This window comes from Akebia trifoliata, chromosome 8, assembly GCF_017979445.1.
Source record: "Akebia trifoliata isolate Shusen 1 chromosome 8, ASM1797944v1, whole genome shotgun sequence".
Lineage (NCBI taxonomy): Eukaryota > Viridiplantae > Streptophyta > Magnoliopsida > Ranunculales > Lardizabalaceae > Akebia > Akebia trifoliata.
In genome coordinates this window covers 46,235,626-46,350,420 of record NC_141382.1, presented here as the reverse complement: position 1 = coordinate 46,350,420, position 114,795 = coordinate 46,235,626, and the positions used below count along the sequence as shown (strand labels likewise).

At 34.7% G+C, this 114,795-nt stretch overlaps 7 protein-coding genes and 1 pseudogene across 11 annotated transcripts; 5 read left to right on the top strand and 3 right to left on the bottom strand.

The window, feature by feature from the left end:
• Positions 1-682: 682 nt before the first annotated feature.
• Positions 683-6,848, top strand: LOC147397216 (uncharacterized). 3 transcript variants are annotated; one of them, XM_086452744.1, is made up of 4 exons: positions 683-835; positions 1,189-1,736; positions 4,589-4,815; positions 6,422-6,848. In XM_086452744.1, exons 2-4 carry the CDS (start codon positions 1,513-1,515, stop codon positions 6,427-6,429), a joined length of 459 nt encoding a protein of 152 aa, XP_086308870.1. In that variant the 5' UTR covers positions 683-835; positions 1,189-1,512; the 3' UTR covers positions 6,430-6,848. The 3 variants fall into 3 exon arrangements, with proteins under 3 accessions (XP_086308870.1, XP_086308869.1, XP_086308868.1); XM_086452743.1 differs by having other exon boundaries at positions 683-1,025; XM_086452742.1 differs by having other exon boundaries at positions 683-1,094.
• A 1,788-nt stretch (positions 6,849-8,636) lies between these two features.
• On the top strand, positions 8,637-29,595 carry LOC147397215 (coatomer subunit beta'-2-like). Of its 2 annotated transcripts, XR_015181191.1 has the most exons (26): positions 8,637-8,839; positions 9,124-9,144; positions 9,253-9,314; positions 9,444-9,498; positions 11,348-11,384; positions 11,468-11,793; positions 11,893-12,024; positions 12,119-12,267; positions 12,972-13,040; positions 13,372-13,522; positions 13,638-13,703; positions 19,921-20,109; positions 20,963-21,103; positions 21,186-21,260; positions 21,339-21,515; positions 21,648-21,739; positions 21,831-21,947; positions 22,575-22,689; positions 24,449-24,520; positions 25,099-25,295; positions 25,408-25,501; positions 25,762-25,868; positions 26,573-26,720; positions 27,032-27,206; positions 28,420-28,487; positions 29,299-29,595. XR_015181191.1 is itself a non-coding variant. In XM_086452741.1 (25 exons), exons 1-24 carry the CDS (start codon positions 8,837-8,839, stop codon positions 27,161-27,163), a joined length of 2,727 nt encoding a protein of 908 aa, XP_086308867.1. In that variant the 5' UTR covers positions 8,637-8,836; the 3' UTR covers positions 27,164-27,206; positions 29,299-29,595. The 2 variants fall into 2 exon arrangements, 1 of the variants encoding a protein (XP_086308867.1); XM_086452741.1 differs by lacking the exon at positions 28,420-28,487.
• Positions 29,596-45,420: 15,825 nt separating this feature from the next.
• LOC147397214 (uncharacterized) lies at positions 45,421-53,525 on the top strand (annotated as a pseudogene). Its single transcript, XR_015181189.1, has 3 exons — positions 45,421-46,088; positions 48,240-48,495; positions 53,002-53,525. The product of XR_015181189.1 is annotated as an uncharacterized LOC147397214 (transcript).
• A 4,521-nt stretch (positions 53,526-58,046) lies between these two features.
• On the top strand, positions 58,047-62,507 carry LOC147397213 (palmitoyl-acyl carrier protein thioesterase, chloroplastic-like). The gene is made up of 7 exons (XM_086452740.1): positions 58,047-58,201; positions 58,705-59,240; positions 59,316-59,449; positions 60,852-60,965; positions 61,129-61,300; positions 61,409-61,477; positions 62,100-62,507. Exons 2-7 carry the CDS (start codon positions 58,758-58,760, stop codon positions 62,331-62,333), a joined length of 1,206 nt encoding a protein of 401 aa, XP_086308866.1. The 5' UTR covers positions 58,047-58,201; positions 58,705-58,757; the 3' UTR covers positions 62,334-62,507.
• A 2,221-nt stretch (positions 62,508-64,728) lies between these two features.
• Positions 64,729-70,598, bottom strand: LOC147397212 (E3 ubiquitin-protein ligase At1g63170-like). The gene is made up of 5 exons (XM_086452739.1): positions 70,449-70,598; positions 68,829-69,870; positions 66,921-67,049; positions 66,550-66,820; positions 64,729-65,323 (listed from the first exon to the last, which is right to left on the bottom strand). The coding sequence occupies exons 2-5, from the start codon at positions 69,497-69,499 to the stop codon at positions 65,150-65,152; spliced, it is 1,245 nt and encodes a 414-aa protein (XP_086308865.1). The 5' UTR covers positions 69,500-69,870; positions 70,449-70,598; the 3' UTR covers positions 64,729-65,149.
• A 7,663-nt stretch (positions 70,599-78,261) lies between these two features.
• Positions 78,262-85,564, top strand: LOC147397211 (uncharacterized). Its single transcript, XM_086452738.1, has 6 exons — positions 78,262-78,416; positions 81,455-81,613; positions 82,156-82,323; positions 82,459-82,613; positions 83,125-83,297; positions 85,299-85,564. Exons 1-6 carry the CDS (start codon positions 78,329-78,331, stop codon positions 85,351-85,353), a joined length of 798 nt encoding a protein of 265 aa, XP_086308864.1. The 5' UTR covers positions 78,262-78,328; the 3' UTR covers positions 85,354-85,564.
• An 870-nt stretch (positions 85,565-86,434) lies between these two features.
• Positions 86,435-91,042, bottom strand: LOC147397210 (26S proteasome regulatory subunit 8 homolog A). Its single transcript, XM_086452736.1, has 9 exons — positions 90,755-91,042; positions 90,508-90,605; positions 88,745-88,969; positions 88,515-88,577; positions 88,058-88,221; positions 87,687-87,843; positions 87,479-87,577; positions 86,893-87,003; positions 86,435-86,748 (listed from the first exon to the last, which is right to left on the bottom strand). The coding sequence occupies exons 1-9, from the start codon at positions 90,942-90,944 to the stop codon at positions 86,608-86,610; spliced, it is 1,248 nt and encodes a 415-aa protein (XP_086308862.1). The 5' UTR covers positions 90,945-91,042; the 3' UTR covers positions 86,435-86,607.
• Positions 91,043-95,258: 4,216 nt separating this feature from the next.
• Positions 95,259-106,388, bottom strand: LOC147397209 (casein kinase 1-like protein HD16). The gene is made up of 17 exons (XM_086452735.1): positions 106,139-106,388; positions 104,114-104,595; positions 102,923-103,048; positions 102,737-102,810; positions 102,543-102,612; positions 102,375-102,430; positions 102,214-102,285; positions 101,997-102,091; positions 101,393-101,459; positions 101,184-101,313; positions 100,535-100,753; positions 100,323-100,453; positions 99,830-100,004; positions 99,639-99,729; positions 96,866-97,023; positions 96,590-96,778; positions 95,259-95,608 (listed from the first exon to the last, which is right to left on the bottom strand). Exons 2-17 carry the CDS (start codon positions 104,510-104,512, stop codon positions 95,549-95,551), a joined length of 2,112 nt encoding a protein of 703 aa, XP_086308861.1. The 5' UTR covers positions 104,513-104,595; positions 106,139-106,388; the 3' UTR covers positions 95,259-95,548.
• Between the last annotated feature and the right edge of the window lie 8,407 nt (positions 106,389-114,795).

The window sequence follows — 114,795 nt, the reverse complement described above, 5'->3', positions numbered from 1 at the left end:
TCGATTTCGATTCAGTTAAATGGATACCCATTGACATCCCTAGACAGAAGGGGGTAATTGAACTCGTTAGAAAACTAAAGCGGAGGTAAGTGTGATTGTCGAAACAATAGGGGATCAACATGAAATAACACCAAACCATAAGGGGTGAAAGAGTAATTTATCCTAAAAATAAAAATAAAAAGGCATAAGAATTTATATCCCTAGTTTTGCATCTCATACACTTTTAAAACCAAGATGAAACAAAAGTTCATAGTACCACAAATCAAAAAATGCCATTTTTCAAAGGGTAATCATAAAAGCACTTCAATTAATAAGGACAATCCACACTATAGTCAAATTATTTTGTCTTATATGAATTAAAAGTTTCGAAATGAACTAATTTATGGTGAGGATATCATCTTTACAAAAAAATCAGCCCATTCCAAAACTTCTAACCCCATTAAAATAAATTTTGACGAACATCATCCTCATAAAAAATCAGCTCATTTCAAAATTTCCAACTCATATAAGACAAAATAATTCGATTATAACGTAGGTTGCTCTTATTAATTGGTGGGGGGTTCAAATTCTTATGATCCAATGGCTATATATCGCTGATTGGACAGTTTTCACTCAATAGACATTTGTTGCTCATGTGGACCCAAATAGCTAGACACGTGGCAATTTCAAAGTGGTGGTTGATCAAAATTGGTTCTCACATGGTGTAGCGAATCTTCTGAACCAGAACCAGAGGCATCGGTTTGAAACAAGTCGGACGAGAGACAGGAAACGAAGCCACCAGTTTCATTAAGGGCAATTTGTTCTTGGAGGATAGTTTCACCTACAAACATTTGCGGTTAGTTTCTACCAGTCTTCTTCTATGTCTACTATCAAATAGGGGAAAAAACCCTAATTGAATACTTGGATCTGAAGCTTGGAGGGATTGAATCAAGAAATTAATGGACTTAATTTCCGGAATCTGGTCCAATTTATAGAGATCGATTTGAAGAATTAAGAGTTTTGTTTCATCTAAATTCGCAATTGAGGTTCGATTCAATGATGTGGAGACTCTATCGGTAATCTATGTTAACGGGGCTATCCTGATTCCAGATTTGGTTGTAAATATGAGAAGCTTTTTTTTTTTTAATAATTCTTCCGAGTTGTCGAAATTTTAGACTGATTGCGGATTTTATGAATTTTTTGATCCAGATATAAGCTTGTGAAGATTGGGTTTTTTTGAAGTTGGACTTTAGACGATTAATCGAAAGAAGAAGAAGAAAAGCTCACAAAGAATATTTCTGAGAATTAGGGGAATTCGGTGGTTCCTTAGTTTGGAGAAGATTCAAAAGTAACAATGGGAGGGATTAGGATTTGAAGAATTGGAATTAGTCAAAAGCTCAAAGAAATTTCACCGAGAAAAAAATTGGAAAATTTTGGGGTCATTCCAGTTTTTAAGAGGAAACAATTTGAAGCTTGACATTGAAGAACTGAAATAAGGAGTGGTGATTGAGGTTCACAGAGAGGCATAAAGTCATGTTCTATGGGGTGATGGTATGGGATCCTTTGCTCATTGTCTCACAGATTGTTTGCCTCCAGTGTTTGTACTATCTTACAGTTGGATTATTATTATCGGTTCTTGTTGGCACTCGGGTATCTCGGATGAGCCTTATATATTTCTTTGATTACTCAACTCTCACTGCTTCTACTGTCACTGGTTGGTGCGTGATTGCTTCATTCCTAATCAGCGCAATAGCAGGGTAAGAATTACGTTCCATTTTTTTTGTTATTTTCTGGGTTTAGTTGACAATTGGTCATATTACTTCATTGATGTTTAATCTACTCCATTTTATTCTACGAATCTTACACAAGTTTTTAGCTCGAAGTATTTGAACTATGCATAGAATTTGATTTTCTTGTGCTTATTTTCCATTTTTAACTACTAATTTTGTGCAAGATAAATTCACAGAGGTAGACCACAAGCATGCATGCGTTATGTGGATGATTATGTACATGTCTACGTGCATTCACGGTTACATACGCTTGCACAAATGAAACAATCACACCATGCCATTGTTGTATTAAACATTGAAGGATCATTATTCCAATATTTTGTGTTGTATTATTATAGCTAATTGTCAAATTAGCATTTTAGACCTGTTGCCTCCCTCCACCCTCTTTTTGAGCATTAAAGGGAACTATTTCATGGAGATGCAAATTCATCATGTGCATATTGTATGTCTGAATGAAATAAGATTAAAAAAACAGACCCATTTGTATTGACTTTGAGCTGACCACTTCATGGTCAATGGATTGGATATGATCAGGTTTTGGCTTAGATCAAGGTTCAAAGACTTGAAGTTTGACATTGATTCAGTTAGTATTTTGGTCATAGTATTTTTGAGATTCGGCTGTGTTCCTTCCTTTCCCAATCAATTTCTTTAGTGTCTTTTGAAATTATTCGCAACTAAAAGAAAGTCGATTAAGATGGTTTTTTCATGTTCAATGAAAACCAATAACAATGTCCATTAGAAGGAATATGCAAGGTGAATATTCTAAAAGAGTGGAAAGGAAGACTAAAAAGGTTGTGTATCGAGGTAGTGCGAGTGGATCAGATCATTAGAATACAATTGAATTAAGAAAAAGCATGACCTTAGATAGAATTGAATGGTGGAGCGTTATTTGTTCAGTCAACCCCAAAATTTTTGAGATAAGGCTTTGATGATGATGGTACCATTCTTGCTAATTGGGTTTAACTAAACCTACAAAATTTCCTAAAAGGATCAAAATTTATACTTTGAACAAAAGAAGACGGACCTCTCATTAAATAACTGAATTATGTTGTTAAAAAAACCCAGGGAAGCTCTGAAGATCTAGGGTGCATGTGGCATTTGTAACTAAGTTGCACTATTATTAATAAAACTCTGACACGAGTTTCAGCCTTTAGTTTGAAGGGGATTTCTCTGCACAATTATTAATAGAAATCTGCAGGACTTTTAATTGCCTATGATATGAAACATCATCTACAAATTCACTATTCACTACCTGGCGTGTTATCTGAATACTCTGGTTTTGATCCATTCCATAGAGCTTTGATTCATTTTTAGACCCAATCCGTTAATTAATTGGCTCTAGACATAACGATAAGCCCCTTGAAATTGACCCATTGACTCCCCTACTTTTTAGTAAAAGATTTTTAGCTTACTTAAAATAAGGTTTTTTTTATTAATTACACCGCTCATTAATGGGGCATGTTATGCACGCCTTCCTGATTTAAAAAAGCAATATGAGTTGGCTCCATTTACCTTTGTGTTGGACCATGCTTGACCTAAATTCAAAATTGTATCCCTTCTGTGTGTGTGTGGGTGCACGCATGCATCCAACTTTGTTATTTCATGCGCTATATGGTTTTGCAAAGGATCCAAAAGGAGATTCCTACGGGGGATTTCATGATTTGGGAAAAATTTAGTCTATATAAATGTGATTATTTTGCCAGACTTTTCTAAAACTTAACAAGTATTTGTAAGCTTTTTGGTATTTTTTTTCTTTCAACATTTAGAAACCTGTGTTTTCTCTAAGATAATGGTACAAAACAATTACTTGAGTTGACTTTGGATGATTGCAATATACACTTGTGCATAAACATTAAATGACAGTGATGGGGGCAGTGGTGAGGTGGGGCCGAGATTGGTCGCTGTGGTTCCTGTGAGAGATGAATTTAAATAAAAAATATAAATCTTAATCAAAGTCAATGGTGTAGGGAATAGGAATGCAACTCTAATTTTTTTTATATTTAAATCCAGATAGGCAAGTCAAATACGTCGCATTAATGAGGAAAGTAAGCCAAAAACCTAAATAGTAAGTATTGTATTGGAAATTAACTTGTTTGCATGCATCTGGTGGCATGGGATGCTTTCTCAGCTTCCCTGATCAGAAACGTATAATGTGGTGTCATCAGATACTTGTTGAGATTCCTGATTATAAACAAACAGTTTGTGTTGCATGGAGTTAAAATGCTGAAGTACCCAGACGTTTCGGTTTCTAACACTCCATGGATTTGTGTGCAATACTTCAGATTTATTTTCTTTCTTATAAGATATTGATTAGCATTTATTACAGATTATGAGATTTGCTGTTTATAAATGAAATTTATTTGCAGTAATATGACATTAAATATGTGTACTTTATTGTCCTTAGATAAATGATAGATATCATAAGCTGCATATCACATCACATGACATAATTGTAAAAAAAAAATTCATATAAAGGCAATTATTGTACTCTAATAATTTTTAATAAAATACCGATCCCACGGATGCTAATTTTCAAAGTTCGCTGAGTTCGACACCCATAATACTGATACTTAGGAGAAATATTCTCATAAAGTATTAATGCTAAGGTGGATTTTTCTTCTTAAAATCATGTGGTGTCCTTGGCCAGTGTTTGCCCTGATGTAAGGGACTTGGAATCAATAACTGCTTGGTAATTTTTTCCTTTATGCTGTAAGGATGTGTGTTTCTCTCACTAGGTAATTCATTTATCTATTGTTCCAAAATCTAGTCTGCACAATAGCTCTTGCATGCTAACATTCACAATTTGCTTATTTGGGCAGGGCTGGTTTTGTGTTTCGTTTGATTGAGAGAGCTAAAAAGTGTTTAGATTTTTCAGTCACCATCTACATCATCCATCTCTTTATATGCATTATTTATGGTGGGTGGCCATCTTCAATTACTTGGTGGGTTGTAAATGGTACTGGTCTTGCAGTAATGGTTTTCCTTGGTGAATGGTTGTGCATAACACGTGAGCAGCTAGAAATTCCTGTTACTCGGTCCCGTTCAAGTAAGCAGATATTTTCATCTTTCCTCTTACTATGTATTTTTAGCTGAATACCTGAAATAAATATTCTTAAAGAATCTTCGTGTTAATTATTCTGATAACTGATTGATATCTTATCATCAAACAATGGTTGCATGACTAGTAGTTATTAGTTAGTTCTTAGAGAATGAATATTTTTTTTTACAATTAAAATTACAAGCTACCTAGTTGCATTCTTCTTCTTTCTCCTTTAGTAGGCCAATCTCTGCTGTTGAGAGGTTTTATTTAGTGTAACACAGGTTCATTGGAGCATTGATGGTCCCATGTCACCCCCCACCCAAAAAAAAGGAAAAAGAAAAAAAAAAAAAGAGGATTGAAAGAACTTGATCTTTAGCTTTGTTGGTTTTGAGTGTGCCTCCTTGGAATCACATCTCCGATCTCCTTGTAGCATGGCAGTTCTAACTAGGAGTACAATTGCCAAATAATACTGTTCTCTTCCACCTTTCCTTTGTCTTATGTGTGTTTTGATGTTTGAAGATAGAGTCATAATACTCAAATCTTCCTACATCAACTGGAAGATGTTCAAGACACGGCTTTTTGGTTTGGTGGAGGTTTATGGATTAAGCTTATTGTATGCTGGATTTGCACACAAATGTTTGGGATGGTCTTTAAACTTGGGCTGTTAGCCTTTGGGTGCGAGTCGTGTGACCTTAGTATATGGGGTGAACTTTGGGCTAAGGAATAACTTACTCCCACCTTTCAAAGACTTAGGCTTGATAGTCATCACTTTAAAGCACAAAAGCAAAGTTGTATTCTTCGTTGTAAAGACAATAACAAATCAACGATTGGATTTTGATGATGGTAATTAATGACTATCAAAATGGGGGATTCCTTGATTTTTTTATGCCTCAAATAGCACTTTTGCAGCCTTAATCCAAGGCGCTGAAGATATAGAAGACTTGAGGTCGATTAGTGTCGTGGGGTTGAGGCACAAGATAATCTCAAAACTCTTAGCTTCAAGACTAAAATAGGTGATCCCATCAGTGATATGTCTAGAACAAAGTGCTTCCCTAAGGGTTGCCAAATTATAAATGGAGTCTTGATCACCAATAAGAATAGTGACTCTGGAGTGTGAGTGTGAGGGAGAGGTAGGGTTGTTCTGAAAAATTGCATGGAAAAGGCTTATGACCACGGTTATTGGATTTTTTTTAAGGTATATGTTGGGCAGAATGAGTTTTTGGTATAAATGAATTTCTTGAATTATTTGTGTTTTTTGAAGGAAAGGAGCAGTTCAGGCAAGAGACCATTATTAGCATAAGGACTTGTATCTTTATCTTTTTCAGGGAATTTAAGGGACTCCTTTTTTAAAGGTTTTTGGTTTAGGTGGAAAATATTCTCTCATTTATACTCTTTTGTTCCCCTCTAGTTCTCACTCCAGTAAATTATTCCTGCATTTTTCAACTCAATTCTCAAATCTATTCATCTGTTCTGCAACCATGAGGAAATCTGATTTAGGCAGATCTAACAATGTTCCATTTGTATTTAGTAAAATTTATGCTTCGAAATTTTCCTCAACATTTATTTTAATTAGCTGAAGTACCAAAGCTAATAATTTGATATCTCCTCACAGATGTCTGACTGACCAGATATACTCAATGGGCAAGGGTCTATGTTAAAAATTGTCCTTTCGGACTGATGAACACAACGCTTCTTCAATAATCTGTAAGAGTTTGCAGTTAAAGCTTGCAAGGTACCCAGTTCGATGTGTTTGACGAGATCGGGCTTCCTTGAAGCCTTCTTTGATGGGAAGACGGGAAAAAAGACTACAATCACCATAACAGAAATGGAGAAACTAGTAAGATGGGAAAACAGGGTTTCTGTCTCAATAGGTATTTTAGGCAGATTGATGAATTGTTTTGTATGATTCCACCTCTATACTAGTATACTAATTTGGCATCCATACCAAGTGTTTTAGTGTTTCACATTGAGGCTCTGTGATTTCAATCCTGTAGAGCTTTAATGGATGAGATGAGATTAATAGTTTTCATTTCTATGAATGGTCGTTGTTTTAATATATGCTGCGTGGCGAATTTTACGCTATCTGAAACTCCATTCAACTTATCAATCCATATTGTCCCGATTTGGTAATCGGGATAGTATTTTTTATTTATTTATAGAAAGTGTTAACCAGTCAAGGTTGATTTAGACATACCTCTCCATGTTTCTGGTGAATATTTGGGATGCACCTGTGTTTTCAAACTGATGACTTACTACTTGACTTTGGTCTTCATAGAGGGACTAATTGAAAATGACTTAAATATTTTTGTCTTCAACCTTCTACCTCAAGAACAAGAGAGGATTTCTGGGAAAGTAGAAGATGAGGCTAAAGATGATGGATTTAAAGTGAGGGTATTAATATCATTGGTCTCAAAGTTGTGCAATCCAAAGATGTCAACTACTTGGCTGATGTGGCAAGGGTGCACAAACATTGATCTGTTTCCTTGTGTATCCCGAAGATACTGCCACATCGGTCGAGTGGTTGATAGAGTGAAAAAATTGGTTGATAGAGTGAAAAAATTGAGTACGAAAATCACAACTTTTTATTTTATTAATCAGTAAAGAAATTTTTATTAAGAACAAAAGGGGAGGTCGAGATGAAGAACTTAAAAACAAACAACATTACAGGGTCGGGGTACTCTATGCTCTATCCTACTTCAACAAGGAATCCTCAAAGAAGATACCTTTGAACTCTACAAAATTCTTACAAAAAATAAGAAAAGCCCAAAGACTCAAATGAAGATATCCGTTATTAGATTGCTCATTTCCTTAAAAAACTCTTGTATTCAATGCTCTCCAAATCCCCTTGTGATAGTGAATGGGGTTAGACTCCAAATCATTCTCTTAAGAGTACCAAAAACATGCTCCCAAGCTGACTTCATTCCAAAACTGATCCCATGCTCCCTTTGCCAAAAACTTATCACATTTGAGATATTTTGTTCATATTTTGAAAATATAGACCTAATAAAAGAAGACTTGGCTCCACAAATAGAGTTCTTGAAAGTTCATAGATGTTTTAATGTTTTTTTTTTTCTTTCAAAGTTCATAGAATTTTAACCTCTACAACCTTGAATCATCAGATAATTTTTTTTTTTTAAGTCCTGAAATTCCCAAAGATGTAGGTGAAATCCTTATTAAGTTAGTGAGGCAAGTCAAATTCTTCTATTTGTTTGTATTGTTTCTGAACTTTGAATGACATGTTTTATTCTTTAAAAGGATTAAATTATTTGTTTGAGAAGATACGAATAAATTTCTAGAAAATAGAAAGGGTTGAGACTTAATAATTAAGTTACTTGTTGGCGAAGACATTGAATATTGAAATATCTCTCTATAATTAATAATTATTATTAATTGATTATACTACTAAATAATAAATATAAATATCATCTTAAATAATTAAAAAAAAAAAAAACCTTATTTACCCGTTTACCCTGATGGGTCCTTAAAATGACTATCCATAATTGATCCAAAAATTAATTGCATCTCTTATAGTGGACCTAAAACCGATTAATTGATTTCAGGTAATGGAGTCCGTGTTGACACCCTAGTTTGGACTATGGACGCTAATGACACTTGGCAGGATCTCCTCAGTACTCAGTAGTGGCTGTTTGGTAAAATATCAGGGATTTTGTTAACGTGTGCCCTTAGTGCACACGTTAAAGCGCAATGAATACACTTCGGAAATTAGAATCCGAGAGTATTTTGGTAAAAAATATTTTTTTTAACGATTTTTTTTACAAAATCCAATTACCAAAGTGTATTTATTGCACTTAACGTTTGCCAATTATCAGACACCTTGAATTTTTTAACGTAACTACGAAGCTAACGGCATCACCCCTCTCTCTCTCGTCTCTGTTGAGGGAATTTCAGGGAAGACTCACCAACCATAACTTGGATCTATAGCGCTCTTGAGTCTCAAGTCTCAATCTGTAATTCGCTCGATACCTGTAGCAATTAGGGTTCAATTTTCGCGGTTTCGACAGAAAAAATGGTAGGGACTTTATTGTTCTTTCTCATTTGGATGTTTTTGAAATTTAAGTTACCATAGATCTGGTGAAATTTGTTTCGATTTGATCCACAGCTCAATTGATGCAAATGTGCCTGAATCGTGCTTTTTTTTTTTTTTTCTCTCTCTGTTACTATTTTGAATTTTGAATGCTTGGTTTGGAAACTTGAAATTAATCAGGGTTTGAAATTTCAAAGGGATCTAGGTTTTAGTTGGTAACTAATTTTTTTTTGCTTAAATTGTTTTGTGCATTTTTGGCGATGGCACAGCCTCTCAGACTCGATATCAAGGTAATGTTCCTCAATCAGATTAAATTCTCTCTCTGTTAAATAGATCGTATATTTCTGTTTAAATTTTGATTCTGTTGCGTTCTTTGCTTTTAATAATCTCTGGATCAGAGGAAATTGGCACAAAGATCTGAAAGAGTAAAATCTGTTGATCTACACCCGACAGAACCATGGTAATTATAACATTTTTCTGCAATTTAGTTAAACACATCACAAGTTTCAAGATAGGGGAAAGCACACATTATTATAGAGAGTATGTTTTCTCCTGAAGCATGTATTCTCTGATGAATTTGTTTCTTCAGGATTCTTGCGAGTCTTTATTCTGGAAGTGTTTGCATCTGGAACTACCAGTCACAGGTAAGGAACTGCCGCTGTCTGAAATTTTTGACTTGGAATTTTCTTGAATCGATGATAACCATGTAGTTAGTAGACACCATTTTTATTTTTATAAGTAAACTCAAATTATATTAAAAGTGGTCGAGATGACCAACAGACCAATACCCTAAGATTAATAAAGACCGATGCCTTAAAGTTACATGGGAGCTATTCTACTAACCCATTCCCATTTACACATAAAAATCCTTAAAAAAGATTCCCCCTAACTTCTTTAAAAGTCTTTCACTAAAAAATAGAAAACCCAAGATAGATACGATTATTTTGTGAAGCAGAAGTTCCTTGCCCTCAATGATCTTGTGGTTACTCTATTTCCATATATCCCAACCAACGGTGAATGGAAGGATAGACCAAAGTATTCTCTTTGACATTAGAAAGGTCGAACTTGAAAACAACTAAGAATCAAAGAATGATCTTACTGACTTCAGGTAACATATCAAGATGCCAAGAAATTCCAAGAAGTAAGACCTCAATTCATGCACAAATGAGAAATGGATGGGAATAAGATTCGCCGATTCCCCTTCCTTCTTACACATGCAACAAAAATTTGGAGCATAGAACGCCGTGCGAATAAGTTGATCCTTCATTAGTGATTAGCCCAACGCTGCAGTCCAAATAAAGCAATTTTATGGAACTTTCAGCCCCAAATTGCTGTGGGGGAAAAGTCTATCCATTAACGCGATGCAAAGATTGATAAAAAGAACACACGGAAAAGAGGCCGTCTTAGGCTCCTCCCACACCCATCCATCATTAGATTCGGAGGACATAGATACACAAACAATTTATCAATCTATCCAATTCCTCCATCTTTGAATCATTAAAGTCTCTTATGAAACCATAGTCCTAAGCAACATAACTATTAGAAAATATCGTGAAGCTGGAGATAGGCATGCTAATCCAAATAAGAGCAGAAACTGATCTATAAGAGGGCTAGGTTTGTTGCCAGAGCATAGGTTTTGGATTTATTGAATCTCTCTACATAGAATGGGCTAGCCAATTGAATAACTCCAACTGAAATAAAGAAATTTCAAACGTCGGGGCTACATAATAAAATTTCTTAGATATATATTAGATGGTAAAATTCCATACCTTTAGATGAGTGCTTCCCGCCAAATGTCACATACTGATCTTGATAAATCATTATGCCTAGACATTTGTAGTGATCAATTAATTTTCTTAGAGACGTATTCTGAACTAATTCAATTCACAGTTGTAAAAAATATTGTATACATACTTGCATCACACACTTACATCAGTTTTGAGAGCAAATAAAGCTACCTTGGAAGAAGCATTGGGGCCCCACATAAGGGATGCTCCTCAGTGATTGATAATTATGGAGTTGATTGAACGAAGGATACCTGGATCTCCTTCAATTTCTGAGCCACACAAACTTACAGCCAAGCTTCTATGATTTGACAATTATAGATTTGTTAACACTTTGGGAAAGTTGTATCTTCCTCCCGTTCCAATTTGTAAGTGATGAGAAAAATCCATCGCTCTTTTTTGCTGATTTTTAGATGTTCATTGTGCGGGCCTTGTTCAATGGTCAGCTAAAGTTGCAGTCCCATGTTCATTGTTTCTTTAAACCTGGTAGTGAAGTTTTAACCATCTGAAACAATTTCTTTTGGATATCTTCCATTCATTTATTGTTGGTCCAGACAATCCAGAATGTTATATCCTGCTTGAGTGGTTGTAAAGTTGTCTTGTGAGTCTTTAGATATATTAGTTTTTATTTATTTATTTATTTTTAATATTTCACTTCTCGATATATTTTCTGGATGATACTAATTAAAATCTTCTGACATTATTCCAGACTATGGCTAAATCTTTTGAGGTCACTGAACTACCAGGTATGTTATTCATATTTAGTCACATATTCTCCATTCTTACTGACGTTGCCAATGTGTTCAACAAGTATGTCTTCTATTTGCAGTTCGGTCAGCAAAATTTATTGCACGAAAGCAATGGGTTGTTGCTGGAGCTGATGACATGTTTATCCGTGTATACAACTACAATACAATGGATAAAGTCAAAGTGTTTGAAGCACACATGGACTACATCAGGTGTGTGGCTGTCCATCCAACCCTTCCATATGTGTTGTCATCATCAGATGACATGCTAATAAAGCTCTGGGATTGGGAGAAAGGTTGGATGTGTACTCAGATATTCGAGGGGCACTCACACTATGTGATGCAAGTGACATTTAATCCCAAAGACACGAACACTTTCGCAAGTGCCTCTCTTGATCGCACTATAAAGGTGTGGTTGGAAATGTTCATTGGCAATTATTTGTGGACTGTAGTTTATGTTTCATTAGGTTTAAGTTACCATTAATGACCTGGTAAACTCATGTTTTAGATTTGGAACCTTGGCTCCCCCGACCCAAATTTTACATTGGATGCACATTTGAAAGGGGTAAATTGTGTTGATTACTTCACAGGCGGTGATAGGCCTTATCTAATCACTGGCTCTGATGATCAAACTGCTAAGGTTTGTCACTGATTTGTCCTCTCGAGCAATATGTAGTTTTATCCATGATATATTTTTTTTGACTACTTTCTGTCAATTAATTTTATGGAGACAGGTGTGGGATTACCAAACCAAAAGTTGTGTCCAGACGCTAGAAGGCCACACACACAATGTTTCAGCAGTTTGTTTTCATCCTGAACTTCCCATAATTATTACAGGTTCTGAGGATGGGACTGTACGAATATGGCATTCAACCACCTATAGGTATGGATTTATATTGTGTTTTAATAATTTATTTTGACTTTTTACTGATACAATATTCTGCAGCACTAGTTGAGAAAGTGATGTATTATGGTACGTTAGAAGTTGCTGGTTACATGAGCTTTTCTTGACATATTCCTTTCTACCTTTATATTTTACAATTCATTTTGTATGTTAAATTATACGTAACAAGGACGTGCCACTATTGGGATTTTTGCATTTTGTCGGAGACACCCACATGCCTTGATACATATCCAAACATGTACGATAGTGTCACCCTTTTCATTTTTATTCATGATTTTCTTTAAAAGATGACTTTTACAGAGGATTGGTGCAATTGATCCTCCATACCCTCAACCATGATTTGATATTAGATATCTACTTTTATTAAGTTTTGGTGAATCGAAATGTTTCTTTTACTTTCCTTTATTTCTTTCCATATTTTTATTTAAAAAAAATCTCAACGTTAAAATTATTGCTAAAATTATAAGATGTCTATGACCATATCGGGTTTCTCAAAGGTGCCATGTATTGTTAGGCACCTCGTATCCGAATTGAAGACTAACACACATGTCTGTATCTTTGCTACATAGGTTACTTTGTATTTTCTATTCTTTTATTAAGTTGTTGAAATTTATGTCAAGGACTTCAACATGTCAATTGCATCATAGTTTCAGCTGATTTCTTGAGCATGTTCATTAATGCAGGCTTGAGAACACATTAAACTATGGTCTTGAACGAGTGTGGGCACTTGGGTACATGAAAGGTTCACGTCGGTAAGTGTGTTGGTTCTCTTTTCTCTTTTTTTCCTAATACGTTAGAAGTTATGGGAAGACATTTGGTTTATACCTACTCACCTAGACTTCATGAACAAATGAATATAAATCCATGTACTTACGAGTCTCGAATTTATTCATCTGCGCAAAGCCGGCAAATTAGCAGTCATGTTATACGCTACATCCTTATTCCATTTACTTTATTGAAAATTTGGAATGTCTCAAGAATTACAATAATGGAGCATCTAGTACTCCATTGCTTGTCATATTCTTAAACCATATCTAACAATTCTTTCATTCTCTCCCCTCCTCCTCTGACTCCTTTGCACAGGGTTGTAATTGGATATGATGAAGGAACCATTATGGTAAAAATTGGTCGAGAAGAACCAGTTGCTAGTATGGACAATAGTGGGAAAATCATATGGGCCAAGCATAATGAAATTCAGACTGTGAACATCAAGAGTGTGGGAGCAGATTTTGAGGTTTGGCCACATTATTTTCATCGATTTTTATCCTTTGCATGACATGGAACTGAAAGTGAAAGGTTTCTTCTACTCAAGGTAATTTGGTAGGTTTGGCATTTTCTTTACCTCATAGGTTACAGATGGAGAAAGATTGCCCTTGGCTGTGAAAGAGTTGGGAAGCTGTGATCTTTACCCTCAGGTTAGTTGCTCTGATGTCGGTCAAGTCCACTTTTCTTTAGTTGTCCCCTTACATTACAGTAAAATGACGGTAGATTTCCTCAGTTTACAAGATTAATTCCTTTTCCTTTAGAGGATCAAATCTTTGCTGATGGAAATAACATGGATTAAGTGTATTGATCAATAAAAGGAAAACTATCATTTAACAGTTGATCAATTTGTGTACCTCTTGGGTTTACTATGCATGACCGTCGACTGGTTTGAACAACATGGTGCATGGGTTAGCAGAAATGCTGGCTAAACTTAAAGAGCCAGTGAAAAACACGTTGCATATTTCTTGGAAGCAGTTTTATCAGTACGAAAATATTGTTAAAATTTTTAAAATTGTGAAAATATTATGGGATGTCATGCAAAAACATGGGAAGTAAGTTGTATTTCAAAAAATGATTTATGAACATGAAACACTCATAACTTGTTATAATACAACAAAACCAGTACGAGTAAAATAAGCTAGATTAGTAGTGTTGTGTAGATTCTGATGCAGTATCAAAGGTTTATACTTGTACACGCATATAGAGACACACAAACACACACTACCTATTTGTATTCTTGCTTATGGGCCCACTGGATATCATGTTTGATGATCCAATCATATAGTGATTTTTATCACTATGATGATCATCTCTACCTAAAATAAGTTCATTTTGACATTAATAATTATTGGAAATAATGTAGTTTATTATGATTTTTCTATTTATTTTTATGCTAGGGCATTTATGTCCATTCACACATTAGTTATTATAAATATTTGCCAAGCTCTCATTATGAGACTTGACAATTATCTTTCTACATTTCTTCTTGGTATCTGAGCCTAGAGAAATCTATTGATCCCCTTTGGGTTCCTTTTTCTGGTTTGTGGGACCTTTAAGTCTCCTACATCTTTTTCTCTTCTTCTTCCTCCCTCCATCAACAACCTTAGATTCTTGAGACTTAATAACCTAGCAGGGACTTCGTTAGTAGGTCTCCTGTTTGGGGGACTTTTTTTCTCATCTTCTCTTGATTGCATGTTGTAATAGGGATTCTATCTTTTTTTTCACATGCTGTGATTCTGCGCTGTGATTTTTTTGTGCCCTTCAATAGGGTTCTTTGCTGCTATTCGATTGGGTTTTGTTTGTGACCTACGACGGCCACAATGTGTTGTGTAGGTGACTGCAACAACACCTTAGTAGTTTTCCTTTGGCATCCCTGACAACAACAATCACCTAGGAGGTGTTATTGACCCACGACAACAACAGACAACTGTTTTTTTAACCTACGATAGAAACAACTTCTTGTATTGGCACCCACGACAGTAGCCAGCCTGGTTTGGGGCCATACGACAGCAGCCAACATTGTTTGGGGTCATACGACAACAATAGAAGAGTTCTGGGGGCTACTTGAAGTCCAATAGCAGCAGATTGCTGTGTGAATATTTGCGACATTAATACAGGGTTCCTTGAAGCCCTGCAATAGCAATTTAGCTTGATTTGAGGGCTTACAACAGCATTAGATTGTTGTATTTGTGTTTGCAACATCAGAAAGTTGATGTGAAGCCCTTCAACAACAGCCCAATCAACTTTCTGCCTGCGATAGCTGTTGTGTGGCTTGCCACAACAGCAGGGTGTTGTTGAGTGACTTCTGACAGCAATCAGTGCTGTGTGGATCTCTTCGATAGCCACTAGGGTGGTATTTTATGGCCTGCGACAACAACAAGGTGTTGTTGGGTGACCTACGACAGCAACCAGTGCCGTGTGGAGGCCTTTAATGTGCTACTGGGTGGTTTGCTGTTTTGTGGTCTGCTATTTGGTGATCGACAGTGACAACTAGGGTTGTGTCAGGGACTACGACATCAACTTGACACCTTTTCTGCCCCCCTTGACGGCAACAAGGGAGTTGTTTTGTGATAATTTTGACAAGGTATCTCCCTTCAAGCCAAAGTCTCAAGTCTGGGTTCTCGCACCCTAAGTGTATATTAATTTGGTTATTGGTCTTCTTTTTATCTATTTGTTGTTGAGAGTTATGATATTACATCAGCCTTGGTCTCTGTTCGTAAGACTCTATTTGGCAAGTAGAGGCAAATCTGAAAAGTTTTTGGGTACTGTTACTACTGGTTGTGGTTGAGGGGGCTGTAGTCGTAGTAAAGGGAGTAGTTTTATTTGCAGTCTTTGTAGGAGGACAGTTCATGTGAAGATCTAATGCTTTCCACTCTATCCTCATTTGTTGAGTTGTACAACCACTCCTTTGTTGGAGCCTTCTGCACCCCGTGTTGCCACTGTGGATTCCTCAATTATTCCCACCACGGTCTCCCCTAGCACTATTGATTTACAACATATTCAGATCCAGATTACCACTTCTATTCGTAATCAGATCTGTACTCGCACATCTTCGATTGTGGTGTCAGATATACTTTCTGCATTTCATGTCACCTAGTCTGGTCCAGCTCCTTTAACATGGGTTATTGATTTTGGTGCCTTTGATCACATGACTGGTGAGTCTAGCTATTTCACTTCATCTATTTTTCCTTGTACTTAAAAGGAGGTTCGCCTTACTGATGGGTTCCTTACATTTATTCACAGCAAGGGTACCATCCCTTTGTCATCTGGTATTTTTCTTGATTTTGTACTCCATATTCCTCATCTATCTCTTAATCTGTGTTTCTCTGAAGTTATTTTATCTATAGAGTTTTCCTAATGTCACTCATATTATACTTGCTTTGTTCGTCGAGGATTAGATGGCCGTTGCGCCATTATTCTGGTTTATGTGGATGATATTATCTTGACTGGAGATGATACACAGTGGATTGACAAGGTAAAGGTGCCATTGGATTGTTCCTTTGAGGTTAAGGACTTGTGTCCTCTCAAGTACTTCTTAGGGATATAACTAGGCCGCTCTCATCGTGATATTTTACTATCTCAGCGCAAATACATATTGGATCTTTTTCAAGATACTAGTATGCTTGGTTGTCGTCCCTCATCTCTCTCCTATGGATTAGAATCATCACCTTCATGCAGAATCTGATAATCTATTATTTGATCCTTCTTCTTGCTTTACGCATTTCTCATCTTGACGCCGTTTATCGCATTCTTCGTTACTTGAAGTCACGTCTCGATCTTGGATTTTTCTACTCGTCCACTACTTAGCTTTATTTGTCATACTTCACTGATGCTGACTATGTTGGTTTTCTTACAGATAGGAGATCTACCTTTGGTTTCTGCACTTTCCATGGTGATAACCTGATCTCGTAGAAAAGTAAGAAACATAGTGTGGTTTCTCGTTCTTCTGTTGAAGTTGAGTATCGAGCTATGGCCTTTGGCACATGTGAGTTTATTTGGCTTCGGTATTTATTGATGGAGTTGGGATTTCATGTCTCTAGTTCCTCCACACTATTCTACGACAACAAGTCTATCATTGTGTTTGCTTCTGACTCTGTTCTTCACGAGAGACTAAGCATATAGAGGTTGATGTCCACTTTTTCAAGGAGAAAGTTCAATCTAGTGCTCTTCAAACAATATTTGTGTCTTCTTCAGATCAATTTGCCAACATACTTACGAAGTTTGTTGGTCGCTAACTCTCACCTTGTGAAACTGGGTTTGGTTGATATATTAGTCCCAGCTTGAGGGAGAGTATAAGAAATAATGTAGTTCATTATGAGTTTTCTATTTATTTCTATGTAAGGGCATTCATGTCCATTCACACATTAGTTATTATAAATATTTGCCAAGCTCTCGTTATGAGACTTGACAATTATCTTTCTATAATTCTTCTATAACCATATAGAATTTGATATGATATAACTATTGAATTGGGCTGTTTGGATTTTCCAGGTTAGGAATATCTAAATGTACTATTTTTTTGGGGTTGGTATACTTTTTACACAGTTTGAGTTGGTCCTTGTAATTATTTTGGGTCCCATAAGTGGGAGTACAATTAGGGAGTAAGGATAATCATGTATTCATGTCATTTATTTAATTTGAGTGCATAAAAGCAAAAAGTAACCCTAAAGGGTTAGTGGGATGGTTAAGACCATGCCTCAGGAAGCAGATGTCTTGAGTTCAAACCAGCCCTTAGGGACCAACCTCAGGGATTTATCCCAAAAATTACCCGGTGTGTGTGTGGGGGGGGAGGGAACTGCACGTGCCCAAGGATTAGTCAGGTGCTAAGAGGACTGGATACCTCAGTTTCCACAAAGAAAAGCAGAAAGTGTTGCCTTATGACTTGAGGAAGTCATAGAACCATACACTTATGAGCTAGAAATCTCCCATAGACCCCCTTTAATTTCAGAATTTCATTAAAATAATGTTTTATTTATATATACAATTTTTAGAAACAAATCTAGCTTATAATTATATATATAATTAATCCGGTGGAATTCACACTTTTTCTGGTTGATGTTTTATCACTAATTTATCAAATACATTATTTTTACACAAGGTTGTTAACAGTGCTTGGTTAGGCCTAAGCGGTGGACCCCCTTGGGGACTAAGCGGGGCCTAGGTGGTGATTAAGCGACAAAAAGATTAATGTTTCAATTTTTTGTATGCAGTAAAGGTTATGCAAAAAAAAGAAGAACAAAGATAATATAAATATGTCATTACCAAGATATATACCAAGTTACCAACTACTAAACAAGCTTGTAAATCAACACAACTAATATGTAAGAAAAATGATATTGAAGTAATTCGGTACCCCTCGCAAATCTTTACTATTAATATGAGAGAAGGTTGAATAGGTGTTTGTTGACACCAAAATTTGAAAGATAAAAAATGCCCCCATATTTACATTTATCCTTAATATTACCAAGGTCATCTTTGCCAAAAAATGAATAAGGGTGCCAGCTTGCCGAGTTGGTTAAAGCCTGATAGTGTTTATACCAATACTACAACTGGGTTTTAAACCCGCCTTCACCTACTAATTACCAACCACTAACTTGCTTGCTTATTAAAAAATATATTTTCCAATACTTTCCTTTTAATGTGAAATAACAATTCCCATTAATGTTTTTAACTTTTTTTTGTGAAAATTGAAACAGTTCAATATATTTCACAAAATGTTGAAAGCATAATATTAAATTTCAACATATTTCTACAAGGCTTGACACTAATTTAGCTGAAAATTTCTTTATATATATTTTTGTGTAATCACATTTCATTTTGCGAAATATTTTCATGTAAAGTAAGCTTTGCCTGAAATACTCAAATTTTAGATATAAAAATGTAAGATTTTACTGTAAAATTTGATTGAGATATTTTTTCTTCGAAAAGTTATTGAAAAACTGTTGATAAATTTCAAAAAATTATAAATTACTTGTAGAATTACACATAATCCATTTATTAGTAGGAATATCTGAAATTGCTAGGTATCTACATGTCATCTTTATTTTGATGTATTCTTAAGCATATTAGTACTTCATATAAGCGTGCATGTGTCATCATCATCATCGTCATCATTATTGAAGACTTATCCAGGCGTGTGCACATGTCTATATTCTAATTAGTTCATCATCATCATCAAAGCCATATCCTGAACTGATAAAAAAAAAGCCATATCCTGAAGACTCAGGGCTTACTGAAGAATGCTGGTCCTCCATTCAATTGTTTAGAGCCAATGTACGATCATGATTCACATTAGGTGGTGGCATGTTTTTTTTTTTTCACACCGACTGCCACCTTGACCCACCCGCTTCCTTTTATTCGGGCCTGGAAGGTGCAATGTAGTGCAAAGGAAATGCTACACAGCCATAGTTTCATGATAATGTATGAACATATTTTGATAACGAAGTTTTAAAATCTCGTTTTGATACAATGTCTCGGTCAGGAGAAAAACTGAGATGAAACTTCAAACCGTGCTTAATAATTGTTCATTTAAGCAAGTGTTTACATATTAGTACTTAATGTGATATTAATATTCTCATTCCATATAAAATATAATTGTGTTGGCTATTGATCTTTATTTTCACTCTTCAAATGGTTGATTGTTGTAGTTAGATGACTTGTGAGAAAAGTTTCATGGATTATTGTGCATTTAGTTGCTTGACTAACATGATCAAAATTCCAACCACTTTTTCTTTAGTTTAGCATCTTTAATTGATGTAAATGCTTAGAAAACGGTGCACTTTAGTCGCAGTAAATTGAATGAGCTATTGGTAGTAAACCTTGATTGTTTTTTCATCTAATTTTTTAATTTCTAATTTGTTTTATCAGAGCTTGAGGCATAATCCCAATGGGAGGTTTGTGGTTGTTTGCGGGGATGGAGAGTTCATTATATATACAGCTTTGGCATGGAGGAACAGATCTTTTGGATCGGCCTTGGAATTTGTTTGGTCATCAGATGGAGAATATGCAATCAGAGAAAGTACATCACGAATTAAGATTTTCAGTAAAAATTTTCAGGTTTGAATCTTATTGTAGTTCATAATATCTTATTCAATAAAGGGACTTGTACAAACAACCAACTATATCCATGTATTTCTTTTGTTGGGAAATGATTCATTTACCAATATCAAACCATAAAACATTTGGCTAAATGAATCTATTAAGCTTGCCTGTCATGTTTCACCAAAGTTTCTGAAAAGAGGCCTTAGTCATGACATATAAGGAATATCTATTTCTCTTATTTTAATATTATACCGCTGCCATTTGTACGGAAAATTTCAAATTGATTTGGATGGGTCTTTGAGGATATGACCAATCCAGAGCATTGTCTGGTGGATGATTTTTGTATGGCCACATCAATACTTCACATGACAAAAATCTTTTATCAATGCAATGAAAAGACAGAGTAAGCTACCAATCGCCTGTTTAATTTAATTTTAGATATTATAATAATAACCACATAAAAGTTTGGGGTAAGATATTAATTAATTGCCTGTTTTCCACTATTAGCCATTGACTAATTAAACATTACCTTCGGAAAGTGACAAATTCCAATTGGATGAACCTGTAAATCATGGATCGGATTTTTACAATAGAAGACACTATGAATGATTAATCAAGTTGATATACAGACTTCAAACATCATAAAGGTTGTTATTTCGAAATCATTCACATCGGCATCAATTCTTTGGTATTACTCATCATTTTTAGATAATGATGTGCCAAATGTGCCGGAGTTCTTTTTTATGTGGAAAATCTCAAACTTACAGCCTTATGTTTGCGTTTTTTCTCAAGATTGCATCTGATTAAAGAAATGTAATTCTTATTTTTTTGGAGGGGTGATAGAGTTTAATGGGATGGAATCTTTCAGGAAAAGAAGAGTATACGACTACCATTTTCTGCTGAGCATATTTTTGGGGGAACTTTATTGGCGATGTGCTCAAATGACTTCATCTGCTTTTATGATTGGGCTGAATGCAGGTTGATACGTCGAATTGATGTTAATGTCAAAGTAAGTAGTAATATGCCCAAATAGCTTGCTTGGTTCTATTTGATCATTTTATAGTTGATATTTCATTTTTTTCCCATCTCAGAATCTTTATTGGGCTGATAGCGGTGATTTAGTGGCAATTGCCAGTGATACCTCCTTCTACATGCTGAAGTACAATGTAAGAATTCTCACTTGTGTTATGCATCTTTATATTTGTCCCGTAATAATGAAATTTTTTAAAAACTGAATTTGGCAGAGGGATATTGTAGCATCTTATTTTGATAGCGGTAAGCCAGTAGATGAACAGGGTGTCGAAGATGCTTTTGAGCTTCTCCATGAAACAAATGAGCGGGTTCGAACTGGGATTTGGGTTGGGGACTGTTTTATTTACAATAACTCCTCACGGCGACTTAACTACTGCGTTGGTGGTGAGGTACACTGAATATTTTATTGGGTTTGGGTTTGCAAAGCTTTGTGTGCTATTTCACTAATAAAAAAAATGAAAACTAGATGCTAATTTTCATGGATGGCATGGATTGTCTTGATTCTTGTATGACAATTTCAGGTGTCCACTATGTTTCACTTGGACCGGCCTATGTACTTGTTGGGATATCTTGCCAGTCAAAGTCGGGTTTATCTTATAGACAAGGAGTTCAAGTGAGTGGGCTTTGGAGCTGTTTTGGGGGAATGCTTACTACTTTCATTCTCATTATTGGTCTTTCATGGTTCATAATTCTTTCCCATGCAGTATTGTAGGGTACACCCTACTTCTTAGCTTGATTGAGTATAAGACTCTTGTGATGCGAGGAGACCTGGATCGGGCAAGTGAAGTTTTACCCTCGATTCCCAAGGAGCATCACAATAGGTGCGTTCCATATTTTACCAATTCTAAGTCAATTTTGTATCATCAGATAATGTTGGCAAAATTATTGTTTAGTTCAACTTACTCATGAACTTACGGCACTTGAATCTACTGATATGGAAAAGTGGAAGTTCAACACAATTGGCTTTCCTTTTCTCTAATTCGTATTCTTTCTTTTTTTGGACCAGTATTTATATATTTATTTATTTATTGATAAGAAAATAGTTTTTTTAAGAGAGCATGACCGAGGTGGCCACACTAAACGGAAATACAAACAGTGAAAAGAAGCGAAAAAGGTCCCACATGGCAACTACCCTACAAAGATCTATTACACACCCACTCCCATATCCCCTTAAAGACATCAAAGAGGACCCTTTGGACTCCTCTAATGCTTCACTCCAAACGAAAAGCTGCTCGAAAATGGAAATAACGATCTAGGGGGTAGGACTCTCCCTATCTTGAAACACACGAGCATTCCTCTCCGAGATATATGTCTTGGCGCTTGAAAATATGTTCAAGCTTAATGTGTTTCTTATTCTGCATTTTAGAATTTTCAGCTTTTCTATTACTGCAATTTCCTATGTTTGATGTTTGTCTCAATCTTAATGGAGCAAAGCATTTACATGCCAGTGTGGCTCGTTTCTTGGAATCCCGTGGTATGCTGGAAGATGCATTGGAAATAGCCACAGATCCCAATTACAGATTTGATCTTGCCATACAGCTTGGGAGACTAGAGGTTGCAAAGGTAAGATACTGTCAATCTTACATGGACAAGTGGAAATTAAGCGGTTAGAGCTCTAATTGCTTTGGCAGTCCAACTTCTTTTTATTACTTTTTTGGTTTGAATTTTCTCTTGTAATTATTTGAATTCATGTTTTTTGATGAGCTAAGAATTTTATTAAAGAAGGCAAAAAAAAAAAAAAAAACAGATTACAAGCAAGGGGTGGTCAGGGTGACCAACCCAAAACGGAAAAGAGGAAGCACACCCCAATAGGGTGATTACAAAATGACCAAATTACAGACTCTATCCCATCTTACGATGAAGATCCCCCTAAACACCTTGAACAATTTACCCCAAAAGAACAAAAAAGCAAGAATAGACCAAAATATCTTGAAGGGGCAACTACTTCCCTTAAAAAATGTCTGTTGCGTTCTTTCCAAATGCCCCAACATATTGCGAATGGGGTTAAACGCCACCAAAATCCGCTTTGCCTCGCTAAAGGAAATTCCCCAGTAAAACCATGATTCAAACAATGACCGGAGTGTACGAGGAAGACAACCCACTATAACTATTTGAATCCTATTCATCTAAGCTTTATCCCAAAAATTTAGATTGGGCGGAACTAATCTTTTTCCTCTGTTTAGTAATTTCTAAAGCCAAGACTTTTGTTAATTCGATTGTTTTCGTTTCTTCTCTTACTATCTCGATCCACATTTCTTGGTTTTCCTCTCACTCCTTTGATCTCCACATTCCTTCTAACTTGGGCTGTTATCAGTCTTGGTTGCATGCGACCTAACCAGTTCAATCAAATTTTCCTTTGTAACCCCTAGGACTACTACATTTTCACGAATACATTCATTTATATATTTGGCTTTCTTAGTCTTATTCCACTAATATATCTCAGCATCCTTGTATTAGATGCGCTTAGTCTATGAACATATTATTTCTTGATTTCCCAACATTTAGCTCCATGAAGCTAAAATGGTTTTGCAGTTGTTTTTTTTTCCTTCAATTTTCTTTTCAATTTGATTGGGATGCTTCATTCGTATAGGATTCAGTAGCATACTTCCACTCTAACTATCCAGCTCTAAATCTATAGACAACGTTCTGTTCAAATTTACCATCCTTATTGATAATAGATACAATCTTGCGAAAATAGTCCTGTCAGAATATTTTCTTGACATTAATTTTCATTGTCCCTTTCTTTCTATCCGTGTCATTACTAAAGTTGCACTTCTTATACAATGTCTTGGTTGTACTTATTCTAAAATCCTTGGACTCCAAAGTAGTTTTTGAGAGTTCTAGTATTATATTGACGACTTTTGTCTCATTAGCTACACTACATCATTTGCAAATAACATACACCCAGGGATCTGCTTTTGAATATGAACAGTTACTTCTTCTTTAATTAGACCAAACTGTCATGCTTTCTCTAAATCAATAAAGAAAATATTGGGATATGTTCCTCTTTGCCCTAAACATCTCCATTATTTGTCTAAGTAGAAATATTGCATCAATGGTTGACATTCCCTGTATAAGACCAAATTGGTTCTTTGATGTCATTGGTTTTTTGTCTGAATATTTTTTACCATCACTCTTTTCTGTAATTTCATGGTGTGACATATAAAGTTGGTCCACTGATAATTGGTGCAGCTTTTTATTTCTCCTTTGTTCTTGTATATAGGTGCTATGGTATTTTTGTCAATTCAAATAGCATCTTTCTAGGTGCTATGGGACTGTCATTATTGGGCTTCTGTTAAAGATGAACATTATTGCTTTGCAGGAAATTGCCACAGAAGTGAAGAGTGAATCCAAGTGGAAGCAGTTGGGAGAATTAGCAATGTCCACTGGAAAGGTATTTTAGTTACCGCTTATGGGTTTTGAGCTATCTTCTCTTGGCTGATAAAAAAAGATATCTTGCCTCTTTCCAAAAAAAATTATTGGACAAGTATTTCAATAACATGTATCTGTGTGGTTTTTCGGGAAGAAAAAAGTAGCTGTATAGCATTTTTCCAAGTCAAATACATAAAAATGTTGTTCTTGCCTTCCATGCGACATTAAAATGAGGTTCTACCCATCCCCCAGTCCAGAAAGGCAGCTTCTTACTCGGGATTAAATGAGTTGGGTGTAAGTTAATGTCGATTTGGAAAGAAAAAAAAATACAGTTGGGTCAAAGCATTCCTTGATTGAAGTTAAAATGATTGATGGAAATAAGACTAGAACTTTTTTAATTGGTTTTTTTTTTTCCTGGGTGAGATTTCTGAGTATTGAGCAGTCTGAATTTGCTTGATGAGTTCTTAAATTCCAATTCTCACCCTGCTTCACCTATTACAACTAAATTCATGTTTTCCGTTTATGTTTCAAAAGTGAAATTTCACTTAAAGTTCCAATTAGGCTCAGCACCTTTGACAGAGGCTGCCTTAACTGATGCAGTTAGAAATGGCCGAGGAATGTTTACGGCAAGCAATGGACTTGAGTGGTTTGTTGCTTCTTTACTCAGCTCTCGGAGATGCCGAAGGAATTTCAAAACTTGCATCCCTTGCTAAAGAGCAAGGGAAGAAAAATGTTGCCTTCCTTTGTCTTTTCATGCTAGGTAAATTGGAAGAGTGTCTCCAGCTCTTGGTAGAAAGGTAATTGTCGCCATCCTTTATATCCATTGTACCTTAAGAAAAAACAAGCAAACATATGCAATGAATTTTTTACATTTATGATTGATATTCTTACTGGAATTATCTTTTTCAGCAATCGGATACCTGAGGCTGCTTTGATGGCACGATCATATCTTCCTAGCAAAGTTTCAGAAATAATAGAATATTGGAGAAATGACCTTAATAAGGTAACTTCCTTATGTTATTATTTTGTTTATGTTTTTTCGGGGTGCAAAATTAGGTTGGAGATATGGAAAGAATAAAGATGAACTCTTGTTCTTGTTTAGCTTTTGTTTTTTCTATAATGGTTATGATCTTTTCCTTTTCTTTTGAATTTTCGTTGGGTACTCTAGCTACAATTGAAACTAGGAATGGAAATATTTGCATCTTTTTTATTTATTTTTATTTTTTTATTTTTAATTTTGTGATGACATAATTTTGTATACAGATTAACCAGAAAGCTGCGGAATCTCTGGCAGATCCTGAAGAGTACCCCAATTTGTTCGAGGACTGGCAAGTTTCCCTTGCAATTGAATCAAAAATTGCGGAGCAAAGGTATTGTGTGGTATTCACCTTGTTATTTTAATTTTAATTTTAATTTTTTGGGCCAATAGCTTTACATTTACCTTGCTGCACAAGAAGAAATGCGTGGTTATCACGTTTGACCTATAGATAACACCATAATTCAGCCAAATTCACATCCTGTAGTCATTGGCTGTTCTCATGATACATGCATTCCTCCCTGGAAACTTGAAAATTCGACGAATTTTTAGGCATTGGTCCTTCCTTTAAGAATGAAAAGGTAAAGTTGAGTATCAAATTTCTAAAATTAGTGGGTTTTTTTTGTGTGTGGATTTCTGAAGACATGTCTGTTCTTTGATTACAGATGTTGGTAGTTGAAATACCATGTTGGTAGTTGAAAAACAAAATCCTCGAAAGTAGTTCCCGAGAGAAATAACAGAGTGTTCAAGAACAAGAGTAGTAGCCTTTATGCAATATTCTTGGAGATCTTGGGTTTTCTATATCTTTGGTCTAAACAGAGCACAGAGTTCTTGGGAACTACTTTCGAGGATTTTGTTTTTAGATGGCACAATTTATGTAATTGCTAATGCTGTATTTTTCTTTCGTTGTTGCTTCTCGAGAGGCTTTCTCGGCCTCCTTGTTTTGTGTTTGCTCCCTTTGATCAATATATTATACTTTTCCAAAAAGAAAATGTGTGGAATTATGTTTGAATTTTTTTTTTATTGGTTTTGTTGCAGGGGTAACCATCCTCCTGCTGCAGAATACTTGAGTTTCGCCGAAAAATCAAATGTCAAACTTGTGGAAGTTTTCAAAAGCATGCACATTGATGAAGAGGAAGAGGGAGAGGAAGAGGCACCCCTTGAAAATGGAGATTTGAGTCCTGAGGTATCATCTATTTCTGGGCTATTATTTTTATAGTAACTACAAATTACTCTCTCTCCCGATCGTAGCTGGAACTATTAAACGGATGATACAGAATTTTCAATCATGCATTTCCCTGGCCCATTTTTTGTTTTCGATGGCAGCTTTTAAAACATTCCTTTTTTCCATTCTCTCTTGTGGTTGAATCACCTTTTTTCCTTCTTCTATTCTATGGATTTCTCTTCCAGTCTTTATGTTTCTTTTCCTTTCAAGACCCGTTTCTGTTGGATTTGGAGAAGGGTTTCTTCAATTTATTATTTATTTCTGTTTTCTAGGTGGTCAAAGAGAATGGGGAAAAGGAGGTTACAGAGGTGGATGCTGATTCTATGGATGGCACTGTTCTTGTTAATGGTAACGAGGCTGATGAAGAGTGGGGTACAAATAATGAAGGAACTCCATCAGCCTAAAAGCAATTGGTTGGGCAGCGTGAAAATCCAAAATTTCTCTCTGGTGATTAATTGATATTCTCTAGACCCTCTCATATGGCTACCCTTTAATTACTACTACTAATGTTATTACTAGTATTTATATTACCTTTGCCAACACTCAATTTTTTTACTTTAGATAACCATTGGCAAACACTCCAAATAAAAACATGAATATTTTCCAGAATGGATTTAGGACAATAAAAATGATTTAGCTTTGGGTGTGTGGTTACTTTTACTCCCATTTCTCTTAATTAATCTTAATCTATGTACCCATAATGATCAGTATGCTTGTGATGTGAACTGTGGCAAGATTCAGTTGTGCTATTATTATCTCATATGCTACTACTATTTATACTACTTATTCCAACACTCACCCTTTTACTTGGAATAACCAATGGTGAACACACCAAAAAATAAAATGCGAGTATTATCCAGAATGGATTTAGCACCCAAAAAAAAGATGGAGCTTCGTTATTGGTTAGTTTTACTGCCATGTTCTGTTTACTAACTTTTGTCCCCATAATGATCGGTAATTTGTCATTCCTGGGACCTGAACTGCGTCAAGAGTCAGTTATGTTCATACTCGTCAGGGTGGTCAGTTTTCTGACCCCTTTGTTGAGCAATTTTTATAGATTTTCAGTAGCTTGATTCTTCATAGCTCTGATTTGAGTATTGGAATATCCACTAGCCCCAAGATAAATTGCCTCGTACGCGCTTCATTACCTTTTTAGCGTTAAGAGTTTCTTAAACTCGAATTGTATTGGAGGGCTTAAAACCTCAATGGATGTTATTGTGGGATGCTTGCGAAGAATGGATGTTTGGTTCCTCTCCCTACACATTCAAAGATGATATACTCTGGTGGTAAGTTAACATGCTACTTGCAAATCTAAGCTATTAGATATGAGATAATGGATGGAATATATATTGTCATTGTTCCCATATATCAAGGGACTTGACCTCATTGGTATTATTACAGACTTCTACAGAAGCTGTGGAGTTCCTTCTTGAATTGTTGACCCTTTGATTTGTGAATCTCTGGAATTTGAAATCCTGTGGTGTGTTTAAGTTTGATATTGAATTTTTTGTTGGTTCGTAATATCCATCTGCCCGAGCTTCTTTTGTATTTTGTATTTTTTTTTTTGGCTTTCTGCACATAAGCATTTCAAATATTTATACATTAAAATGCAGTTGGTGGTATTAATGAGTCTCACTGTTTCCTTTTACTGAGATGACAGTGCTTGTGCTGCATTACTAGATCCCATAAAAACAGCCGGTTCCAGCTGTTATACACCCTCTTCTTAAGGTAACAAAAGCACTCTTCCAGAAATTGAACTCATTTGTTCTTTTTAATCTTTATTTTGTGTCAGCATTTTACACATGATGTTTATATTCTCTCCAGAGCCACCTCATCTGTTATTGAAAGTGTGTTTCTATCTGCTTTCATCATCTCCATCCACAATCTTGTGGGTCTTCCTTTCTCTTTTAGAATCTTTGACTTGATTATTTCTTTTTTACTGGGGCTGTAATCGCCCGTCATTGGACATAGCCAAACCATCTCAATTGACATTTTATTTGTTTTATCGTCGACTATTACAGCTATTCTTATAGGTTCTTGTATGCATTCTTTTCTAATTTTAGCTTTACTAGTATTTGGACCCATTCATCTCGGGATTCTCATCTTTGCTAAACCCAGTTTATTCGCATGAAGCTTCTGGACCATCCAACATAAAATTTTCCTTTTAATTTTATTGGTATGCGTCTGTCGCAAGCAATATATCAATTTCGTACTAACAACACCCAACTTAATTGATGTCTGGGGTAGGAGAGTTTCTCAGCAACAGCAGGGCTGATAGACTTAGAAGTTACCCTCCATTAGTGTCTTTTGGGATTCATTACATTGTACTTGCCACATACTCGATTTTCCATGAATAAGGATTTTTCCTTTATGAGGTCTTTTATATCACTTCTGAATGCTGCCTCAGTGTTCTTAGTTTATATGTATCCATTTAAATTTTCTTTACATGTTAAATATCTGATGCAAAGACTAGAAAGACTGGTGGCTTCTATCGATTTTTATGTCTTGTGCTTAGTTGTTTCTTGTCTCATTTTTTCAGGTTGTCCTTGGAAGGCAAGAAGGGGTGTGACCTGGGAGTGGGACGGGCTGTTTTTGGTAGTTTAGTCTTGGTGGCTTTGGGGCGCTTGAAGAATTCCGTCAGTGAGTATATATTAAGAACATATTCTTGGAACTTTTCTTCCGTTCAAATTTTTTGTAGTGACCATTGTGATAAGGGTAAACTAGAAGAGATAGAGACACAGAAAAGAGTTATATTTTGTTAGGCACGATGAGCGGTTCAACCCATCTCTTTTCTTTTCAAATAATTTTTTAAATATATTTTCCTGTCAGCGTTTTATTTTGTTGTTCTTTACGTATATTATCGTTTTTAAGATGTGTGTTGATTCATCAATAATGAAGGCTCAGCAAGGTAAATAATGTCGGAATGGATTAATTATTATTCATTGTGCGGTTGGATTTGTTAAGTACATATTCTCGACCTTTATCATGTAATAAGGGTGAGAAATGGGATATGGTGTAGATTTAACCCAAAGTTTGTACTATAAATACTATCTATTTTACTATTATTTGCAATCCCTGCCATTATATTGAATGACTCATCATATAGTTTGATCTAATGATTATATTATATATCATTTTGCTCAGCAGTCTATTACCAAATCTGATTCAATTTCTATTATGATCTTCTCATAGGGAGATCAATTGTGTCGTGATCATCACTCATCAGTCCTAAGTTTCCTTATATTAGGAAAGCCCATTTTTTTAACATAAAAGGATAAAAAAAATGAAAGTAGTCTTCTTCACCTTATGGCCAACCATACCCTTTCACTCAGTCCATTAATCAAAGCTTTCTTATGAGACTTCAAGCAGTCTTAATAAGCCTGACCAATTTTCTAATCTTTATCCATGATGGAACCTGTACTGGATTTGGATCCACTTTAATGGCCCAAATAAATAAGCCTTTTTTTGGTTTGAGTAATTTCCTCCACTTTTATCATACACATATGAACATGTAATTTATCATGGATTTCTCCATGATAAATTACAATGCAACTATCATCTTATTCGACCACAACAGTTTTTCAACAATCTCCAAGGCAGGCAATCACTTGCAAGTGATTAATTCATCAATGACAATAGATTTTGCAACATCAATTCTTATCTTACAAGACAAAGGGATTATACTTTCATTATTTAGCTTACAAGAAACTTACAGTAATCTTTCATCCAAAGTGTTTTAAGGTAGGAGCTTTGTGTATTGTGTCAAGATAATAATATATTTTTTTAAAATGATAATAGTCTAGTGTAATACATTAATATCACATTTCAAAAAGATAAAATATATGAAAAAAAAAAAAAATTATTTTATTTTATGGAAATATCCTAACTCCAAAGTTAGAGGCTTTTAGAGCTAATATCGAGTTGCAAAATAGGTGATAAACTTAGACAAAATCAATGGATTTGGTTACAATTGAAGAAAACAAAATGATTACAATACTCAATGGAAATTTTGGACTGATAATCGATTAATGCCCATTGGTCGTGAGTTCGATACTCAGTATGAGCATTAATTCCTCAGGGCCACCCGCAAGGGTGCACCTTCACTTACCTGATGCTGCACGTGCCCCGAGGCTAGTCCATGGATTGGGCAAAGCCCAAATACTGGCCCGGTCTGCTGTCTACTGGGATACATGGTTTTATAATTAAAAAAAAATAAAAAATGAAGATATGGTTCTAGACAGAAATAAACGGAGGCATAAAATTCAAGATTTTTGGGGTAAGGCTTTGACTATGACGATTACATTTCATGTCTCTATTTACAGTGGCAAGATTTTTCTTGGCCTAATATCAACTCAACATTACGATTCTAACACGCTGTTATATGGCATCTTCCATACAGTTGATTACTATAAGATTCCAATTTCGGGACCTTTTTTTATTATAAAAAATTGATAAATTAATTTTTTTTTTAAAATCAATCTAAAAACTTAACTATTGGATTCATCCCATTTAATTTGGGATGAATGATAAAAGAATACTAGAGAGAGAGAGAGCTTCCAAGTCACATCTTATCATAATCCTTTCATTTATAACGATAATTATATGATGGCCAATTTATTCCCTCAAATTATTACCCATATAAAAATGAGTCAAAAAGTTGAATTTTGGTAATGATGACATCATCATCAAATGTGAAGTTCAAATTACATTAAAATAGACTGTCAACAAATTTTCCAACTTTGAATTTCAAGTTGATTGTAGAAAAAAAATTTAAAAGAAAATATATATTTGACTGTTGATCAAGGTATTTTAAATTTGGATAAATTAATCATCCATTTTTTAAGTTCGTTAGGACAAAAAAAAAAAAAACTTCTTTTAAATAAATATAACTTCATTGAAACAATGAACATAGAGAGCTGAAATGTAATTGGGCCAACATGTATACCAGTGGTGAAATGAAGGCATGAATCTGATGCACAACCAAGCTTGCAATAGTTCTTGGCATTTGAAGGATAGTGCAAGACATACTCTCTCAAGCATTTGAAGACACACTTTAAAGCTTAAAACTTTAGTGATTTGAGGTTCTACATCTACATTGCTGGGTTTCTCCAATTTCAGACATTTAACATGTAACTTTCGATAGCATGAAGAGAAGTTAGCTGTGGTGTGTCCTACTAACATCCCCAACAACAATACAACCATCACCACAATTGCTCCAACACTCTTTCCCTCCATACCTTACTCACTCTATACACTTTCCCTCTCCATTCTCTACCCTCTTTGGTGTTGATGGTTTGAAACAAGGCCTGGATACGATTTATATAACCTCAGATCCTACTCATACCTTTGTGTACCTTGAATCTTGATTGAAAATATTCTTCAATAAATTATTCAAACAACTAATTTAGAGAATTGCTACTGACACCCCAACTTTTATATGTACACTCCATTTAGCATTCGTCACTTTTATAATCAATGAATTTGGTGGTATATCTGCGAATTCGTAGATATTAAAAGTGATGTACTCACGAGTTTGTAGGTTATAAAAATAAATTTTATCATATTCAACTCATTAGATGAATATTCATCCAAATTGGGGTGTATTAAGCAAAAGTTGGGGTTCCAATAGCAGCTCTCTTTATTTGTCGCTTTGTTTAAAGTTAGGAAATGTTAATAGACTACTTAGGACGAGTAGATTTAGATGGTTGGTGATCATTGGATTTCACATGAGAAGTATCTCTAGGATTATCCAATGTACTGGATTTAGGGACAGTGTTGTTGGGATGTTTCCTAATATGAAGGCTACAATAATTGCTCTTCAAGATATGAATGAGGACATATTAATTGAATTATTCATAAATGAAATCTCCAACTCATGGTTTTTATTATTTTAAAAGTTACAAGGCCCATACACCTTTACTTACCCTTCTATGATTTATAAAAATGGGAATAATCTAATCGGATATTTGTCAAATTTGTCGACCACGATTATACCTTTATGAGTTTTGTTAGGGCATATGTTAAAGTGTAATAAATACACTTTTGAAATTGGAATCTAAGGGTATTTTGGTTTAAAAAATAATATTTTAAAGGATATTTTCGATATAAAATCTATTTTCCAAAGTGTATGTATTGTACTTTAACATAAGGGCACACATTGACAAGCCCTACCTTTATTAGCAATGCATTCGAATCAATTATGGATTTTTCAAATGTTCAAAGTATTTTTTTCTTTAATATAAAAAGTGGGGTCATTTTAATACTCGTGACGTGTTATTTTTGTTAATTTTTTGACAATTAATGTTTTCTTTACCATCTATTAGAGTTTATCCGTCTATTGGCAAGGCATCCTCTTTGGGGTTAAGGGGATGGCAATAAAGTTGGAGGGATATTATTGAAAAGGGTCAGGTTACATTGACTTAAGAAATGACACAAGATCTTGATCGTAGAAATAGAAAATCTAACGGTTGAAATTTTATGTGTATTTCAGCAATAGATATCCCAATGATAATTATCTAAATGACAATTCTTAATTTTTGGATTTTGTATTTATACGGTCAAGATCATATGTCCTTTCTTAGGTCATATTTCTTAAGTTAAGGAAATCAAATCTTATTGAAAAAGGGTAATAAATAAAATTGAAGGGGTATTCTTGGAAATGAAGCGGAGTAAAAAAGACAATAAAGTTGGAGGAGTATTCTTGAAAAAAGAAGAAGATAAAATGAACAAAGTTGAAAATTATCATTAAAATACGTTCGAGATTGAATCTAAATCCTTTTTTTACAGGTAGATAAACATTGGTAAGACAATTGTTATGTTTTATTATATAGATTTGCAGCATGAGAATCATGATTCCACTAAAAGTTTTAATCGAAATCCTAATTTTTATCAGTGTCCCATCCTAGCTTTGATTGTTGTTTTTTTGCCATATACTTAAGTGGGGTAAAAAAACATGAGGTTGAGCATTGATTGTAGGATTGAAATAACAATCATTTGTTGTGTGGCAATCAAATCCAAATATCCTTTTTAAATCCCTAAATACCCATTTAAAATCTCTTTTGAATTTCCCCAAAAGACACGCTAAATTTTCTTTTTAGTTTAAGGTCTCATTCTCAACGACTCCTTGTATACTTATCTCCTCTAGTTACCGATTAGATTAGTTCACTTTCTTTTATAAAAATAAATAAAAATAAAAATGTTTTTGTGTGCTTCAACTTGTTAGAATTCAATATACCGTATAACCCATTGACCTCACGATTTTAGCAATTTAATTGCACAAAGATTTTATAATAATAGATGTCAATATTGAAAGAGCTTCCTAATATCATTAAAATTAAAAAGTACTTTTTTAAGATTAGTAGGAAACTTTGATGGATATGAATCTTACTAAGAGAAGAACTCTAGGTTCTTTATCTCCATCTATAAAAGAGAATAAAAAATCTCATAATAATAGAGAGTGAAAACGCACACAATTTTGTAAGAGTGAGATCCATAAATTACTTGAACCCTAGTTGATCCATCTAGAGATAAGGGAGAAGGTGAGTTTAGAACTAGAGGAATTTGCGATTAGGGTTTGAACACTTTGTCAAACATGTGGAGTGCAAAGACACACCTCCAACAAATTATTGAATCAATGATTTAGTTATGGCACAAGGTAAGTACTCTAACTTAATTCTTGGTAATATAAATAGTATTCTCGAGATATATGAATGATTCTAGATCCTTTTGGGAATTATAGTTACGTTAAAAGATTTGTATGCTTAAAATCTTACACAGCTTATATCCTTAATGAAAGAATTATAATAATAAGAAATACTGAAAAAAAGAAAAAAGAAAAAGAGTGAATCAAAGGCATAATCTTTCATAACTCTTTGATTGAAAGCAATATTTATTCCCTCAAATTATTAAATCGAATTACAATAGGCATGTTTTTCCACATAGATCAACATTTAGAAAATGCTAAATGTTCTTATCGCAGGTACTCAAGCAGGAGTTTACGCAACCTTCCATTTTTGGTTGATCTGCCACATAACAAAACTTTATTAGTACTTCATGATGTATATATAGGTACATAGGGCTGGGTTAAGAGCCAATAAAGTAGCCAAAACTTTGGTTGTCGAACGCTACCCATATATATTGTAAAACTTCATACCATATCAAATGTGAAGTTCAAGTTACATTAGTAAAAAAATAAAAAATTCCAACTTGGTATTTGAAGTTGGTTATGAATAGAAATTAATGTTAGAACAAGTTGTAGAAACCATATTTGTTTTTTTCCTTGACCAAACTTTCTATGGGCCTGGCCCGGGAGAGCGTACGTGTCACATGGATGCAAAGCAAAAACTTTTAAGAACACTAAAAAGTAAAATTAGAGGATATAGTGTTTTTCACCATGGATCAACACATTTTAAATTTGGGAGCTCATTGATTGTCCATTTTCAAAGCCTTTGATAAGATAAACCTTTTAAAAAATAAATAAATAATTTAAACTTAATCTAAACCATGAACCTTATAGAGTTGAAATATCAGTGGGTAGTGGGTCATCGTGGTAGTCGACACAACATGACCCAAATGAGGAGAGAGAGAGAGAGAGAGAGAGAGAGAGAAAAGACTTCAACAAGGCAAAAAAAAATCTTAAAATACAAATAAAAAAGGGTTGAAATGTTATTGTGCCAACGTGTCAATCCACATAACCCAAATGAGAGAGAGAGAGAGAGAGAGTATACCATGGCTGAAATTAGCACATAAATCTGATGCACAACCAAGCTTACAATAGTAGTTGGCATGTGAAGAAGAGTGACCGATACACTTCCTCAAACATTTGAAGGCACACTTAAAACCTCTAGCCATTTGAGGGTCTACATTGTTGCTGGGTGGTGCATTCCAATTGTTGCTGGGTGGTGCATTCCAACAATCAACATAGCACTTCCCATAGCATGTCAAGAAGTCAGCTGTAGTGTGTCCTGCTAACATCCCTAAAACCACTACAACCATCACAACAATTGCCCTAACACTCTTTCCCTCCATCTCTCTCTCTCTCACTCTATATACTCTCTTTGGTGTTGATTTGAAAAAAGGCCTCTATGGACCCAATTTATAGAACCTCAGATCCTACTCATACCTTTGTGTATCATAATTGAGGCTAATCTCTAATAAATTTAAGATTTAATGGACCGATTTGTCTATAATTTGGAAATGTTAATATCCAACTCAGGAGGACAAGGTATCATGTCCGACGTAGATTTAGACTTTTGATGATCATTGAATTTCACATGATGAGAATTCCTAGGATTACCCAATGTTTTGGATTTACGGATAATGTTTTTAGGATATTTCTTAGTAGGACAGATATGTACCATCATTTCTCTCTTTAAATATCGATGAGGATGCCTTAATTGAACTTATTTATGAATGAAATCTCTAGGGCTGTCAATGGATAGGTATCCGATCGGATAGTGTTATATCCAAACTCAAATCCGAAAAAAATAATGATATCCGAATTCAAATTCGTATCCAATCGGATATCACTAACCAAGATTCGAATTCGAATTTGAAAAGTGTATCGAATATCTGATAATATCCGATCCGATAAAAATCCTACAAAAATTAGATTTGATCTCTACCATCATCTTTAATCTGTAAAAAACCCAATCGATTTTCTTATCTTGGTTTGAGGTTGAAGCCGATGGATTTTTAAAGGAAAAAAATTGGATTTTACTAGAATCATAGATGCTCGTCGGCCGAAGAAGATGGTGGTCATGGAGCTCATATAGTGAAAAAAAGAAGGGGTTTGCTTTGAAAGAGAGGGGAAGGAAGTATTACCTGGATGCTCGTCTGTTGGAGAAGACAGTGGTTATGTAGCTTGTACAGTTGAAACCCACATTCACCATTGTTGCCATCTGGTCCTTGCGTTTGAGGTTTAGAGAAGATAAAATTTTAAAAGTTAAATTTCGTTGTGTAACACGAATACACAAGACTATATATATATATATAAATTGAAACGGATATTATCGAATCGGATTTCGCAACATCCGAATTCATATCCGAAACTCATTTGAATCTTAAAATAACATCCGAATTTGAATTCGATATCCAAAAAATTCGAATAATATCTGATTTTTTTATCAAATTCGGATTTTCGAATATTCATTAACAGGCCTAGAAATCTGACTCTTATTTTTATTATGGTATTATGGAGTGAAGAAATATTACTCTTTTTCAATAATACCCCTCCAACGTAGGTATAAAAGGAAAGATAATAAAGTTGGAAGGGTATTATTAATATTGAAGGGATATTCTTGAAAAGGAAGGTATAAAGGGAAGTTAATGAAATTGGAAGAGTATTTTTAGAAAGGAGGATAAGAGGATAGGTAATAAAGTTAATGTTGTCCTTGAGATTCTTAGGGATATTAAATACCAACCCCTATTTATATAGGATATAAAACGGTGTTTCAATATATACTAAAATTTGTTCATCCCTACAACAAACTCATTAACATTGTAGGGTATTGTTATAAAAAGAATAAAAGAATAAAGATAATATAATTAGAGGAGTATTATTGGAAAAAAAAAAAAAAAAAAAGAAGACAAAAGAGGTAAAAAAATAAAGTTAAAGGGATATTATTGAAAAAAAGAATAGAAGGTAAAAGAAAAGAAAATTGAAGAGGTATTCTTAGAAAATGGAATAAAGTTCAAATTATTCCTTGAGATGAGTGTCAAATTGACAATATTTGGAGAAGACAAACATTTTGGGGGGGGGGGGGGGGGTTGGAACATGTAGGCATTAATGCTATGTTTTTAAAATGTTCCCTTTCATTTTTATAATGGTGACATACCCTTTGACCTTGGTCTTCATTATAGACTAATGAAAGATGACTTAAAAAATCTTGATTTTTTTCTTCTCAAACATCTTCAACCTACTGCAGATGATGATGATGATGCTAGTAATGATTTAGTCCATGGTGATGTTGATGATGATGATAATAATGAAGAAGAAGAAGATGGCATTGTGATCCCAATATCATTAGAATTAAAAAGTACTATTTTAAGATTAGTAGGAAACCTTGATGAAGATGAATCTTACTAAGAGAGGAACTCTAGGTCATTTACCTTCATCTATAAAAGAGGATCGGCAACCCCATAATAATAGAGAGTGAAAATGCACATAATAGATACAATTTTGTAAGAGTGAGATCCATCAATCGCTTGAACCCTAGTTGATACATATAGAGATAAAGGAGAAAGTGAGTCTAAAACTAAAGGAATTTGCGATTAGGGTTCGAGCACTTCGTCAAACATGTGGAGTGTAAAGACACACCTCCAACGAATTATTGAATCAACGATTTGGTTATGACACAAGATAAGTATTCTAATTTAATTCTTGGTAATATAAATAGTATTCTCGAGATATATGAATGATTCTAGATCCTTTGGGAATTATAGTTATGTTAAAAGATTTGTATGCTTAAAATCTTGCATTGCTTATTATATCCTTAATGAAAGAATAATAATAATAAGAAATACTGAAAAAGAAAAAAAGAAAAAGAGTGAATCAAAGGCATAATCTTTCATAACTCTTTGATTGAAAGCAATATTTATTCCCTCAAATTATTAAATCGAATTACAATAGGCATTTTTTTCCACATAGATCAACATTTAAAAAATGCTAAATGTTCTTATCGCAGGTACTCGAGCAGGAGTTTATGCAACCTTCCATTTTTGGTTGATCTGCCACATAACAAAACTTTATTAGTACTTCATGATGTATATATAGGTACATAGGGCTGGGTTTAAGAGCCAATAAAGTAGCCAAAACTTTGGCTGTCGAACACTACCCATATATATATATAGGGTCCCTTTCAGCAACAAACATTTTGGCAAAACATTTTTCAAAACATGGGTTAGAGGTTTTGGAATGGGCTGATTTTTGGTGAGGATGATCTCTACGGTGAGGAGATCATCCTCATCAAAAATCAGCCCATTCCAAAACTTCTAGCCCCATGTTAACAGGTTGAAAAATTGTGGACCGTCCATTTTTTGTAAACCATTTTTGATGGGTTAGAAGTTTTGGAATGGGCTGATTTTTGGTGATGATGATCTATTCCTGTAGAGATCATCCTCACCAAAAATCAGCCCATTCCAAAACCTGTAACCCATATTTTCAAAAATGTTTTGCCAAAATGTTTGTCAAAATGTTTGTTGCTGAACATTTCCCATATATATATATATATGGGAAATGTTCAGCACCCTAAGTTTTACCACACACTTTAACAAATGTGTTTTGTCCTTCATGGGTTAGAAGTTTTGGAATGAGCTGATTTTTGGTGAGGATGATCTCTATGATTAGAAGATCATCCTCCCCAAAAATCAGCCCATTCCGAAATGTTTAGCCCTATGTTTACACGTTGAAAAATCGTGGACCGTCCATTTTTGTAAATCAATTTTGATGGGGTTAGAAGTTTTGGAATGAGCTGATTTTTGGTGAGGATGATCTCCTCACCATAGAGATCATCCTCACCAAAAATCAGCTCATTCCGAAACTTCTAACCCATGTAAGACAAAACGCGTTTGTTAAAGTGTGTGGTAAAACTTAGGGTGCCGAACGGGACCTTATATATATATATATGTGTGTGTGTGTGTGTGTGTGTGTGTGTGTGTGTATTGTAAAACGTCATACCATATCAAATGTGAAGTTCAAGTTACATTAGTAAGATTTCAAATCATACTAAGGCTCGTTCAACACAAATGGATGATCAAACTGACAATCCAACACCATAGGCCTCTAGATTTCATGAAAAAGCTCAATTAAAAAAAAAAAAAAAAACTATTTTGGGGTTTGATCCAAGGTTTTGAAATGGACAGTGTAAACACTTTATTTTTTACATCTGCCTAATTTGATAATTCGTCTCCCAATTGTAGTATATTCTTAATGATAAGCACAAATAACTTGAAAATTGAAGAGTACCTTTCCCAATTCTTTCTTAATTCTAACTTTTTCGTCTCTTTCACTCGTTACGAATTAACATAGAAATTACGCACGCTTATCGTTACACCTTACACCCGATTTAGCAAGTATGTATGCTTAGGTTAACTACACATTTTGATAATTTAAAATTTTCGCGACGCTAGGAAAATATGACATAAAGACTTAGAAATAATCACGTTGGGATTAAAATAAACATAACACTAAAATTCATAAAAATTTGCAAAAATCAATAAAATAACGAAAATACTTCTCATGAATCTCGAACTTTCGAAAGCACTTTCATTGCCTTTGGAATATGATTTCGAATATAATGAGACCTAAATTAACGAAAATAGAAAAATTTATGAGAAATCATAAAAATGATTGAAATGCCCCTCAATATCTGACTTTTACCTAGAGACCTTAATTCTTAGGAAAACATGATAAAAAATTTTAAACAATTGAAAAATTCTAGAATAATCAAATTCAAATTTAATCAAAATCAAATTAAAAATTAATTGACCAATTAAAATTAAAATTTTATTAAAAGCCAATTAAAAATTCAAATTAAAATTCGATCGATCAATAAAATCCAAATTGAAATTTAACTGAGTAATAAAATTTCAAATTAAAATTTAATTGACCAATTAAAAATCAAATTAAAATGTAATCAACCAACAAAATTCAAATTAAAACTAAAACAACCATTCAAAATAAAAATAAAAATAAAAAAATTTAAATTAACCAATCAAGGCTTAATTGATGAACGACCATTAAGGCACGAGTAACGTGGGATCACCACTTGCATTCTTCTAAAAGTAATGTGTAGAGAAAAGAAGTAAAATGAAAAAAAAAAAAAAAAAAAAAAAAGAGAAAATCATGTATTTTTGGACGTCCCAAGTAAAAAAAAAAAAAAAGCAAACAAAAAAAGGCATAGAAAGTGGAAGAAAAAAAGCAACAAAAAACTTATAAGACTTAATCGATGGGAGACGTGAAAGGGGAGGGGGGATTAATAATGACTGGAACAGGGTTGCCCTCATCTTCAATTTTTCGTTTTCTCTTGAATTTAGCAGCGCCAATGTCCCTCATATTTATTATTTTCCTCTCTTGATCACAGCACAGTTGTTTCGATTTTTTTCTCTTTCTTTTGAACGCCCCAACTACAACAATGTCTCCCCCTTCGTTTTCTTCTTTTAAACAGCCCAACAACAACGTCTCCACCTCTATCCCATACTCTTAAACTCTCGGTAACAACAACACTGTCATCTTTGACATCTTCTTCTTTTATTAAACCCCAGCATTAACGTTTCCCATCTGTTTCCTTATCTTAAGCACCATAGCAGCGACATCATCGTCGTTTTCAATCATTTTTCTTCCTTTGAACATCCCAACAACAATGTCTTCAACATTTTTCTTTCTCTCTAATGCCCTCAGCAGCCAGCGTATTCAATCTTTTGTCTTCTCTGTGACGCACCAATACCTAGACATCATCACATTTCACCTCCTCCGCAACGCATCCAATGGCATTGTCGTTGTGTTCCATTTCGTCTCTACGGTGTTCCAACAACAACGTGCTTGTTTCCTTTTCTATTCAACATCCAACGTCGTCTCGGGTTGCACCTGAAGGAACACATAGTAATCACTATTCTATCCTAGAGGTATTTAGCTATATTTTGTTTAAATTTGTTAATTTTTATTATTTTATTTTTCTTTTCCCTCGTTCTCATTATTTATTCTCTATTTTTTATGGTTGTCCTATCCTTCACTGTTGTTTACTATTATTCTTGGATTACATTCGTCACGTGACTCGTGATTTTGTGATTATCGTGCTTAAATTAATGGGATGGTGGTTGCATGAATTTTAATTTAATTTTTTTAAATTCAAATTATTTTTAGCAATTATTCATGTTTAAGAATAAATAACAATTCAATTCTACAAATCCTACCATGTGATGTGTTGTTTGATGATTTGAGAACTATTTATTAAATTGGAGGGTGTTCATGATTTAACCATTAAATTGGAAGTTGATTTATATGTGAAATTTTTTACTCTAATTTAGAAATTTTCAGCATATATTTTTCTCTTGTTAATTTTGGAATTTTGTCTTGTGAGTAACTTATCGATTTAGAAATTTCATGATCATAATTTAGTTATTTGAAAATTTATAAATTGTATGCGTTTTAGGATTTTCTATTCATATTTGTAATTTTCTATTTTGAAAATTTCATATTCATATTTTTTACTTTGAAATTTTCATATTCATATTTTTTTACTTTGGAAAATTCATATTCATAAATTTCTATTTTGGAAAGTTCATGATCAAAAGTTTCTATTTTAGAAAATTTCTATTTAGAACTTTCTAACGCGAAAATTTCCATAATGTACTATTTTAGAAAATTTCATATTTATAAGTGTCTAACTAAGAAATTTCATGTTTTTGTAATTTTTCAATTTAAGAGTTTTGCATTTTTCTATCTAGAAATTCCATGTTGATTTATGATTTGCTAATTTGAAAATTTCATATGATTTTGAAACTTTCTATTTTGAAAATTTTGTATTCGCAAATTTCTAATTTGGAAACTCATCCTATATTTGTAGTTTTCTATTTTGAAATTTTTATTTTTATAAATCTCTAATTTAGGAATTCATCATATATTCATACTAATTTAGGAAATTTTGAATTTTGAATTTCGAATTTAGAAACTTCGTAGATTGCCTTATGATTTTCTAATTAAGAAAATTTTCACAAATTCTTATTTTTGCTGATTTAGAAAATATTTGCATATGTGAATTTTTAATTGAAGTATATTGCCACGTGAACTTTAGAACAAAGGATATAATTATGTTTTTTTTTAGATTTTAAATATCTGGGAAAACTTTAGTCAAAAGATTCATTTAACAAATCTAATTAATGATGATTGGACTCTAATTGGACTTTAGTCTTAGCTCGTTGACTATATGATAATTTTGGATCGTAATAGAGACCGATCATCTTAATCGGGCAGGTACGGTGTCTAACACCTTTCGAAACTCGCAATTTGACCACTTACCAATTTATCTTATCTATAAGATCGATCCGGATCCGTTTTGGAGTTATTTTTTTTCCTAAACCTAAATTAGGTGGCGACTCCCATTTCTTAGAAAATCCTCCATTTACCAATCAAACTCCTTATTATTTAGTGAAAAAGGGTCGAGGCGATTTCAGGCGACAACTTTACTCACAAATTTATTATTCTAATTTAATGATGAAAAGTAATCTTTTTTTTAGAACTCATAAAATTTTGTCCTCTATATCCCTGTGGAATCAGATCATGTTTAGGATGCCACAAGGTAAACTTAATGACCCTTAGTAAGATGTGAAATCATACTAAATTAAGAAGACCAATCTTACTATTTTATATATAAAATCTTACGAAATAATTTTTTTTTCAACTGTTTCACTAACTAGTTATATGCTTCAACAAATCATAATTTTAAAACACTGATTTATACCCCACAAAACTATAGTTGGAGTAAGACCCATTGTTGTATTTTATTATATGGATTATAATTCAATCGCCTTAACACTTGGTTTATGTTATTGGGTCTCGATACAGGACTGAGACTCGGCGAAGGTAAGCCGGATATGCTATGAAGAATGATACTCGAGCCGTACCTACTGCTACTAATGCCCCCCCGGGGGATACCACTACTACGACCATTCCATCCCGGTGCTTCAACCGCGGACAGGTCAGCCCGCTCTCTCACTCAAATATGGATCTAGATATGTGACTGCGACAGAACCAACTGCTGGCTCTACAGCGCCGGTCTACTCCAGCGCACCGGGATCAATAGAATCTACAGGATCTACTTCTGTGTCTGGATTTTTTACTGGTAACATCTTGATAACCGAAAATAAAATCCCAAGTAACATAGGTAAAAAAAAAAAAGGAAATATAATCAAATTAGAGAGGTATAATTTAAGAAAATGGTGTACAGGAGCATGGACATCCTTGTCAAGGTTAAATGGGCAAAATAGGAAAGATAGTAAAGTTACAGGTAAGGATGTCAACATATACCTATTGATTTGAATACAGTTATATTCGAATCCGAAAAAACTATATGATATCTGAATTCGTATCCGATAAATATTCTAAAATGCTATCTAAATTCGAATCTGATTATACTATTGGATATCAGATATTATTCGAATCAAATTTTGACAAAATTCCACGAGTTCTCATCAAGATATAGAAATGAGGAAGATTCTTAGATTTGCAAACACGAGAATAAAGGTTTCACATCCAATTGTAAGCCCAACTAAGCAAGAGAGATAGAAAAGGGTTGAGATTTTTTTACCTTGGTAATTTAAGTAAAGGGTTGTTAGAGATGAAATAGAGAAAAAAGCTCAAGACAAAGCCTTAATGGCAGGAAAAGAGTGAGAGAAAGAGAAAGACTTTACATACAATTCGTCGTAAACAAATGTCAAAAAAACGATTAGAGGAGACGAAGGATTCCCTTTTATCGCAAACACTAGAAGGAGACAAAGAGGAGATGTTGGGTACACAATATGTAATCAAACCTAAAATAACCTTTTCTAACCTCAACTCATGTTTGAGACTCAACCACTAAATGGGTGGCCGAGTGGTAGCACTTCGGGGTCAAGGGGTGTGCTCCCCTTGTGGTCTCAAGTTCGATTCCCACCGACTACTAATATTAGTGGCCATGGACCGTAGGATTAAAACCTTATTTCGTAAGTCTTGTTCGGAGAGGAGGGAATAGTTGGTGCACGCAAACTAGCCCATATACCCTTCTAATAATAATAAAAAAATGTTTGAGACTTATTAAGAAACACGATAATGATAAGTGGATAAACACATGTTTCTTCGATGTTATAATGACACGATGACAATACATCAGTAGTACACGAGTTTCAAATCAAGTTGAACAATATCATATCAAAATTATCACTACTCAAATCTGAAAAATATTTGGATATTAAAAATTATTCGAATCTTTATCCAAAATCTTCGAATTTCAAATAAATTCTAACTTTTTGAATTTAAATTTTGATTATTCATTCATCGCCCTAATTAGAGGGTTATATTGAAAAAAAGAAAGAAGGAAAGGAAAGAAAAAAAAAAAGAGAATAAAGTTGAAAGGGTGTGAAAAAAACAATATTAAAGTTGGTCATGTGATCCCACCCCACTCCACGAAGTGGGACCCATTCAACCACCACCGTTGTGTTTTATTGCGAAGATGGATAAAGGACAAAAATGTTGAATGGGCTGCATGCAATCAGTTTGCAAACAATTGGCCTTCAGATGAAACAGACACCGTTCAAAAGTAAAAATGACAAAAAAAAAAAATTTAGGTGATTAGGACAGAGAAAAAGGAGAAACTTTTCAGAAACGCCTAACAAACCACAAAATTAAAAAAAATAAAATAAAATAAAAAAACAAGTGTGGTGTGGGACATATCGATGTGGGTCCCACTTTAAGATTTGCTGGGCCCACCGTTGTGTTTTATACCGGCTGGATATACTTCGTCTTACAAAAACATTCAAATAAAATGAACGGTTTCATTTTGAAGATTGAAGTCAAGGGGGTATATCATCATTTTGGAAAATATAGAGGGGTTATATCAAATACTTATCAACACGTGGAGGACTATATCTAAAACCTAAATAAAAAAACCTATCTTCGTTTGTTCTTCAGTTCTCCGAGTCTGAGTCTGAGTCTGAGAAGAGAAGGAAACATAAAGAAGATGAATTAAAAAAGAAAAAACTCAAATCCGCAGAGCTCATCCATCTATTTGCAGCCCAAGAACTTTGATCTCCACTAGGGTTTCAACCTGAAACCCTAGGTTTCATCAGTATCCAACCCCAACTCTGATTATTGGTTTTTTTTATCTTAATTTTTCCAGAAACCCTAATCCTGAATGTAGTTTCCCGAAACCCTAATTTTTACTCTGAAAATTTGGATTTCGCCCTATCTGTCACTGTGATTTGTATATTTCGCAATTATTAAGAACTCAGAAACTATTGTTCGAGTGATCGCAAGAAATGGTTGGAGGTGGGAATAAGAGGGACGATCGATCATCAGCGATAAACAGTACGAATGTTTTTGCCGCACTCGATAGTCTTAGAAGGAAGAAGAAATCAGGCAAAGATCAGGGATCATCGAAGAACAAGGGTTCGTCCGAGAGCACAGCGAAGGGATCTGAGCCCCAGGTTTTCTGGGCACCAGCGCCACTGACTACGAAATCGTGGGCTGATATTGATGATGAAGATGATGACGATTACTATTCTACAACAGCGCCACCTCAACCTATCTGGGGTTCTTCGGAAACTCAGCAGGAGAAGGAGGGCTCAACCCCTATTGAGGTTTGGAACTTTGTCAATCTTGTTTTTGTTTTGTGGAATAAGTTGCTTTATTGATCCTCAAAAAACCCTAAATGAAGAATCTCTTCCAGTGTTTTGAATCATTCTGATGTTAAAAGAGATCTCTTTTATCTGTTTATTCATGCATGTTATTAGAGGACAGTGGCATTTTAAATTCTTAATGCAAGAATCTTATTTTCGTGAACATAAACTAGTTGGGTCGCTTATAATTTTGGTAAGAACAGTTAATGCATTGGGGTTCTTTTGTGGGATTCATGTACTTGGTAAAGCAATCTTGAACAATGTAAGTCGATTTGATCATTTGGATTTGAAGGATTGTTCGAACATTTGGGTTAGAGAATGGTAGACGATTTTTCTTGATGTGGATTGTTCATGTTTTGACCATATTCAATGTTGTTTTATTGGTGGTATATCTGCTTTTGCTATCTCACATTGAAGTATGATATTAACAATTAGAATAAAAAATCTGGGCACTTGCATTGCCAATACTTATTTGCTACATTACATGATTTGTAGAATTCCACTAAGGATTAAGTCCTTGCTTGTTATGAGATTTACAAGTATTTAATCTTTTGGAGGGCATTCTTAAGGGAATCTGCAGTGTTGGGCAAAAAACTATGCCAATTTGCAATCCACATAAAACAAGCACCCAATGGAATTTGATATGATTTGCAAAGGGAAACCAAGCATCTGACTGTCCTTTCAATTCTTTGTTTTTTGCCAATTTGCAGTTAATTTTGGTTGTATGAGGCAGGGCCTAAGTTCAATGTCTAGCATCAATCATAGGGCATAGAATGGGTTGGATTTTATCCGGAATCCGAGTGATCTGAATCCGAATTTAGTGGGTTTGGTTCCCTTGAGTATATCCAAATAAAAAATGGGTTGAATATGGGTTAATGTCCCTTGACCCGAGTCGGATCCAAATAAGATACAGATCCATCCCTGTATCCGCCTACATCCGAATGATATATTACTTTGAAAATTATAGTTTTATGTTTTTCAAGATATCTTTCTTCTACTATTTTAATATAACATGAATTCTTATAAAATAAAAGAATTATAATGGTAAAATAGAATAGTGTAGCAATTAGGGAAGAAATATAGCAAGAAAATGTTGAACGGTCCAAAATTATCCATCCCAAATCAAGTAATTCGGTCGGGACAGATCCAGATCCGGGTTTAGTGAAAGAAAAATGATTTGGATATGGTTTTAGCTAATAGGATCCGACTTGGATTCGGATCCAAATAAAAATCTGGACCCAGATACACTCATATCCGACCTGAACCTGACCAGTTTTAAAACCTAATCAATCCTTGGTACATCCTCAATCCTTCATAGTTCTTCTGCATGTTTCTGTTGGGCAATGCCCATGTGGGTCATATAACAAATTGTTAGCCTCTAGGATTGGTCTATGATCTTTCTCTACCTAGCCAAACTTGATATTTCCAAATGGTTCTTCAAGTTATCAGCCTATGTAATGTTCCCTTTACACTACATTGCTGGTCACAAGCTTGGATAAAGGAGGGTTTGAGTCAGGTTGGCAGCCAGTGGCAAAATGCCTCCGTGTTATTGTTGTTTTATTTTATTTTTTTGTTTGGGTGCCCCCCCCCCCCCCCCCCACCACCACCACCACCACCACCACCACCACCATCCACACATACGCACACACGCACACACACGCACACATTAACCAATTGAATACACGACCGAGTATTGATAGGGGCATGTACTTGGTATGTGTTAGTACATTGGGTTAAAAAAATATTTTACAGCCATAGAAATCTAAATGGCAAGATATCTATTTAAGCGGTCTATGGTTCCATTGGATGTTGAAATCATGCAGCTTATTTCTCCAAGAATTTCATTCAACTAATCAAGTATTCCCCTTTTCTTTCTTTCTTTTTTCTTTTTTTTCTTTTCTATTATATGTTTTAGTTTTCATTCATAGTTCTTATTATCAGTACAGTTATGTTAAGTTTTGTTGGTTGAATGTGATCTATTTTTCATGTGATGAGGTAGAATTTGTATGACATTACATCATATGGTCATGAGCTTCTCAATCCTGAACCATGGTTTAGACTTGATAGTTTTGACTTTGAACTGAAATTGTACTTGTCTGTCTGAGTTTCTAGGTGAGTGAAAGTGAAGAAGACGGTCTTGATGAAGGCGACGATGAAATTGAGGAAGAGAACGAACCTGAACCTGATATTCCATTACAAAATGAGCCAGAGATAAAGAAGCCTCCTCAGGCTTCTTTGGCTCCTAAAGAAACTGAAAGGCAGCTTTCTAAGAAAGAACTTAAGAAAAAGGAACTTGCAGAGCTGGAAGCTGTGTTAGCTGAGTTGGGAATTCCCAAAAAGGAGACTGGCAGCCAAGATGAAACACATGGTAATTGAATATCTGTTTTCATTAATTTCTTATGTTTGTATAAGCTGTTGATCCTTGTAGTTTCTTATTAGAGCATGAACAGATTTGTATATCTAGATTTTGATCTTGTCATAAGCTGGCAAGAGTTGTAGTTTATCAAATATCTTGTGTTTTAATTACTATGAAGTTGGAAGTTATACCTATAAAAAAATACTTTTTCAAAAGAAAAAAAAAAATGCTGTTTTTTGCAAATTTTGGCAGAGTGGTGTAGATTCAATGAGGATCAAACCTTCTTCCACACCCATTATTGCAAATTTTGGCATTGTCCATACTCTAATTGCAATCACCTAATTCCCCAGTGTTTGCCTATCAGGCACAGTAGTACTATCACATACTAGCATTCCAATTGGACCGATCACCTTGCTTATTGTAAAAAAAAATGAATAAATTGTGATAGTGTGTTAATATGTGAATTATTCGAGTAGGCTTAAAACTTTGTGAAATATTCCTAAATTTTGAATGATCTTATTACACATTTTATATCAAATTCAAAAAAAGCAGACAATATATAATTGTCAATTACCTACAGGGATCACGATTTCATGAGAATTCTCTTTCAAGTGTCGAGGCTAGACTGAAATCTATTTCTTATGGTATGGTATAGTTGATAGAAGTGGTTTTCTCCCTTAAAATGAAATGGTGGTTGTGCTCGGGACCATAGGAAATAAAGAATAACACTTTGTTGGGTATGGTTTTACAATTTGAGGAATCAAAGGTTATTAAATGGAGGGGAGCACTCAACAATATGGTATTATGACTCAAATGAAGCGATGTAGGAGAATGGCTCAAATACTAAAATTGATGCAGAATAAGCAAGGACCGTTTAACAGTGATAGGTTGCACAAAAGATTTAGGGTTTAATATGGGTTGATTGAAAAAGGTCAATGGTGTTGGATTTGAAAATTTTATGGGTAGAAAAAGAGGGTGTAGGTAGCATTCTAGGGCTGGTGTTTTGGTGATTTTTAGCATGGTACGGAGTACAAGAGATTTGAGCTGTACAGGAAGGCCACTTACTCGGCAACTTGCTAATTTAATAAAGTGGAAACCAATAATAAATAAAAATCTTGGATTCTAGGTTTCTAATAACACTATAAAATCTAGACAATAACCAAACAAAAAAATAGAACCCAACAAACTAAAACTCTAAATCTTAACCCTACTTGACCCAATATGAAACCCAGACAGTACCTTAGTTTGGTCAACATGAAAAACCTCTTATAGTTGGTTTGAACAACAGTTAAAAATTCTCTCTTTTGAGTCTTGTGGGGCCCAAGTATATGGTGTCAACCAGCTCCAAAAATGCTCCACTTTTAGAACTTTAATGGAACCAACTAAGTGATCAATGAGCGCTAAAAGCCTTCTCATAGTGTTTGACCGTCACTTAAATCCTCACTTCTTAGGGCTGTTTTCCGAGACAGGACTTCTTTTCAGGGCTGAGATGCTACCCAACGTGGCTCTGTCATACAAAATTCCTCTTTTAATACTATAGGAGTATAAATAAAACTTTTTTGATGGGTAGTTCGAACGCTCAATGTTTCCTTTTTTTAATGGCCTAAATATTTTGCATGCTGCCACTTGTATTGGACTTTTTAAAATTCTGGGGCTGGACCATTGGCTAATCCAGATTTTGCATGGATTATATGTCTGATTAGGAGTTCTAAAAGATCCCACATCAATCTTATTTCAGCATTAGAATTATAGCACATTCTTACTTGAATTATGTTGAAGTTTCTGAGGTATTTTCTTAGGTTATTGGATTCAAGGTCAACAATAGATACATGAAGGAGAAAAGTATGATAGCAAGAAACATGATTGTTACTCAAATGAAAACTCAATGCTTAACGTTTGGAAAAGCATAATCGAAGTTTTTAAAAAGTTTTCTAAGGTATCAAGTTTAAGGTTGGCATATTTTGGGAGGACTTGGTGTGGAGATGGTCCGGTTGTCGTTTAGCTGTTTAGAATCTGGAGTTGTACCATTTTCCTAATAGATATTCATTTAAAAAAGAAAAGAATTAATAATAAATGAATTGGGAGGTTGGAGTTAAAATGATTGGAATCTTTAGTTTAGAAGGAACATAAATGATTGGGTGTCAAATAAACTTGCGGCTTTTCAAGACACATTGATGAGGTTCCCATCTCATTGAATGAAGGAGATAAGCACATTGGGTTTTGGAGCGACTATCTTTATAGGCACCTCACGGACTTATGAGGACACCCATTTTTTAGAGGGCTCACATAGGATTTTAAACATGATTTGGGCACCAACTTATATATAAGGGCACCATTCTTCTTCTTCTCCAGCCACCACCACCTCTCTCTCTCTCTCTAAACGCACACACACACGCATGTACGTCGTTCTTCTTTTTCCTCTTCTACTTCCTCAACCATTACAACTGCTGCCCTCCATCCTCTCCTCTATCTTTCTCTATTTCTTCCTCTGTTTTTTTTCCTTCAGAAACCCTCTTTGCCCCCATACCCCACTTTTTTTTTCTTCATCTTTTTCCCCCCAGAAGGGTGGGGAGCAGTGGAGGGCAACGATGGTGGTGATGGATAGAGAAGAAGAATAATGGGAGAGAGAGAGAGAGAGAGAGAGAGGCGGGGGGGGGGGGGGGGGGATGCGTGCCTATAACATGGGCCTTATGGAACTCCATATCTATATAATAAAAGGGTCCCTTCATCCCCTCCATGGGATTTAGTTACCTTACGAATCTCGACAACTTTAATTTTATTGTTTTTCCTTTTATCTTCCTTTCCAAGAATGTCCATCCAACTTTATTATTTTTCCTCTTCTACCTCCCTTTCCAAGAATACCCCTCCAACCCTATTTTCTGTCCTTTACTATTCTTTTACAATAATTCTCCTCCAATTTCCTCTTCTCCCCCTTTTCCAATAATACCACTCCAAGTTTATTGTTTTTCTTCTTTTACCCCCTTAACCCCAAAGAGGATGCCCATGTTTAGGCAAGGACAAATCTAGTGTATCTGTATAATATGATCTTTCTTATTTGCTCTTTTTGGTAATCCAAAATCGTCTTTTTTTTGCTCGAATTGATTTATTGAAATCAAAGTCCTTCCTAAGTGCATTTCTCTTTTCGAATGGCCATACTTGACAAAATCCTAAAGGTGGACCACTTGATTAGCTGAAATAAGATCATACTTAACTTGTGTTTCCAACGTTAAAAGCCTACTAAGAGCCAGTTAATCACCTATTATTTCATTATGTGTTCGTCAACGGTGTTTGAAACATATCTTTTAGAGACTGTAATTTGATTGGTCTTTCCAAACAGCTTATTATCTCATGCGAAATTTAGGCTTTGGGACGAGTGTTTGGACTCCCATTTGGTCTAGGATAGTTCAAGAGATGATGCTTCAAAACATAGAAGCTAGCATTTTTTCATGTGGCATAGGAATGTAATGGAGTAACCTTTGTGGAAATTCTAAACAATTTAAGGTCTTGGCTTCAAATTTCAAGCTATTGAGGCTGCCCTCTTACTAGCTTCATTTTGTACACATCCCCACCGTTCTCTCAAAAAATGTACACAATAAATAAAATATTATATCTGTTGTACTATACATATTCTAGATTACAGATCTCCCATGCAGCTCATATTATTTTGTTCTACAGGAATAAGATTATATAACTCACCCGCGAGGGTGCACTCTCACTTACCTGGTGCGTATGATGTAAGGGGGTTACACGTGCTCCAGGACTAGTCCTTGGACAAGACCATGGTCTATGGACTGGGCAAAGCCCAGATATGGGCCCGGTCTGCTGTCTACAGGGATACCTGGTGATTATAAAAAAAAAATGATTATATAACTCACGTAGTGTCAAATTGTATCTATTAATATTATTTTCGTAGTGCTTTTCAGTTAGCAACACTGTTAATTTATATTCTTTCCTTTAAAGCAATTGAATTATAAATTGTTAGAGATATTCTCAAATTTTTTATTACTTGTTATACTTCATACAAAAATATCCATCTTGAGTATAAACTATCGACCATCACTATTCACAGGGAAATTTATGCTCAATGATTTGATTCTATTGTGCAATTTTGATCATCTTATAACATTTTTTAAAACAATTGAGACCCTGCTTTTTCGCCCACAAATTGTCATAAATCAGTTTGGGGTCCAACCTGTTTTGCATAAGCCTTTGTGCCCCTAAACTTCCTGTTGTTTACTGCATCCCACCCACACACACAGAAATTAAATAAATAAATTTACTGGAATCATGATATTTGCCCAATACATGTTTTGCTGCTGCTATCATTATAATTATTTGTTTGCACTGTAATCTTTTGCATTTTACTGCAATTTGTTAATGTATTAATAACCTGTTGGTTGCTTGTGCCCCATGTATGCATGCAAATATGCATGCGAATGCTGTACAAAATCTTTGCTAGTGATTGTTATACTTAAATCTTGAAAAGGGAGGTAATTTTGTCTACAAGAAATGTGGCAGGTGTTAAGCAAGAGGAGCACAATGCAGGAGATGTGGAAAAGAAAGAGAATGTTAGTGGGGAGAGCAAAAGTGCTAAAAAGAAGAAGAAGAAGGACAAATCTTCCAAGGAGGCTAAAGAACAGGACCAGCACGATGGATCTGATGCTAACAATGTGCCTAATGAAGCCGCAGCTGAGACTGAACCAGGCAGAAGAAGACACATCTGCTGCTACTGATGTGAAAGAGCGACTGAAGAAGGTAGCAACCATGAAGAAGAAAAAATCAAACAAAGAGATGGACGCTGCTGCAAGAGCTGCCGCTATCGAGGTCGCTGCAAGGAGCGCAAAGCTTGCTGCTGCAAAGAAGAAAGAAAAGAACCACTACAACCAGCAGCCGGTGCGGTAAGCCCCCTTTTTTGGATCTGTAGTATGAGAAATAAACAGTAAGCTCTGGTACAATTATGATCAATTTTCGTTTACTTTCCTGAAATGCAATGTGACACTGTTTTTTATCATTTTTTGTGTACGGAAAATCTATTTACTTGAGTTTGATAGTTCATTTCCATTGCTAGAGACAGCTGGTTTACCTAAATACCGTTTCCAGCCTGTAGATCATGTAAAACATTAGCATGTTTTAATAATGATCATTAAATGACATTATAAACAGGGAAGGGCTATAAAAGTTTCTTTTACTTGAATCTTTATAAAATTATCTCTATTATATCTTTAATGGGAGAAGGAACCAAATATATAAAGAAAGGGTAAATGAATGAGAGAAATGCAATCTTTATGGGACTGTTTCTGATTACCCTAATCAAGGAGAAAATCCTCGTTGATCCTGGATTAGCAGGCCAGTTAAAATTTGCTACTTCAATTTGTATAAATGTCATGGTATATCTTTATTGCACCCAATTTAAGTTTCTAAGACTTTTGACACCTAGAGATTCTGTCTTTGAGTTGGAGGGAAACAGATCTTTTTATTTTTTATTTTTTATTATTGAAAAGAGGTATTAGGCCTCTTAGAGCACCCATCTAATCCTCGGGCATGTGCAGCCCCCCAACACACACAACAGGTAATTTCTGGGACAACACCCAGAGGTTGGCCCCTAAGTTGGGATTTGAATTCCACTTTCTCAGATGGTTAGGGAACCAAATCTTCCCCTTCACAGAACCTAATGGATCTCGTGGGAAAATGAGGTTTTGGGGAAGGAGTTTTGACTAGGACATCATCATATCTGATAGATAATAGGGAGATTTGCCTGCCAGACCTATCTGTCAGCAATTTTATTACAAAACTCCCTTTATAAAGTTTGTTATCGTTATGAATCAGGCTAGCATGATTAAGTAAGATCACTCAGATTCAAAAGATTTTATTTTATACCTTAATCGAATTGAGGAAAGTAGATGGCTATTGAGCTTGTGCTCCCAAATTTAAAACTAAAAGTCAAAGGTGAAATTATCTTTATTTTTTTTTTCAAAGTTCTTAGAATTGTGTCTTTTATAACCCTGTGTTATCAAATCCAAAAACCTTCTGGATGCCACAAATTGTTGTGGTTACGATCCATTCCAAGATATGTTAAATGGAAAATTGAACGCCAAGGGAGTTTTTGTAATAAAATGCAATAGTTAGGCCTGTTAGGTAAATCTCTCTAAATAATAATGTAGGTGTCCTAAGATAGATTCATCGAGAATAGTTGTTTTAAACAAAATGGTAAAATTTTGGATAAGAAAATTACTATTTCTAGGTTAACAACACTATTGCTGCGAGTTTTGAAACGTACCATGGCACGGACGAAAGGGTAGTTATGAATGGAGGTATGATAGCCTCCCATCGCTCTCTTACATTTATTGCTTGAATTGGTCATTGGAGTGCCTTTGGCAAACAAGACAACTGTGTTGTATAGTGACAACATTCTACCAAAAAAAAAAAAAAGCAGCAATCAGTTTACATAATCGAAGAATACAATGATATAGAGATCTTACTTGTGAGTTTTGATATGCATCTACAGTAGTGTGTAATAATAAAAAAAAGTTATTAAATCAAACATTTGTGAAGGTTTAAGTTGAACTACCAAATCTTTCTCATAGCGACTTTTGACTAACAAATCTAGAAGGGGCAATCATAATATGAAGGGGCCGCAAATGTTGCTTAAGGGTCTTGTTAACCTGTGCCCTTAAGGTAAAGACACACGTTAAAGTGCAATAAATACACTTTGAAAATTGGATTTTATACCGAAACTGCCCTTAATTTTTATTTATCAAAATACCCTCGAATTTCATTTTTCAAAGTGTATTTTTATTGGACTTTAAAGTGTGTCCTTAGGGCACACTTCAACAAAACCGTTTAAGTAATGGCATTATTATTTGTGTATTGATTTTGTAACTCAACCAGATAGGATAACTCAAGTGACGTGTAACCTGCAAGAATCATTGATTTCTTTGAGATACACAACTGCACATATTTGAGTTACCCTGCCACGTTACCACATCTATGAGTTTTTGAGTTATCCAGTCAAGTTGAGCTGCAAAATAAGCACTCTTATTACATTAATGTTACGAATTTGAAAGGAAAACGAAGAATTTTGAGTAAGAGGTGGAAGACGATGTCGAAGATAATGATTTTTTAGGACGATGAGGGCATTTAGGTTATTTCTGAGTAGTCTCTCGAAAAAGGCCATCGTCAAGGATGTGTCATTAGTTTAAAAAAAAGGGTATCTGGAATATTCACTAAAATTGGAGGTGTATGTATAAAGTTCTCTAATAATGATTAAATAAGTGGTCAAACATGAAAGTAGCGGTACAGGTACAACGCCCAACCTGTAAGGATATAAATACAATTTTATTGCAAAGGTGGACCATATTCTATAATTTGGATAGCGAAAGGTATCTATAACCTAGGTGGCAGGACCATAGTTTTGTTTCACAAAACTTTCTTATGTTTCCAACAATGCCCTTGCATACATATCAATTTCCATATAAAATAAAGGGCAAAATTTGCAGAGAGTTGAATTTGTTTAATGGATTCAAAGGGAGATGAATGTGAATTAAAAATAAAAATTTAACATGAGAGAGATGCTTTTGGTAACAAAAATAATTGATTTTTTGAAAAAATTGTGTTAAATTATAATCTTGACTTATATTAATGAAGTTTTGAAAATGTATTTTATGCTATGTTAATATAACGAAAGAATGCGAGAATTATGAATGTAAATCTACATTGATTAATTTTTTTTTTTTAATTATAAAATTACCCTTACATTATATTATCTTAGTATTGTCATTGTATGATGATAATTTTGTAAGGATGTTATTTCCATTATATTCAAAAGAAATTGTTGGTAAAATTATCATCTTACAATTACTATAACACCCACACTTTGCCATTACAAGATTATAAAATAAGAAGATTATTAAGGGCATTAATGGTAACCAAAGGCTTTGGAAGATTGTTCCATTTTCAAATATATTGTGCATCTTTAATCTTTCTTGAGTCTAATACTCTCCTTAAAGTATATTTGTCACAGTTGTACAAGGACAACCCCTCTTTTTCTATTTTAACTATTATTAAAAATATTTTTTATGTATTATAAAATATTATTTTTCAATAATTTAAAAATAATAGGACTTAGACCCACAACTCAGTTGGTTTGAAACATTGCAAGGCAACTTTGAGGTCATGGGTTCAAGTCCAGGTGCCCTAGCCACATTAGCTGTGTACTCAAAACCACGTGCATTCCTCAGTTGGTTTGAAACTCCTTCTTTGATTTGGACTTTTACGTTGGTTAGAGAAATATCACGAGTTCCAAAATGATTGGTTAAAGGAGTAAGAATGAACAAAGAAGGAGTTTTAAGGTTTCTTGTTGTTGAATTGTGGTCCCGACCTATTATAGTTTTTTTCTTGTATTATATTTTTACTAGGGTTTGCCTATGACGCAGACATCATGTACAAGAGAAAAGATAATAAAGTTGGGGTATTTAAAGTTGAAGGGGTAATTCAAGCAAAAAAAGTAGTTCTTAGAAGTAGAAGAAGAGAAAATATCGTAAGAGTAAAAGTTGTGTTATCGAGATAGAGATATATCCTTTATGGGTATAAAGATTGAGACAAAGAAGTAGGGCTCACCATTGTGTCTTATTACAGACTAGAATTTGCCAGTGCCTTTGGGGCTTAAGGGGCGAAAAAGAAAAAATAAATAAATTTGAAAGAGTATTATTAAAAAAATTGTGATAATTTGACCATTTTTTTCTATACCTCTAACCTGGTAGTTTACATAACTATAAAGCTTTGTCCTTGTGTATCTCGAAACAAAACGTTACACGTAGAGTTCTTATGCTACTATAGGAATGAGACATCGCTCTGGATTGCGACCCGCAACCCTACTTTTATTTTATTTTTTAACTTATATTATGACCATTTCTCTTTTGGGGATTGTTCTATCCTTCTATCTTCATCACCTCTTCTTCAATTGAAAATTCTTAAATTTCTTTACCACATTAATCCCCCTTAGAAAATATACCAAAAATCTTTGTGTGCGAGGAAGAAGATGGGTGTGCTAGTAAAGAAAAATAAACCAATTAGTGGTTTTATATTTATAGAAAATCCTCTTAAGATTCATAGAAAATCTTTTATCAAAAAAATATATTTATATATAAAAAAAATTAAAAAAACAATTTCTTTTGAACTAGATCCAAGGTTTTAGCCACCGAACTTCCACATAACCCCTAAACTTAAAAATGAAATTAAATGGTGAAAAATAATTTTTTTTTCTTTTTAAAAAGTCATAGAATTTCATCATCTACAACCTTAAAGCGTCGGATCATGTTTTTAGATGCCAAGAAGTGAGTCCAAGGATCCTTAGTAAGGGGGTGAAATCCTTACTAACTTAGTAAGGTTAGGGGGATTATTTTTCTTATAAATATTAGAAGACTATAGACAAAATATTTCTCTAATTCAGAAATGTTTAAAGGGCATTTAAGTAATTTAACTCTAGTAAGGGACGAATATTGGAACTTTGAACGAAAGAGGCGGGAGGCCAGGTATGATCCACTATTAAACGGTAGGGGCCGACAATCAATTCCTAACAACCACCCATAACCCTCTCTCTCTCTCTCTCTCCTCTGAAAAAATTCAAATTTTTTTTTTGGGTTTAATAGAAACCATTAAAAAGAAAATATCAGAAAATAATCGTCACGAATCTCTGCTACTAACACGACTCTCCTCTTAGGTGAGAATTTTAATTTCTAGGATTGAAGAATTTCGATTAGTTTCCATTCATTTAGGGTTTATCTTTAGATTTTTCAATGGAGTTGCAATGAAGAGAAGACCGACTTCTTTCTCTATCCCTCTCTTGTTCCCCTTATAGATAGATTTACCCTTTTGGAGTTTTAGGCGATCTTCTCAGATTTCAAGGGTTGTATTTCTTTGAAATTTTTATGTTAATGATTTTTTTATTTATTTAAAGATTATCTTTTTAGAATTCAGATTCCGGAACCTCCAATTATTAAAATAAAAGTTTTTTTTATTATTTAATTTTTAAATAATTTAGCTGGAAGTAAAGGTTGTTTTGTTATGTGTTCCAATCTGTAACTGTTTTTGGTTTTTTATTTGTCACAGATCTGTTTCGAAGAATGAGAATGTAGTTTTCGTGATTCTTTCATTCATGAAATTGGTATTAGAAAGCTAAAAATTGAATTTTTTTTTCTTACATTTTTTCGTAAACGTGACCAGATCTGTGATCCACTTCGACTGATCGAGTATCCCACGGTTCCCATCTTATCATCATGGTTTCCACAGCAGCCGCCTCACTGTTCTTCCCTTCGTCGTCTTTGATCAAGGGATCAGATAATTTGGATGTTAAGGGCATCAAGTCATCAAAGCCTGCATCTTCTAGAGGTCTACGTGTTAAGGCGAACGCCCAAGCTCCTCCCAAGATCAATGGGACCTCGGTCAGTTTAATGACACCGATGGAACATGTGAAGAAAGAGGATGAGACACTGTTTCTGCCATCAAAGACAACATTCATCAATCAATTGCCTGATTGGGGTGTGCTTCTTACTGCCATCACGGCGTTCTTCTTGGCAGCTGAAAAGCAGTGGACACTTCTTGATTGGAAACCAAAGTATCCCGACACACTCGTAGACCCCTTTGGTTTGGGGAGGATAGTTCAGGATGGTCTTGTTTTCAGGCAGAATTTCTCCATTAGGTCATATGAAATAGGCGCTGATCAGACTGCGTCCATAGAGACATTAATGAATCATTTACAGGCAAGGATACATATGTGTCTTTGTAGGTTTGTTTTTGGAAGTTTGTTCAATCCTCACAAGTATGGGTATTTGCAGGAAACGGCTCTTAACCATGTTAGGGGTGCAGGGTTGCTTGGTGATGGCTTTGGAGCGACACCAGAGATGAGTAAAAGGAATCTAATATGGGTGGTCACGAAAATGCAGGTTTTTGTGGATCATTACCCTTCTTGGTAAGACACTTCCTTGCTTACACAATTTTCCCAGTTTATTAGTGTTGGAAATAAATATGTGTAATGGAAAAAACTTTGTAGCGCCTATTCCGCTTCAAAATTTTGGTAGAACTCTCTCCTTTGGGTTACATGTAGTATCTCCAAGGAGGTATCCCAAATATTAACCAAAAAGTAGAGATGTGAAATAAACACAAAAAGCCATGTGTCATATTATGAGGAGGGTTCCTCCAAAATTTTGAAGCGGCCTGGCCGCTTCAAAGTCGGCATCATGTGAAATCTAGAATGAGTGTTCCAGTTTATTCCCTTGTTGTTTTGCTAGTCCATCGATCTCTTTTGTAAGTTACTCACCCGGTTGACTTTCCACCCAAGGAAATAGACTAATTGTAGATTAGTCAACAAATTGGCACTCTTCTTAAAGTACTACCCCCCACCTCCACCATGGTTCATTGGGTTTTGGATTCTATTACACACGTAATTCAACAAAGCACAGATGATGTATGGGAACCTAATGTAAGCTCACTGGCAAGCTTAATATGCATCAACTCACCCAAAATAACATGAAAATGAGTAGTGTGGATATAGTACTTAGTTATCAGAGGGTGCCATGAAGCGGCTCTGTATGCCTGCCACCTTGAGTTTCACTGTGAACATTTATCACTAACCCAACTCCAAAGTACAGGGTAAAGCTTCAAAGTTTCTTGACAGGCTTAATATTTTGGTCGGCTATGGACTTTGAAGGAAATAAAGTTTTATTTCCTTGAAGCTGACCTTTTCCCAAGCGTTCTGCGAGATATCATAAGTCCATAACCCCTAAAGCCATGCCCATGACATGAATGTGAGACGTTCTATTTTGCTGTTAAGATCTGAGAGAATATGTTAAATTTTAGGGTTGATGCCTTGTTCCTTTGTAGTCCACACATATAACTTGATAGATAGTTCCTTTGGAATTTGCTTAGTCAGGAAATAAGTTGACTGAAGATACCAACTGGTGAAAGTTCAAAAAAGAGGATATGGATGTTGACTATTTTCAATGAAGTTATGGATGTTAACTATTTCAAGTCAACAGTACATCTTTGGCTGATATTTTATTTAATAAGCGCCAATTTACAGTATCATTCTTGTGTGTGAAGTAAAGGAAAATTATTACTCTATTTATATCATTCATCTGGATCTCTGTGACATTCGAATCCTGAAAGCAAAGGTTGTGATACTGTGTTTTAGCATATATGCGTAGCTTCCACATTTAATTTAACTGACATGGACGAATTAGTTCATTCTTACTTTTGCTTTGCAATAATTGCTTATGACAACATAGTCTTTGGGTATCTGAATATTGATTCATCTTTGTCAAAATTATTCATTAGAGGTTGATTTTGAGAACTTTTGCTTCTTGGCTTGGTAGGGGAGATAATGTTCAAGTAGATACTTGGGTTTGTGCATCTGGAAAGAATGGTATGCGCCGTAATTGGCTTGTCCGTGACTGCAAAACTGGTGGAACTTTTGCTCGAGCTACCAGGTTGGAACTTAAGACCTATGACCATCTTTAATTAAAGTTCTATTGGACCTATCTTGAATTTGATGTTCACTTATTTTTAGGCTTTAACAGTTTCTTTGTCTTGAAACCCAATTGAATATTTTCTGATCAGTTGATTGGAGTTTTGGTGGTTGATTGTTTGCAGTGTGTGGGTGATGATGAATAAAGAAACAAGGAAACTATCCAAAATTCCAGAGGAAGTTAGAGGGGAAATAGAGCCTTATTTTATGGATAGTGCTCCTATCGTTGAAGAGGATAGCAGAAAATTACCCAAGCTTGATGACAGCACTGCAGATCATGTCCTAACTGGTTTAACTGTAAGTATGAGTTTGGAATATAAATGTTGCATTATTAGATTTTGTGCCATGGTGTTTCTACTCCCAATTGGTTTTACTGACAGTGATCTATATTCTTAAAACCTCCAGCCCAGATGGAATGATTTGGATGTCAATCAGCATGTGAACAATGTCAAATACATTGACTGGATTCTTGAGGTAAACATCCTTGCCAAGCAAGTTACTTTTTTCTTTTCTTTTCAGTGCATGAGTCAAGTATGTGCTGTTTGTGATTTGATAGGAAATGTGAAATCACAAATGCATCTAATTCATCTCTTTGCCATAATTCAAAGTGGCACATCGCCAAATGTCCAAACATGGTGCAACTAGTTGGACTGTACAGCGTTTTAATGTGCTAAAAACATTGCTTTACCAAAAATGCCCTCTGAATGATTAAAACGCTGGACTGTTCAGCGTTTTAATAGCTTGCTTTAACACGACAGGAATTTAGCTTCCACTTTAAACGTGGACAGTCCAGCGAGTTACTAAAACGCCGGACTGTCCAGCGACTTAATTCGTTTTTGGTAATTTTTGAAAAAATATATTCTTTTTATAAATATTAAACTATTTAACCCTCTTTTAGTAATTTTCCCAACAAAAAAAAAAAATGCAGAGTTGATGAATTAATCCAACACATAGTAAATTTATCAAATGTGATGTGCATTGTGGCCTTCCCCCTACAAGGTGACTCCTTTCTCCATTGTAGATCAGTGCTTAGAATGTGTCATGCGCTGTCTTGTTCCCTGCAAATTCTCAAATACTTTCTTTTATTGTCTCGCAGAGTGCTCCGGCCTCAATCTTGGAGAACTATGAGCTTTCAGGCATGAGTCTGGAGTACAGGAAGGAATGCAGGAGGGACAGTGTTCTGCAGTCTCTGTCTGCTGTCTCTGGTGACGCAACTGGTTGTTCCCCAAAAGCTGAGGAGGTCGAGTGTGAGCACTTGCTCCGTCTAGAGAGCGGGGCTGAGATTGTGAGGGCAAGGACTATGTGGAGGCCAAAGCACACCAACCTCTAGGGTTACTGTGGATATATTTTTTTCTTTCTCCAATTTGTTTATTATATTTGTTCAATCTTGCAGCAATTCTTTTTTGTTCATGTATATTTGAAGCAAATGTATTCAGTGTTTGCTTAATTTTCATTTTTATGACGTATTGACTTTGTTTTATGGAAGAACGGTTTTGTGTGTTTGTGCGTGGAGCGTATCTTTGTGTCCTGTTAGTGAGAATGGATATGAAGACACACTAACATGACATTTGTTTGCCTGTTCTTTTATTTCAGTTTCAATTCCCATGAAAGGTGGATTCTCCCTAAACCAGTCAAGGGTATCGATTATCACTAAGTCTAGTGCAGGAAAAACATTGAACTCTGGAGATGTGTTTTAGTATATAAAATCATTTTAGTGGTTATCTATCTGGTTGGTCTGCTTTTAGAAGTGTAGTAATGTTCCCTAAACATGAATCACCGACTGAGGATATGAACACACTTGAATTGCATTGAAGATATGGCTTGAAGATAGAATCTGACCTAAATTTTTTTTGTGTGGGTACAAGGCTTTTGATGACAATAACATTGATGATTTCTTATTCTTTTAGAAGAAACATGACTGATGGTTTCATAGTTTTTATTGAAGGATCACGAACTTGTGTTCGTGATGCTGCACTATGAAATGTTTTCTTTTAGAATGGATTCGAATGATTAGGTGTTTTTTTTTTTTCTTTTCTTCCTATCACAGAGATACAATTTAAGGTTCGAAATCTCAAGAGACTTATTTTCTTCCAAGGAGTAGATTCAAAATTAAGATAAGAAATGACAAATATGAAAATAGTGGCCTCCATTCGTAAAATTTGTGAAAAATGTTAACTGATCCGTAGGTGGGACGGATTATAGTAATTTGTTCCAAACCGAGGCATAAACAAAGGCAAGGATACTCTTTCTAAAAGATTCTCTAAAGGTCCCAATGCACAAATAAAGGATTTCTTTTGACATGAAGTGAATATATTCGAATAACTGGGACTCATAGTTATGAGATGATAAAATATGGTAAAACCCATATCAAGAATTGGTTCGTGTAGGAATGGACATATTTGTTCATGTAAGAAAGGAAGTAGAATACCAAATGGAGTTATTCCTGTTCAAGCAATTTTCAACAACGGGGGCGGTTATTTGCACACACTGAAATGGCTCAATGCACTCACTTAAGTGACTTTTGTAAATTAAAAAAACAAAAAACAAAAAACAAATACTGATTTCACCATTTCATTTTGGCTTATTGCACCCACCACCACCTATCGAACATAAACCCACTTCTTCTTCAAATTCATCTTCTTTTGAGTTTTGCGAGAAGTTGAATAAATGGAGATAAGGTTTTAGATTTTTTTTTTTCTTCTTCAAGTTATCTTATTTATTTGAAATTTATTTTACTTTTTTACATTTAATCATCAAGGAAAACAAAAAATCACTATTAAAATCTTAAAACGACAATTTTGAATCAAAGAATTCGAAGATTTTTTTGACAGTTTTGTTCGATAGGTTCAAACCTGAATTTGTTTTAACAAATTCGGTAGGTAACCATTGAATATTACTAACTAGATTCTGTAGGTACCTACCGATCAAGGCTTTCTACTAAAAATTGCAAAACCGATTCGATAGGTACCTACTGAACAAAACATGTGAATGATTTCGACTCGATTGAAAGTGTTTAAGGTAAAAAAAAAAGAAAGTAAGATCAAAGCTTAAAACCCTCATTAAAACCTTTTTAGATGCGAAGAAGAAAAAAAATGGTTCGATAACTTTAGGTGGGTGAAATAAGCAATCTAAGTTCAGCCATTCACTCAAGAGCAAGCACACGATCCCTACTATCTAAGCACAAAATCCAAGGGTCGAGTTATTCTTTTTCTAATTATACCTACCTAATACATGAAGTGCGATGTGTCCTTCCATTTGTAGTTTGTAGAAGGCTGTGGTCATCCATAACAACTTCGTGTGTTTCAATATGGATTGATTGCAATTTTATCTTGGTTTCATTCTCAAAGAAGATTAGAACTTAAAAAAACAAAAAACAAAAATTAGATATCCTTACCATACATGGGTTTGTCGGGGCCAAATTGAAGGTTGATCATGGAGATCCTCCTCCTAAAATATCTACACTCTGAAACCCTCCCGTCAGTTCATAAGTTTTAGGTGACGTGCAAGATCCAAATAAATTTAATTTCTAATTTACTTTTGAAAGGTTACAAGGTTCAGAATTAACTGATTTTTGGTGTGTGATTTCCATGATAAACAGGTTGTCATGTAAAAAACGCATACAAATAGCCCCTCACGTATGGCCCGAGACAAAAAAATTTCTGTGGACCAAATGACTAAACATCCCTGAGATAAAAGAGAAATAAATCCAATAGGCTTCTTCAAGCTGAAGCAAAATGTAAATATCCTTTATATGCACTAGAATTTAGATACTGTTTGATCTCAATTATCACAAAATTACTTACTTTTTAACTTATACAAGAAGCTTTTCAATTCAGTCTGGGATTAAATGGCTGCTCATGAAGCGGTCCATTAATAGCCCTTTCCCCTTCAACCAATGCATGGCAACAATTCTTTTAGCAATCCTTCTCCAGGAAGCCATTCGGACCCAGTAATATTTGCTCACAAAGGCAAACAAGGGCATCGATGGATATTGGACAACCAGCCATATTCTGATCACCACAAGCTAGCAAACAAGATCTTACATAAATGAGGCTCACAAATTTCCCGACTAAAAGACGGTGGTACCATATGTATATCTGCCGGTCAACCCATTAACCATCCTCCAAAATTGGTACCAGCTGGAATTCAGTGCAGACGGAAAGCCCCTTCACTGCTTTCCCCGACCTCACTCTTGCAGAGTGGACACGACGCATTGATCTTCAACCATTTGTCCACACATTCTGTGTGAAAGAAATGTGTGCAGGGCAGCTCCCTCAGCTCTTCATTGTCAGCATATTTTGCCAAGCAAATGCAACAAACCTGCATAGGTCATCAGAGCGGTCAATGACCCATCATCAAAGAGAAAATTTAAGGTCTCCATCTTGTAGTCTATTTATTAATTTTTTTGGTGGATAAGCTGGACTTGAACCCACGACCTCAAGGTTGCCTTGCAATGTGTCAAACCAACCGATCTATGGGTCTAAGTCAGTTGTAGTCTATTTGTTGAGTGTATATTTTCCTCCACTCTCGGGTGTCATACCCCAGTTAAGTCCCGTGACCCTCTTATATTCATAGTTCTCCCCCTCTCCAACAGATTAGTCTTTAGGAGTAGTTAGTTGGTTACATGGTATTAGAGCGCTAGGTTCGTATAGGTCACGGATTCGACTCTTTCAAACCTTATGAGTGAGGGGGAGTGTTGGGTGTATATTTTCCTCCACCTCGACTCTCAGGTTTGTCACACCCCAATTAAGCCCCATGACCCTCTTATATTAATAGTTTTCCCCCTCTCAAATGGACCGATCTTTTGTAGTAGTTGGTTGGTACCACTATTTTTTTTTATCGATAAAGTTAAATTTATTGAAAAAAGAGAGCGAGGGGGTCGAGATGACCAACCCAGAACAAACGACATAACAAAAGAGGTAAAAAAACAAACAACATGCGAATGACAAGTTACTCTCGCGGCAACGAGCAAACCCTATCTCATCACACAAGAAAATCTTCATAGAAGACCCCCTTAAATTCCTTGTGAAGTTTACTCCCCAAGAGAACATGAGTTCCAAATAGAAAGAACTAATCCTTCCATTGTAGAAGCTTTCCCTCACAAAGAGATGTACCAGTTTGATGGGTCCAAGCTAGCATGACTCAATCCCAGGACCAAATAGATTGATGTAAACATCTTATACATTGCACTGCTTTGGAGACATGGTGGCCACTACATATCTGTCTGTTGAATTATTTGGCCAAAATTCAGTTTTGGCATAAAAGATCTCCCAGGAGTGGTACCCATCCCTATGCAACACTCCATCATTGATGATAGGTTCTCCCACACAATAACCAGCATGGATTAGCACCCCATCTATAGGTGATGGAGCATTCCTGATAATAAAAAAAAGGGCAATGCAAACATGGATGGTTCCGTGCCAGAGGCGAAAACCCATAGTCCATGATGAAGTATAATCTCGGGCCAACTTTCCTCATTCTTTAAAAAAAAAAAAAAAGTACACCACTTAGTATGTTTAGGCACTTGAGCATCAAAGAAAACTTACATCATCTTCCCCTGAGATTGCACGCTCTGTGTCGGTGCCAGCTGCCAAGAATCCACCCACACCCGGGGGGCCTCTACTGTTTTTATTAATTTTGAATTTGTAAGTAGGGAGAGCACTAATAGATTCTGGGGTAGCTCCTCTAGCCTGAGTCAGATCTTCTCGAAAACCCAGGACGGAAATTATACAAGGCAAGCAGCAGCAGATTGTTGCACATAGAATGAAAGGCATGGCATATCCAATACAGCTGAAGGTAAGGAACACTATACATAATCTGCAAGTAGGCCCAGATTTGGGTCAAGTCCTCTTAACAACAGATGAAAGTAAAAAAGAAAAAAGAAAAAATCAGTGTCATAGAGGTCATCAACCACTACCTGTACAAGTTGGGAGCCTCGGATGAAGAGGAATGCCCTCCAAATATCCATACATTGCCAACTACAAACCAAACTGCAAAAAAGCAATCCAGAGCCATCTTGAAGTGCTCTACAAGTGCATTGAACCTCCTGAACACAAACCATATTTCCATTAAACCATTCCTTTTATAATTGAAGATCAAAACTAGTAGATATTTGCAACTAGGAAAATATCAAAAGCTTACAGAAGTTAAGAACCCAAGAAGAAATTGAATGATATACATGAAGCCCACTTAATGAGATCAAAGGACGAAAAAATCTAATAGTTGTTAATGTCTGAAGGAGCCCCACTTAGTGAGACAAAAAAAGAAAGAGAATCTCGTAGTTGTTGATTTCAGAAGAAAATAGAAAAAGAAACAAAGCTCACTGCTGATATTTGGGAAACCTTTTTTTCTTTCTTTTTTCCATTTCCCCCCTTTCTTTGGTAATTATAATTGACTGATAAATATAGTTGATCTCTTAGAATTTTCTGATACCAAGGAAATTTGACTCTTACAGCAGAACCACAAAACATTGACTAGTAGGAACTATTTAAGATCAAAATCATCATAAAAACAGGACATGGCAAGTGATTCTTGATTGATCATTCTGATCATCTTTAACATGACACTCTTGAGCTAAGATATACAATTTTGCAATCGTAGCACCAGACCAGAGCTTTCTATGAGAGTATGACACCCCTGCATCATCTTTAACATGACAATCTTGAGCTAAGATATACAATTTTGCAATCGTAGCACCAGACCAGAGCTTTCTATGAGAGTATGACACCCCTGCAATTGATTTTCCCAGAGCCTATGCTTTATGCACATGTATGGGTGTTGAAGTCCACCATGGATACAGAGCATTCGAGTTAGCATCCTCAGAAATAGATTCATGGATTCAGTATTATTTTTCAAATAATTTAGAAAAAAAAAAAGTAACTATTTATGAAAAACAAAGGTCTATCAAATATATGTAAGGGAACATAATATCTAAGATCAAATGCTTCCAGACTAAATGACCAGTAGCCTACCAGGACACCTGGAACAAGTTCACTTCACAGAGCTTCGCACTTCCCCATTACCCAAAAAGTCCCCCACGACCAAGATAGATAGTTTGAACTCTCCTTATGCCTCCAACACCATCAAAATGGTGACCTTCATAAAAGTCCCCCTCCATTGGACTTCTTTTCTGCCATTAGAACTATACTCCCTATTCTTAACTTTCTATTTTATTGTAATTGAATCACAGAACAGTCCTCTCCAACCTGTAAATCCAACAAACATTGCTCCTATTACAAAGCACAATGCGCTATATGACAAACCGAACATATACCCTTTAAATTCAGCCTTTTTCAGTTGTTAAAAATCGTTTACCCTACATGTTAACGCTTTTTTTTATAGAAAAAAAATCCAAGGATATCTAAGTCATTGTATGGTAGGCTCTCAAACAAAATCAAAGCCAATGGGGACATGTCATCAGTTTGAAAACTCATGGGTATCTCAAATATTGACCAAAACGTAGAGAGGTATGTCTAAATAACTCTTACCAGAAAGGTGAATATTGTCTATGCAAATCCTGATTTTTTTTCAAGGAATAAAAATACCTTGTATCACACTAAATAATACAACACTTTATTAAACAAGATTATCTAATTGAAATTTCTAATGATCTTATAAATTAATTATAAAATAATTTTTATCTATTTGAAAACCAAACGTGATTTAACTACAATGATCAATTGGGAACAGCACTGGTCCTCACGCACCTTAGATAAGGTTAAAAGATAATAAAAGAGTACCCATGCATCTAAAAAGCACAATTACACATTCTACACAATTAGAGATCAAATAATACAGCCACGCTCAGTAATAAACTAAATCATACCTTGCAGTTGGGCTTGCCACATTTTGACCATTCCGTGTGGCCGTACCTGTGTTGCTTTCCTCTTCCGAGGCCCGTGAAACTGAATTAGCCCTATATGGAATAGGTTCAGAGGGAGGGTTGCTTTGAGAAGAACCCTGGCGTGGTTGTGCTGAATCATGCTGAGTGCCCCGGCTGTTACGGTGAAGGTAGCGCCAATAAAGAAGAGGGAGGGTAGCGACGCATCCGGATGCATAACCAACAATCCATGCAAACAATGGGGCTTGAGGGTTTTCATCTCTTGATAAGGACAAAACTACGATGGACGCAATAATCTGGCTCACAGTGACAACTAGTTCAATGGAAATCCATAACATGGAATTCAAGGGGCTCCTACGATGACGAACATATCCATCACCTCTCCTTCGGAGGGAAGTGTTCCTGGAGTTCAATCCATTTGAAGAAGATGAGAAAGATTGAGAAATGGGGACCAATGTACTACTCGAAGGTCTATCTTCACGCATTAGTGGGTCTAGGCTAGGAGGATCACAACCAGACGAGCTTGAAGAGGAAGCATCTCCACCCCTCGCAATCTCAATTATATGCTCACGATTATGATCTTCTTGATGCTCCATTAACAAAGGTTGTCTGTCCGTTTGGTCTTCACGATGCTGTTCCAATGAGGGAACGGCCATCTAAGTCCCCCGACGGACTTGGAGGGAAAGAAAGCATAGGATGGCTGTGATCAGATTTCTTCCTTCTTTCGACAAATTTCAAACCTTTTCTTATAAAAGATAGGTGGTCGTATGGCCTACCAATCAATTTCACAAATTTTGCACCAAAAAATCAAATCATTCCGAATTCACTTAACGATTTTTATCCTGTTTAGGAAACAAGATGCCACATTTCCAATCATGTACTCAGAGCGTCGATCAAAGTAGAACAAAACCCTTAAAAATATGAATAAAACCGATTATGTTTTTGCAGGATTAGCTGAAAACAGTCACAAACGACGATTACTTGCAAATATATAACAATTCTAACTACAGCACCACCCAGTCCATACCTACAAAAGAGACACAGATTAATCCTCAGAAAGATTATTAAACAGAAGAGAACACCATCACAACAACAAATAAATAATCATAGAATTTCATTGGTTTTTCTCAAGAAAACAGAGTGATATAAACCTCCTTTAATAATAAATTGACCAAAGAAATCCCAATTTCAACTCAAATCTTGATTCAATAAGCAACAACAACAACCTAACAAAGCAAAATACGACCCAACTACCAAATCAGCGATAAAGAAACAAAATCACAGAAACCCATATCCATTTCAGGCTTGTGAACACAATCAAGATTACAGAAAGCTCTTCCCCACCACAAACGAATCAAATCAAAACCCTAATGTCCAAAATTTCGTCTATCTTTAAATAAAAAAAAAAAAAAAAAAAACTTAACCGGTCGAGCTCCCACAAATTCAATCATGGATTCAAGAGGGTCAAACAGAAGAAGAGGAAAGATTAAAACCCATAGATTAAAAGAAGGTTCCGACTTCTGAATCGGTTTGAGTTACAGAAACAAAAAAAACCTGAAAAGATCCAGAAAACTTATATAATTAAAAAAAAAGAAGCAAACGTACCAGATTTCACCAACTAGTCGCCATTAAATGAATTATTTGTTGACGATTTATTTTTTCTCAATTAAATTTCTTGAGATATTTCACCAGCTTTCGATCTCCATAGAGTCGTCGTAAAGAGATATAAAGAGAGAGAGGATTTGCTTCTTTTTTTCATTTATTTGAAGGATAACAATGAGATGATGTCATACATTAAGGTCTACTTTATTAAGTTACCAAACCCTTGTAAGTCGTCCGATTAAGCACGATATCAGTTCTTATGGACTTATATTTCTGATCAAAAGCTTGTAGTGATGTTTTTTAAGTTACTTCGAATAGTACTGAAGATAAGATTATAACATCACTACATCAGCGTCCCTATTGTAGAGTACCAGTTACTTTGGACACCCACGTGTCCAAAAGAACGGCTGAGGTGAGATGAGAAATACAAATTTTCTACTATCGGTTATTCCTTATGGACACTGCGAGTAAAAATTTGTAGGAAATTTATTCGTCCCTCCACGTTTTGGTGAAATTAGGGATACCCCCCCCCCGTGTTTTCAAACTGATGATATACCCCTTGACCTAAGTCTTCTTTGAGAGACTAATATAAATGACTATCTTCAATCACTAACCAAGTTCTTCCAAAAATTATTAATCTTCAACCAAATCTATCTCCTTCAAACATTAATAACAATATATTTTGGAGAAGTACAGGAATAGATTTTTAGTAGAAAAATCAAGGATTTTTACAAGATGTCGAACGTGATGGTTTGAAAACAAGATTGAATAGTTTAAAGATAGTTTATTCTAAAGATTAACAACTTGAAAATATAAAGATCGCTTATGATTTTCTGACTTGAAAATTTTCACATGATTTGTACTCAATTGATATGGTAAGGGCACAGAACCGTTGATCTTTTCCTTGTGTATCTCAAAGAAAAAGACCTATGATTTTGTGCCCTTGCCACGTCAGTCACATACAAATTGAGTGAAAATTTTCGAGTCAGAAAATTACATCTCTAAAATGATTTTTACGTTCATCTTCAACCTTTAGATTCTCTCTCCTTCAACTTTCATATTTCAAGAATGATATTATGGGATTTTTGGAGAAGGATTAATTTTCTAATAAAAAAATCATGGGGTTTTGATTAAAAGTTGAAGGCAAGGGTATCTAGGTAGGTCCTTGTATGGTAGTCTCTCAATAAAATCTATTTTAATGGGGCATGTCGTCAATTTGAAAATTCATGGGTATCTCAAATATTGAACAAAAAGTGAAGGGGTATCTATAAATAAACCTTTCGCTAAAGGAGAATATATTTTGTGCAAATCCTGATTTTTTAAAGTATGTTTATGCACTTGTATTACATTAAATAATGTAACTTTTTTGCTAATCAAAATAATATTACATTTTATTAAATGGGTCCTGTTGTTAACCTGTGTCGAAGGGCACGCGTTAAAGTGTAATAAATACACTTTGAAAATTGATTTTTCAACTAAAAAAGTTTGCAAAAGATTTTGCTTTACCAAAAATACTCTCAAATGCTTATTTTCAAGGTGTATTTAATGCAGTTTAAGGTCTGTCCTTCAGAAGAAAAAACTTTGAAGCAGATATCCCATATTTTCCGCTTCAAAATTTTAAAGGAACCCTCTCAATTAGATTACATGTGGCATTTTCAAGGAGGTGTTCTCAATTTTGGTGGAAATATAGGGGTGTGAAATAAATTCAAAATTTTACAAGTCATATAATGGGGAGGATTTCTTCAAAATTTTGAAATGGCCTACCCAATACATGTTAACAAGATCCTTATTGGGACTTGTTAACTTGTGCTTGAGGACAGACATTAAAGTGCAATAAATACATTTTGAAAATTGAATTTCTACCCGAATTGCCCTCAAAAATTTTTATTTTACCAAAAATACTTTCAAATGCTTATTTCCAAGGTGTTTTTAATGCAGCTTAAATGTGGGCACATGTTAACAAAATTCTTATTAAACAAGGTTATCTATTTGAAATTCCTAATAATTTCATAAATTAATTATAGATGGATTTTAATTTTTTTTTCTTACATAATACAATTTTTTATAACTCATGTGCAAACCCACATGCCACCAACTACTTATCCATGTAGAGTCATGGTGGAGTGACATTAAACTGACACCGTTTCACACATTGCTGTGTATCTCGATGAAAACATTTATGATTTTGTACGCACATCAACATCAGAAATATGTGAAACCGATGTCAGTTTTAATGTCACTCCAGCATTTTCCATCAAAATTTGTTGAAGTGGGACACACTCTTCTACCCTTGTCAAAATCTTTGGGTGAGACTACTATCATGGTTGCACGCACTGCCCCTCAAAAAGTTCTACGTGCAACTGATTGAGTCGAGTGTCAATCGAACCCTAGAGGGTGGCCCCAAGGAATTCATAGGTTCATGAAATTTTGAACAATTGCCCTACTCCTGAGGGGTTGAAGAGATATCACCCATGAAATCAAAGATGGATTGTTAAAGTAGAAATGGTGGGTTATTGGAGTGCTATGTGATTCGCGTATACCAATGAAATTAAAAAGCAAATTCTAATAGATAGCCGTAAACAACAAGACTAACAATGCTTTATCAAACTGAATGTAGAGTGGTCAAGAAACTTCATGTTAATATATCAATAGCAAAGACGGGAATAATGTTAAAATGGATATGTTGAAAGATAAAACTAGAAATGGTTGCATTCTACAAATAGGAACAATTGATCAATGTTTGATAAATTAAGAGAAGGTTGATTGAAATGATTTGGACATGTTCAATAGTAACGAATTACAGTAATAGTTAAAAAGGAAACACAAATTGAAGGTTAAAAAGAGCAGATGAAATATCTAAGAGAACGTCGACTGAAATAGTGAAAGGGAGATGTTATTTCATTTTTACTATTATAGTGAGAGAATGTGGCGTAAAAAGTGGTTTGACACCAAAATTTAGATTCCAAAAATTCCCCACCGAAACTAAGGTCATTTTGGTCAAAAACCTGAAAAAAAAAATGCAATTGCACGTCCTTAGATCAAGTTGGTTAGTTTTTGAAATTACAAAAACATCTATGTAATCTTCAAAACCACCCTTTAAATAATTTTAGAAATACAAATAAGTCCTTTAGATAAATGTGCGTTTGCACATGCCACCTTCTAGTTTTCAACAATAGAAAATGTGAGTTAGGATAAAATTGAGTAGAGTAGCATGGTCTATTTGGTTGACACCAAATCTTTGGGTTAAATGTTTAATGATGATGATGACGATGGCGATGACGACATAGTAACGTTGTGTTTGGATTGAGAAAAATGGAGAGAAGGAGAAGAGAAAATAAGTGATTTTCTTTCCATTTCTCTTATTTGGATTGTTAAGTGGGGAGAGAAGTGGAGAGAAAAAAAAATATGAGTTTTCTTTCTCTCTAAAAGTGGAGAGAAAGGGAGAGAAATTCTTTTAAATTTTTTTATAATTCCTACTTTGCCCCTAGATCTCTTTTAAGATATTTTAAAATTTCAAAGTTATCCCAAGTTCTCTCTTATCAACTCAAACATGATGGAGAGAAATTGTGTTTCTCCTCTCCACTTCCCTCAATCCAAACATGGCCTCAGAGAAAAGCATATATCAATGAAAGTCATTCTATTTATACGTACACCTTAATAAAAAAAAACAATTGAAGTAGTTTAATAACTCTTATTATTAGAAACATGCAACTTCCTAGGGCTGTCAATTAATTCGATTAAATCCAAAATCTAACTTATTCCAATCTGATCACTTCGGGGGTCTAGATTGATGTTTTGGATCTTGATAAGTATCTGATTTGGTATGATTTTGATATGATATCTTATTGGATCGAATTTGTTTCAATTAAGCCCCCATCTACGATCCGATAAAACATTTAGAGAGCATATAATTGATATTATATTTGTTTAAATATATGAAGTTTATTTAGATTTTGTCTGTCAAACCGAGTTTGACAAGATCCAATCATTATTAGATTGGATCTAGATGGGGGTGTCTTTAGACCAACCCTACACCCTTATGGGGCCTAAGTTAGGTCCAATCCTCGTCTCGATTAAATGGATTTGGTTGCATTACCATTTTCAAAAGCATCCCCAACTTTCTCTATGGTCTATAGAAATCGCATGGTCCCTGACCAGTCCGCGTTAAAAAAAAATGGAAATTACTTAAAAGACCTTAACACATGGATTTCTTTCTAACTAGTTCATTTAGTAAACTTTTTATAGCCCATTTAGTAAATTTTTTAAACTTCTTATATCTTAAAGGCCCTCAACCTCATCTCAAGTTGTAATGTTTTTTAAATACCCAAACTATCTTTTTTTCATCTTCTTCACATGCTTAGATTTTCCAATGTTGATTCCAATCATTTTCGATGATTTTTTTTTTAACAAATATAAATGATATATTTTTAATTTTGAATATTTAGATGTATTTTTTTAATTTAATTCGATGATTTATAGTAAAAATATGAAGAACGAAAGTGGGATTAAAAAAAAATTTATATAGTGCCAAGCTCACCACTTTCTATTTATTGTCGAGTTCAACATTTTTATTGTCGAGCTTGCCAATTTTTATTTATTGTCAAGCTTGCTAGTTTAATTTATTTTCAAGCTCACCAATTTTTAGTTATTGTTGACCTCACCAATTTTTATGGTTGAGTTCGATAAATTTTTTAAAAAATGTCAAATTTAACCATTTAAAAAACAAAAAAAAAAAACAAAACGTTGAACTTGATAATAAAATATTGAACTTGACAACAAAAAGTGGTGAGCTCGATGTTAGTAAAACCCACCTATAAAGATGTTTTTAGAGTTTTCTGACTAAAGTATATGGAAAGATCAACTAAAAACTTGACATAACGACTTGTGTAGATGATTTCAAATTAGAGGAACCATCCTTGGTTGATTTTCATTCAAAAACGAAGTAAAAAAAAAAATAATAATAACCAAAAAGTCCTAATTTTTACATATATCTTCAAAATACTTGAAAAAATCATTGAAAATGACTTCTTCTTCTTTGTCAAATCCTTTCCATTGAAATGGAATCTCCAAAACTTGTCTAAGGTTTTGGAAATCCATTTTTTTTTGACAAAAAATGGAGAGTTCAAATGGTTAGGGCAATTTCAACATTTCAATAGTGAGAGATGGATGGAGTGGGGTTTCAGGGATTGGTTAGAAATAAATTTTTTCTAAATGGACTAATTTAAGAGAAACCTTAAAACTTAAGGGCTAATTAAAAAGAAATCCCTTCGTCAATGTCCTTTAACTAATTTCTCCAAAATTAAAAAAAGAAAACCTTAGGGTATGTTTGATTGCATGGAAAGTGACTTTCCATGGAATTTGAAATCCATGGAAAAATAGTTGTGGAAAATAGGTAGGGTTGGAAAATCAAATTCCATTGTTTGATTTTACTTGAATAAAATCATGGGAAAATATGATAAAAAAGAAGAAGAGGAGGAGGGGGAGAGGAAAAAGAAGATGAGGAGGAAGAGGGAGGGGGGAGGATGCGGCGACGATGGCAGTGGCGACGGCGAGGGTGGCAGCGACGGAGACGATGGCGGAGGAGGCGACGGCGAGGGTGGCAGCGACGGAGACGATGGCGGAGGAGACGACGGCTACGGTGGCGGCAACGACGACGATGGAGATAAGTGAGGAAGAAGATGAGATAACGTGGTGGTGATGGTGGCGACGGTGACAGAGGCGGAGGTAAGTAAGGAAAAAGATGATGAGGAAGATGGGGGGAGAAAGTGGTGGTGGTGGTGGTGGCGGCGAAGGCGGTGAAAGAGAGAGAAAGTGGCCGGAGATGATGATAACGGAGACGGCAATGACGACGGCGATGGTGACGACGACGAGGTTAGTGTAATGATGATGGTGGTGGTAGGTGAAGGGAGAAGATATGAGTGGGGAAGAATTGGGGATGGAAAATATGGGTGGATTTCACTTTCCCACCCATATGGGTGGGAAAGTGAAATCATGATTTAGTGGACTTTTTGAAGGGGGTGGAAAATGAATTTCCATTTCCATGTGCAATCAAACACTTGAAAAATGTCATTTTCCATGGAAATTGATTTTCCACCCTATTTTCCATGTGCAATCAAGCATACCCTAAGTGTTTTTCCTCTCTTTGTCTCATTTTAGTTCTTCCACTTGTAGGGGACCATATTTTTATTACTATTATAATGAGAATAGTGAATCCTCCCAATAGCCCAAAAGCCTTTTAATTAATATTTTAAATTACAAATAAACCCTTCCGATACATGTGCATTTGCTCATGATACCTTCTAGTAGATTATATAGATAAAAGAACAATCCATGGACATACTAGTATTTTTCTTTTCCGTTCAAATCCTAAACTAACAAAATCATACAACTATTTCTTTTTATCGCTAAGTGTACTTTTAATGAGATCAACAACTCAATGATGGTAGGAAATCAACTAGGTCTATGGTATCATCACCCATAGGGGCGGTGTCAGGAATTTGCCCATACAGAGGCAACCAAGAGTAGAATTTTTTTATGGGCAAAGGTTGTCAATGGATGCTTATCGGTTCGGATACAACCATATTTGAATCTAAATCCAAAATTTTTATTTGATATTCAAATTTGAATTCAAATATGACGGATGTTCTAAAACTCTATCATAATTCGAATCCAATTATCTTATCGGATATCGGATAATATTTGATTAGAATTCAAATAATTAGTATATAATAAAACACATAATTTTTCCTTATCCAATGATATTTCATTATTAAAAAAAAAAACCCCTATTATATATTATATTATTTATATAAAAAATTAATCAAATAAAATAATATATCATATATTATTTTGAATCGGATATTATCGTATTCAAAATGTTAATATCCAAAAATTTCGGATAATATTTAAATTCGAATCAGATTTGAATTTTTGACTGTCCATTGACACCCTTAGGTTACTGAGAGTGAAACATAATATTTGTGGGAGCAGTGAAGGGTGAAATTTTTTTTTTTTTTGTGTGGGGGCAATAGTGACAGATTTTGTTATCTACCACTAAAATCTGTCTCAATAGCTCACTAATCCATAGACTTTGAAAATTCTTATGAGGCACCCCCACCCTAAACCCACCCTTGATCACCTGTGGACTTTACTAGCAAGTTGTGCTTTCCATACATTTAACCATATATAATATGTGCATTAGTGGGTAAGGATGTGTTTGGTATTGCTAGGCTGTATTCCATATTTGATGGGTTGAAATTTGTTGAGCTCAACCCTATCTTTCCATGCTAAAATACGAAGATCCTAAACCTTATTTTGGGAATGGGCATGATCGGGTTAGTGGACCAACGAGATCAGTTGATTTTAGGGCTATCAATGGATCAGATCAAAATCGAAATCTGATTCGATAACTTCGGATCTCCATCAAGGACTTGGATTCTAATAAGGATGTGATCCGATAACTTGGATTTTGGATCAATCTCCCAATTCAATAAAATGTGAGAAAGTATATAATAATACTATATATTTTGTTTAAATGTTTGAAGTTTATTTTAATTTTGAATATCAAACTGGGTTTGGCTTGATCCAGGCCCAATCCAATTGCTATTGGATTGGTAACGGATCTTAATATTGAGATCTCATTGCTTGCTTAACGGATAAGTTTGGAATCAGATCCAATCTTCTGGTAACCAAACGACCCGAACCCAATCCATTGACAGCACTTTTTGATATGGCTTATGAGAGACACACTATGCTAATCGTTCGGTAATTGTTGGTTGACTTTAGCCTAGGCAGCATATACACCCACGGCGTATTTTAGAGACAGTCCTTGTTATAAATCTGATATAGGTAATTTGCTGACTTGATGAGGATGTTAAACGGAGATGATGGAGAAATGGCGTTCGAAGCTGTTTCTTCTCTTTCTCCTCTCTCACCTCTCTTTGACAATCTCACAGAGTCTCCCTTCTCACGGTAAAATTTTCTAAATCAAAACGATTTTATTCGGTTTTTTTTTTCTAGAATTTTTAAATTCTCTGTTTCGATCTTAAATTATATCTATTAGTTCAGATCAGATGCTATTTCGTTCGTGTTCATGAAATCTAGGGTTTTGTTCTATTTTTATTTTCAATTTCTTGTATTGTGATGTTTTATGAATTTTGATTCTCATGTTTAGTTCAAATGGCTTGAATTTCGGTGGAGTTTTGTTGATTTGTATTGGTAGCTGTTGATAATCTCATTCAGGTTAGGTAATTAATGGACCTTCAATTATCATGCTAAAATAGGAAGATTATTGTTGTGGTGTGGAATAATTAGTGGTGAAGAATATTTGTAATCGAATTGTTCTTTAGAGATAGCTTTTGGAAAAAAAAAATATTGAACGAGGAATTGATGGGCTGTTGAGAATTGTGTTTCTTTTGAACGTAGTTTACATTTTTCTACAAATGAATATGATAAAATTAAAAAAAATGGTTGTAGGTGGATATGAGTAGGGCCGGCTCCATACAAGTTGAGGCCTAAGGTGAAATTTTATAATTAGGCCGATATTTAATATATTATATAAATAATAATTTATTATTCAGAAAATTATTAAAAAATAATATTTTTTTTGTTTTTACGAAATTATAAAAAATGTAATAAACCAGCGGTTGGAATGCTGGTTTTCGTTCTATACATAAGGCCCTCACTCACTCTCATTTCGGCAAAAGGACCTCTTATTTTTAAAAGAAATGAAAATATAAATCGGTTCTCGGTACCGTGGGTACCCATTGGATAAAATTTAATGGTTCCGGTTCCTATTGGTTCGGTTCCATTTTAGACCCAGCTCTAATTGGTTCCAATAAAAAGGGAACTGAAATTGGGGTTTTCGGTTCCAGTTCGGTTTTGGTTAAATGGGTACCCATTGACACCCCTAATTCCACCATGTAAGTAGGTTTGTATAATTAAAAAATGATAATAGTATTTTTTGTGTGGAAATAAAAATGATAACTGTTAAAAAAAATTGAGGGTGTTTCTCAAATTGTGGGGTCTTAGGCGATTGCCTAAGTGGCCTTATCCTTGAGCCAGCCCTGGATATGAGTGGTAGTTCCCTCTTTTTATAAATAATTGGGGGAGTGAATCATGAATAAAATAGGCACATTAATGAAAGATTAGACGATGATTTGAATTAATGGCTTGGTCTAATTGAGTCACTGGTTTTATATTTATAGCATGGATTACAAGGTACAATATGTTATACATGTATAAGAGGAAAATCAAACAAAAGATATGCATAGAAAGTCAGAAACTAAATATAGAAAAGAAGGAAAACTAGCAAAAGATATACATCTTTACTATTATAATGATGAGAAGGTGGAATAGAAGTGGTTGGACACCAAAATTTGGATCTCACAAATGCCCCCACTTTTACAATTAAACTCAATATAATCAGGCCATTTTGGTAAAAACCAATAAAATTGCACTCCCGCAGATCCCAACCCTATAATCACGTTATTAGTTTTCAAAATTACAAGAATATCCTTTTTTACTATGTAATATTTAAAAAACCTTTAATTAATACATTAAATTACAAATAAACCCTTTTGATACATATGCGTTTGCATGTGCCATCTTCTGGTAGAAACTTAATAAGAGAAAGATTGGGAGATTGGTCAGGTTATGCTGGGCGATTTATCTTGTATACCCTGTGACTGTGAGTACAACCCTCTGAACTTATGGATGAATGAACATTGGTTTGGCACAAAAGGTAAGAAAATTGATTGGGAACATCTTTTATAAAGATGTCGACGCACTGGTTTTTGGGATTGAACAAATTGACCAGTGAGAGTGCCATTTGCAACCTAGTCTTGAGCAAAATGATAGTCCATTTGTTGTGTATTATACGGGCATGAAAGATAGGATTTGCGTCCAAGTTTGTGGCATTGGGGTTGTCATAGTAGAGCACATGTGGACGTTGTAAAGGTATGCAAAGATCGCATGGAAGACATGAAAGCCATAGAATTTATGAGATAGTTATTGCAAGGGCCTTATATTCAGCTTCAGCACTCGAGCGGAACATAGTGGGCTCTTTTTTTGAGCCCCAAAACTGCTTCCAAGAAAGACAATATCTAGTTGTTGAGCCTTGTCTATTTGGGCATCCAACCCAGTCACGAGTCTACACTAGAAAAAGATGACATGAGAGTGGTTGAGTTGGCTCGAATTGGTAGACCAAGTCCCAAGGTCCTTTTGAGATGGTGAGGCATTTATTGGACTGCTTGTTCACTTCATGGCGTGGAGAACAAACATGGATATGTTAACATTTATTTTTATTTTTATGGGTATGCTGGACTTTAACCCACGACCTCAAAGTTGTTTTGCAATGTGTCAAACCAACTGAGCTATGGGTCTAAGCCCATGGATATGTCAACTTCACTTCAATGATAACCATTTTTATACCGGGAATCTATTAAAACATCAAAACCATGCTTGTGGGGCTTGACAAAGTCCATTATTTCCTTGTAAACTTCATATACGTGAGTTGGGCAAGTAGGATGAACGAATTCGAAGCTAGGTCGTGCGGCACAAGGGGTATTAATCCACAAGCAAGCCTGTTAAAATAATCTTACACCACAAAATGTATATAGCAAGCAAGAGAACGGGGGATCATCGAGGAGTGTGTTTATCACGTCAAGTTGTCGTATAAGCCAACCTTTAGAGTCAACAGCCTAGAGAACCATGTGTATGGTGGCAAGCTTAAGTGTTCAACAACTAGATGGTAGGTTTTGGAGAATTCTATGCCAAGTTGTTGATGAAAGACCTTAGCTATAAGTCGGGCTTTATACCATTTGACAGTCATATTGCATTGCTTAACATGATAAATCCACCAACAATCAACAATGTTCATGGTTATGTGTTCAGTTGAAATATATTCTTGCTCACTTACTTTGATTATTCTCCTTTATTCTGATTATTTTTTTTTTATAGTACTTTGGATTAATTTTTAATTGGCTCTTTGATGCTTGTATAAACTGTAGGATGCTACTGGACGGAATCTTGTCAGAACAAATGGATAGGTGGATGTGGCGCTGGTCATGTGATCATTGATCAGTCAGCTGATTGTAGTGGGCTCTGTTCAGGGGAAAAATACCCCCCTTGCCTTCCTTTTTACACTCATTTCCATTGCTGCAAACCAGGCCAGTAAAACCTTTTGATTCAATAAGAAAGTTATGTAGGATAGAAAACTTTCCTTTTGATTCAACAGGAAAGTTATGTCAAGTATTATATTTGTCCTCAATGGATTATTTTGCTCTCACATTTTTCACAAATCTATAGTCTTGTTTGGGACAAATCTATGTCCAGAGAGATAAGAACTTAATAACCATCTATAAACAGAATGGTTAGGCTCTTGGAAGATTTACAAGGGGCTCAGAGCCTCCAACTTGACCCCATCTATGAGTTTTCCCAGATGATTATAGCCATTTGATAGTTGTAATACTATAATCTTGTCGGATAAGTTGCGGCTCTAGATCCCTAGGTATCCTTACCAAAGATGCTTGTCTTGGATCTTTTCATTTTTATTTCTTATGCATTATTATCTTCAAAATACATGCAGGATGCTTTTCCTTTCATTTTTCATCTTTTTTGGTGTGTAAGCTGGACTAGAACCCACACCTCAAAGTTAATACGTCAACCATGTTTCTACCATTTTTATCTGATATTTACTTCTCTTTAGCAGAAAACCCGAAGGTGACGGATAGGTGTGCAAAATGCAGGAATAGGGTAGACTATGGTGATGAGTACATATGTTGCATGGATTGTTCAGTTCCTTACATCACTGACAAAAATACCAAATTGGGTTACTGTAAGACTGGGGCAGAGCTAGCTGTGCAATTAAAACCACGAGGTTCTTGTCAAAATATTTCTCAATTTTATATTCATGCAGTGCTGTCAGGCTGGATCAAAATTTTTATTGTATTTTTTTTTTGTAACTTATAAAGAAAGAAATGCTTCTTAATATAGTGCTTTCTTTGGCATACAGAACATTTTAATTGGGTTGCTGGGCCATGGATGCCATGTTCATCTCCTTGTGATGGTGGTGTTCGATATCGAGATGTGGAATGTTTTGGTCAAATTGAGGATATGTCCATCCCACATTATCCAGTAGATGATAGTAGATGCTCAGGGAAGGAAATGGTGAGCGAAACATGATCATATTTTCACAATTCGTGTGCCAACATTGCGATAGCTATCTTTCTTTCCTCCATTTAATGAATTTAGGTTTCCCTGTGACAAGATTAAAAATTAGGGTATTTTAGAAACATCTCCCTGTTAAATTGGTGATATTAGATTTACCCCCTTGCAAAATGCTAGATTAGGTTTACCCCCTTGACCGTAAGTCAACACATTGCAATTTCTTCATGATTTAACAGTGAAATTTTGATTTTGATTTTTTCTTCAAAATGCTCTTCAAATACTTAAATTACTAAATTAAAATTTCACGGTTAAATGATCAAGAAAAAGCAACCTTGACTTAAGGTCAAGGAGGGTAAACTTAATATTGCATTTTACAAGGGGCTAAGCCTAATATCACCAATTTAACAGGGGCGTCTTTCTAAAATACCCAAAAGAAACACTTATAAATGCCTACTTATTAACATTGAGCATGCAAGGTTGTGCTTGTTTATCTTAATGGATTGCATGGCAGCCTTTTAGACAGGAGCCCTGTAATTTGAGAAGCTGTGGAGAGTTTGGCAACAAGGACTCTCGAGCAAGCCGCAAACACAGTAGGATGTCAGCTTGGCTCGTTATGTTTCTTGTTCTTGTTGGGCTCATAGCCATTGGTGGTCTTGGATTCGCAGGTTACACTTTTTACAAGAGGTACTTTCTGAACTATATTATCTGTTTGTCAAAATCTGCAGGCATGGTCTACTAGCTCTGTGAATATTTTAAGACAGACTTGAGATCATTGGAAAATTCTGACAACCGAACTCAACTTTTTTACTATGAGGTCATCTACGAGACCTGCTCGAAATTCGTCCCGATTGAGTGACCATAACCATCTGATCTATTGCCAGATCAATCTTTACTGAGATCTCCTAGGTGAATCCCTCACCTAGCAATGGCCCCTAGTGCCAAAGCCTTCCCTAGGTGTTGCTTAGGCCTTGCATGCAACTTAATATAGTGCATCTTCTCCTCTCTTTTTTATTTGTTAGTTTTCTTCACCTTCTTTTTCTCCCCTCTTTTACATTGTACTTTCTGAGCAAAGAATGATCCCTTCTATCTCTTTTATTGTTATAATAGAGGTTCTATATCTAACCAGCAACAACCCTCTCTTTTCTGCTGTTTCTTTCCATTTATAATTTTGTACGTTATTCCCCTTCTTTCTTCAGTCTTTAGTTATATTTTATTGGCTTAGTTATTGGTTTCTTCTCATCATCCAAAGAATAAAAAAAATTACCGTGGCTTAGATTTATGCAAATCTACTTGATGCATTCAACATGAAAAAATATTTTCATAGTAATCGATGATCAAGTAACATAATTTATGCATGATAATGAATGCATGCTTTATTACTATTTCTTTTACACATTTCTGCCTTTTATTCTTATGGTCTAATTTTTATGAAATTAATTAACGAAGAAATAAATAAACAAATGAATTATCACACAGGTTTCACCTAGTCATTGCTTCGTGCCCTCGCCTTAAGGATCCATATTACTTGGACACCTCCCAATGCTTTTGAGTATACTGTCACTCACCAGCTTCTGATAGCTATGTTGTGCATAGACCATAACCATTGTCATAATAGATCATAGATCATTTCCTAAGAAAAAGCTGAAGCAAAAAAATATAAGGAAAGAGAAACTAGAGACTGCAGGAAAGGTGATGAAATGCGTATGTGGATTCTTTTATAAACAATAGAGATGGTTCTACTCGCAAAAAAATAAATACAGATGGTTTTTTCAATTTGTATTTTCTTCCAGGATGGTTGGGTAATTTGATCACTTGACAGTAAGTTAAGTCTTAGTATCTGTTTTTTCCAGCTCTGATGTTGATTGTAGGGGTGTCAGTAGGTTGCGTGTAGTATTGCTAGTTCCACCATGATTGTTAAGTATGTTTGGAAGTTGGGCCCAGCCAACTCAATAGGATACACTGAATTAGGACTGCAACTTGGGTGGGTTGGGGATCAATCTGTGCTCAACCTGCACTTGACAAACACCATCCCATGCCCACGCCCAACCCAACCTTAGGCATAAAATGCTCAACTCAAGTTGGGTTGGTTGGCTTGGTTCATTCCTCATTAATACTAGATAGTTTAGTAATGATAATGACTTATATAAAGATAAGTGGTATATAAAAAAAATATAAATTTGCAATTATTTGTCCTAAAATATATTTGAAAGTTCACATACATGAAATCATAAGCAAATGTAAAGAAGAAAATGAAGATTAACTAAAATTTGAAATGTAAATTGTGAGTGAGAAAGAAACAAAGATATTTAAAACTACTTTTAAATTATAATCATATTAAGTTTAGGTTCGGGCAAATCAGGCAACCAAATGTCTATGCCCAATCCCAACCCGATTTGTTCGGTCAATTTTGTTTTTGCCCGAACCCTAGCTAACTGTGCCCAAACCTGACCCAAGGTTGGGCTCAACCTATCGGGTTCGGCCTTGCTCCACCCAAGTTGCAGCCCTATAATGAATAGTGGAATTAAATGTTCGTATTCTGGGTTTTCCAGTCCCGACCTGTTATTAATGAGATAAATGATGGAATTGGGTTTGCAACTGTGTGATAATCAGGTGCTTTTTGACACCCATATTGATTCATACTTCACCACATTTATAACATTTTGTTTTGTTTTGTTTTGCATTCAGGAGAACCTCAACTCAACATGGCTTTGTGTATATTATGTTAGAAGGGTATTCTTGAGAGGAATTGTTTTGCTGTCATATCGAGATCAATATTTCAGGTGGTAATATGAACTTGACTGTTTGTACCTTATTCTAAAAACTTGTGCATTGGTCATGTATGACTCAAGAGGACATCCTAAACGCGGGTTGTACCAAGCTGAGTTCTTATTCATGTTTTACTTATATTTTTTATTGGTAATTTCATGTTTGTAACTGTTTTGCTTGTGAAATTTGCAATGTCTTGGGTTTCTTATTTTAAAGTTGAGTTAATTCAATTAAAGAACCTTGTTACACTCACTTCGTATTTGAAGATTAGGAGATCGTCAGATTCTAAAATCATCTTTGGTGGTCCTCCTCTCACCTTCATCCAAGGCCCAGGCTCACAGCCTAGGTGGCTCCATGGCCATGTGGATCCAAAGCTCCTGTTGGGGTGACCACGATGTAATGGCTCCATTGAGGGCACTCTGGACAAATGGACAGACATCCCCCTCGAATGACTATTAACCATTGAGACAATTGGGGCAAGAAGAACGATGTCATCTACCTAGTCAAGGGAGTTCTACAATTTCTTTGTTTGGACCTACCGAGAGATGGGTCAACCAATATATCATCTTTCAATGATGGATGTTTTTATTGGTGTCGTATATTCTTTTATGGTTGGTTATAATGGTTACAATCAAATTGGAACGGACCTAAAAGATGTGGAGAATACATTCTTTGCGTCTGTTGACAATTTCAGTAACATTGGCATATGCCCTTTGAACTCAAGACTGTAAGTGATGCATCACCGGACCTGTTATCTTCCAAGACATCCTTAAATTACAAATTACAAATTTGATAACAATATCAATGACATGTTGGGATAAAAAATGAATCCTCATGATAAATCTCGACCACTCAATTTCATGCTTACATGATCTCATGAGTACGGTCCAAGCCAAGAGAAATCATCATCATCCACATGAAAGAGTTTCAATATTACGTGTTCGACACCATACAAATGACTGTTCTGAACAGGAACACAGTCCACCAATAAATGTAAGCTGGAAGTTTAAAGATTGATTACCATTCATGCCTCAGTTGATTCTTTCTGAAAATAGTGAAACAAGAACGACTAGCCAATGTAGCCATTTCATTATGAGGATTAAAGAAACATAAATCAAACCACTTCATACAGAAACTGTAAGCACTGGTTTAGTTTCACTCTCGTGTCTGAATATTTCGGTCCCAAATCTAAATATAACTTACAGAACAGGATGTAGATTAAAGGGATCTACTTCCACAACTTCCGTAAGGACATGTTCTTTTCAGTTTCCTTCTTCATGACCTTGGCCACCGCCATCTCAAAATCTTCCTGTGTTACATGCACTCTCCTCTCCCTTAATGCAAACATCCCTGCTTCTGTGCACACAGCCTGCAAGCAGTGTAAGAGTTTAGCCAGACATAGATTGCAAAATTTCCAACGAAAATTAACTATAACTCATTCTAAAAATAACTCATGTTGCTTTAGATGGAAATTCTGAAGGACTCTAGGCTACATTCATAATCTGAAACAGACCTTGAGTTCTGCACCAGATGCACCATTCATCTTCTCTGCAATCTTCTTCAGATCAATCCCACGCATCAAATTCATTTTCCGAGAATGTATCTTTAAGATATCCCAACGGGACTGAAAAAAATAGACAGATCAAGATATCACCATGTGGTTAATTTGCAGAAATGCACGAAAAGTAAGACCAGATAACACAATAGTCAAGATTAGGGAAATGTTAATAGACTCGTGATGCAAGCCATTATTTTGTGCCACTTTTTTTTTTTTTTTTGAGGATGATAGAAGAAGACGTGGCTCTGGATAAAATTGAATGGACACACACACACATACCTATATATGGCAAAATGAAGAGTTGAACATCACAAGGATTATCGCCCATATGGAAAAAGAATTAGAAATAATAAACATTTGCTGTCCTAAGAATGTTATGCATAGGGTTTCGTCCTTCTCTACAAAAAATAAACAGGAAACAAGAAAAAAGTACAAGACGAATAGACATGTCTTGCTTAAGAAAGTGAGACAGAAATTTCTTATTTCTATCTTTTGCTGCTGAAGCACATGTCTATAATGTTTATGCTGAATGTAACATTACCTCCCCATTGGGATTTGGAAACTCAATCTTCCTGTCTATTCGTCCAGGCCTAAGGAGTGCCTGATCCAGAATATCAATCCGATTTGTAGCCATCAAAACCTGTGAATGCATACCACAAGAAGTTGTAAGAGGTTTTATACAGGGAAGGTTGGATTCAAAATTTTTTGCAATTGATGTCCCAAGCGATTTCATTATGTAATAAAAGTACTTTGATCTTGTTTGATGCTTCAAATCCATCCAGTTGATTGAGAAGCTCAAGCATGGTACGTTGCACTTCACTATCACCATTTCCAGTCCCAGATTCCATTCGAGCAGATCCAATACTGTCGATTTCATCCATAAAAATGATTGACGGGGCATGTTCTCTGTGAAATAAGCAAAAATCAGAAACCATACAAATAGCATAAAATAAAAAGCCAAAGAGAAACCTAATGTGCTTTACCAACAAGAGCAATAATGCACAAAGTTTACAGAATCATGCCATACACATTTTTAATATGTATCACAAAACACGCTAGACACTTCAAACACTGGGAATTATTTACATTAGATTTTCTAAAAGAAAAGGTAGAAATAAACCTGGCCATAACAAAAAGTTCTCTAACCATTCTAGAGCCTTCTCCAATGTATTTCTGAACCAACTCAGACCCAGAAACCCTGATAAAGGTGCAGTCAGTATGATGAGCTACTGCCCTCGCAAGCAGTGTTTTTCCTGTACCAGGTGGCCCATAAAGCAAGACTCCCTATTATAGTCCAAAAAGAGTGAAATTAGGATACTATTAATACACAGTTATTAAATCATGGGTCTTGTGAACATGTGCTCTAAGGACACATGTTAAGATGCATTAAATACACCCCTAAAAAAATACTTAAAATGCCCCGCCCTCTATTTTTTTCTTTCAAAATACCCTCAAATGCTTATTTCCAAGGTGTATTTAATGCATCTTAATGTGTGCCCTTAGGGGACACGTTAACAAAACGCTTAAATAATAAGTAGATACAAATGGATGATAATACTTTGGCAAGTTGGAGTTACCTTTGGTTGAGCTATTCCAAGACTCTCAAATAATTCAGGATGTTTGATCGGCAGCTCAATGACCTGAAAAGATTAAGACAGGAAAGCACTATGGTTAACTTAAAAAGCCACATACTTTGACATGTCAATTGATGAACCACACCAAATCAAGAATATTGCTACATGGCGGTCCTTATGATTCAAAATCCAATTGCAAAAAATAAAATATAAGAATTTATCAACCGACAAACCTCCTTTATCTCTTTGATTTGCTGGTCAAGACCACCAATCATATCATATGTAGAATCAGGAACTTTTTCAACTTTCATAAGGTTGACCAAAGGATCTACTTTGCTGGGCAAGACCAAGTGAAGCACATAGCTGTCATTACGAAGAGCAACTCTGGTTGATGGCGTGATCTTTGTGATATCAATGCTCTTATCAATATCAACAACATATTTCCCTTCTGGATGAACCTAAAAAAGCGAAGCAAAGAACCATCAACCACTGTTAACTATATTATCGGATCCAGTAAAATAAATCAACAAAAATTTCACAACTACAAAGAATATGTTTCACAGTGGAAACGAGAAACAGTTACTGCTTTTGAATTAGTTAAAAATGTTAAAAAACATTCTTCAGTATTGAGTCAATGTACCCTGTTAATTAGAAATAATTTGCAGTCCATAACTTGAATGGAAACTCATGCCAGATGCAATTATGTAGGAAAACAATTATGATCCCAAACGGATGATGTAGGACTGACTTACCCATATTTTTTTTTTCTGAAATTTAAGCTTGTATCAGGGATTGTTAGCCATATTTTCCCCCTTCTACCCAGATAATATGGAAAACCTGTGTTATATCTTTTCTAATACCTAAGTTTTAAGTATAAATTATGTACTCGCACCATTTTGGTCCCATAGCCTTACCATAAAAGTCAAGTGAGACTCAGAAGCCCAGATCCAAAATTAGATATGAGCAGCAGGAATCTAAAGATTTTGGGGACTGCCATAAGATGGGTGTTCAGAGCATAATTGTGCTAGATGTGTGGACCTGGTTATAGATTAATCCTAAATTTTTTATTTGGGGTGATTTGTGGAGCCTTGATACCATGACCTGGGTTCAAAATCCACTGAACCTAAGAAGTGCCACTTAGCTAAGTGGTAAGACATGTGGAAAGTTGTTCCCGCGTCCGAGGTTCAAACCCCTTTGAACTCATACTTCTTATGCTAACCACTAACCATATTATCTGTCACTAACCAAGTATTTACCTATAAAAAAAATCCGTTGAACCTGAATTCACTTCTGCTAAGAGAGAGAGAGAGGTAACGCCAGATACCCAAAAAAAGGCACTGCAAATCAACCATGAGAATTTCCATCCAAAAACGCTATCTTCAAAATGAACGCAAATAAGCTCTTGGATGACCCAAAAACCATGAAAATGAAGAAGTTTTGATCTCGAGGGCTATTGCATCAAGTGTGCCACCCTTGTGGAAAATTCTTCTATTCTTTTCCTTCCAAATGAACCAACAAACGTAGGAAGGAAGAATTCTCCATAAGACCTTATCTTTCTTAGAGAAGGTTTTGGAATACCAACTTAAGAACAACTCCCTTGCCGACTGTTCCATCGTTTTTTTTCTGTAATATTTGCTAAAAATTCCATATCTTGCACAGCAAGAATTCATTAATCAAACACCCATACTCCGATAATTGTTTACCTAAATCCATTACTTCAACAACAAACCTGATTAGCAAAATTCTGCAGTTCTAGACTTCGATAGGTTCGTAATCGGGAAAGATTTATATGATAAAGTGATTGGTTCATCATCAATGCTATGGAAACACAATTTTTGACGACATTGATTCTATAAGCGTGGTAAAATTCATAGTGCCCATACAATAATTGGCATGAAAAATTCCATAAAATAAATCATTCTTTAACCAATAAAAAAAACCAAACTTGACAGATACTCCAAGATGAAGAACGTAAGACATAATTTCAATAACTAACCTTAACTAAAACCTTGGATTTCCCCATAACTTTGACGACTTCACCGACATAAGATCCGGGTTCCTGAAGCAGTTGTAATTCTTCTCTAAGCATCCTCACTGACAATCACCAAGAATGAAATCCAATACCCAACATCAAATAAATCTCCAAAATCACAACCCAATCAATTAAATGAATAATAACTAGTGAGAGAGGAAATCCTACTACATAGATTAGTCAAATAGGGATCTAGGGTTAGGGTCGAAACCTCTAGAATTGAGATCATTGCGTTGAGCTTCGAGACGATTAAGATTGTGGGACATCTGGCGGACCTGAAGCTGAAGATCATGGATGTGTTGAAGGTAATAATGCCTCAAACCTTCACCTTGCTTCATCGTCGTCTTCGCTGCGTTGTAAATCTCCTCTCTCGCTGCTCTCTCCACAGCTACTGTCGCCATTTTTATGAATTATGAACCAAACCAATCGATCGCAAATTTTCCTTTTTCTTTCTTTTTTTGCTTTTTGGCCTTTTTAAAGATCAGTACAGATACAGATTGGTGAAAATTTTGAGATACCCATTCCTCCTTAAGCTGGAGTGATGGATGACATATCCCTTGACCATAAGAAAATGACAAAAATACCCTCTTATTTAAAGGTTTTTTTGGACCGACTGGTTGCACACCACCGATTACCAATTGCACTCCATCACTTAAAAATTCTCCTTTCCACACCAAAAATAATGAAAAATACTGAACTCATTTTCTTCTTCTTCCCCAACCATACCCACATAAATTATTGTTAGTTCAAACTTTTTTTTTTTTAATAGTCTAATCTATGTGCAAATATCACAAATCCCTTGTAATCAACATGTATTTGAAGTGATAAACCAAGAAAGGATTGGTTTTGATGATTTTAACCTGCTTAAGAAATTTGTTGGAATCAAAGATGAATAAACCCCTAAACTATAAGATTATCATATTGAAGTGCAATTAGTAAGTTAAAATTTATTTTAATAAAATTAGAAAAAAAAAAAACATCTTTTTTAATGTTAGTGCAACTAATCTGTCCTTTTTTTGGGTGTGTTGATTGGATTTTTCTTTGAATAATGCTGAAATGACCTCAGGTTGGAATCTCATATCACACTTCTTGACGTTGTTCATCGAGATACAAGTGAAAAAACATCTGTGATTCATATCCACTTTCTCATCAAGAAGTGTGATATAAGGTTCCAACTTGAGGTCACTCAAACACAATTCTTTTTCTTTTTTGATATCTCGATTTCAAGACTCAAGAAGAACAACTTGGGGAAATAGCAAATTAGAACGAAACTATAGTAAAAGTCGTCATAAAGTGGGCATCAAAAGTATTAGTGGAAGAATAATGTTGAAATGACCTCAGACTGAAACCTCATATCGCACTTCTTAACGTGAAAGTGTATGAGAACCATATATGCTTTCATTGAGATATTTTTATTCAATATAATTTTATTTGACACATTTGTGTCGACTTGCTAATTTTTGAGTTGAATCAATTCGATGAACATTCAAGTCGAGTTTTAAATTATATTTTAATTATTTAAAATTATTTATATATTTTAATAAATCTAATATTCATAGACTAAATCAATTTGATGTTAATTATACTCACCTCCATCATCATCATTGGTATAATCATTATCATCTATTTGATTTAGAGATTACTAGTTTTGTAAGTGAAACTAGTTTTTTTTTTTCCATTAAATTGATCTATAAGAGATGACCATAGTTAAAGAACATGTCATTAATTATAAAACATAGGAGTAACTCAAATATTCTCAAATAAACGTGTTTCTTTAAATTTCAAAAATCATTGAAAGGGTAAATAGGATATTTTTACTTTAAAAATATTTTTTAGACTAATATTTCATAAATTAGGTACTAAAGAGTTCATATTTTTTTAGAAAGGACTTTTTGATACATAATTTTAAAAAATAGGTCTTTGCGGTAATTGTCCTAAAGAATAATACTGGAGTGACTCAAGATTGTATCTCATATTGCACTTTCCTAACATGGAAGTGTGTGAGAAGCATACATGTTTTTCATCGAATCATCAAGAAAGTGCGATATGAAGTACAATCTTCAGGTCACTCCAGCACAACTCACTCATTGGAAAAAGACTACTCCTTTACCTGAAAAAAGTGTACTAAAGTGAGCCATTGTGGACACTCACTTTGTTAAATGACACGGTGGTATTTCAAAATCCCAAAGAGATATGAACTTAAATTTTAACTCCATTAATAGCTAGTAATCTTTATGTAATGATTGGATTTGTATCATTTATTATTTTACATACAATTGATAGTTATAAGACTTCTGATGTTTTTTATATGAAATTTTAAGTCCTTGTCTCCATGGGCATGGGGTTGTAATCCACTACCAAGATTTTGGATGGTCCACTTTGTGATGATTTTCATTATATACCATATGATGCCAAACTACTACACCAAAAGCACTTGCTTAGGTGTTAGTGGTATTTAAGCCCTTATTTATCCCTCCTTTGCAACTCAAGTATCAAACGATTGAAGGATTAAAAATAAATAAAGTTAAAGGGGTATTCTTGAAAAAAAGGAGAGAAAATAAATAAAATTGAAATTATTTCTCGAGATTGTATGTAAGATTGAATCTAAATCATTCTTTGTGGGAGATAAACATTGGAAAAGATAACTGTTGTGTTTTATTATATAATTTTTTTTTGTCAATGATAACTTAATACGATGTTGCAATAATATGACAAAATATTTCGTACAAAAATAAGTTTTTCGACAAGAGAAATGCTCATTTTGTTGAATTAGCAATTCCAACGCATTATCCATCTCTCTCCATTTCTGAGAGAGATTTTCAATAGCCATTTGGAGAGGGAGTTTGGAATCTCCATCCCCTTCTCCCCTCTCCCCCCTCCCCTTTTCAACTATTGTTTTGGAGAATCATTTTGAATTGTATGGATCTCCAATACACTATCCATCTCATTCTTCATTTTGGATTGTATAGGTCTCCAATACACTATCCATCTCATTTTTCATTTGGATTGAATTTAAAAAAATATTAATGGATAACCATTTTGGATAATTTGAATGGAGTGCATGCCCCTTGAATATCCAAAATGATTATTCATTATAAATAGTCATTCTGGATATTTTCCTTGGAGTTACCCTTATTTTAGTGGGGGTCCTTAAATTCTAATTTTATAGAAGGGGGTTAAGCCTAATTATTATTTTTATGAACAACAATAGTAAGAAGTAGATATCAGCTTAGTTAGTAAAGTATTTGGGTGATGATACAAGAGGCGGGACTGAGTTATTGAACTTTTTTAAAACATGCTTACCAATAAAATAAAATAAAAACTGATCATTTCTTAAATATAAGTATTTTTTTTTATAAGTTAAAATTTCATTAGAAAAAGGGACGACGAGTCCCAAAAATACAAAACTTATCAAAAAAGAAAAACAACAAAAGAGACAACTAATCTCCCAAATTACAAACAAGACAAAATCTTGAAAAAGACGCCCTTAATTTTGCAACCATGTTATGAATATTAAGTACTTATATACATTTGTAGAACGAGGTCAACAAAAGGAGAATCTAAAATTAATTCTTATAGATAACGAAATTCTAGATTGTCAAAATACTTTTCAATAATGAAATTTTGACAAGTGAATATCAGAATCTAGAATAAAGATTTATACAGATGAAGGTTGTCGATGCCCACCTTTGGTTATGTACATGAAAGGTAAGGTCTTCACACTAGACAAATGCCAAGTGGCACTTAAGATAGTCTCACCATAGCCTAAACCATGTTTTCAGGCTATTCAGTGTCAATTTTTAATTGTCTCCATACATTTTGAGTGATTAAAGACAATTATGATTTTTTTAATAAAATAAGATAGATTAGAAGATGTTTAGTTATATAATTATGTTTTATTGATATAATAAGTACTTAAATTCTATTAAAAATAATTATTTTAATAAAAATCTACAAATCCCACAACTGATATTTTCAAAATATCGTCCGATTCATCTCGTCTATTTCAAGAGATGATGTGAATCGTTGTTTAGCAAGACCGAGATGACTCGGGCAAGTCATCTCGATCTCAAACAAGATTTAAAATCATGGTTTAAAGACACAGGTGATTTTCTCTAATTTTCACTAAACCCAGAGGTATCTCAAAATTACCCCAAAAAATCCAGATACTGAGAAAATTTTGTTGATTATTAATGTCATTTTTTGTCCCGCAACACTAACAATGCATCAACACCTACAACATACCCAACTCAGTGATCCATGTGAAGAGAAGAAAAGGATTCACAAGTAAATGCAACCATGAGGAGGAAAAAATGGGTACACCACATAGAATGCCAAACTGACATATAGCATGCAATCTCGAGTCCGAGTCAGCTCACTGAGGCAATGTGTTAGACAAAAGGAAGTAATGGCTCAAAAAATTATAAAGGATTTCAAGTTAGTACTTTCGAAGCATTTAAGTTAGGTCACTTTCAATAAAAGATGTGGCTCTGGACAGAATTGAATGGAGGAAAAGGATTCATGTAGCTGACCCCGTAAGTTTCAAAGACGATGATGGCATTTGAACCGTTCAAATTGACTGTCACATTAACAGGTTTAGGCGGAACTATCTGACAAAATCCATGATTTAGAAGTGTTGGGCTGATTGTTTTTGCACTTTGTTATACAATTATAATTTCTAGAAACAAAGAAATAATTCACATTGGGGGCAAAGGTTACATAAATAAAATCATAAATTTGATTAATATTTAAAAATAGCAATTATAAGATGGAAAATATACACAGTATAATTTTTCCACAATTGGGCTTAAGCAAACAGAAACCCATCTCACTGCCATGTCCAAAAATGGATGGCTGTGTTACAAATTAACAAAAACATAAGCAACCAATAGGGGAAATCCTGAAAATGAATAATAAAAAACAAAGGACAAGAATTGGGTAAGCCTTGGACAAGGTACCTGTTTTGTTTTCAGTTACCAATCAGTCTCTTTGGAAAACCCAGATTTCAAGATACAGTTCTCCCATAGCAGATGGATGCAATATACAGATTCTTTGACCATTTATCCTGCGCAACATTTGAGTAAGCGTTAATCAATGCTTTGCTTTCAAATTAAAACATGAATGTTTTGCATGGTTTTAAATCTTGGTTTTTGGTCTCATCTCAGTCATCAACGAGACTGAGTTGTCTTGGACAAGTCATCTCGTTTTGGATGAATAATCTCAATCTAAAGTGAGACAAGCAATTTAAACCCTGGATACTCGTCTGCAACACATACAAAAGCCCTGATTTTTCTTTTCTTTTGTCTTCAAAGTCAATCATCTTCCAACTCTTCTCTTCTTCAAAACAAGAAGAAAATCAATAATCTTCACCATTCTTTTCTTCAAAACCAGTATAAAAAAAAATCTAGAATTTTTTGGGAAATAGAAAACAATGAAATTTTGGACAGAAAAATTTAGGGTTTTGAACTTGATAACTACGGATTTTGGAGAGAAAATCTACGGCTGTGAACTAGATAATGATGAAGTTTTGAGCATAAAATCTGGGATATTTTTCAAAGTATTAATGGTTTTCTGCAAATTTGTAGGCAGAAACCAAGTTATGTCGTTTACCTCGTCCAAGATTTTCAAAATCTCAGCCAAGACATCTCTCTCATATCGGCTGATGTAATGTGAGTCATGATTCACATTAAATATCTTTCTCAGTCTCGGACGATTTTTAAAGCCATGATATTTTGCAATAAATAGGCTCAAAACACTCTTGGAAAAGGAAGCAAAATCTTTTAAAACATGTGAAAACATAATGGCCCAAAAATACCAAGCTAAAACAATTTTTCAGTTTGGCTCACAATTTTTCAACCGATGAAATCTAGGCTGACTCCTAAGTTCAGGAAACAATTTTGTCAAATTTTGAATGCCATTGCAGATGAAGTTTGGGTCTCTGGGTAATATTCCAGAACTGAGACTACCATAGTAATGAAATGGATTGTTTAGTAAATAATATTAGTTGTGAACTGCAAATTAATGATATCTGCCCATGCAATTTTACCTTAACATGGTTACTAGGAAAGGCAGATGTGCGCAATGTCTCTTGTGTCACATCTGGTGTTCTCTTTTTGGGAACACTGAGTATGAATGCAGCTTGATCTGATGTAGCAGCAGTTGATGTAATCCGGTATCCATTCTCCCATCGTCTATGGATCCCCTCACTTGGGTATAGGAAATCAAGTTCAACAACCTGAAAAGGGATGCAATCAAACATATTAAGTGGTCTCTGAAGTTTACTAATCCAGGATTAAGTACCAAACTGTTGAACATGGACTACCTGAGTGGAATAGCCCGCATTTCGCGACATAACAATACCCCATTTGTTACCTGCAGTGGTCATGGCGGTAACAAAGAACCCTTCTTTCCACTTCTTGTTGATCCATTTGAAAGGAAATACATCACTTACTTTGTATGATTGTTGGGTATATGGTGTTCCTTCAGTGGCACAAAAAAGGACAGTATTAGCGTCACAATTCCTGAGTTTATCCCTCAAATGGTTTCTCAAACCTAAGCTGTTCTACGATGAATTAGCTCAAAACTCACATATCTGTACAGCCATTGTCAGTCTAGAAGAACTAAGTATGAATTGTTTATTTATTATGGTCATGCCGAGCTTATACACTCAAACCAATCCAGGAATGCTATAATCTGTCATCCAAACCAATTCCTGGTTCTTTAGACAACTAATAGGTGCTCAATATGAAAATGATTCCAAGTTTATAAAGTCCTGATCTCATTTCATGAACTCTAGCTTTGACTACCACGAAAAAGAGATTTTTTTTTCCTTCTCTCTCCATGCTGTTCTTAAGTGAGATATAAGTTATTATTCTCTAAGTAGTCCTGCGATCATGACATGCACAATATGATTAAGCAAAGACGTGCATTAAAGATGGTTCAAATATGAATTGTACACTTCTTGCATGCACTAAACTACTATCAACTCATTCTTCAATCGATGCAATAAATCAGCTGATCACTGGTTACACTCCTTTAATGAGTGGATTAAGAAAATAACACACTGATATATTACTATATTGTGATAATTGTGATAGTCTCATTAAACATAATGGAGGAAAAATTACACATCTCAATCACGTCATCACATTTAGGACAAAAATGAGAGTTCAAAAAAATCAAAGTTTTGCTAAATGCATAGCAACATCAAAGTAGAGAATTTGAGATAAATATCCAACCTTTTTTTCTTCTTTTTTTTCCGAGTGAGACCCAACCTTCATTAACTTTCAAAACATAAGAGAGAAACATGTTCTTGGGGTCTATATAAAATCACAGAATATATAAACACAAATGAAAGTCTCAGAAATTATGACTGGTAAATGGAAGCATAGCAATAGCAAGAAAGAAAGCCAGACTTCCCATTTACCAATCATGATAGATCCCAAAATCGAAGGACTTATATACGCCCTTGTGGATAATGTGTACATTTTCGTGGTATTCACATAACCATTGTGAGGTTAAAGACATTAAATCATTTTAAACATAATTATTGTCGGACAGGTATGTCAGATATTTGGTTTGCAAAGTTAGGTTATTGCCATGTCCTCCCTTGGGTACAAAATATTTGTTAAATATAATGCAGGAAAAATATTAGATCCCTGTTATGCAACTAGAACACCATTGAAGCCTTGATTACTTTAAGAGAAATCTAGAAGAAAACCTCATCTTGAGTGCAAATAGAAGTATCCCAAGTTCATAAAAGAACTGAAAATCCCTAAGGCATCTCGATAATCATAAGTCACTCTGTTACAATGCTTGTATATCTATTTATAAAAGAAAAAACCATCAAACCTCTTAAAACCCAAGTAAAAAATGCTAACCATACATCTAAAGTAACATAACTATTTTTAATAATGACTAAAATACTCTTAAATACCATCACCACTGCTACACTCAATTCAGTATGGTTTTGAGGCCTAAATCATCATATTAATGAAAATAACAGTGAAATAGATGTAGTAGATCTCATGATGAGCTTTCCATCATCCAACAACTTCTCTACCCGATATATGGGTAAAACGTTATTCCTCTTAAAGGTGTTTGTCTCTAGAGGAAAAAAACAGGAGATTGAGAAGAGCAGGTGCAGCTAGCTTAGTTGGCAGAGTCTATGGGTAATGACACCATAGAGACAACATACACCATAAATTTTATTTGCAACTTGACTTGAGAATAAGATATGAGTGTGATTAATATGAATCATCTACCAAGTTTTAGAAAAATGTACAACTTGTCTTTTTCTTTTGTTCTCTCATCTTTAATCCTATATGGTAGCAAACAAGCATAAGCCCTCCATTTGGGCTCATCATCTTTTTCTCATCTCTCAATGCGCGTGAGCGCGCACACACACATGCACTGTCTATGATATATAAGCTTGAATGCACTGTTAGCCCAAAGTGGGTATTAAGAATTTCATATGAACACCCGAATTTTTTAACCTAAAACTTCACATTTTTCTCTCCAGCAGCTATTAAAATGTATGTAAATAAGTCAGCCTTGTGACCTTAAAGTTTAACTACCAGACTCCGAATAAAAGGAGTTCCCTATGGTTTTATACAACAGCACCAGTCCCAACCATTGAATCACTAAAAAGGTGCATGGTTCAAGATATTGAAGCTCTGGTAGAAAAAAAAAATTTACACCTAGATTTTTATTTTATTTTTTTGAGTTCACAATAGTTTGGAGGACTTTAAGTTTTTCTTTTATTAAAATATTTTAACGCATGTCCTAAAATCTTCAGTAATGTGAAAACAAAGTCCACAAATCCATGATAAACTAAATCTACAACCCCTAAGTTCTTAATTCCTACTCATTTTATAGTTTTCCAAATGTTCAAATAAAAACCCAAAATGAAACCTATTTAAAATGATCAAACCACTTCTTTTCAGCACCAACCAATTCCACAAATCATGATCTATCCTTGAATATGTGTGCCAGAAAACATTAATAAAAAGTGCAGCAATCCCATGTTTTTTTTCAGTGATCGAGATTATGGAAGCATAAATATTAAGAAAACAGATATTAAAATTCAAGCTTACCCTTGGACATAACCACCAAGGCACTGCCATTGGATGCCCCAGCCACACAACTGATATAGTAGTTCTTATCCCAGTGTTCCATAATCCAATCCTGACCAACAAATCAAAGAAATAAAATTTGTTCACAAACCACGAATAATAATAAAAATGAATCAGAAAACATAATTGCTAAAAGTTTCTGCAGTACCAACCTTACGCAAGAATATGGGTGAGATTTCATAAACCTGGGAAGTAAAGTTTGTCCCTGCATCCATAATGACAGCCCACAGATTGGCTGACGAAGCTATGCAACTAATGTACAAACCATCTTCCTTCCCTTTCTCCACATGTTGGTGAAGTCTAGAATCAACAACATTGTAGTGATACCTGCAGTAACCAAACACATATTACTTGTTGGCAAAGAGAGCACCCCACTTGAGCAACAACAAGAAAGATAAAGAACCACCCAATTAAATATATTGCATGGAAAGAGATAGGCTTGAAAAGAATAAAGTAAGAACCGTCACAAGTAACAATAAACCTGGCCTTATCGACCCATCCTTAAATGACTGATTAAGACTAAAATAACACTCCCGGCCTTGTGCTGGTACACATCCTATTAGTCAACATTTTTTACCAATACAAGAACATGTTGATGTGTGAGATTAAGCACTGGCATGTCTCTTCAGAAATCCAATTGTTTACCTCTGTTTCATTGACGATTTGGAATTATAGACTGAGATCCATTGAGTGGCTGGAGTACCCATTCGAACTTTCTTCTTAGGTTGTCCATCATCTTCCAACTCAACAACCAATCTTGCCCTTTTCTGCCCCACCTATAAAAAAGAAGGAATTAATCATGAAATTGTGATCACTTACAATTGTAAATAGATTGATTTTAATCACAAAGCAACAACCTTTAGAGCTCCATCAGTTCTTATAGGTCGCAATGATGCATTGGATCCAATGCTGCGCTCGAAAAGGGAAATCAGCTTTGAATAATTTGGTTCTTCATCAAATTTCATATTGGTCACCATATCAAGAAATTGTTGAAATGGGAGAGGGCACAAGGAACAAAGAATCTCAGGAGAAGTAGCCATCTTTTTCTTACAAACAAGAAAGCCTTTGTTCTCACCCTGAAGTTCCAGAGACCATGCAAACAATAGATTCAGAGTAACGAATAAAATCAACAACATTATGACCCAAAAAAAAAATTAAAAAAAAAAGAAAGAGAGCTGGCTATTGGCACCCCAACTTTTACACATTACACTCCAATTTCTCAAATTATTTATCACATCCCAATTAAGATTAAAACACTCTTCGGACATTACAAAGGTTTGGCTCAAATTAAAGTCTCAACATTACAAAACATTATAAGACAAGCTCAAACAATTTCAGTAGTTTTCACAAATATGATTTGGCACATATAAAATCCTAAACCCAAAAAATAGAAATCTAGCAAAAACAATAAAAAAATAAACAAGAGAGCTTCAATTGGCACCCCAATTGGGGTGCCAATACAGCTTGCAAAAGAAAATGCACATTTGAAAATGGAAATGAACTTACAAGAAAACCTTGCCAGGGAAGGTTTCCCTTGAGGAGGAATATTAAGGTGTACGCCAATGACTCAAGGTCATCCCTTCTGCTTCCTGTCCTACCCAAATGAGCATGTACACTTGCATAACGTACTGTCCCCCTGTCAAATAAAGCAGCATTATAGCATCCATCATATATATGGAGCCAATGATGCAAACTAATATGAGTAAAACATAAACCTGAAAACATCGGGCCTCTGATCATAGTCAACATGTCGACCAGATGATGCATCCCTCCATCTAGATGCTGTAGATGTAGTTTCAAATCAATTAAATGGTTCTCGAGTATGCTCTATACTAAAAGTTACAGAAGCAAGTCTAGGTGCAATAATACTGCAACTTGGGTGGGTTGGGGATCAACCTGTGCCCAACCCAAGTCGGTTTGATCGGGTTAGTCGAGTCGGCTCATTCTTCATTAATACTAGACAATATATTAATAATAATGGCTTATATAAAGATACGTGGATGTAAAAATATATAAAAGTTACAATTATTTGTCATAAAAAACATGATGATGATTAACTAATGTTTGAAATTTGAATTGTGAATGAAAAAGAAACAAAGATATTTAAAAATATTTTAAATTATAACCATAAGTTCAGGTTTGGGCAAATCTGGCAAAGTTTGGGTTCGGGCATTCCGATGTCTATGCCTGAACCCTAGCTAATTGTGCCCAAACCTGACCCAAGGTTGGGTTGAACCCGACGGGTTCGGGTTTGACCCGACCAAGTTGTAGCCCTATGTGCAAACAATTCTGGGGATAGAACTCAATCAGAAGACATACCCAAACCAAGATCAACTAGATACAGCTTCTTCTCATCAGGGGTTCCCGGCTGACCAAGCAGAAAATTCTCTGGCTTTATATCTCCATGCACAAAACTAGAGCAAGCGCACCGAATTACTATGCATGGAAAAAATAAAAGAAAAAAAGAAAAATGGCACGTTCGAATTCTCAAGAACATAATCATAAACAGAACAAAATTTCGAAGTCAGGAAAAAACCCTCTAAAGTGAAGCTTCTCCAGTATTGATATTGCCTCCACTGCTATACAAGCAACCATCTCTTCTGATAGCCTGTTAAAAGACCACACGGAATCAGAAATCACAAATAAACAAATAAATAGCCAAAGTTATAAATCAGAGGAAACAAAAAAGTTCCGTACATCTGGTTCTTAGAGTTCCAGAGATCCCATAGACTTGGACCAAGCATATCCATGACCTGGAAATTAATTCGATAGTAAACAATATAATTAGTGCACGCAACATAAAGAAATACAATTGCTTTGGAGTAAATATTAGAAAATATTCAACGTATCAAGCGTAGAACTTACAAGAATATAATATTCTCCTTGGCGGCCTTTGTGGTAGACCAAGGGAAGTCCATAACAACCATTAAGAGTACTTGATGAAGCGAAAAAAAAAAAAAAAAAAGAATTTCAAGAATTAATGGCACCACTTAGGCAGCATAGAAAGAAAAAAAAAACACAAAGTTAAAATGACTTTGGGAAAGGAAAAATTGCCTCACCTATAAACTTGCCACTCATAGGGAGGACCATTACTGCATCCTTTACTATTTCGACGCTCAAACTTCAAAGCAACCTTTGAGGGGAGATGTGATATCACAGGTAGTGACAAGATCAATGTCAAAGTAAGTTATACATTGGGTAACACAAGCTGCACCAGAACAAAAACAAAAGAAATTCTGTAATACCTCGATGGCATTAGGTCCCGTATATCCTGTACCACCTGCAACCCTTCTTCCAACATAAACTTGCCCAAAACCCCCTTTACCCAATTTTCTATCTAACTTGTACATGGGTGAATTGCCGAGCTGTACCTGGAAAGATAAAAGAGATTCACTAGCAAGACATAATTATTATTTTGATAAGTAGAATTTTATTCAAGAAAAAGGGGAAGGTCGAGCTGACCAACCAAAGAAAAAGAACAAACTAAATTACAAGCTTGAGATGCTACACATTTTATCCCACCTAAACAAGAAGTCCTCAAAGAAGACTCCTTTGACAAACAGTGGTCAATACACAAAACACCAGATTGTTGTGAGGAGAATGAATTTAACTTGTGATTTAACACAATCTCCAAATTGATGACAAGTACATAATGGATGCACTGCCTTATTAGCATAACGGTATGGTTAATGGATAAAAGGTTTGGACAATCCTCATTCAGGATTATAAGAGAATTAGCTATGTAACATGAAGACTCTTTTCCTGAAGAATTGAGTGCACAGAGTCAGACACATCACTTGGATGGTGGCAGGCACTTTCAATTAATATATTTTTTATGGGTAAGCCGGACTTGAACTCACGATCTCAAAGTTGCTTTGCAATGCGTCTGACCAACTGAGCTATGGGTCTAAGCACTTCAATTAACGTTGCCATACTATATTCAGCATGTATATCATTTATATAACTTTTTTTTTATAGATAAATGCCTGGTTAGGACACGTATATCATTTATATGGTTAGTGGTTAGCTTAAGAGTATGGGTTCAATGGGGTTGAACCTAGGATGTGGGAACAACCCTCCAAACGTCTTACCACTTAGCTAAGTGGCACTTCTTGTATTATTTATATATCTTTCCTTACAATTGGTGGTAATTCCAAATATGATTCTAGTTATATCACTAATAATACTTTAATGTACATTCATTTATCAAGGTACAAATAATGGGAATGATCCCATTAGACAAGGGAACACTTTAATTGGCCCGTACATGTTAACTATTGGGATGGTACAAGGTATCATCTGTGGTTTTCATTTCTCTCACTAGAGGGAGGACCACTCCCCACATAATAATATATCTGCCAATATTGTCAAATTAAAAGCATATCAAGAGCCGAAAAAATGTTCATAATAGCAAAATAAGCTAGAAAAATGTGTACCCTCTCAGGAAGCGGACATGTACTTCCTTCCTCTTCTACAACAACCATTTTTTCTGCACTCTTCTCTGCTACCTTATCACAAATGGCAACCCCCTCTCGCATAGGCACGTCAAGAACTGCACAACGCCCGTCTCCGATTGGAGCACCCAAAAAATTACTAGGCTTTTCTTGATTCCCCACTCTCAGCCCCCGGCCTCTATTTGCTGCTCTTGTCCTTGGGGAACCAAGAACGGGCTTAACTGACTCAGCCAAAGGCAATTTCACAGGAAGATTGGAACCATTTCCCCTTCCGGCACCACGCCTGCTTGTCCTTATTGGGTCCACAGCAGGAATAGGTTGGGTAGTGTCAATCTGCTTTGATCTCAGACGAGGCTGGCGAACTCTTCGCAAATCTGTCATTCTTTCCCATGAAAAATCACCGTCTCGCTAATTTTGTCCTTCAACTCCCAATAAATAACAATTAAGACCTAGAATCTTCAACTCTGCAAACAAATTAAGAAAAGAAAACACTAAACAATTCAAGAAAAGAAAACCAATCACAAAGAACTTGTTTTGATTCAAGCATATTCTTCGGCTGATTAGATCATAGGTATACATGCTATCTTCGATACTATGGAGTTGCGAAGGATGGAAATTTCTCCAAGATCCAACTTCATGAAAGTTGAAGAAAATAGTTGCAACAATTATATTAGAAAACAAAACACAACTTTTCCTTCAGAAGATTATCTCAAATTTAGAATACATACTAAAAAATTCTCTTTAACAAAGACTTGAAATAACAAGGATCAAGCCCACGTCAATCACAAGACCCACTAGACTCTCTATAATTCACAAGGTATTGGCAATAGATCAAAATATACATACACAAAAAATAAATACATAACTTTAGAGTATAAACTCACGATATGGAACAAAATCCAAAATTTTATTAGATTATAGCTACAAAATTCCATTTTCATTGTATGGAGCAGCAACAGCCGACAAGGAACATCTCCTAAACTTATCTCAATCCATATTGCGTACAGAGGCTAATTTATCAAAATGGGACCTCAATTTAAAACACTTACTAACAAGAATAAAAATATCAAACCCTCATCAGTTCCAAAATATATCGACCACGTACTCACCTATAAAGGAAAACTTATCTATCATATAAACAAGAACACGAAAAAAATAATCAAGTAATATTCAGAGAACCCATTTTGATTCTAAGCTGCACAAAATGCTAGGTGGCCTAAACCTACAAAACCCAATGTTAATTATGTCTAGTTCAGATGATAATCTACATAAAATCCAGAAGAGAACGCAGAAGTTAAACTTCAGTTCAAATTGTACCTCAAACTCAAAATTTACTCATCCATGTTTTACAAAATCCAATATCTGAGCCAAATGGTTCTCTCTATGCACACAAAACCCACTTATCAAATCCATCAATCAAATATCAAAATCAACTAAAATTCTATACCCATAGAATATATTAGCCTAGTAATGGTATCTGAATTCAAACTTAACAAAGAATTAAGAAATATCAATCTCATACCCATTGGACTACTAACCAATTCTCTGATCATTTAAAAGAGAAACTCATCAACTGAAATACATGAAAAATAAATAAATAGCTTGTTAAAGCAAGAAAAGCTGAAAACCCATGTACAGATTCCATCAATAAAAAACTAGTTATATAAATCAAATCAAAACAAAAAAAGAAGAAGATAACAATCAGGACAAAAATGATAAAAAGATCTTACTAAATCAAGTAAAGCTGAAAACCCGTTTACAGATTCATCAAAATCAATGCAATCTCCATGAAAACTAATAAAAAAACATGACTTGATGAGGTTTCTATAAGATCTCACTAAATCAAGTAAAGCTGAAGACTAGTTACAGTTTCATCAAGATCAATGCAACCATCTACCAAATTCTTTAAATAAACAAAATAATATTTTGATGAGTTTTATATACATGGATTCAAACAATCTAACAAAAACTCAACAAAAATAACCAAAAAAAAAAAAAAAAGATAACCTTTAAGAGACGATTGGAATCGAAGAAAAAATGAGAAAATTTTGAAGAAAGGGTGATTTGTAAATGTGATAGATGAGATGATCAAGGGAATGACGATCGAAGATGCGTAAAGGTATGGGTGGAAATGAGCGAGAGCACAACCGCTACGTGCGTACGTTTGCAAAGAGGGGTGGGGGGACACAATCCATACGTGCGTATGTTAGCAGCAGCCGCACTGTGTATTTGATGATCTCAAATAATGCCTTCTCTCTCTCGAAGTGTGGTTTTGAGAACCGGATTTTTTTTTGAATCGGATTGGAACCCGTCCGAATCAGGTTTAAACAATTAATCTGATCTGAATCGGACGAGTCAATGGGCTGGATCATAAATCGCCCAACGCCATTGGCGTATCAATATCTGAGTGCAAGCCGGGACTGTTTAATGGTTGGGCCATGCCCAACAAAAATCCCTATACCCAAACTTGGCTCATTTTGCAAGTACTTGGGCCTGTTTATGGGTCAATCCCATTTTCATGCATATTAATTTTTTGTATAAATAAATATACATATGGTTATTGTGGAGGGACAAATTCTCTGACCTCTAGGATAGTGACACGTGTTAGTGAAAGATGAGAAGTTCCACTAGGGACAATATTATAACCTAATGATTCATAACACTTGGATAATTTACCAAGGGAAGGGGCTTGGATATCGATCGAGGAAATGGAGTTTCGTGAACAGAAAGAGTTCCAATCCCTCATATCTCGGGATTTCAGTGCCACAATGTAGGAAGGACTCTTAAATGACGATTTCCCACGAATTGAATCCTTAAATAGAAGGAAATAAGGAGAACAAACGTGAGGAGGAAAAACTCATTCTTTATAAATATGGGAAGAGCATTACTTACAAGGGTACGCAATTTTCTCTTTAAAAAGTAGAGCTTGACATTTTTCTGACTTTGACATCAGAGGCTCGGTGGATCTCAAGGAGTTGCAGATTAGGGAGGAGTTCGACAATCTTGAGGTAATCACAAAAACCACCTCTACAGTTATAGTATAATGTAAGATTATAAAAACAAAATGGGCAAGATATTATTCGAAAGTGAATATTATGGAGAACCCAATGTCCCTATGAGTAGGGCTAGGGGCGGAGCTAGGAATTTACTTATGTGGGCAAATTAAGAAAGGGAAAGTTTTTTGTGGGGACAACTAAGAGGGGAAAGTTTTTTGTGGGGGCAATGTATGTCACAATAGATCGTAACCTTCTTAACCTGAAAATTCATTCGTGTGGTGGGGAGTGTCCCCATTGTAAATCTGCTCCTGAGTAGGACTACAACATGGGGGTAGGTTGGAGGGTAGACCCAAGCTCAACTCATGTCGTAGAGCCCTTAACCCGAGCATTGAGCATTAAGCTCATTAACCCAAGTTTCAACTTTTAAACTTAGGTTGAGCTTAGGTTAGCCCGACTTAAGTAGTTTTGGGCAAGTTGAGTTTGTTAAACAAATAAAATTTTGTTAGGATTAACAAAGAAATTTTATATCTTAAATAAGAAATACAATTAAATAAGAAATATATATATATTATTTTATAGCCTCGGGTTTGGGTTGAGCTGAGTTGTTTGAGGTCAACCCAAATTAAGGCCAGGTTGAGTTATTCTAACCTAGGCTCAACTCAGGCTCTATATAACTCAACCAAGACTCTTCCATCAATAGGGTTGAGCCGAATTGACCTAAGGTCAATCCATCCAAGTTGTAGCCCTTCCCATGAGGTCTTGGACATTAGCATCCCCTCCCCAAAAAAAAAAAAAAAAACAACAACAACAACAATAATAATAAAGAAATATGTTTTGCCCAATAGTTATGGAAAAATGATTTCTAATGTTTTATTGCACCTGAGAAAATATCTAAAAGAGAATTGGTTCTTAGTTGTTGTACTCACGAGATAATACCGTCAAGACTTGAGAAAATCATATTCCCAAAGGTTGGGTGGAAAAAAATATTTTCCCATCAAGAAAGAACAATCACTTTTCCAATGTGATTTTCCCACAAAAATGCCGAATAATACAACTACATACCAAACAAAACAACAAAAACATAAAGAAAAAAAAAAAAAAAAACTCTTCCAAGCATCATTAAACAAATTGCTTGGGAAGGAAAATTACAATCCAACAAAACAAAATTTGGAAATCTATTTAATTTTAGGCTAAAATAATAAGGACACGAAGAAAGTTTTGGTAGAGTCAAACATAGAAGAATGAAAGAGATGATGAGAGACAATTGTTTAAAAAAATTGATATTGATATTGACCCATTGAACACGTGAATATTAGGCCTGCTGCTTGGTGTCCCAAGGACCACAAATTAATGTTTTTCAAAGCTGATTTATAATCATTAGATTTGAGCATTTTTTTTTTTTCAATATATTAGAACAATTATTTTTCCTCATCTTTCTCTACTTGTGATCCTACACAGTATTAAGTTGCAGATTAAAAAAATGGATTGTTATATTATTTTAGAATTGTAACTATATTAAGGAATTATTTGTGATCCATGCGATTTAATATCCTAAGTGGGTGCATGGAGGTCCAAATGTTATAGATAAGGGTAAAAAAAGAAAAACCAACAAGTGTTAGGCATAGTGTCCAGGGCCTCCTCAAGGTCGGCCGTATACATGTTGAGGCCGAAGATGAAAATTAGAAATGGGACATTTTTAATATTTATATAAATAATATTAAATAATTATGTATAATCAAAAAATTATTTAAAAATTATTTTCTCGTTTCTTGAGATACAAAATTACTTATTAAGTATTGCTAACATATCAGTTTCAATAGATAATATGAGTAATTAAGTTAAAATACTAGCAAAAAATCAAATTAAATCCAAAATTTTCTTTTATCGATTAAAAAAAGTTTTAAAAAATAAGAAAATAAATAAATTGATTGTGTAAGATCTAGTTGAGGATAAATAGATTAAAAAACAACGATGAAGAAAAAAAGATTAATTGAAATTATTTTTAATTAATTCAAATATTTATTTTATTTTTATAAGAATGCCCTTTTTGCTTCTCGATGTTCCAGATTAAGTTGACTCTCTTGCTACCTCTCTAAATAGTTTATAAAGAAAGATAGAATGTGTATGAGAGAGAGATATAGATTTGAGAGAGAAAATAAAGATTTGTGTTTAGACTTAAAGATGGAGGCTCTAGTAAACTTTAATAGAAGAAATAATAACAAATGTTTAATGGTGATTCCTTTCATATATATATATAACGATAGAAAATTCCTAAAATTTCCATTTTTTCCTTGACTTCATATATCTCCATTATTACGAATAAAAATTAATAACATATCAAAAAAGAATATCAATATGGCAATCTAGTTATCAAGCTGAGAAGGGTTTATAAAATTAAAAAGGAAAACTCACCAACCAAATCAATTATTTGAACCGTATAAGATCGAATAAAAACCTTTATTTGATGATTCAAGGAAAATGGGGAACAATAAAAAACTTTTGGCATTGGTGATTTGGAAAAAAGGAAATACGAGAAAGACTCCTCATTTTCCCCTACACCCACACCCAAAGCTCCTGAAAGCTCAACCCCATTTCCTAGTCTCATCGTCACCACTTCCTTAAAACCCTAACTCCTTTGAATTTATAGAATATGAGAATATAAAGGAAAGAGAGGAATCAATGGAAACCTTAGGATTGAGTGGTATCTGAAAGGTAATTTCAGATTTGATTAGAGACATTTCCAACCCATTTATTTTTAAAGTTCCTTGAAGCTCCACCTCCTTTCCAATATATTCAACCAAACATAATCGCTGTCCCCAATTCGTAATCTTTTGTCTTAAAATAAATAAAAAGAGAGTTATCTCATTGTCCAAACTAATGTAGGATTTTGCAAATCTGAAGCATCTTGACGGTTCATTTTATTGCCTTATTTGACTTCTTTCTCTCTGAACCCAACTTTTCTAATGTCTTTTGATGTTGGATACTCGGGCCCCTATCAAACCACTTAGATTGATAGAGATATATGTTTTTATAGTCGTTTATTAGGCATCCATTTCCAAGAAGAATCTCTAGGGAATATTTTACATCCCAACCATCATTATTGCATGATAAATCTGCTTCTTCTTTTGACCAAAATGTCTTTATTATTTTGTGAAGAATTAACGTTTCATACACACTTTTTGGTATTTCGAAACATCCAATTGAACAAATACTTTTGAAGTATAACAGGTTTGTAAACACAATGAAATGAATTTCATGGATAAGCAAAATAAAAATTAACCACTTTGAGCAAAAAAAAATTTAAATAAGGCCTTTTTAATATTTATTATAAATAATATTAATGAATTATCTATATAATAAAAAAAATTAGATAATTTATTTTCTCATTTCTTGAGCTACAAAATTACTAATTAAGTTTTCTTATTTAAATTTAGATAGCACATCTTTTTCAATAGATAATAGACTAATTAAATTAAAATACTAACCAAAAACCAAACTAAATCCAAAATAAGAATAAAAGAACTTCTATTATCAATTTAAAAAAAAAGTTACCAACAAAAAAAAATAATAATAATAATTAATTAATTAATTATGTGAGGTTTAAATGAGCATAAACATATTAAAAAACAATGATGAAGAGAGAAAAACTAATTAAAAATGTTTTTGATTAATTCAAACATTTAATTTATTTTAATAAGAATGCCCTCTTTGCATTTCGATGTTCCAAACCAAGTCAAATCTCTTGATGGCTCTTTAAATTACTTATAAAGAAATATAGTGTCTATTTAAATATGTATGAAAGAGAGATATATAGATTTGAGATAAAAGATTGAGCTTTGTGTCTGAGACTTAAAGATGAGTGTGATTTTGTTGACACACATATTGTTGACAAATAGTGACCGCGCAATCCTATTGGAGGATTGCTTGAAATTTTTTTTTTTTCAGCCCCTCCATCTTATTTTTTGTACAATCCTTATACTCTTTATTAATTAAATACAAATCCAAGCATCATCATTTTCAATTGAAATAGGAAAACACTAGTCTTACTAATGCAGTAAGATTTTAATCCTTACTAAGGGTCATTTTACTCATGTGAATAATCACATCACCAATCCAACATTACCATAGCCCTCTAAGTTTCATAAAAAAACTCATATCAAAAAAATAAAATTCAAGAAATAATTTTTTTATTATGATAATGGGAAGGGACCTTCAAAGTTTTTTTTTTTTTTTTTCAAACCTTAAACTTTCAAGGTAGGTAGGGTAGGGTAGGGTGGGGGAATTTTTTTTAGGGACCTTCTCCCAATTTGAGGCAATGGTCTCCTAAAAGCATTGGGAGGATGGGTAGAATTTCCATAGGGAGAACTTTTAAAAGAAATTTTTTGAGGGTCTTCTTTCAATTAGGTGCAAGGGTTTATTATATATATTTAATAAAATAAAAACTATGGTCATGATTTCATCGTAAAAATCTGATTTTTTTCTTTTATGGGGGAGGGGGCTTCCCTCAAAGTGGGGCTTTAGGTGATTGCCTAAATGGCCTTATGATTGAGTCAGTCCTAAGTCTCCTTAAAAAAAGAGAGAAGTCTTGAATTCAAGCCCCCATGTCGGCCACCCACAGGGATTTATCCCAGTTTGCCTGATATGTGTGGTTTGTGGGGTATTGCATGTACCTGGTCAGACCAGTTGCCTTGTCCCTACTAGTTAGGTCTATGGGTTTGAACACCCTATCATTAAAAAAGAGAGATTCTATTCGTCCATCAACTTTTACTTATAGCACACCTACCCTTTTGAAATTAACTGATTAATTATATTTAGACTAGTATGTTATAAGTAAAAGTTGATGTGTTAATAGAAGCTCTCCATTAAAATATAAAATATTGTGCTGGAGACTTAAAGAATCCTAGAAAGTTTTTGGAAATTTTAATGTAATATAAGAGTTATATATATTATTGTATACCATGAGGCATCATTAAAAAAGAGAGATTATATTCGTGCATCAACTTTTACGTATAGCACACCTACCATTTTGAAATTAACTGATTGATTATATTTAGATTGGTATGTTATAAGTAGAAGTTGATGTGTTAATAGAAGCTCTCCATTAAAATATAAAATATTATGCTGGAGACTTAAAGAATCCAAGAAATTTTTTGGAATTTTTAATGTAATATAAGAGTTATATATATTATTGTATACCATGAGATTATCTAGAGTAGGGATATTCTAGAATTTGTCCAATATATATATGGGAGCGGTTCAGCAGCCCTAAAGTTTGCAAACATTGTGCAAAACATTTTTCAAAACATGGGTCAAAAGTTTTGGAATGAGCTGATTTTTTTATGAGGATGATCTCTACGGTGAAGAGATCATCATCTCCAAAAATCAGCTCATTTTGAAATTTCTAACCCTAGTTTATAAATTGAAGAATCGTGGACCATCCAATTTTTGTAAATCACTTTTGATGATTAAAAATGATGGGACTCCATAACATAATGTTAATAGAATTCTATGGAAAGATAGAATATAGAATCTAAAAGGAAAAGATAATCTAAATACTAGTCTTAGAATTGAGTTGGACGTGCGAGACTTTTTTCTCTTCATTTGAGATATTATGTGCAATTAAAGAACCCACTACTGAATCTAATGAGTTAAAGTAAAAGGTGTCATTAAATTATTGAATGTGATTAATGATTGTTTTGTGAGTCATTTCCAAGTCTACATGAGCAGGGGAGAAGCCAGGATTTTGTTCATGTGGGAGCAATTAAGTATGGAAAAAGTTTGTGAAAGCAACAAAGAGGGAATTTTTTTGTGGGGGCAATGGTGGCATATTCTGTATTTGTCTTTATTATTTATCTCAATAACTTAGAAATCCTTATGAGATTGAAAAATTATTATGGTGGCAAGTGTCCCCAGTATAAATCTGCCCCTATACATGAGGGAGAGATACCACTATTTGTAAGAATCAAGATCACATATGGTTTCCTCATGGTAGGGTTTGGTTGGAGTTTAAAACATATCACACTTCTAATCCAGCCGTTTTCTTAACTACACGCAGCCCTGGTGAGGTTATAATCCAATAAACACGAGCCACATTAACAAGAAACGAGACTCTATTTGTAATCACCCCCCTTTAGGATCACTTAGACTTGGTTTGAAAAGTGAGTAAAATTTCCAATAAAAACCTCAAATATGTGCACATTTCTCGTTACAAAGTTGAGGGAACTCCTATGCCTTGTGGGGTAAGCTGACTTGACTCTTGAGCTAGATTGCATGAATTAGCTCAGTGGTAAGACCTTGTGGAGGTTGTTCAGAAGATCTTAGGTTCAAACCCTTTGAACCCCTTCTCATGCTAACCTCGCCTAGCAACATGATCTTAATCGTCTATATCATACTCCAAGCTTTGGTCTTTTCCCATAGAAAGAAATTGAAACAAATGGGAAAAAAAAGTTGGGTAATATTACATTATGGAAACCATACTCATGTTGTTTGGGAGCCAACATACTTTCATTGGAGAAAGATTTCTAATTTCTACCTTTGTAATAGAATTTTTTTTTTTGATTTTTTATTCTCTTTTTCTTGAGATTATAATCCCTTCGCAAAGGATTTGTATAAGATAGAGATGCCAAATGGCACTATCTAATTGGATATTTTTTGTGGTAGGTATAGTACTCTTATATAAATTCAGGAAAATACTAGTCTCAACCCAGGGCTGAGGTACTCCATCAAAAGGATGCTTCAAATGCTTAGGGATTCCCATGATAATGCACCTCATAAAAAATTGTAGAGTCGTGATAAATTGACGCGGAAAAAAGTACGTAGTTGATGTAGCAAGTGCACATAACCATAGATCTTTTTCTTTGGGATACACAAGGAAAAAGATTTACGATTCTGTGCACTTGCCAAGTCAACTACATACAAACTGCTTATGTGTCAACATGCCATTTTATCCTTAGTCAAATTGTTCTAATCCCTAGAAAGTAGTCTATTGATCTCTACTAAATCTGTGTTTTTCCTCTTATGATCGTACCAACATTAACACATCGGATCCCATAAAAAAATCTACAATTACATAAGTTGGACATCCCGATCGTCAAAAAACAAACATGGCCTAAATAGAATTTCAATAAGAAATATATGGCAAATTTATCCAAAAAGTAGAGAAAAAAATGTGAAATTTTCGTTTACAATGTTGCATTGTTAATTTAAATGTCTAAAATAGTACACTATCATTTTTTTAAAGATAAATGATTTTACCAAATGGGAAAAAAAAAACTGTTTTAAATTACAAAATACCTTTTATTTGTCATTATCGAATAATACATTTTTTATTGGGGTACTTTAATAATTTATTATAATGACACACTGACACATATGGGGTTTGTATGATGTTGACATGGCACGTGCACAAAATCGTAAATCTTTTTTTAGTGTATCTCGAAGAAAAAGATGGTTCTGTGCACTTGCCACATCAACCGCATACGTGAAAGAGCGCGTCATTTTATAACGACTCTTAAGTCTTAATAATTTAAAATATTTTCGTTTTTTTGGGGGCCCAAGTGGATAGAACAATATAGCCCATTCAAACTAGAATGTACGGGCTTACATTTTGAAGGTCATGATCAAAAGGCCCCACATAAACAGCAAAATTGTAATCTAGTGGTCAAGATC

What these genes read in the sequence shown, in the direction of transcription:
- LOC147397216 (XM_086452744.1), top strand. Translation starts at nt 1,513, where the DNA reads ATGTTCTATGGGGTGATGGTATGGGATCCTTTGCTCATTGTCTCACAG. An exon ending in CTAATCAGCGCAATAGCAGG is followed by an intron (nt 1,737 to 4,588) that starts GTAAGAATTACG and finishes TTATTTGGGCAG; the next exon opens with GGCTGGTTTTGTGTTTCGTT.
- LOC147397215 (XM_086452741.1), top strand. An exon ending in CTACACCCGACAGAACCATG is followed by an intron (nt 9,315 to 9,443) that starts GTAATTATAACA and finishes TTGTTTCTTCAG; the next exon opens with GATTCTTGCGAGTCTTTATT. An exon ending in TACATGAAAGGTTCACGTCG is followed by an intron (nt 13,041 to 13,371) that starts GTAAGTGTGTTG and finishes TCCTTTGCACAG; the next exon opens with GGTTGTAATTGGATATGATG.
- LOC147397213 (XM_086452740.1), top strand. Translation starts at nt 58,758, where the DNA reads ATGGTTTCCACAGCAGCCGCCTCACTGTTCTTCCCTTCGTCGTCTTTG. An exon ending in GTGGATCATTACCCTTCTTG is followed by an intron (nt 59,450 to 60,851) that starts GTAAGACACTTC and finishes TTGGCTTGGTAG; the next exon opens with GGGAGATAATGTTCAAGTAG. An exon ending in ATGTCCTAACTGGTTTAACT is followed by an intron (nt 61,301 to 61,408) that starts GTAAGTATGAGT and finishes TAAAACCTCCAG; the next exon opens with CCCAGATGGAATGATTTGGA.
- LOC147397212 (XM_086452739.1), bottom strand. Translation starts at nt 69,499, where the DNA reads ATGGCCGTTCCCTCATTGGAACAGCATCGTGAAGACCAAACGGACAGA. An exon ending in GTGGCAAGCCCAACTGCAAG is followed by an intron (nt 67,050 to 68,828) that starts GTATGATTTAGT and finishes GTTTGTGTTCAG; the next exon opens with GAGGTTCAATGCACTTGTAG. An exon ending in CAATCTCAGGGGAAGATGAT is followed by an intron (nt 65,324 to 66,549) that starts GTAAGTTTTCTT and finishes TGACCTATGCAG; the next exon opens with GTTTGTTGCATTTGCTTGGC.
- LOC147397211 (XM_086452738.1), top strand. Translation starts at nt 78,329, where the DNA reads ATGATGGAGAAATGGCGTTCGAAGCTGTTTCTTCTCTTTCTCCTCTCT. An exon ending in ACAGAGTCTCCCTTCTCACG is followed by an intron (nt 78,417 to 81,454) that starts GTAAAATTTTCT and finishes TATAAACTGTAG; the next exon opens with GATGCTACTGGACGGAATCT. An exon ending in GATGCTCAGGGAAGGAAATG is followed by an intron (nt 82,614 to 83,124) that starts GTGAGCGAAACA and finishes ATTGCATGGCAG; the next exon opens with CCTTTTAGACAGGAGCCCTG.
- LOC147397210 (XM_086452736.1), bottom strand. Translation starts at nt 90,944, where the DNA reads ATGGCGACAGTAGCTGTGGAGAGAGCAGCGAGAGAGGAGATTTACAAC. An exon ending in AATCCAAGGTTTTAGTTAAG is followed by an intron (nt 88,970 to 90,507) that starts GTTAGTTATTGA and finishes TCGCTTTTTTAG; the next exon opens with GTTCATCCAGAAGGGAAATA. An exon ending in TTGGAATAGCTCAACCAAAG is followed by an intron (nt 88,222 to 88,514) that starts GTAACTCCAACT and finishes GGACTATAATAG; the next exon opens with GGAGTCTTGCTTTATGGGCC.
- LOC147397209 (XM_086452735.1), bottom strand. Translation starts at nt 104,512, where the DNA reads ATGACAGATTTGCGAAGAGTTCGCCAGCCTCGTCTGAGATCAAAGCAG. An exon ending in TTCCCTGGCAAGGTTTTCTT is followed by an intron (nt 100,754 to 101,183) that starts GTAAGTTCATTT and finishes CTGGAACTTCAG; the next exon opens with GGTGAGAACAAAGGCTTTCT. An exon ending in GAACTGATGGAGCTCTAAAG is followed by an intron (nt 100,454 to 100,534) that starts GTTGTTGCTTTG and finishes TCTTTTTTATAG; the next exon opens with GTGGGGCAGAAAAGGGCAAG.